General features: G+C 42.1%; 6 protein-coding genes across 17 annotated transcripts in view; 3 read left to right on the top strand and 3 right to left on the bottom strand.

Annotated features, from left to right (window-relative positions):
• HOOK3 (hook microtubule tethering protein 3) overlaps nucleotides 1–30,661 on the bottom strand; it is an 87,402-nt gene extending 56,741 nt beyond the window's left edge. For 5 of the 6 annotated variants that reach the window (XM_048291612.1, XM_048291613.1, XM_048291615.1 and 2 more), the window contains exons 1-3: nucleotides 30,538–30,660; nucleotides 16,392–16,477; nucleotides 6,195–6,267 (exon numbers count right to left, since the gene is read on the bottom strand). In XM_048291612.1, the coding sequence (XP_048147569.1) occupies nucleotides 6,195–6,267; nucleotides 16,392–16,477; nucleotides 30,538–30,594 (216 nt within the window). In that variant the 5' untranslated portion in view covers nucleotides 30,595–30,660. Of the gene's footprint in view, nucleotides 1–6,194; nucleotides 6,268–16,391; nucleotides 16,478–30,537 lie in introns of all 6 variants that reach the window. The other variant, XM_048291617.1, reaches the window with a different exon arrangement.
• Nucleotides 30,662–30,778: 117 nt separating this feature from the next.
• Nucleotides 30,779–55,647, top strand: RNF170 (ring finger protein 170). Of its 4 annotated transcripts, none has more exons than XM_048291620.1 (8): nucleotides 30,779–30,812; nucleotides 33,850–33,907; nucleotides 40,767–40,910; nucleotides 45,757–45,832; nucleotides 47,160–47,268; nucleotides 48,292–48,365; nucleotides 50,231–50,335; nucleotides 52,055–55,647. In XM_048291620.1, exons 3-8 carry the CDS (start codon nucleotides 40,774–40,776, stop codon nucleotides 52,322–52,324), a joined length of 771 nt encoding a protein of 256 aa, XP_048147577.1. In that variant the 5' UTR covers nucleotides 30,779–30,812; nucleotides 33,850–33,907; nucleotides 40,767–40,773; the 3' UTR covers nucleotides 52,325–55,647. The 4 variants fall into 4 exon arrangements, with proteins under 4 accessions (XP_048147577.1, XP_048147575.1, XP_048147576.1 ...); XM_048291618.1 differs by having other exon boundaries at nucleotides 47,157–47,268; XM_048291619.1 differs by lacking the exon at nucleotides 33,850–33,907 and having other exon boundaries at nucleotides 30,781–30,812; nucleotides 47,157–47,268.
• A 16,900-nt stretch (nucleotides 55,648–72,547) lies between these two features.
• LOC125320257 (transcription factor JunD-like) lies at nucleotides 72,548–85,689 on the bottom strand. Its single transcript, XM_048292394.1, has 2 exons — nucleotides 83,977–85,689; nucleotides 72,548–77,772 (listed from the first exon to the last, which is right to left on the bottom strand). The coding sequence occupies exon 1, from the start codon at nucleotides 85,687–85,689 to the stop codon at nucleotides 84,034–84,036; it is 1,656 nt and encodes a 551-aa protein (XP_048148351.1). The 3' UTR covers nucleotides 72,548–77,772; nucleotides 83,977–84,033.
• Nucleotides 85,690–88,631: 2,942 nt separating this feature from the next.
• Nucleotides 88,632–95,451, top strand: THAP1 (THAP domain containing 1). The gene is made up of 3 exons (XM_048292302.1): nucleotides 88,632–88,792; nucleotides 89,163–89,358; nucleotides 93,408–95,451. Exons 1-3 carry the CDS (start codon nucleotides 88,722–88,724, stop codon nucleotides 93,873–93,875), a joined length of 735 nt encoding a protein of 244 aa, XP_048148259.1. The 5' UTR covers nucleotides 88,632–88,721; the 3' UTR covers nucleotides 93,876–95,451.
• Nucleotides 95,452–110,498: 15,047 nt separating this feature from the next.
• CHRNB3 (cholinergic receptor nicotinic beta 3 subunit) lies at nucleotides 110,499–123,426 on the top strand. 4 transcript variants are annotated; one of them, XM_048292320.1, is made up of 7 exons: nucleotides 110,505–111,048; nucleotides 113,666–113,817; nucleotides 114,866–114,910; nucleotides 119,286–119,395; nucleotides 119,620–120,149; nucleotides 120,237–120,502; nucleotides 121,797–123,426. In XM_048292320.1, exons 1-7 carry the CDS (start codon nucleotides 111,006–111,008, stop codon nucleotides 121,929–121,931), a joined length of 1,281 nt encoding a protein of 426 aa, XP_048148277.1. In that variant the 5' UTR covers nucleotides 110,505–111,005; the 3' UTR covers nucleotides 121,932–123,426. The 4 variants fall into 4 exon arrangements, with proteins under 4 accessions (XP_048148279.1, XP_048148277.1, XP_048148276.1 ...); XM_048292322.1 differs by lacking the exon at nucleotides 121,797–123,426 and having other exon boundaries at nucleotides 110,499–111,048; nucleotides 120,284–120,431; XM_048292319.1 differs by having other exon boundaries at nucleotides 110,506–111,048; nucleotides 119,620–120,502.
• A 2,982-nt stretch (nucleotides 123,427–126,408) lies between these two features.
• Nucleotides 126,409–137,190, bottom strand: CHRNA6 (cholinergic receptor nicotinic alpha 6 subunit). The gene is made up of 6 exons (XM_048292752.1): nucleotides 136,833–137,190; nucleotides 134,354–134,493; nucleotides 133,152–133,196; nucleotides 131,995–132,104; nucleotides 130,870–131,854; nucleotides 126,409–127,893 (listed from the first exon to the last, which is right to left on the bottom strand). Exons 1-6 carry the CDS (start codon nucleotides 137,173–137,175, stop codon nucleotides 127,771–127,773), a joined length of 1,746 nt encoding a protein of 581 aa, XP_048148709.1. The 5' UTR covers nucleotides 137,176–137,190; the 3' UTR covers nucleotides 126,409–127,770.
• Nucleotides 137,191–142,889: the final 5,699 nt, after the last annotated feature.

Here is a 142,889-nt window from a genome sequence, read left to right as displayed (position 1 = left end):
AACTAACTATACCATCTTTGCATCTGGCACATAATCACAATTATGAGGTTAAAGCAGCTTCTTTATAGACTTCTTTTAAGACTAAGACCGACTTAAACTTAACAATGACCTTCAGTATTACTCAGATGGCTCTCAATTTTTTTTTTCTAACTACTTGCAGTGAATATACTTAGATGGTTTTATTGCACCTGGAAGAGAGGATCATCATAGGGAAACTACGAGTAACATTTTGTACTTTGAAATTCAATTGAGTAGTTCCAGTAACATTCATGAGGTCAAAGCATGAACAACAGCCCTAGAAAGTGTTAAAGACAACTAATTAGATCAGAATTCTAAGTCACAGCAGGTGATGGTTGTTCAGAATTACTTTTCACTTTCTTAAGCACATAGGGAAAACCTAACTGTGGTTAACAAAGACCATTCTATTATGTAATGGCAGAACACAACAGACAGAATTTCCAATATAGTCTATGACTATAAAGTACTAAATCATTGTTTGAATGTCAGCCCATGACTACATTGGATGCCTGTTTGCTTGCATCAGCAACCCTAGTTCTTCCTTTTCCATAGAAATATACACTCTACCCTCCCAACACCTTTTAACATCCATTCCCTGCAGCCATACTTCTGCTGGAAAAGACATGAAGCTTACTGGTAAAAAAAGCAACTATGCTTTATTCCACCTCAAAAATTTGTTGCAGTTCACAATAGATGGACCATTAAGTATTTCTAGACAAACATCTATCCATTTTCAATCTCTTTACGATCTGGCCTTTCTGTTTTACTTTCCCAATCTCATATTATGAATGACAGTATATCTGCTTTGAGCTAATGCATCCACATAGGCAACCTGAATATTCTCACTCCTTCTTTGAACACCTGAACTTCACTAATACCCACAGCAGAGTTGTGTGGGTGTTCTCTATGCTCAATTATCATTACCCCCTCAATTAACAGCCATCTTGGCTTAGTATAGCACTACATACTAAGCACACAGTGTTTAGAATGATACTGATGCTTATGACACAGCATTACCTTGATAACTGACTGGAATGAAAGCAGAGATGATGTGATCTGCCAACACCGTATGACTTAATGGTTGCTTAGTTTCTCTCCGGTTTTTTCTTTTATTCTCACTTGTCATATGAAAACTCTAATTAATTACAATTTACTTACTGTTTCCAACCTCAGGTTTGTAAGGGCAGTCTGTCTAGATTTCTCTCTTTACAAATATAGTTGTGCAACAAAGGGAAAGGCTGATGAAATGGACAATAGAAAATGCCCTTAAGCTTGTGATTGTTGATAAAAAGGGAGCATGGGTTATCTAACTTCTTGTTTTTTTCTCCAACATTAGGACAGTCAGTCCACAATTTTGCATTACACTTATATCACGTGTATGACTGAAACCTTTTTTGTGCTGAAGGCTCTGAATAAATTGGCTTTTCTTTTTGTATTTCAGATCTTGAATAACCTCTGGAAGTGTTGCTAGGGCACACTTTCAAGTGGTGTGTGAATTCTTAACCAATGGGCTTTGGATATCTCATTAAGGTACATTTTTACCCATTTGCAGTTAACAGGTGGGGTGAGGGGTGGGTGGCATGAGGCTGTGGGTGGGTGTGTGCATTGTTTGCATCACTCTCGCAGGCATTTGGTTTCTGATTTAAACTGCGTTTTGCAGGAGCGTGTCTCATCACTGATTATAGATGGAACCTAGAAAAAGACTAGGTTATCCCTCTTCAGACGGTCTTCTACGAAAAAAAAAAATCCCCAAAAGAATGTATACAGACACTTCCCTGAGTTAAATGACAAGGAAAGAAAAATTTAATGTAGCTCCGAAGACAGAGAGCATTCCCACATTCAACTTATACTGTTGACTTAGGAGTTAAGGTTATATCAAAAGAGAATTAAATATATAGTTGCTCATTAACTTTTTGACAGAAATGAATGTCAGCTTCCAATACACCTATAATCTCTGCTTCTCACTTGTAGAAGAAACATTCACATGACAGGTTTCCAGCCTTATCAGGTAAACACCTTCTAAAAGGCTGCTGGAAATGCTCCCTTCTCCTCCAAAAGAACCAGAAAAATAGAAATAGAAATAGAAATAGAAATATGATACTGTACACTGAAAACTAGCTCCCATTATTCCACCAGTCATGTCAGCTTGTACTGAAAAAGAATTCAGAGCTAATGTAACAGTACCACTGTAAGCAGTCAAAATTAATTCTCAGAAATCAGATTTTTTTACTTAGATTACAGCATTAATTGGTTATTCCATTTTGCCATACTGTACCAAACACACGGCATTCAAACTGTAGTAGGTGTCAAAAGTTTAGTGGTTCCTGTTATTCAGTAATGGAACTAACAGAGCCTGCTACTATAAACATCACTAAAATTGTACTTTAAATTGATACTGTAGTCTGAATGCCGAAACAAAAAGCTCAGAAGAAAAAGTCAGAAATCAAGCTGAACAATTAATTTCCTTCCTTTCCTAAGCTTCCCACACTGAATGGAAGGGGGTGGGGGCAAAAGGTGACAATTTTATGCCATCCCTCAGACAGCCAACAGTTTATTCTGTAACTGCCAAAACTGACAATGTATGTATCAAATCAGTAACTTTTTTCTTGATTAGGGAATTTCATTCTTGCAAAATTTTGGCAATCATATTATTTTCTAACCTGTTTTTCATTTTGAATAAAGGTATTATGTTCAAGATGTCATCTTCCTCAGCCATGAAATACTAGGTTGTACACAATTTGAAGTTGGACTATATAGAAGTATTCATTGTACACAAGGAAAGAGTTAATGTCTTTGCTTTTTCTTTTTTGTAAACCATCATAGAATTGCAGGTAAGGCAGCAGTGAAAAGTTTTTTTGTTGCCTAAGGGAAAACACAAACTACTGTATTCACTGATGTATGCTACGACCATGAAATTTTAACCCTGAAGAAATAACACTTCTCTACTAAACACAGTAGACAAAGATCTGTGACCAGGAATGCTTGCTGAATGGTTCCTACATTGCAAGTTCCCTTTTTCTCTCCCGTGCATTGCTCAATTTCTCAAGTCTGGCAACTTGCCCTGAAACCAAGACTGTAAAACATCCCTGTGATTTTTTTTAAATGGTACAGCAACAGCAAAAACATTGCAGTTACCAGAAAGCAAAATGCTAAAAAACCCCCCAAAAACCAAAACCCCAACCCCCCCCACAAACAAACAAAACCAAAAAAACAACCAAACCAAACAACCAAACAAAAACAAAACAAACAAAAAACACCAAACCAAAACAACCCCCACCCAAAACTAAACAAACAAACAAAAACCACCTCAGCCTTATGTTCTTGTTTTTCTCCATACAGGAAAACACACAATTTAAAATTAACTATCACATCACTTGTTACCTTTTCCCAGGTAAACAGTGACAGGACAAGAAGAAATGGCCTCAAGATGCGCCAGGTAAGTTTTAGATTAAATATTAGGTAAAAAATTTTCATGGAAAGCATTGGAGAGCATTTGAACAGACTGCCTAGCAAAACGGTAGAGACATCATCCCGGAAGTGTTCAAAAAAGTGCAGATATAGCACTTGGAGACATAATGGGTTGTGGTGAACACAGTGGTGGTGCTAGGTTGATGGCTAGACTTGATCTTAAAGGTCTTTCCCAACTTTAACAATTCTATGATTCTACAATTTTCTGAGTACTTCTATGAACAGTGGTTAGATGGGCTGTACAAGGCCTACACTAACCTCTACCAGCCCTCCTAAACACCATTTCACAAAGCAAAACTTCCAACACATTACATTTTAGATTGTTTTTATGTATTTCCCCTACTAGACTGGCTCCTTTACGTGGTTCAAGATACCAAGAGCTTGTACAAGTGGTGACTGTTATCCCAGATGGCATCAGAGGCAAAGAGCAACCATGTTTAGCAACAAGAAAATAATGCAGCTCATTATCACATTTGAGATAATCCAATTATCACTTCTCATGGCACTTCTCAAAGGATGATGGGAAAGCTGTATTCTAGAGTCATGCAAGTATGATGCCCACATCTTTAATCTACTAATGAATGTATTTCTAAAAGGAGGTTGTAGTCAGGTGAGGGTCAGTCTCTTCTCCCACTTAGCAAGGGACAGGACAAGAGGAAATGGCCTCAAGTTGCACATGGGGAAATTTAGATTGGTATTATGAAAAATTTCTTCACCACCAGGGCTGTCAAGCATTAGAACAGACTGCCCAGGGAAGCAATTGAGTTACTATCCCTGGAGGTGTTTAGAAGAGGTGTAGATGTGGAGCTTAGGGACATGGTTTAGTGTGGACTTGGTAGACTTAACTTGATCTTAAGTCTTTTCCAAGCTGAACAATTCCATGTATACAAATGCACAGACTGGAGTGTTCCTACAAGCCAGACTATAAATGAAGGACTGGCTGATAGACACTTGGAAAATTAGACTACTGATAATGTTTACTCACATATAAAGAACAGTTGGCAAAGTATAGGATTACTTTTCTGATTAAAAAACTTGAGTTCAAGTATCACAATTGTGGCTTTTAGTATTCTTCATGAAAAGGGACGTGGTCTATAAAAATGTATACAAAAAGCTGATTATACATATTTCTTAAACAGAACAAAAACAGTTTAGTTCTTGTTTACATGGATACATGAAAAAGGAGATGGAATGACATCAGCAATAAACTGAAATTTGACCTGATGCTTTTCCAACCTCAGTCACATAAGCAAGTTACTAGATTACTCAGCTTTTTTTTTTCACACCTACTAAGCTTTTACATCTGCCAAATTGGTGGGAGACATAAAAATAAAATATTTATTCCTCTAACTCCATATGACAGTTATAGAAGCTGCTGCTCCACTTTCAATCAGCTCAAATGCTATTATAACAAACAGTTCTCAATTTGTTATTCTCCACATTTAACAGCCAAGACTTCAATATTCCTTAGAAGAAAACCCAAAAAATATTTTAGAGAAAAGTAAGACCTTGTATCCAGCCGTTCACTTGTAATTCCATACAATTCTTTGAGAAGTTCATTTATATTAAGTGCTTTACACGCAGCAGAAGCCAAGAGAGTTCTAAAGCTTTCTTAGAGATCGTGTTTTTTATTCACCAGTCAGTCAATATATCCTCATCAATGTACCCTCACTTTGCCGGCAGCCCTAGTAGACAAAACACTCTAAAGCATTCCAGACTCCACACAGCTGGCCAGACAGCAGAATCCATGCTGATAGGTTTCCTGGCCAAGTCAAAACATAAACAGCAGCAGAGTACCCCATCTTTGTCTCAGGCAGCATTCTGCCTGTGTGTCCCTGCAATTCAAAGAGTGATGTAGACAAGCCAGTAAGTACTAGAGCATTTCACAGCTGTAGGCCTTCCCCAGATGCTCAGAATGGGCTTTGGTGGCTGGAAAAAAATGGTTTTACGGGAAACAAGAACTAACAGTAAAATCATAACTATTTTTTCCCCCGAATTAGTCAGGCTGAAAATGGAAATTAAGAAAAGCACATAGATCATTCTCTGAACAAATTAGTCAAAAACCACACTAGCATCTACATGTGAGACTGTGCTCTTCAGATTCTAAAGCAAGATGTTCCTCATTCATAGTTCTTGTAAATTCTATTTCCTTCAGGATTGCAGAGAAGTACTAGAATGCCAAGCAATACAAATTACCCAGCAAATAGACTGTGGTTAAAAACCATGCTGAGTAGAAACACAGAAAAAACACTACTTCCTCCCTTAAAACTCAGTAGTTCTGCAGAGCTGACAAAGTAAAAGGAAGCAACGCTTCGCCATTTTTCTTCAAAGATACTGCTTATTATGTTCTTATTTTTATGCAGCTACTTCTCAAAAAAGCTGCTTTTTTAAAAGCTGCTTTCACACTGTGCATTAAAAAAAAAAAATCTCATTCAACACTTGAAAAATGAGAGGTAATTGATGTATAACATTTACTTTAATATTTTCCTTTTAAGTCATTGAAACCTATTTACAAATTCAAAATGTCTTTGCTAAAACTGTGCAGGACAATACAACATAAAAACAAGTAAGTGTAATTTAAATGGTCTAAAATTCAAAATGCTGTCTATAAAGCAAGATCCTAATCCAAAAATGTGCGAATATTTAGACACAATATTGTATTAAGAACTGAAATACAGATTCACAGACAAGCAAAGTAAGTCAAATACCTTCAGCCTCCAATTATCTCCTACTTCTGTTTTGATTCTGTTCAGCCAATTTTCATCAAAGTAAGCTGGATCTCTGAAAGATAAAAAGTGTATTCATTAAAAACAGGTTACAGAAATTGTGAGTACACATTAGTCATTAAGCTCCTGTCTCAGGTTTGAGTTAATTTAAATGACTACCTCTTGTATCTGACACATTGCCTGAATATAGTAGTTCAGAATCCTGTCACTACTCACTTTTCTAAGATCTTGCACCCCATTGACAGCACAGCTTCATTGTGTGCCATGAGCAGCTTATGCTTTTGAGGAAGCTTTTTTGTATTTTGAATGCATTTTGCCAGTTCTCCCTCCATAAGTCCTATATCTTAATTTCTCTTCTGGTGCTGCAGCAATATTTAGTTGCATTTCTTAAAAGTGTTAAGAATTATTCCTTTTTCGCATATGATGGATCCCTACCATTGTACACTGCTTACAACTATACAACTTCTAAAATAAAAGCCCGAAACCAAACAATACATATGCTGTCTTGATACAGTGAGAATAGCTAAAGAGTATCACTGAAGTTTTTATGACTGAGAACACACTTCACTATTCCACATACCAAACACTATCAGTTTTTGCAAATCTCTTTTCATAGTAACCCTACACAAATCTTTTTGTGAACACCCTTCCTCAGAAGTTTTTCTGTCCCCTGCACTTTTGACAAGGCAATCAAGAAAAAGAACAGAGAACTCCTACTGCTTGCAGAGTATACTTCTATTTCTATGAACAACTTCTCCCTCTTCATTTTCCTCCAAGCATCTTCCACAAGCTGCTTCTTCAAGACACCTCCTGAGACTCTCCTGCTGCCAAGCTCAACTAAAAGGCTAACATTTTCTACTAAAAGGCTAACATTTTCTACTCTCAGTTCAGTCAAATTTTCCCTTTATCACACAGAATTTTGAAAATTATATAATCAGAACTAAGGAGGAGGAATGTACTACTTATAACTGGTTTTAAAGGAGTAGGCAAACATAAGGAAAGGCTCATATTTCATCTAACATATAAAGTTAATACAGTCATAGTGAAAAAAAAAACCAAACCTTTCTGTTGTTAGCAAAAGGCTCTTAAGAATCTGTGTTACTGTTTCAGGTGAAGTACACTATTTTCTGGACTTACACTGCTGTATTTGCCACTGATTACTATTACATTTTCTGCTGTACCCTCTACACAGAAGGGTTCTGGACTGAGCTCTTTTTTCAAGGGCAAGATGCTGTGAGATCTTTCAGCAAAACTTCAAGAAAACTCTGCATATGCCTGGAGATTTAAATAACATCCATATCATATATACTGCAAACCAGCAATTACATCAGTACTTTTATTAGAGCACAAACTTTGTAGCCACACTTTGCATCTGATGCACAGTACATGCTGTATTTCATCTTCCACAGTGTCCTCACAATGCATCAAGGTCTGCAAGCTGTACTACAACTACAATACACAGCAATGGAGGAAGATCACAAACAGCAACGTTTCTCTATTGACACACTTCCATTGCTATTTTTACACACTTTGTTACAGACTCTGGTGAAGATTACAGCATATTTCCTTTCCTTTGACATGGCATCTGCAAACATATCTGGAAGAACAGCTTTAATTACTAGTTAAGTTGATGACTCCAAATTACTTCCATTCATAAACAGTACAGTTCTAGCAGAGATGTCAGAATCTTAAATTATGAAACAGAAAAAGCAATGTCTTATCCAGAGTATCATCTGGTTTTGAAACATATACTTTCAAAGAGCTTTCAAATGTCCTCTCTGCCACAAGAAGACAAGTAAACCTAAGAACGACATTGATTCAAGTATACATAAGATCTCTGAGATATAAAGAAAGTTCCCATTCAGCTTTCACATGAAACAAATAGCTCTCCTTGCAAAAAGCCTTACTTAAAACGTCTTCGTTTGGCTAACTTCCACTCAATTACAACAAAATCATCTCGACAGTAATAAAAAGAATGACAGCTCAAATACCATTTCAGGTGTGGTGTTCAAAAAGCACCCTGGTGACTCTCAAGAGGGTCTTCCGGGAATTGCCAACACACAAGTAAGCTTGCTTAACAGACTCACAATTACAAAGGATTTATGCAGCTGAGAGAGAAAGTAGGTATGACCTGTGCTTCCCCATCAAAAAAACCCAATAGCACTTCCTTAGGGATTGTATCTTATAATTTTAAGGGTTGCACTTGGCCACGAACATTTTCAGCTGCTTCAAGACTGCAGTGCCATAATATACCAATCCTTGACATACCATTTTCAAGGTAAAGGTTCTAAGAAGCAACATGGTTAAGTATAAACAACATCCCACAAGCAAAATTATATTTGAACTGACTGGGTAGCTAATATTGCATATCCAGTTTTCAACAATAACAGCACCAATAAGTGCATCAGCTGAGGAACAGTAACAAGATTTCAGAGTTAGGTCCAACTCACTTCACTCTGGAAGCCTTAGTTTCAGCAGAAACTAAGCAGCTTTTCTCAGCTATTACTGTAATAAATGGTACCCATGGACCAGCAACTGTCTTTTACAGTCTTGATGGAAGTCACAGGCTACCTAAACCCTTATATACATGATCAGACATGCTTACGGAAGGTCCTGGAGAAATAAATCTAAACTCAAGGTGGTAGTCTTCTTCCATAGATCCCATTTGGTTTTTTATTTGTATGTATACAAAACTCATGGAAGCATCCAAGGGCCCAGCAGCTGATAAGCACCCCACTTGAAATCAATATTATGTAACAGTAGTCAAAATAGCACCAACAACTCTTTTTAGAGAACCTTCATGCAGGTTACACAATAATTAATAGCACACTGCAAAAACACTTTGCTGGGAATACAACAAGCAGATGAGCAACAGGTTGGGTATCAACACCAATCAAATCTAGAATGATCATCCTTTCCTTAACATAAATAACCTACCATTATAATGTTCTTTCTCTTCAAAAGTTTAATTAAAGTTCATTACTAATACCAACAGCAATGCTCTCTCTATATAACAAATTACTGGAAATAAAAAACTTTTCCACAAGAACTTCTAAACATACTTTTAAAAAGGGGCTACCAGACTGTGGGAACCCAGAGTGCAGAGAGTATTTCTCTGCCTGTTTTGAAGGGTTCTACCCCCCTGGACAACACTGGTTTTGACCTTCGTCCATGGAGAAAATTGCCTACCCTCTGGGAAGAATTAGAATCTACACTGGTGTGAACTAGGTGATAGAATACTATGTAAGATTGTCACAGGGTGAAAAATTTAGAGGTTTTGGGTTTATTAATATAGTAAGTAGATAAAAGCAAAAAACATCAAAATGGAGAATCCTTGTAGTTTCCAGGTTTCTTCCTCCTTCTTCACGTACTCCATTTTCTGCAGTATTGGTAGTATAGAATGATTGGTCACAAAATGCCGCAGTACAGGGTTACGCGGAAGGATAGTTCATTAGGCATTGGTAGAAAAGTAAAAATATTGTACGGTTTTAGTGGCCTTTAAAAAGCCTTGAGCTTTCCTGCATTTTGCCTTTTGTATTTTGCTCTGCTTCATGCTATGCTGTTGGCATGTGAATTACTGATAAGATATAATAAACAACCTGAAGACCAAGAAAATACAGAAGTCCCATTCGTCTCTGACTCCTTGCAAAGACTCTAAAAAGTCTCCCCCATCAGGGGAGACACAATTAAGATTCAGCCTGCGTCACCAGATGTTGGGTCATTCACAGCCCTTGCAGCAAACAAGTCTCCCAACGCTGTATTTTTGGGAACCAGGATTCAATCGAATTCAGAGTTCTTTAACTGCCTTAGGCTATTTCATTCAGAAGCAACAGCATTTTTCTTATAGTGTTTAAAAAAGCATCACCTAAGCAAATATGAAAATGTGTGTCTGAGAATAGAGCAGCTAAACTATCAGAAAATGGACTGGAGCATCATCATTACCATGACATGGCTTGTGCATGAACTAAGTATTCTGAATTCAGTAAGTTCCTGAGCCTAGATCCAAACTTACACAATCTCCAGCACTGGATAACTTTCAGGTTTAGAAAGGTATTTGTGTATCAGTTGATTGCTGCCTACTATCTGAGTAGTACTGCAGATAACTGGGACTGTTCTTCGGAGCACAAGATACTTATGCTTGTTGTTAATGTTCTATCACTTCATGTGATGTTTTCAGCAGTGCTCATTTATACCATCTCCATCTTATTTTGTATGCAAATTTTCCTTTATTTAAGCAATCATCTCTCCACATCACAGATGCCAAGAGACAGAAATACTCTTCTGAAGAAAATCAACCCACAGAGCATGTAGTATAACTCATGATTATTACTCATTTTAACAGTGGTACAGTAAGCTGCTTCAAGAAACGTGTTTACAAAAATTTCCCTCCCCCAGCGATATACAAAGGCATGGCTTTTGTGTTCTGCATGTGTCAAAACATACACAGCGTGTTGCAACGTATAATGTAACAAATGAATAATTCATTGAGAGGGGCACAATGCACAGATGACAAAAGAAAATACAGACCACTTCTTACACTTACCAAGGCCAGTATGACAGAGCAAGAAATAATCAAAACAAGAGGGACACCTGGTATTAAACAGTCTCCAGAGTGGGATGAAAGGCAAATTTTAAAACATAGTATAAAATGGGAAATCATGTTATTCTAGGGATATCAGTGGACAGTGAAAACATCAGTGCACAAGCTACAAAAAAAATAAAAGGATGTGATTCAGAAGCAAGCTATGGCACTTCTACCAGCAAAAGCTACACAATTTTAGGTAAACAGCCTACTCATAAACAATTTAAACATTTTCTTTTGCTTCCACTGTTTACTCCTGGAGTACAACATTCTTTAAAATAATCATCAACACTGATTGTGTACAGGCATTTTATCTTACTGTATTTCATATCAATCCTAGTCAGAGGGATCAATAACTATCACATCTGAATACAAACAAGGAATCTTACAAAATAACACACAAAAGATAAGCTCAAGCATAGGCTGAATTTCTTCCTGCAAGATAATACAGTTAGCACTAGAAAATTACATTCAGTGATACTTTAACCTGAATCTTGAAGACAAAGTTTTAATGCTATAAAGAAAGAAAACGTCCTTCACAAATTTATCAACATCTGCTTTTTAACAGCTGAAACTGTAAGCAAAACGTTCATGCTTGGTTACATAGAACACATTTCTGCTATTTGCTATCACATACTACATCAATAGTGAAAAGCTTCTGAAGGTGTCAATTTCCTCTGTAACCTTTTCTTCTGACAGCTTCTTCCAGCAGTTTTGTTAAAGAAAATTCTGCTAGGTTTGTTGTGATGTCTGGCACTTACCTACAAATGGGCTACTACCCTGAGTGCAAAAAATATTGAGGATGATGTACAAAAAATTAAGCAGCATAGAAGAAACTGTTAGCCCCTTCCACTTAGCACAAGGCATAGTTGTTTTTTATCAGCTGATGAGCAAGCAATGTTCTTCCTTTTCGGTTTCCTCTTTTCTTCCTTTTTCTGACAAAAACTCCTACAGTTCTGTTTTGTGCAAATTTTCTGTATGTCTAAAACGACTAATTCCCTGAACTAGGGATCTGTCAAAAATTGTTCCTTATCTTGATCTACTATCTCACATCCTCATAAGTACCAGTGGGCTTTTCCTATGAAGGTAGATACTTCCAAAAAAAAAAAAAAAAAAAAAAAAACAATTAGAAATAATAGAGTTCACTAGTAAACTTTTAAGCTTTTTGGAAGAAATGCTATCCTCACTCCCCTATGGAAATAGATCCAGATCACTGGATCACCCCAACAGCTTTAAATTTTCATCAATGCTCTTCTTCACTTGACTTCTTCGTTGACAATATTTTCTTCTTCCATAATGAATTCTTTTCCCTTTTTTTTTTTTTTTAATTCTCACTGGATATATTAATCTGCTCTTTCAGCTATTTTTTAAATATTATTTATTATAGTAAAATCCTGATGTACACAAAAATTGCATCATCAAAAGTTAGAGAATTCTCCCCTCCCTACCTTTACCTAATTAACCTCTCATTACTATTAGGCTCAAAAAATGCACACTTATGAAGAACCTTAAACAGGAGGCAGCTATACTGAAAAGCACCCAATTTTCAAGGAACACAAATTACAAAAATAGTAGTTTATCCTTCTCAGTGGAATAAGAGTAATGGCATTTAAGTTGTATCTGTAGCTAAAACAATAAATTTGTCCTTTGAAGACTAACTTTTTTGAGAGATTTTCACATCAAAGACACAACTATTCAAGTTTTCACTGCAAATTATATGTCTGCAGTGACCTGGTGCTTTCAGGCTTGTTCTTTGCTATTTAACTTCACTGCATGACTTTTCCAAATAACCTTAAGCATGCAGCTATCTTCCTGTTGTACAGTTCTACATCTGCAAAAATTGTCTTCTACACTTGCTTCATATTGTTGAACATGCCCTGACTCCCAGATAAGTATTCTTCCTGTTGTATCTGTTCAAAGGAGCAAAAGGAGGATTTCACTCCTAGTGTTGAAATTGGTTTCATTTTCAAGAAAGATTATTTAAAATGGCTTTGTCAACAGGCTCCTGATCAGTTTTCCAGTTAGCTATACAAATGCTGATCCCTGTGTTTGACCTATATTTCAATCTCATGTCCAGGGAAAGAAACAATGCTTGGCTATTCTACAATCCTTGGTTTCCGCTTCAAAAATCAATCAGACTAATCTTCTGTTACTCTTCTTATCTTGTACTACTTATCTTCTGTTTATTCTGTTTTATAAAGAAAAAACAAAAAAGAAGCAATAATATTTTCTCTCAAAATTGTTCATGTTATCATTCCTGTCATACAATCCAAGATCAGATTGCTCCTGCTCTTCAGAGTTTATCTAAACAGGAATGCAGTCAAGATTTAGCAATACTGTTGCTAAATTTCAGCATGAGAATATGTCTGTTCATTACATAAGTAGGCAAAATGTCAAATCTGAAGCACAACTACTGATGCCTTTTCCTGGTCTTAAAATCAAGACTCAAACACAGAAGGGAAAAAGGGATTTTACCTTGGTATTTATTTTAAGGATCTTTAGGTGCACTGAAAGTGCACATCCAGGTCAAATGCACCGCAGTGCACACCGCAATGCCCCCACCAAAAGATCAGGTATAACATTATAGGTCTTACTAGTTAGCATATCTATCAAAAATTCCCCAGTGAGAGGCTTGAATGAGCCCCCCTCCCCAAGGAACCTTCCCCATGATGGTTCTATCTCAGTTTACAGAATGTGTTCTGGAGAAGACCTTGAGGTCTGGGGCACACTGATCTGTAACTATGAAACTTCTAAAATGTTTAGTCTCCTAGCTGGATAAATAAGTCCAAGAATGTAGGCAAAAAGCACTAAGAATACAGAAGTTGTAAAAAGGTATAACAGGGGTATAAAAGAAAAGGCAAAAAATCATCACGGCATCACTACCATAAAGTAGGATAGTCAAATAATTTTGGAATGTTCACATTATTACATAGGGCATAAAGAAAGAATTTTAAATTGTTTAGTTGGTCTTCATATTTAGCTGGAAAAAACTGAAGAATTTCTGTTTCAGTGTCAGCATGGCAGTTGTTACAAAAATATTTTAAAATAATGCTACAGAAATGCAATATTTGTATTGTATATTTATTCTAAAAATATTAGTTCATCAACTTAAAACAGTATCTTAGAACCATGTGCTAAAAAGTCCTGCTTTATTTGACTACATTGAGATTTCCCTTTTCCCCTTTTTTATTCTTCCTGTGAACTGGCAGCCCCTTCTCGCTCTAGGAGGACAGCTCCTGCTCCTGAGAATCTGTAACTACAGAACAGACTCAGTGCCCTCAAGCAGTTACAGTCCTAGGAGCTCTGTCAAACAAATCATCTGTGTTCAGTAAACCTGAGCCATGCAGCAGCACAAGAGGGAAGTGCTAAGCACTAGCACAGGATGGAGGACCCTCATCTTCTGACTAACATCATCCAAGAAGGCCTGTTGCTTGCTCGGGGTTTGAATTCCTGGCATTGTTGAAAGACTGCTGAAGCTTGTCCAACCCTCACACTATTACTCCTCCTGCTCTTCCACCTGGGCACGAGTGGTACAGCTAGGGAAACCTGCAAAGTGCCGAGTGTGATTATGTGGCTTCGGAAGCTATGGTCAAGGCTCAAGTAGCGTTCTCCCCAGTTACATCAGTTAGTGAGGAGGAGGTTTGAGCAGCAGACAGATCCTGCAGGTCAACAACCAGCTGCAATCTAGTGTTGGCAACAAAGTTTTGGTTTCAATAGCCATTGAACCCTTCTGAGAATCAAGGACTGCTAGGAAGAGATGGGATCCACCAGACTGTGGTGGGCAGACACATCTTCACTAACGGGCTGGCCAAGGTGGTAAGAACAGTTTTATAAAAGTAACAACAGAAAAATGAACAGTAAGTGACAAAGCAGTGGACTCTGTTGAAAAACTAGGGGCGAGGAATGATGTGAACAAAAGATACCTCATAGTCAACAAAACAGGGCCAGGTGAAGTGGGATCACCCCAAGCATATGCACACAAATATAGAAAGGCCTAAAGAAGAACACTCTGGGGAAAGCTTCATTCTTGGGAATCAGAATGACTGGATGCATACACGGAGTGCTTGTGCACTAATGCATGCAGCATGGCAAACAAATAGGAAGAAGCAGAGCTCTGTATGTAGTTACGAAGTCACAGTCTCACTGGGATCATGAAGTTGTGGTAGGATGGCTCACATGCCAGGGCTGCTGCCATGAACATACACAGGCTCTTTAAGAAGAACAAGCTGAGAAGGCAGTCACAGGGAGACGCCCTTCCTGTGAGAGAGCAGTGGGAATGGATGAGCTCTGTCTTAGGATGGATATGAGCCAGCTGAGAGATTACTGGACAGGATGACTAAGCAGACTAACGTAAGTGACACTGTTACAGATTCCTGCTACAGACTGCCTGATCAGGATAGCATCTTCATAGAAGAACTGATCAAGCATGACGGAGGTAACTGGATAGCAAGGTGGCCTGAAAAATGGCTGAAATGCCAGGCTCAGAGGTTTCAGAAGCATGAAATCCAGCTTGAGGCCAGTCCACTAGCAGCATACCCAGTGGGTCAATACTATTAAATGTCTTTAATAGAGACCTAGATGACGGGACAGAGGGCAATTTTTCATATAATACAAAAATGGAAGGAGTGTTTGATACACCTGATAGTTGTCTTGACATTTAAGAGAAATTTGACAAGCTGGAAAAACACATTGAGAGGAACCTTACACATTTCAGAAAAGATAAGTGCAAACAAACCCTATTCACCAGTATATACTGGGGGCCAGCTGGTTGGAAAACAGCTTTTCAGACAAGAAACTAGGTAGAAACCAAGTGGAACGCACTCCAGCAAGGTGTCCTTGCAGCAAAGAAGGCCAAACACAACCTGGGCTGTGTTGGGAAGATCGTTGCCAGCAAGCCAAGGGAGGTACTGCTCAGATATGTTAAACCCGTATCTGAATTGCTGCATCCTGGACTCCCCAGTATGAGAGACACCTGGACATACATAGTAGTTCAGCAAAGGGCAATTAAGATGATTAACAGACTGCATTTTCTGTCAAATGAGATGAGACTGGATGAGTTGTGTTTGTTTAGCCTCAAGAAGAGAGGGCTCAGTAGGATCTTACCAATCCTGTGTATAAATAACCTAATGCTTCTTCTTTATACACTCACATAATCTCAGTGGTGTCTAGTGAACAGACAAGGGATAGCGGAAACAAATTGAAAAGTACTTCCAACTGCAAACAACTAAACTGACAGTTCCATTCAGTTTATCACAGAAGTTTCATTACATTAAACTAATTCTAACAACGATCAGGACCTTACCTTGCACTGATTTCAATTTTAAGTGGGAATCTGTAAGTTCAGTTTTAATTCAGCTTACTTTCCAGTAAGTTCACACCTGACTAAACTCTTCCCTAAAACAAAACTTTTTTTATTTAAGATAGTTATCTGTAAACAACAGAGAAAAAAATCATTAGTCATGTTCCAGTTTAAAGTACCATCTAAGCCACATCCTTACGGAATACCAACCAAGTTTGAACTAAAACACATGTAAATATCGACAAATGTACAGATAAAAATCCTCTGTATTTAATTCATTAAGTAAAGAATTACTTACATTTTTTGAAGGACCTGGGCCATCACAACCCCACTCGTTAAATCTTCCACAGTCTGGCATGGTGCCTCAACATTAAACGTTTGGATCTGTGGGAGAAAGGAAAAAGTTATCTTTTTTTCCTTCAATGTCAAGGAATTTTCAAAAGTTTGAAAAAAATGATACCAAATAGCAAACAGAATAAATGCCACACATTTAGTGTACATATTAGGTTTAAAAAGCTTTATATTTAATAGCCATCAAAGAAATTGTTTTCTCAATAAACTTTGCTACAAAAATCAGTATTAAATTCTCCAAAAGGCAAACTTTCCACTGCATTTTCTACTTACTGAAAGTGATCAGCGCATTAAACTACTTCCATATATTCATGTGCATATATTCAAGTACACTGTCTCAATCAACAAAAGTAAGAAACTCAGTTTTTAGAAGAAACACTGAACCCACAGAATGCTCATCAGCTCCCCACAATGAGAAGACAAAATGTAGATTGACTTATATATTCCAAACTTCATTATTCCCTGCTATCAGACGGAAGAGAAGAAGACGATGCTGTTAAACCATAATTGGTCTATGCACTACTAGCATTCTGAGCCTTTCAGTCTGCTGTATTAACACAGTGACAGGCACTACAGCCCACAGCAAAGCACTTTTCTTCCTTGCTCTCTTGGTGAGAAGAATCAGTCCACTTCAGGACAATCTTTTTAACTGGTCTAACTTATTTGATAATTTATTTTAAAGTAACATTATTTTTAAATGATGTGGATGATTTTGCAAAAGTAATTTTGATGGTATTATTTGGGGGATATCTGCCTAGTGTTCTCTGCTACTATCCTCCTCCTAGGGGAAGCCTGGGCTTATTTGTAGAAAGCACTACTCATATGCACAAGGGATAAGACAGTCTACAAGAGCACTTGCAGCTTCAGAGTACATAAATGTTAGATACATCAATCTTTTTTTTTCTGAACATAATGTACGACCATTCATGCTTTAGTGGCATCTGAAGGAGTAACAGTGATCAGTCATTTCCCAATAAATACCCTTTATATGTGTGTCTTAGAATAAAAGACAATTCATGTAACAGTGTGAAATTTTGAAGGTACTTCTCTGAGAAGACTCTCAAAAGGTCACGTGCACAACAACCAGATTCTTCTTACACTTTTGGAATAGGTATAAGCACTCTAGGTCATGGAAGGTACAATAGATCATGCAAGAACTCTAGCAGTGCCATTTAACATTAATTTGGAGTACAGGCACCTAGGTGAATTTTCCTTTTTTTTCCCTTTATTCTGGAGAAAAAAAAATAACACTCTATTAGGAAAAAAAAGCAATGATATCCATGAAGAGTCAAAAATTTAAGCTCTCAGAGCATGTTTCCTGATCAAGTTCAACTGTGACCAGTCAATCATGTCCATGTTCCAAAAGCACATGAATAAATTACTGAGTGGCATATAAAACAGACAGAAGTGACCTCTGCACTTCTGATTCAGACTTTCTTACAGCATGGTCTGAGCTACTTTAAAAAAAACCAAACCACAGCTGCTTCTCTAGAAAATCAAGAAGCCATCATAGATTGTCAGGACACTAGATGCAAATTGGAGTGGGTGGGTGAGGAAAAAAAACCCACACATGAAAACACAGCATAACAGGATATAACACTGATTTGCTATTTTGCCAGAAAATTGAATTTACCAGTAGTCTCTGAATTGTGGCAACACTGTTGAAGGAATACAGAGACAATTTTGAGTCCCCAGCTCAGCAACACATTAAACAAGAAATAATACTTTACAGCTAAAAAAAAAAGGGGCTGCAATGATACCATGGATGCTTATGCTTGAAGAAGTTCAAGATGCAAAAAAGAAAAAATTATCAAGCATAGAAAATGGAAACGTTTTTCTAATTTTGCATATTATACCTTTAACTAATGAAAATTGAAATCACTTTGCTGCACAATAGCCAAATCAAAAAATCACTTAAGAAGTACTGCTATTACGGTTTTGCAGAAATAGGCAGCGTTAAATGTTATTTTCAAATAAGCAACAGCAACATAATTAAGGTCTTCAGAGTTTTTTAGATTTATTTTGTAACTTGATATATGAAACACCTCCTTGACTAAATAAAAGCGTATGTAGATGATATCACTACACTGATGGTTAAAGAAAGATGACTAAGCCTATTTCCAAAACACAGAAAAACAAGATGCACATTCTCTGTTATTTTGTATATAATTTTATCATCATACTTCCCCAACACTTTACATAGAGAAAAAGGTCAAAAGTTTCACTAAGGTTCAGGTAACCTATTTCTTCCTCCCATAACCACACATGCAAGATTGCCATTGAGGAAAATAAATATTTTTCATAGTAAGCTGTCAAAGAACAGAAAGAAAGACTTAAATTAATGTGACTTTTATCTTCACTCATGTTTAAATTTTATAATAAATGTCTTTGCTTTTATATTTCAACTGTGTCAAATTTATGCTGCAAAACATTTATACAAATCTTAAAAAACAATGAAGTATATCCTTTTCATATGCTTCAGCAAGTATCCTTCAGAGATACAAAAGTAACAAATTTTCTTCAAAAAACCTTACATAAAACAGCTTTTCAAATTTGCATCAAAGTTAAACTCCTATACCATTCTCAGTTCTACAATATGCTAAACCCCTCTAGGAAAGCAGAGTTCATTTTCCAGAAGGGAAAAAATGGTAGCAATGTGGCAATGCATACACAGAGTCCGGCCATGGAGAAAAAGGAGCAAATTTAAATTTGTGCGTGTGTGTAGGCCTCTAAACAGCTATTCAGTAACAGCTGTTAAAACAGTGCTCTTCCTGTGCATTGTGATGTATCTCCTTCTGGAAGACTTCTCTCCCTTCCTGCAGGAACTGCTCCTCTGCTCCTCCTTCTTGAGTGTTTGCAATGCAGTCCTCATCTTCAGTTCCACAACACTGAAAATTAATTCCTGTTTGCTGATATGATTCTTGGGATTTTTTCCCCACTTCTTGAACCAGTGTATGGAGTCTGTGGGCACACATGAATCTCATGGATGCAACAAGGCCAAATGCTGCATCTGGGTTGGGGCAGCCCCCCAATCAACACAGTCTGGGGGATGAACAGATCGAGAGCAATCCTGCTGAGAAGGAATTGGGGGTGCTGGTGAGTGAGAGGCTGAAAATGAGTCAGAAACGTGCATGGCCAGCAGGTTAAGGGAGGCAATTTTCCCACTCTACTCCTCTCTCATGAGACCCCACCACTCTTATATGTCCAACTCTAGGGTCCTTAGTACAAGGAAGACATGGACCTGTTGGAGCAGGTTCTGAATAGGGCCACAAAAATGATGAGAGGACTTTCTTCCTATGAGGAAAGGCTGGGAGAGTTGGGGTTGTTCAGTCTGGACAAGAGAAGGCTTCAGGGATATGTCACTGTGGCCCTTCAGTAGTTAAAGGGAAGATGGGGACATACTTTTAAATAGGCCCTCTAGCAACCAGAAAAGCAGTAACAGTTTTAAACAGAAAGAGCATAGATTCAGACTAGATACAAGGAAGAATTATTCTAAGATGAGGGTGGTGAAACACTGGAACAGGTTGCCCAGAGAAGTGGTAGATGCCCCATCCCCAGTAAGGTTGGGTTAGACTCTGTGCAACCTGATCCAGTTGAACATGTCCCCACCCAAACCCAGGGGGCTGGACTACTTGACCTTTGAAGGTCCCTTACAACACAAACTATTCTATGATCCTATCACACAAGAGTCTGGGGAAAAGAAAGGGGTAAAGTAAAAAACCCCAGCCACTTGACTCAATCACTAGGTCTAGTAAGCCTTCATACCTTCCATCAACTATCATGTAATGAAAGAGAAGGGTGCTTTAATTTTACTAAATATTAATCCAGATCTCTGATCCACACGGACATGAACAGTAAATTTTTATACAAAGCTTAAAATAAAGATTAACAGGTGACAGTTACAACGTAAAGGAGGCTATCACTGGGGACTAAATAATTGCTTCAGGAAGACAAAACCTTAGAAAATTTACAGTTCCTCATTACATATATGGCTAGAGAGGATTTGTTAGCTACTAGAGATAGGATGCAAAAATGTTTTTCATGAAAAACACCTTTGATATGAAGGTAAGTGAACTGGACAAACACTCAGTTGTCAAAGACAGTAGGTAAAAACCAGGATGAAAATGTGATGGGGAACTCAGCATAACATGAAACTTGATGGGGAAAAAAAAAAGGAAAAAACAAACCAAAGCAAACCAATTCCGCCTCAAAGACAAAAAAAATTCTCAATGACCTTTCCCTTCACAACACTAAGGGATAATGAAAGACTTGCTCTTTGCTGAGTGATTATATACACAGCTTGGTTTTTATTACTGATACAGTTACGTAATAAACCCTTTAAGTATGGTTTTGCAATAATACCTCAAATCGTTGTTAGTGGTTCTTAGCAGATAAAACACTGTGTGACTGGTTACGTTAAGTATAAACACAACAAACAGTAACACCCAGTTATCAATTTATCTGAGCAAAGCACTCCCCAGTCACTGCTGGGGGATAAACTGGGCATCGGTCCACAGATTCTGACCAACCTGCTTGTTTCTGTTGGGTTTTGCCACTCTCTTTCCCTCTCCTTATCATTATAATTATTAGTACTGTTGTTATTAGCATATTTAGTGCTATATTATATTAATTATTAGTACTATTTTATATTGATGTTCTCTCTAGCCTATTATTACTATTATTGTTGCTATTTTGTTTCAATTATTAAATTTTTCTTATGTCAACCTGAAAGGTTTACCTTTTCTTTCCCATTCTTCTTCCCACTGGCAGGGGAATCAGCAGGGAATGAGCGAGCAGTTGTGTGATCCTTAATTCCCAGCAAGGGTTAAACCACGATATCACCACTTCAGAATTATTTATCCACTATTTTCCTATACTTTTGGAACTGACTATGCAAGCTTACAGCTAGCTGCCATGTAGAGCCTAGAACAATACCGTGCCACTACAGAAGAAATAAATCACATAGACAAGACACAGAGAAGTGGCTGTGAAAGGAAACAAGAAAGGAACCAGCCTCACTGGGTTGGATGCAAAGAGCACACTAGCAGAGAAGATTAAGGTGGGTTGGATACTTCTGTTCTTGCACATTAATCCTGTACTACCTACAAGTTATGCAAGAATCTCACTAAAATAACGTTTACTCAGCTTCAATGCCTGGAGGAAACCAGAATATAAATTCTTTTCACAATGGCAAGATAATTATGTGATACACACAGTTGTTCTTCCTCAGATGTAAAATTCTTGTATTGAGACAGATCTTTCAAATTAGAAGTGGATTCCCATCCTAAAAGCAGATCCTATGCTTTTGGATAACCTTAAGGTTTCTTCACCCATTTTTCTCCTCACAGTTGGTAGCACTGCTATCTTCTGCCTGCACAGTCATGGCACAAGCTGTTTTTTCATGCTTTCCAAGACAACAGCAGACTGCATGAAACCAACAATGGGGAAACAGATTCTCTAACAAGCAGCAGTTTTATTCCAAGATTTGAATTTGTGAATGTTTCCACTGATTTTTAGGTTGTCAGATTTTCATTACTAAAATATCAAAAGCTACTTTGCAATCCAGCTGTAATGCTAGGCACTCAATTAGCCCAACAATGAAATTACAAGGCTTTTATATTACTGGTCAGGGTGGGGATTCTTCTAGGGAAGGACCTGAATATGAATTTTTAATTAATTTCCCTCTCATTTTATGTATATTGTGTTTAACCCGAAATATCTGAACAAGTCAAAGCCAGGAAATAGCTCAATCAATATATTTTATTCAAAATGACACTTTTTCAAATATTAAATATTTCCTTCACAGAAACACAGCACAGAAATTAGAAGATACACCTTTGATGCCTTAGGTTTTAACCTTTATATTTTTAAAATTCTGTACTGCTCGGTGTGTGACTCTGAAGTTTCTTGTAGCCTGTTAACTTCTGCTCTCTCATGCTAGGTAGACATAACAAAGCCTCTCCGGCCCTGCTTTCCAAGGACACCAAGACTGTTCTAGGCCAAAAGTATAAACCAAAGAGCAGCTAAGGTGGGGGGGCAAGCTGAGGGGGAAACTGAAGCTTTAACTGGAGAATTAACCCTGCTGTGCAAATGAACCAAACCTATAAAAGAGTGAAGAACTCGTGACCTGGGGTCCATCTTGGGGTCCATTTTGGCAATAGCCTGTAACTGCTACCTTTGAAGGCCTTTCAAATAAATACCTATTTTATTCTTTCACTCCTGTCCAGTCTCTGTGTCTAGTAGGCCTCTTAAGGTATCACCTTAACTAAAGCTTTCTTACTCAAGGAGTTAAGAGATGAGAGAGCCATGACAGCATAACGCAGTTACTGCTGCACTGTCTTGGCATTGCCACTAAATTGCTGCTAACTGAAGTGTTCAAGTATGACAAATTATTAAGGATACAATGAACAGAGTCTCAAGTCTGAATGGTTTTTGGTTTAACCATTTCAGAAACATTAATGAGAAGACAAGCTAACCTACCAACTCCTGTGGTGAAAATGAATGTATTCCTGTTTTCAGCTGAAAGCCAGATGAGCCAACAGATGAAAAAGAACTCTAAACAGCATTTGCAATGAAGATAAAATGAAAATATAATACAAAATAGAAAGGCCTAAAACAACACCATAAACCAATGGCTCTTTCCAGTCAATGCTTTCTCTTCTCAAAATACAAGCTACTAAGAAAATGCAAAACTGCCAAACATTAAATCAGTGCACCCATGTTTATAGGATATGTACATTCACATTCCACCAAGCACCAATGAATTTTAGCAAGCTTCAAAAGTGCCTTTTAAGACAAGAAATATTTTCTCATGGCAAAAAAACCCCTAACCCAAAACACAAATGGTAGGATTTCCAGCAACCAGCAGCTTCCTCTGTTAATCGGAGTGCAAAAATTTCCATCTCTACTACTCAGAAGTGACAAAATAACACACTTACAACAATGTCATATTAAACACCGAAGTACGATATGTTCTACTTTCAGTACTCTGACTCACAGAAGCCTAGATGATAATTCAGCCCATAGAATTAGGACACATGAAGTTTCACCGAAGAAGGATAATGAAACTTTTCTGTAAAAAGAGGTGTTCAGTGAACAAAAGAATTAAATTCTTTTTATTCCGAATGAAGATGGCTAGGCTACTAGAAACCTGAACAACATCAGGCAAATGTGCCCAAATTGATCCATACTAAAATAAAGAACAGGCAGCAAGACCTAGCAACTATGTGAGGGCACAGGGCCAAGTAAAGTCAATTAACTTCTTGGCTAGTGGCTAGTCAGAGAAACTTCCCAAATTTATACTTATTTCTAATATTACTTAAACAACAAAACAAAAAAACCCAAATCAAACAAAAAGCAAACAGAACAAAAAATAAATAAAAACAAAACAAGAAGTGAAAAGAGATGACAGCTTTCCCCTTGCAAAATACAAAAGAAGAATAACAACTATTTAAAGCCTGTAACTCCAACCTTTGCTGCTATAATTCAGATGAGAAATATTGTCCCTATTGACAGGCGAAGGTAAGAGCTCTCTTCCCCAAAGGCACAGAAGATGAATCCAAGAACACTAAGTTCTACTGAAATATCATCTGCACACACTTTCTGATCAGTGTGGAAACACAGGCTTTCACAGAATCACATGAGTAAGAAAGATTTAGCAGTTAAAAGATAGGATTAAGAGAAAGCTGGCACTAAGTTTTCACCAGATTAAGAAATTTCAGACTTAACAGATTCTAGAACTGGTAACACAGATGTATAGCACACCACTAAAATTAGCATATCTTGCAGTTCAAGTCTTCTCCTTTTCCTTATTTATATTTCAACAGTTTCCTGAACTTCATGGAATTCTGTGCAGAACAAGATTTTTCAGAGGCTGACCAAATTCCATGGTTCCTTAATAAAAAGGCGGGAGCCACCATGTAACAGCATCTTTTGACACTGTCCATAAAATAAAATCATTAACCCTGCCAGAGTGATCAAGTCATGCTGTCCGGGTTTTTTTTTTTTCCTAGCCACAAAAGGGGCAGTACAGTTAATAAAACCAAACACACACACAAAAAACCACACAAAAAATAAAATAAGAAACAAACAAAAAAACCACAAACATAAATTCTGTCACAGTTAGTTACACACTTATTTCTACTTATTCCTACACTGAAGTGAAACTATGGATACCTTGCTGCCATGGCAAACAAGTTCACTCAAAGATTTATCTTACGTAATCCTGAAATGTAGAAAGGCTGTAACTCATTTAATAATTTGCAACACTGGAATGAATAAATTACAGAGGCTCATTTCCTCGATCTATTGTGCCCAAAATATAAATCATGTGGGGTAAAATAGGCATTTGTTGCTTAAGTATCCTAACTTAGCTACCGTGAGAGACTTAGCTTCAAATGGGAGCTCCACAGAGGACACAAAGCACTACACTTCCAGCATGACACACTTTTGCAAAGAAGCTTGCAGCTAAACGGCATGAAAGAGCTCTAGGAATCCCCAGGACTAAAGCACATTATCATCAGATTTACAATGCATCTTCTTGTGCAATACTTGCTCCACTACCTGCATCACTTCAAAGACATTTCCTGTATGCCCCCTTTGAAAAGCTCCCATCCCTTTGTGGCCCCAGCTAGTCCACTGAAACACAACTCTAGCTTTGTATTCATTCAGAAGCTTCTGCCTGCCACAGGCAGGAGCGGAGTGCTGGCTGGATTCTCCCGCCCTTAACCTTAGAGAGCTTTTCCCTTCACTGAAACCCTTCTCCTCCTTTTCATCCTCTTTGTTCTCCGCCCTGAATGAGCAGTACTAAGGAACTCACGGGAATGACTTAAGTCATGTATGGCAAAGGCAGGCAGAAAAACAATACAAGCATACTCTACAGGGCACGAAACCACCATCGGTAGTTAAGGGAAAGAGTTAATCCCCCTCCCTTCCCTGTGTGGCAGGACCTGCCAGGTTGTTGGCCACAAAAGCCACAAGGACACTACTACTCTCTTTCCCTCATGCATTCCTGCCTTAACCTTGTGCTAGTGTTGGTTGCCATGTGGCAAATAACCTTGCTGTTGTTTGCGGGTTTTTTTAATTAATTACTAGGACTTGCAAATTAAATTGATTAAACAACCCCAGACTTAGGCTCTGAAGTTGGGGGCACTTAACAAAACAAATTAGGCAACAACCTTTCTAAACGACCACACTAGAGTCAGCCAAGAAAGCAGAGAGCAGCAAGTGCAATTGTGTAGCAGGGGAAAGATAAGAGGGGCTCACCGCTCAACTTGAATGCCTGCAATTGCTCTACAAAAGTCAAACATATTGCACCAGAGATCTCTAATGGTCCAGGAAGAACAGAATGTTAGAATATTATCTTCAAGTTTACAAGCCCCAAAATGTCACAATTAAGGCGGACAATTGTGCAAAATTCAGTTTGATTTAATCTCTTTGAAACATCTGTATTTAAGTATTTCAGAGAAGATAGAAACAGTTTTCTCTCGACACCTCCCACTTTGAGATTAACAAGCTAACAGAAAAGTTGTTTCCTTTACACTCTCTAAGGTTCACAGTTCCTAGGAGCAAAGTCTGTTTCTTCTCCAAGCAACATCTTGCAACCCTTCACCAAAAAACATGAGGGGGCCGAATTGGGAGCTGAAATTGAGCACATACTAAATCATATCTGAATTTTTTTTTCAGAGAACTGCTATAAACACACACTGTATAGAACAGCTCTTCAGGAAGGAGAAAATAGAAAAAAAAACAGAATTTTGGACAAGGCCCCAGAGAATGAAAATCTAACAGTGTTAAAGTGTACGCATGATGAATAATGCCTGCACCTCCAAATTCTGCGTTCAGTTTTCCTTTCTCAGGTTGACTTAAAAGATGGCAGGGAACATATACAAACTGTACCCTATTACCTTTAATTATCGTACTCCTATGTTATCAGCCTTCTATAACTTGCTCTTCAATGTGATCTTGAAGAGAACTTCCTCTTTCTTCCTGACCTCTCAGCAACACGTTAAAAAAATCTCTATTACCTAATAATGGTGCTAGACACTCCAGCTCCTTCAAACATGGTGAATGTTACACTCAGAATATCACAGAAACACCTATCCCTTTAAAAGCTGGAGCAACAAATTCTGTACTTAGTGAGAGGTCATAAAATATAAGAAAAGGTTGCTCAGCCTACTGGTCTTTCACATTAGTTACAGGGGCTGTCATCTGCCAGGTTCCTCAAGCCACATTCCATGACTGCTGACAAGTTCAAGATTTTTGCCCTCTGAACAGCAACATATTGTATTCAAACAGAATAGTTGTCTTGATTCACTGTCGTCATCATCAACACAATCAACCACTCCTGAAACATGTTGCTTTTTTCAAGAGGTAAGACATGCTGATGCAATTATATTATCAGGAGAAAATGAAACTCTACAGCTTTATGGTCAGTGGCCAAGGATTGGAAGAAGATGCAATTTAAACAGGTATAGCAAGTTGCCTACAATCTTGGCAGCCACAAGAAACGAGAGGAGTACATAAAAACGCAAATGCACAAGCATCGAGAACAGCATAATCTGAAAAAAACATAACCGGACAGTACAGAAAAACAGCGTCCCCAATAAACTCCAGCAATTTCTCTTTGAAGAGTGCCTACCAAGCACTTGCAAGCAGCCTTCTTGAGGAATCAAAATCTGTTTCAGCAGTTGGTCACATGGTCTCTGTACTTCATACTACCACAGACAAATCCTTACTGTTGGGGATAGGCCACGACACAGAATACAGCAATGCACTGTACTGAGGAGATTTTTCAGCCAAAAAGGCAGAAATGTCAGAGGACTCACACCACATAAATGACCAAAGTGCTTGTGAAATAGAGAATACTGAAACAGGAGCCTTGCAGTGTTTAGAAAGTTCTCACTTATCACAAAAGTTTTAACAGAAACTTCGGCCTTGAGGGTTGGAAAAGAAGAAAAGCAGACAAGATGCAGCTTGGTGGAGGCAGCACATACTAAAAAAAGAGATATTTGTCATAATGAAAGAAAGTTCATGGCATGTCCACATCAACTTACTACTTACAACCACTTAGCAGCAACCTTTTTGAGGAATCCTCCTGTTTATATACCAATGCTAAGCAATCTTTTCAGTATCATACCTTAGTTCTGTGCTGAAAAAGAAAACTTGTCAGGTTACGTAGCAAAAGCCTATAGCCATCACAATGATTTCACACATATTAAAGTACAACTGGCACAGTTGACAGCGCTTCATGTTTTATGAAATGCCTCAGCTATGTACCTAAGTTGAGAGCACTCCTGACACCACACACACAAAAAACAACCCAAACTGAGCACCAAAAACCCATGTGTTCATATGTGAACCAGTCTTAACTTTTAAGCAAAAAAAGATGTTGTCAATCTCTTCTTAGATACACTGAAACAACTTTAGTATCATTGCAGGTATACCTCACAGACGTTTTTCTAAACTGCCTTGGCTGAAGCGCACCTTGGATAACAATTCCACAGTGCATAGGATAGTCTCAGAAGAGGTTTGTGGGAGATTTTTGGTAGAGCAATAATTCTACAATTACAGTAGGTTGCAAACAGTGCTGAAGTGCAATATCAATTTTGAGAAGCCTGTACTTGGTCTCCAGTCCTTCGTTTAGTTTTGCTCACGTTGCCACTACTGTGGCTGTCTCAAAGTAATATCATGGTCACCTGCTAAAGTGGTAGGAAGTCAAAGGTCACCCAGCTGTTTAAAATCCTGAACAAAAATTATTTAGGAACCCATTTAATGACACTGTCAGAGGGGTGAAAAATTAACAACAATTACACCCCAAGCTAAAGCCTAACAACAAAAATGGGTATTGGCAAAATATTAAAAAATAAATCAAAACATATTCAGACGTAAGCAGCTTGCCCCAGCTTAAACACAGCGGAACAGAAATCACAGGCATGCAAGGTAAAAAGCCTAAGCAATATTCTCCTTCATTAAAATCATGAGCTGGCAGAGGGAGGAGCACTTTCTTCTCACCCTATATACATCTGAGCAAACATTCAGTCTAGGCCGAACAGGTTCTCAGACTTGCAGAAACCCTTATCTATTCAAAACACAGACAAACCAGTTAAAGTACTTCTGTATGAATGTTAAGCAAGCAACCTGGGAGGTTAAACCTGTTCTACTGAGCAGCCAGCTTCTCTGGTATAATGGGAAATGACTGGTCTTCCCAGATGTGCATAAACAGTTATTAAGACAGCTCTACCCTCCTCTCTAAATGAACGGTTTCCCAAGAATCATTATGGGACTTGAGAGAAAGCCAAGAAAAAAAAAGCAACTTCTTTATAGACAGTAAGTTTCACTGAAGAACAAAAAACCTCATTGCCTCTTCTGCAAGTTTCATGTATCCTGGAATAAACTGAAGTCACCTTTCTTCTTTTTACTGAGTCTGTTTCAAAGCCACATTCACACATAAATGATGAAACTGTAAAAATAATCCATAACTTCATACGTTCATCTCAGAATCCAGCTGACCCATTTGAATGCTGTTTTAAGAGAATTTACTATTTCTGCTAACCAAAAAAGCTGCAGCTAGTCTCTTCCTTAGCTCAATGTTTGAGTGGGTGGAAAGGTGAGAAGTGCAAAGGGATCTGTGTGGACCATTACTACAGACAGGACCAGGCTCCACTGGATAGGTACAGCTTCAGGAGTGCAGATTATAAAGACTGAGCCTCTCACTCAGCTTTTCTTTGCGGGTATTAACACCCATCGACTTCCTCATATTGGGACTTTTCATTCCCCATACTTAAAGGAGAAAGCATGAAAAGCCAAAAGCAAGGCAAGTGGCCAACCATAACAAAGGTAGAAAAGTTGGCAGGAATGTGAAGGAAAGAGAAACTGGGTGACTTATTCCAGACTTACGCAAAGCATTTCCCCAAAAACATCTTTCCCAATATCGTTGCCTTCTACACTTTTAGGCCACTTGTTCACCTCTAACAATAAATTCATTTCCCTTGCTTATCCTTTTTGACTTTCACTGAGAAATCTAACCTGTTATTCCCCAGGAACTTACTCATCACCATCAGAGATTCAGTCAGCTTTGGCCTCTCATAGAAAAAATGTCTAAAAATTTCTGACTCTATTTAACAATCAGCTGTATTGCAGAGTTTCATATTCTAGGTATTTACTTGGCAATTTTGTGCATAGAGAGGGGAAAAACCCCAAACCAAAATCCAGTGGTTTGAAACAACTAGTCAATAACTCAGCTACTACAGAAACACAAGCTCCACGTCTGTGTTACAGTCATTGCTCAGACTACAGAGTAGTTGCAAACCCAAGTTTAACATCCACGACATTTTGGCTGCTCTTTGAGTGACAGCATAACCTAAAGACATTTTTGGAAGAAACTGCAAACATTAAAGTGGTATAAATCAATTGCTATTATAAGATCATAGAATGGTTTGGACCGGAAAAGAACCTTGAAGATCATCTGGTTCCAACCCCTCTGCCATGAGCAGGGACACCTTCAGCTAGACCAGGTTGCTCAGAGCCCCATCCAGCCAAGCCTTGAACACCCTAAGGGATAAAAATATCACCTCTTAGGTTGATACTGTAATATCCTCGACCTCATCGGTGAGTTCTGTCTCTCGAGACTCAAGCACTGCTTAGAAACAGACAAAAAACAAACAGGCGGAAATGCAAGTTTATGATCAAAAAGGCGGCCTTGCTTGGTCAGAGCAGCGGGCGGGGGCGAACAGCGGGGCACTGACAGACCGACGGCATAGCAGGACAAGGATCAGGGCCACGGCCTGCAGCTCGCCCGCCCAGCCCGGGCGTACCTGGGGGCGCTCCCGCGCCGGCCCCCCGGTCCTTTGTTCCCCTGCTGCAGGGGCAGCGTTGAGGCAGAGCACGGCCCTGCCCGGGCACCCCCGGAGCGCCAATATAAGACGTAAACAAGGCAGGGCCGGGCCGCTCGAGCTCCGCCGACCCCGACCCGGGCGCGGTGCGGGCCGCGGGGCCTCTATCACCGGAGAGGAGGCGCGGCGGGGCGGGAGGCGCCCAGCGCCGCGGCCCTGCGGTGCGGCACAGCTCGGTGCGGGCGGGCAGCGAGCACTCACCCAGGTGAGCAGGCTCTCGCCGAGCTCGGCGCGCTCCAGGCTCTCCACGTTGAACATGGCGGGGCTGCGGGGCCGCGGCCGGGTCGGTACCGCCGGTCCCGCCCCGCCCCGTCCCGGGCCGGGCGGTGGCGCCGACACGTCACCGCGCCCTGGCGGAGTCCGGCCGCGCGCGCCTGCGCTCGGCGGCCTCGGGGCGGGGCGGGGGACGCGGCGCGACCCGGCGCCGTCGGGGGGACGGGGCGGGGCCGCGGGGCCGGCGGCGAGCGGCGGGTCAGGTACCGCGGGGGGACGGGCGGGGCCGGACCGGACTGGGCTGTCCGCCCCTCACAGCCAGCCGGGGGGGCTGGGGAGGGCGAGGGAGACGCGAAGCCCTCCGTCGCAGGCCCGCCGAGGCACCTCGTACGTCGCCGGGCCCCCGAGGGATGCGGGGAGGAGGGTCTGCCAGCCCTTCCCCCGGCTCTGTGTGTGTGTGTGTGTCTCGGCGCGGAGGAGCTGGTTGGGAGAGTGTCCAGCAGGGCTGGGATCGTGGGTTTGTGAAGATGGTGCACCACAGGCGTTATCAATGTTGGCGTGTAGTGTGGCTTGGTTTCTGGATGGAGTGGCCCCTACAAGGTTTCTTCTCTTTTTGTAGCAGAAAAAGACGTTTTACCCACAGACGTTTTCCTGTTAGTGAAAGGAGCAGCCCTTACAAAGCTCTCCTCCTTTTGGAGCAGGAAATGACCCTGCACCTACAGACGTTTGACAGTTTCAGTATCTAGTGTGGCTTGGCTTGTGTACTGAGCAGCCCTGACGACGTTTTTCTCTGTTTTGGGAGAAGACAACGACGTTAACTTCTTTTCAACAAAGCTCTGCTGTCGTAAATTTAATGAACAGGCAACCTACCAGTATCTGAAGGGGGTCTGCAGGGAAGCCAGACAGAGACTCTTCGTTAGGAACTGTAGTGACAAGGAGTAATGGGTTCAAACTTAAAGAAGGGCAATTTAGGCTAGATAGCAGGAAGGAATTTTTTGCTGTCAAGTTGGAACAAGTTGTCCAAGAAGTTGTGAATGCCCCAACCCTGGCACTATTTTAAACCATTTTGGATAAGCCTTTGATGCCTTTTCCTGGTCTTAAAATCACGACTCAAACACTGTTAGAAGGGAAAAAGGGATTTTACCTTGGTATTTATTTTAAGGATCTTTAGGTGCACACCTCCAGGTCGAATGCACCGCAATGCACACCACAATGCCCCCACCAAAAGATCAGGTATAACATTATAGGTCTTACTAGTTAGCATATCTATCAAAAATTCCCCAGTGAGAGGCTTGAATGAGCCCCCCTCCCCAAGGAACCTTCCCCATGATGGTTCTATCTCAGTTTACAGAATGTGTTCTGGAGAAGACCTTGAGGTCTGGGGCACACTGATCTGTAACTATGAAACTTCTAAAATGTTTAGCCTCCTAGCTGAACAAACAAGTCTAAAAATGTAGGCAAAAAGCACTAAGAATACAGAAGTTGTAAAAAGGTATAACAGGGGTATAAAAGAAAAGGCAAAAAATCATCATGGCATCACCTTGAGCAACCTGGTCTAGTGAGAGGTGTCCCTGTCCGTGGCATGGGGATATTGGGACTGGATGATCTTTAAGGTCCTTCCCAATCTCTCAATATTCTATGATTCTATAAGTTACTTGCTTAGCACTAGCTACAAGTGGTAGCTAGGAAGAAGGGTGATTAGACATTGGAATGGGCTGCCCAGGGAGTTGGTGGAATCACGGTCCCAAGGGGCATTTAAGAAAAGATTGGACATGAAACTTGGTGTCATGGTGTGGTTGACTAGGTGGTGTTCAGTCTTAGATTGGTCTTTTGATGATCTCAGTGGTCTTTTCCAGCCTAATTGGTTCTGTGTGATTCTTCAGGTGATTCAATTAATTTTTAATCTCAAAGACAAGGAGTCTGTCTGTGGCCAGAGTGCTCCCACATCCTTACTGTGCCCCAGCCAGAGGAACTCTCCATCATGCTGCAAATGGGTCACCTGAGGAGTTTGAGTAACTCTTTCTCAGTAGTGTGTTGGATTTTGGCCTATTTGAAGTTTGCAATGAGAGTGTGTGGCACCATGATAAGTTCTGCAGTTCCCTGTCAGTTAACAATGGGTCTGACATGTAATAACATGGAGCAGCGGGCACAGGGTAACAGTGGAGGGTTGAATAAACAGGAAGGGTCGCAGATGCAGAAACTGTCACTTTTTCCCCATTTTCTCAGAGTTCTTCCATTTAATAAATGAGTAGCATGGACAAAATCTGAGTGCTCCCTTTATGTCAGCGTCTTTTGAATTAAAGAGTATTGTAGAAGCTATGAAAATTTTCAAGTTTTCCCAGGAAAGTACTTTCACGCTGATCTCTTTGTATAACCTGCTGTATAAGTTATAAATCAAATCTGTCTTCATTTAAAGGTAATTTTCAGTTTGAGAATGAGTTTGAAATCATAGGAAACTGCACAACTACCAACTTTCCATTCCAAGTTTTAAAGTGTGCTTTAAGCATTATGCTTGGTACTTTTGACAAACAATGCTTTCACAGGTATATTGCATTGTTTAAGGTTTTCTGCCATATCTTCCTCTGTGTCTCATTTCCCACTCTGCTTTGCTTGTTGCCACGAGGTGTAGCTTGTATTTTGTTGACTCAAACACAGTAATGTTTTTTTTACCTTGCTATCTATTTTAGATACGAGGTTGTATATGGAAGTAGTGCTTTCTACAATAAGGAATTCTTGGGCACTTTTCCTAAAAGTGATCTGAAGCCTCTTCATGCTTAGCCGAAGTATTACCATATTCTAGTAAACATTATTATAATGAAGTGACAATATTTCTTTTTCTTCCTGTCTGACCAGGAATGTCAGGTATCCAAGCTGAAGGCATTGCCCAGCTCTTCCTCATGCTCCTATCTGCATGTGAATTCAGTTCCACCCTCTAGTTTGTTTAGAACTCTATACCTTTCAGTTTGTTTTAGCCTTATGAAGTGATGGAAGACTTTGTTGGGAATTGTTTTACACAGGTCATACATCACCCAGCCAGATATTCAGAAGAGTAATGCTAAACAGGCCATTGAATTTGTCATTTTGCTTCAAGCCATCTGCACGGTTTCGGGCTCAGGAGAAAAATTAGTGGAGACATTTTGTTTTCCCAGTAGAATGGTATATTAATCTTGGATTATTTTTCCTCACAGTCTTGCATTTGGAGCTTGCATCTGCATTACTTTTAACTTGCAAAACATCATTGCATCAGCAAAAGTACAATATCTACTTTCCTTTTTCTTCTTTTTTTTTTTTTCTCCTTAGGGAAAAATGTGTCTCAGAGACTGCTGACCTCAGACCTTGCAGAAACCTGCTTTATCAGGCAAGTGCCTCAGTTGGTCTGTTCATAAGGTATACTCAACAAAGTCATTATTTGCCTACTGAAATTGCCCTCTTCTCTCTTTTGGCAAGACTCTTCAGCCTTTTCCATTCTCTTTTGCAAAGAGCACACATACACTCGAATGTAGTCAGCACAGTCCTGAAAGCAAAGGTGATTCATGGTGAGCATATAACTGAATATTATACAGCTGAGTTTGGCTGTATTTCTTGTACCAGCTGAACTGATTTGTAAACGCAAAGTTGATGCAAGCTCATAGTAATGATGCATTAACAGACTGCATGAAATTCTAGTAGGATAATCCCAGTCAGTTTTAACAACGTTCTCACAGAATATGTCTTACCAATTTATATGTTGCTATATTAGATTTTTTTTTTTTTTAGTTTCCATTAGTAAATGTGCCCTCGGGATTTTCTCCTACTAATTTTTAAAATATAGGGAGATACTTAGTACTAGAGATTGTTGTGTGTTGCTTTATTCAAGTAAGACTATGCTCACAAAAATGACAAGCTAATAAATCCTGTTTCCTCAGAAACAATTTTTCTAAGTACACCATCAATCATTTCCATTATTTCTCTTTTATAATGTTGTATTTGCCTACACCACTTTTTTAAAGTCCAGTTTCAGTACACTAAGGAGCCTGGATAAAATGTATTACCTCAGGATTTAGCTGATTTAGGATTTAGGCTAGTAAACTTATAGAGTATTCAACACTTTCACTGTTCATCATGTGTAGTTCATGCCTGCTGTTGTTAACTGTTTCTGAATGCAGTCTGGGCATATCTTTGAACTCTTAAAGAAAGAGAGCATAAATAACCGTAGGATCCAATTTGCTGAGTTAAATCCATTCACAAAGTCCCATTGTCAACCATGGAGAGGGGCCATGACCTGCTACTACCCTGAAGCAGGAAGTAATTAGATAACTTCTGACAAGGCAGGTCTCAATTTTTGCCCTACATATATGAATTTGTCTTTATTTTGGGAATTTTCGCCTGTTTTTCTCTTAAATGAAATATGCTAAATTTATGCCCTCAATATTTCAATATGAGCTAATATATGTTTAGGAGCTGGATTACAGAATAAATATACTCTGTTTTAGTATGTTTAAATTCCTGAAAGTTGGTTTATGTTATCTAAAGCAGGCCAATCTTATTAGAAACTTTTTAATACAAATGAAGCCAATTTTTCTTGTTTGTTTCTCTTACCATGGAAGAAAATTTTAAGGAGTTAAAGCCTTTTTGTCTTTAAGAAAGTGAGACCTGTGGTATTTGACTATTTGGAGATGAATTAGCTTATCCAGCTTTTTTAAAGAGCAGGGGTAATGCTTTTGCTAATAAAAGGCAACTGGCAAAAGGAGTTACACGTTCTGGCTTGCACACTGGCCCACCATCACTATCTTAACTTTATAATTTTTTTCAAGAGATGTTGGTGGCTGCCAGTACTGCATCAAGAGGAAAACACTCAAAATGAAACTGAAATAAATGAAAACCCAAAACTCCATTTTTCTCATCCTGTTCACTCCCAGCCCATCCCATAAAGGACACATTGTTATCCAAATTATCTTTCAGATGTTAAGCAAATTTGTACCACATTCACAGAGTCAATACCTTAAGGTTAATAACTTGTATCTCACAGCAGTATTGCTTGTGTGTTACCTCCTTGTTTACTTCTCAGACATCAAGAGAGCCTCTTACTACTTTTTCACTATGCTTGTACATTCCTTTGGTACTGGGTCCTAAAAATATCTGTGGTTTTGAGAGTATGTTATCATATGGTACTTCCCTGATAAACTCAGAAAAGTTCAAATACTTCAGAAAACTTTGGAGAAAATTCTGACTTTGGATAGCTGACAGCTGTTTAACATATCGTGGTAAAGACTGGATTGTTTTTAGTGTCTTTATGAGTCATGGCATAGGGTATTGTTGTAGCTGTGCTTTATGTCTAACGTTGAAAGTCTTAATAATACTTTTCAGATCTGAAAAATTAAGAAATAGTACATCCACACTACTGTATGTCTTCATTCTCTCACATTTCAATGTGATCCGTATGAATTTCCAAGAATAAAAGTCGTGGTACTTCCAGTATTGCTCATTATAGGTCTCCTTTTTTTTGCTTAAATCTGCATACATTGTTCATACAAATTTCCACAGAGGGAAAAATGTAACTTTTAAAGGTCTGTATTTATTTGAAATGTAAAAACAATTAGTGTTGCTTTCTGTCAGTGATCACTCTGAGAAAAACTGATAATAAACAATGTAATTTTCTGTTCAGATGGTTAATCGCTGACAGATTTACCAATAAAACGGTATTATTTTACTGACAGTAGATTGCATTCCTTCCTATTGCCAAACCTTTTGTGGACCATTTAGTCTGAGGTTGTTTACACTCTCTAGCTATCAAGAATCCTCGTGGAGATAAACCTGATCCTAGTCTACTGGGATGCAATGTCAAGCTGTAACTTAGCTAGCCCAAATGGAATGGAGGAGTAACTCCTTGTCTTTTTCCTCTTTCTGTATTGTTTTACTTGAAGCAAGTGCCAGTAGTCTGAACATGAGATGAAATAAAACTGGAATTTAAGATTTGGGCTTTGTTGTTGTTGTTTTTAATGTAGGAAAAAGGCCCAGCATTTTTGTCAGTTTTTTAGACTTCGCAATTGATATTTTTAACATTCTGAAGTTAATTGTATAAATTCCAGTTTTGATGTGAGTATTGTTAGATGTGGCTTGGTTTTCATCCCCTCATTGGAACACAGGGTGGAGTTATGCTTGCATTTAAGAAAGCTATCCTTGTGAAATGGCTAAAAAAAGTCTTAAGTATAACCAGAAATAATTTATCAGAATTTAATCTATTTTCAATTACTGCCTTTTTTTCCCGAAGTAGTTTTATACATTTGGTACTTTTCTAAGAGCTAGTGTAGACAGGAATTAATTTCTTGTATTAAAAAATAGAAACAGAGCAATAAAAAATTCAAACCTTCTTTGCAATTTTAAAATGAAACAAAGTAACATAAATCTACAGAAAAGAAAGAAAAACTTTAAAATAATTTAATGTCTGAAAATCCTGTGGTGTAGAACCCAGATCTGAAAATGATTATATGAGGAAAAGGTTGATGAAATACTGTCATTTATTTTTTTGTAATCAGACAAATGTAATGGATCAATGGATGGAATTTAGTATGAACCACACTAACTTGCTCTTGAATTGCATCAAATTATTTACAGTGACTATTTTAGGAGTGATTAGATATATGTGATAAAATCTGGTTCTGGAAGTCTTCTCTGACACACACTTGGCCTTTATCAAGGCTGGTTGTCTCTGAAGACTGTGTCTTCATTACATTATTTAAGAGCTAAATCTCCTATAGCTTGCTTCTTAGTCGTACCAACTGAAAGAGCAACACTTGCTAAACACATGCACTGTGAGGTGAGATCTCTTAGAAGCTATTTTAGTACTGTTATCTAGCCTATCATACATTCAAACCACTGCAGACAACTCCTTGGCTGTTACGGTTGCACTTGAAGAAATATGAACTGCAAGCTTCCAGTTCTAGGTATTTTGTTTGAAAACATTCAAGACAGCCTTGAAATCAGAAAATAATTCCTTCATCCTTCAGTCAGACATTTTTTCTATTAATGTATTTTAGCTTTTTCCTTGTAGACACTGCTTTTTTTAACATGCTATCATGATAGATAAGAGGGGGAGGAGGAGGAGATTGTTACTGTCTCTACTGAGGCTTGAATTCAGAGAAAGTATGTATTGCTTCTTTTGAAGTGATACCCTTCTGTTTTGTAGTACCTAGTCTACACAAGTCTTGTCAGCTCTCCTGTGCAATGATCTTATTCAGAAAAAGTGCTGGAAGTAATGAGAAAAATGTACACAGCACTTGCTGGCAGTCCAGAAGCAGCGAGTAAATTAAAGTATGAACAACACGAGCATTAAGCATGGATAGTTTGTCTTGTCTAGAATTCAGCAATAGCAGCAGCTGGGAGTGAGACCGAGGCAGAGATTCCACTCCTCCGCTATATAATCTTTGCAGTATTGATACGTAAGTGAAAACAAGGTGTTTCTGGGTATTTTATGCAGAGAGAAAGACTGTGCAACAATTTCTCTTGGGTACTATGCTTGTGTCAAAAAGGTTCTTGGGAAAGTCATATATGTTCCAAAATGAAGGGCTGAAGTAGATACCAGTAACTGGCATTAGGTGCAAGGAGGAAGAGAGGTGAGGATCTGTGTATTTAGTTTTCATGTTTTGATGCTAACTTTGGCACCTTAGTTTGGTATTTCAGGAAAAGTGGGTGAGCAGAAATGAAGGCAAGTAATGAATGCAGTAAGTGCTATTAATGGTAGGCAGATAAGAATTTAGAGTGTTGTTGCAAGGAACATACAGAGAGGGAAGAGTTGGGGTGGATGTCTTGAAAGCTGTTCAGGGGAACTGATTTAAATTGCTCTGATATTGGTAATTCATGTGTTGTTTTCAAAGTGCATCAAGCAAGCAGTGACAGAGGAAGTTCAAATGTTAGTGTAAGAAACACTTGCATTCCAAAGGTACAGTTAAATCATCTGTATGCCTCTGGCACAATAGGTATTTCTAAAAAAAAAAGCCAACAAGCCAAAACCCTGTGTAATACTTAATGGGATGTAGTTGTTATTGGCATTTTGGTATATTCTAACAGAGCTGATGTGGAACAATGGAGGAATTATCACATACCAGTTCCCTGGCATTTACTTCTGGTTTTGTTCTGAGTGGTCAACCCAGAAAAAACTGTGGGACAGAGTAAAAATTAGTGGACTGATACTTAAGGAGGAAAAACTTAGGAATTGAAGACACCAGCATGCACAGTTGTGGAAAGTGGCTGTCTTAGAATGATGCAGTGAAAGAAAGGGAAGCTTCTTCAGGACTGGATATGCAAAGAAATAAAGTATACACGCAGGTAATGTTGAGCTAGGGAGGCATCACAGCACACCTACCAGTCCAGAGCCTCAGCACCAGGGAACTGCTGCTCAGAAAAATTCCACATGTTAACCTCATGGCTTTAACTGTAGGAATGTAATTGTGTAACTAGCTACGAAGAGAAATGCTGTAACTCCTTGTGTAGGCCCATGTTCTTATGTAACACCTTTCCACAAAGACCTGGTCTTTTGTTCATTAGTGTATATGAAACGTGTGTAAGCATTGACCTACTTTAAACATGCCTGTTTATGAGTCACTGGTATTCCACCTTTGAAAGAAGCTTTCCAAATACTATGACATAGTTGCTTGTTGAAAGCTGTAATTAGCCAAAAATTGGCTATAGTTACAGAAATAATAGTCTCAGTTCAGATTGGCACACTTAGGATAACTTAGTTTGTTGTTTCACTTCATATATGCTTCACTATTCCATTTTGGTTTTCACAGTGAAAGCCCAAAAATATTACAAGAATTAATGAAGTCTCCCCTTGTTCTCCATGAGTTTGCTCTGCTCTCATGGTACTTAATTATACCACTTACACTTTTTAACAATACTCTTAGAATGTATCAGGTCCTCTTGTGTTGCTGCTACAGAAGGCAGCTCCCACAAATGTAAGGAAGCTTGAAAAAAAGCTCCACTGCTTATACTAGAAAAAATCTGGAGGGTGAGAGTAGCTCTCTTAGGGAAAAGATGACGCTTTCTTACTAGCAATAGACTGACATGCTGAGATCTTGCCAGGGTAGTCATTGCAGGTATCCACTAAAATCCTGATGATTTGTACTCCATTTCAGTTTTGCAATTAATTCAGGGCCAGAGGGTGTTTGGTGATGTTTGCTAGACAGCGAGGTTTAAATTAAAAATGACACATGAGCTGTGAAGTGTAGAGAAACACTGATGAAACTTGCAAGCTGGACTAGGAAACAGAGAAAATGATACCAGTCCTACCTGCCTTCAGAAACCAATACTGGGATTTTATGTCAGCATCATACGAGAAATACTTCAATTGTATATAGACACAGCTTCAGTGTGACTTTCCATGTCATTTGACAGAGTTAGCTTCGCCCTTCTGATTTCGTAATATTCACAGCCATAGTTCATTTCACTTCCTGATTGCAACAGGAATGATTCAGCAGTGTGTTGGAAACTGTTTTATTTTGCATGTCTCCAACTATAGGTTAGTGCTGTAGGTTAATAAATGTTAGCCTTAGTCATTCTGGTGGCTAAAAATATGAAACAAATATTAAACAAGTGAGTCTACCTAAAGAAGCCTGATAATACTGTTTTTCTTTTAAGTTTTTCCCATGTTTCCAGCTAAAGGTTGGTAATGCACAGAAAACACAAATGAAGTTTAAAATGCACTGGGTGATTCCTGTGTATCCAAATGAGCATTTAACACTAAAACCAAAATGTCCTTGTTTCTTTATTCACATAAGTGGTGAAAGTTAAGTTTCTGTGTTGGCTTAGCCTGGCAGGAATAACGTGGTGTGTAACAGCTAAAATTCTTGGTAATGCAGAGTCATTAAAATTTTTTTCCGTGAACACTCCTTAGAATATGGCCAGTTCAGTAATGACCTATTCCTATGCAATTTATCTTATAAAGATTTCCAGATAAACTGACTAATTTTTTTTTTTTAATCCATAAATCATAACACAGTTATTTTATATTTGTTTACTGCTGCACAAGACCTCTACAGCAAGCTCAGTGTTTGGTAAAAATGGATACATTGCTTCTTTTTATACCACTTTTTTCCCCCAACAATGACTGTTCTGTTGCTTCAGGAATTTGTTGTATGTATGAATAGATGAGTACACATATTGTTTGTAACTATGTTTAAAATGTCTGTGCACATATGTTTTAATATATGTATATGTATATATTTCTTTTTATATTTTAGAGCTGTGATGGCCAGTCACCAAGCAGAAGTTCAGAGTTTGAAGCTAGATAATGATTCAGTTATAGAAGGAGTAAGTGACCAGGTACTGGTGGCAGTTGTGCTCAGTTTCACTTTCATTGCTGCTCTGGTATATACGCTTTTAAGGTGAGAACGTGTTGACAGGAATTAGTCAACATACCTGCATTTATAAAAATCGTAACTTTCTTGACAATTTTTTGCATTGGTAGATAAAAACTGTGATTTTGTGGCAGGAAGGAAGTGACTGTTAGATTGCTTACTATGTTTAACTAATTGTTTGGCACAGCTAGAATCAAAAGTGGAGTTTAATTCTTCCTTATCTTCAGATAATTAAGCTGAATAGGGTTCATCATTCCTGAAAATGGTTAAATTCACAGTCTGTATGGCTGCTGTGTCACATTTGGTTAAAAAGTACAGATTTGTCAACAACTCCAAAATTAAAATTGGAAATATTCCTCCAATGTATGTCCTAGCTGCAGTCTCTTTCCAGCAAAAAAACCAAACCAAAACAAAAAAACCCCAACTAACCAAAAAAATCCCCAAATCCAAATAAGTTGACTGTTTTGTTTTTTTTTAATTAGTATGCTGTAAAACAATGGACTTCAATATTCATTCCATACAGGAAAATGTTACGTTCAGAATTCATGATCAAGTCATCAGAGCTTATTTTCATTTCAGAGTTTTTCTTTGCATCCTAACAAATATCTTAGCCTGTGGGTTTTGGGAAAATGAGTCTGAGCTTCAGATTGGGTCCTTTTATTTTATTTTATGGATGTCCGTAAACATCTGAACACAGAACAGTTGTCAAAACCAAGAGAACTCAATTTTAGTGACACATTGGCATCATGGAACTTACTGAAGAGTATATGTCCACATGAGTATACTGCTGGGGTAGAGTTACTTGAGAGCAAGCTACAAAATAAACTACAGGTAGAAAAACTTGGTTGGACTGCAAGGTGGTGCTGCTGTTCAGGACCAGGAGATCACAAAGGAATCTTAAGAAGTGCATTCACTTCACCTTACCTTTTTTTTCCTGAAGCGGTTTCAGTTACTCAGATTGCTTTAAGAATGCCTCTTTTTCATCTGCTCTGTTATGATTTCTCTACCCCTTATATTGACATTTTTGGCAGTTGCGATTTGAATTTTAACTGTTTCGTTTGAAAGTCAACATTTTATTTTTGAGCTTTAGAAAGGCAAGTAAGAAATATTAAAAAAAAAAAAGTAAGTGGAACAAAGGTCAGCAGTTGGCAAGAGTAGCAGGAGTTCAGTCAGAATTAAGTTCAGGAAGATGATGCATCAATTATGAAGAGTTTCTTAGGGAGGAAGATAAGGCTAGTTATTGACTTCCTCCGCAGTGTAATGAGGTAGGTAAAAAGTTTGACTGTGAATCCTGTTACATACCTTGATGGTTTATTTTCTGGAAGGGCAAACAAACTGAAAACACAAAGCTTCCAGGCTTTGGAGGACTGCATTGTATGATTCATGGCCAGTGACAGGACTCGAGGAAACACGTGAAGCTGAGTCAGAGGAGATTTAGGTTAGATATCAGAAAAAAGTTCTTCACCCAGAAGGTGGCTGAGCATTGGAACAGGCTCCCAAGGGAAGTGGTCACAGCAGTGGCCTGACAGGGCTGGAGATGTGTTTTGGCGGTACTCTCAGGCACATGTGTCTTGAGGGCCAGGAGTTGAACATAATGATCCTGATGGGACCCTTCCAACTCAGCATATTTTATGACTGTGATTCTATGACTGACGACTGAAAGTCTTAACAGTATCCTCTTAGCTCCCTGCTCTGCCTTCTGGTACTTTTTTGAATTGTCTGTATTCAGCAGCACTCTTCATCTACCTCCTTTGTATTGTTGCTATCAAAATCTGCTCAGTATGCTAGAAAATCTGTACAGTACAAAAATTATTGTACTTTAAATTTATTTAGCACTGAGGGAGAAAAAGAGTGTTTTCTTTTTCTTCTCTGGTTACCTTAGACAGCACAGTGATCTTTGTGTTCCTTATACGGTGTTCATTTTCTTTGCCTTTCGTGCTTCCGTATCAACAGAACAGGAATACCTAAGTTGGGTAGGAACAGGTCATGGGTAAGTATACAGGAAAGAAAGCTTACAGTAATGAATAGTTGCAGGAACTGAATAAAAAGGGCAACTAGGAGCAAGGAGTATGTGTTGCAGTAGATTTTAGGGGGCAGAAGCAGAATATGGAGAGAACTGTTAAGGGATATGGTTGTTGTACTTGTTTTCAGTTGAAAGAACTCAATGAAGTATCACATTAGGGCTTCATTCATGCTTCTGGTGGAAAAAACTTATGAGCCATAATTAACATATGTAACAAGTTGCAGATGTGTAGTTCAGGCACTGTATGATACTTTTGTAAAGCTTGTATGCTTTTGAGTTATAAATTTTGATACAATGAAACCACATTTTTTCCATGATCTTTTAAACCGGTGAGGTTGTCATATTACAAATGAGGTTGTGAAAATTCAGTGTATTCAGCAAATTAAAGGAAGCCTGACCCTTTAATTTCCTACAAGGGATTCCTCATTTGTCCTAGATGACTTATCTGTTCCTTGTTTATGGATCTACAGGTTTAGATCTTTTAAATCCCATTTTTCTATCCATCATATGGTTTGATTATAAGATCAAGTCAGTATTTTCAGCAGAAGTGAGATCTTACTCCTTGGAAGTTAACAGTGTCCATCACTGCACAGTCATGCACCAGTCCCCTTAAGTACTCTCCCTCTCTTTCCATGTCTGAGACTGCGCACTGTAAGAGTAGGCAGCCTTCCTCCTTCCAATAATAATAGTTTGGTGGGGCCCTCTGTGGTACATAATAGAATCTTTCCACATCATGGGACCTTTTTCCTCAAGTTTTGGCATGCTAACAGTCAGAAATGGGGCAATAAAAAGCCTTTGCATCTAACTTTATTTCTTTCTGGCTTGTGTTTGATAATGCCTTTAATTACATGGCACCATGCTGATTTTTATTTATTTCATTTTCCTTTTCATACTAATTGCATGACAGATGTTATGAATTTGATATGTCTTGAGCTCTGCCTGTCCCTTCCTGAACATTGCATGGTTTTCTGCTACCTCACCATCTTATGCATAAGTGACAGTACATGCTGTACCTCTACAGCTCTACAAATGCCCTCGTGATTTCAGCATAGTACACGATACCAGGGTAAGGTTCATATAAATGAACACTTTCAGTAGCAAATTTGCAATTAGTTGTTTATGGAGAAATCAGAATAAACTGTCTTAAAATTCGCACCTTCCGTTTGTGTGTGAATCAAATTGAATTTCAATATATATCAAACATTCTGGCAAAATGAAGTTGTGAACTATGTTCATTTTGTAGGTTCTAAACAGAAAAATACTTTTATACATATAACATTTATGACAGACAACATCCACAAAATCTGACTCATGGAGACCAAGGGTGCGTAAGAAGGGTTTTAATATAGCCTTCCCATCATATAACTTTCATATGTCACCCACATTAGTGTTAAATAGATTTGGTTTTTACAGACAGCCATGTAAATATTAGCATGAAAACTATGGCACTTGTCTGTTTCTCTCTGAAGAAAGAATGAAGCAGACAAAACGTTAAACATAGAAGTAATGCAATATTATGATTGCCCACATTAAATGAAGGAAAATATTGCAGAAGCTCCTAGAGCCATTGAGGAAATTATATGATATAACTGCAACCAGGAAATGTCCTAGAAGTTCAGCCAGTCCTGACAGAGGATCAGCTTGCCTCAATATCCCTGGAAGCATTGCAACCTGTTTTTTGATTTAACTTTTAGTTCAGGATGGATGAAAATAACCTGAGTTAATCTTGGCTGATTTTGTACACTATGCAGTTAGAAATGTGTTTCCACAAGCCTTAGATAACTGTGGGAAATAATTGCTCATATTTATAGAATGGTAGCCTTATTCTGTCCCCTTTTCACTCCATGAAGAGTCTTCTGTATGAACTGACATTTCTTCGGTCTTTCTCTAATGTTTAAAAAACGTGGGCAGTAGTTCTTATTATCTTCTGAACTTCCTCCAACTTCTTTATGTTTCTATGCATTTAGCCCAAAATGGAGAACAGAATCCAGCTGAGACCTCAAGAGTCCAGAGCAGAATGTATCATCATTGAAATCCATATGAATAAATAAAGCATAAAAATTCACATTTTTTAATAGGCTGTTGACTTGTATTTATCATAACTCAACACCTCTGATTGTTGTCAGCACATTTTTAATTTAAATTCTGTCCCATTGTGCTTTAGAACTTCAAATTTCTAATACATCCATCCTTCTTTCTTCAGTGTGTCCCTTCCCAATGATTCTTCTTGGTGTATCTAACCTGTAGTTTGCTTGCCTGTAGAATCTTTCTTTTTTTAAAAAAGAGTGATTTTAAAAGAGTGGTTTCTTTTTATATCCAGTCTGCTGATAGTTACATAAATTCAATACTCTAAATGTAAGTTTGTCTACCCTTTCTTATGCAAATGTCATGTAGCAGATAAAATTGAAGTAATTAGGGGGTTTCAACTCTATGACTTAAGCAGTGAGTGAAAAACTAGTACTTTATGGGTAGACCAACAAATAAGAAACTAGCAGTGGAGACAAAAATGAAAACTATTTCTGCAATAAAAAAGCTTTCAAGCAACTTCATTTTTTGTAGGTTCATGGCTTAATTTTTTCTCAGATTAAAATCTAGTTTTAACATGGTTTAATGATTGGTTATGGAGTCTCTGAAAAATCTTGCTGCTGTACAGCTTTAAGTGCCCAGAGTAACTTTAGGATCCCAAATAAATTCCTGTTTCCTTAAAAATTTGTGTACTTCCTTTAAAATCCTTTATAGCAGGAAAGAACGTTTTTTTGCCCTTTGTTCAATTTTCATATTTGTTTCAGTGAGTTATTTTTCAGTGTTGGATCACAGGGGTTTTTTTATTGCTTGTATTTCCTTTCACAGAAATGAACATCAGAACATACATCCAGAAAATCAAGAGCTAGTGCGAGCTCTTCGTCAGCAGCTTCAGACTGATCAGGTGCTGTGCTAAGTGTTGGCATTATTCAGCTCTGTGATGTGGGGTACTGTAGCGTGCAGAACTCTGAGGTTCTGGAAGAAGCTGATCTTGATAGTTGTGGCAGCTTACTTACTGTACAGAGGCATCCTTGAAATTCATCAAATAATGAGATAATGTAGCTTTTTTTCAATGGATGCAATAAGTAATTAAAACTAAATATTTGGCTGGTTCTTTTTTCAAAGATCTTTTTGCCACAAGGTGGAGTATGTTAGATTATGCTGCGTGCTTCCTGTAATGTTCCTGGGAACTTAATGGTAAAGGAAAGGAAATCTGGAGTACAGTTTGCTGAGACAGGACAGTGGTTAGATGTTTAGATTGATAAACAGCATGTAACAGAACAATGGCACAGCAACAAGAGCCAGGCAACAGAGTGAGAGAGGAACTTTTTAGCAAAGCCTTTAGTCACAGGACAGGGAGCAGTGGTTCTAAACTGAAAGAAGCTAGGTTGAGATGGGACGTAAGGAAGAAATTCTTTACTGTGAGGGTGGTGAGGCACTGGAACAGGCTGCCCAGAGAATTTATGGATGCTCCATCCCTGGAAATGTTCAAGGCAGGGTTGGATGGGGCTCTGAGCAGCCTGGTCTAGTGGAAGGTGTCCCTACCTATGGCAGGACAGTTGGAACCTAGTGATCTTTAAAGGCCCTTCAAGCTCAGATTATTCAGTGATTCTACGTCTGCATCCGGTTTGGACAGGTAGAGTCTAGGCCATACTTTTGGAGAATATTGAGAACAGTCTTTCATCATGCTAATTCTTGAAATAATGACAGTGCATATTTATGTGGAAGACAAATACGGCAAAATGGGGAGAAAAACTGTTTCACGACAATGACATACACAAGCTGATATCTGTGTTTGGGCTTGGAAACACTAAATGCTGCAGCTGGTAAGCAATGCAGTTCAGTTACCTGGCTCTGGACAGAACTACTCGGGATAATGAAGTAACAATATAGATCCGAGTTTGTTATTCATGCTCCAGCATGTCTAACCTGGCTCAATGTGAAGGACCAAGGAGGTTCTTTCTTTGTGGTCTTTAACTGGTTTGAAGCACACACTTATTTAACAGATGAAGGGAAAATAACGGTCTTGTCACAAAAACTCACTTGTTGAATCAATGCATTTAAGTATGTTTGATTTTTGCATTTAAATATATTTCTCATTTCACATAGTTCTTTATTTGACAGTTTGACTTATAGTAAATGACTTCCATTTTATTATTATTTTTTAGAACTCAGTAGACTTACATAGAATAGTATCTCTAACACTTTACATTTTCCTGTTGTTCCAGCAGGATGCTTCTGCTGGTGATAGGCATCGCTTCTATACAGATATGTCCTGTCCAGTGTGTTTGCAACAGGCTACATTTCCTATAGAAACAAACTGTGGACATCTCTTCTGTGGTAAGCAAGCAAAGCTCCTAGGTGCAAAGATAAAATTAGTACAGAAATACAAACTTTTGGCGCTGGTACAGGCATCCTAATTCAAAGCTTTGTTTGCTTTTAACTGTTTATCTTTTTGTCTGCATAAGAAATATTTTTTTATAAATAGTTGAGAAACTACATTTATGAATAAACAGTCACTTTAAGATTGTGCTGCACTGTTTTCTATGCCATAAGGAATGAAACTGGTTAATTTTAAAATGTCAAAGAGTACAATTTGTTTCCAGTTTGGTAAAAAACTGAAGAGTTTGAGAAACATTTGGAAATGTACCATTTAAAAAACCTGTTTTAGAAAGAATAAAATAATCTTTATCTCATAAAATATTTTTTTCTTGGAAGTCCTGCAGAATTATGAGTAAGTTCAGAGTTGATTAAAGTGTTTGGTTTGGGTTTTCTTTGAGGCCATGTTTATATATAGACCCCCTAGGTAGCATTTTGCTTCCTCTCCTTCAAGTTCCCAGTAGGATTCTTTCACTGCATTCATCTAGTTTTATGAAGTATGTCGTGCATACCATGCCTCCTTGTTTAAGTGAAAAAACAAGGAAGTTTGGAAAACAGATAAAGTACTCACATTTTTATATTTGTCTTCATCTGTTGAAACACTGATGATAAAGCCAAGTTTTTAGGATAAATTTTACATCTCTTGACATTTTTGTGGCTTCTAAATTTTAAACTGATAAAAATCTTAGTTATTTGCTTCTTCACTTAAGGAGTAAAAATTTGTGGTGTTTTCAGGAAATAATGCCTTAAAATTCCTGATCAGTTGAAGCTATTCCAGATTTTTCTCATTAATAGCATTGAATTTGAACATGTTAGTTCTTGGTATCTTCAGTGAATGCTTATACAAAATTACATCGGAAAATGTGGATTTAACCTAACTGTGTATATGCACTTTCTGTTGTTTCCCTTGGTGTGCAACATATTACTTCAGGCAATGTGTTTTTCACCTCAGGAGTTTAAATGAGTGTCACTTATCTTCACCAGGTTCCTGCATTATTGCCTACTGGAGATACGGCTCATGGCTGGGTGCCATCCGCTGTCCAATCTGCAGACAGACGGTAATATTTTAAGTCATCATGGGCCTGTCAGTTTGGTTGTCTACGATAGCCTGCCACAAGGCACTTACATGTGAGCTGCAACAGTGAGGCTGGCACATAAAGAAGTCTGAGAAACTGAAAGAATGTAGAGGGATATGTGAGACAGGAATGGTGGGCATTCAGGTTTTCCAAACGTTTTGCTTTGACAAATGGCTCAAAAAACTCAGATTGTTCCTGCAACTCAAACATAAGTGAACTGCACTAATAACTCAGCTCTTTTTCTGTGAGGAATATATGAAAACAGAAAATTGTGAGATTTTAACTATGATCCTTTCATGCTTTCTGTTCAAGATGCTATTTAACTTCTTTTACCAGAACTTGCATCTGAAAGGCTTGGCTGTTGTTGTAGACTGCCAGTAGCAGCACAGGTTCCTGAGAAATACCCTGTCCCTTCCTTCTCTCCCTACCAAAACACCTATCCATGTCAATTTCTTATTTTGGCCCTATTTTTAACTTGTATGTATTATTAATTTCATCTTTGTAGAGCAAGCATTAGCTTACTTCCTACGCAACTTACTTATATTGTCAGTTTGAAATAATGTTCCTGCAACTCATTAAGGCTTAGGATCTCTGAGTTTGATAGTGTATGTTTTAACAAAAGTACATCTTTATTTTAACAGTGGACAAACTACAGAGCTATTAACTTCTGATGAATTATGTAACTCATGCTTTTGCCCCTCCATTATATCCTGCTTTGATTGTGTGTATCAGCAGGACAAATGACTGTAAGAACACAGTTGAAGGAAAGAAAAATAGGTATGACTGAAGAATTACTAGGTTTAGAGTGTAGCCAGTGAGGAAAAAGACACAAATAATAAAGGTGAGGAAAGCGGAAAAGGGGAAAATAAGTGATTTTTTTTGGTGTCATTTCTTACATATATATTCATTTACCTTCCTCTGAGTAACAGATATATTGGGTGGTACTGCTTGCATGGTTATATATTCATTCTCACCCTGGTTTATAAGTGGGGAAGAGAAATATGTATACATGAGGAACATGAGTCATACAGGAGGTTTGTGGCAGTACCAGGAGTTGAATGTACATTTGCTCATGCTCTCATTTCTAAACGTGACTGCCACACAGATTTATATTCAGTTGCCAGGTATAGAGGAAGCTTTTGAAGACTGTAATAATTACAAGGGCTATGTCTTCCCTGTTTCCTATGTTAGTCTGCATTTTATATCTGCGCATTGCTTCCAAATAGAAGTCTCAAGTTTTCAGCAACTCCTATGCAGAAAGATAACATGCATAAAGTCATATTCACGTACATCTTATTTCTCTATGTTTGCATGCAAGTTAACCCAAGAACAGAGCAGAATAATCTGTGCTTGCAAAAGAGCTGAAGGTTAATATCTTTTTCTGTTAATTCATCCTGGTGTGAAGATCCATATGCAAAACTATGAATTTTGCTGCATGTTTGTTGTCATGCAAGGCAATTCTAAAGATAGAAGAAGAAAGGCCTCATTGATTGCTTCATTTGATTTTCAATTTAGGAAACAAAATTAGATGAATTTGGTAAATTAACTTTGTTCTCCAAATCATCTGTCCCACTTATGAAACATAAAGCATTTAGGTGTTTAGAAAAAAACATATAATCTTCTCTTAAAAGGAAGGTTCTTGTGTGCTTTTTTTAACAATCTCCTTAATATTCTGTGAAGAGCTGTAAGCAATTAATTAGTTAAAACTTAATAGCAGTATCCATGCTAGTAATTTTCATTTATTCTCTTATTAACTATTCAAGTAAACCAAAGGTTTTTCTATGTAGTTAACTGAAGATGAGTGTTTTACAGTTGCACATGTAACATAATCTCCCTGCTGTGCCTAGGTAACACTGTTCTTACCACTCTTTGGTGAAGATCAGCAGGGTGCAACCCAAGTGTTTCAAGATGTTAATGATTACAATCGAAGATTCTCAGGACAGCCCAGATCTGTAAGTTTTGGATAAATTTGGGTGGAAGTCAGTGATGTCAGGAGAGTTTGAGTGCAATTTTTTTGTGATTTTTTTTTCCCCCCTTCTTTTTTTTTCCTTTCCCTGGGATATGGGTTTTCTCTTCCTGATGCTTAGGGCCTAGGCAACTTTTTCTTTAGGAAATTCATGTTTATATGGTTAGGTCAAACCCTCAAAATTATTATTTTGTCATTTATGAGAATATATGAAAACTTGAGTTTTTGTTGTGAGTGAGAATCTAGTAAGTCTTGAGTTTTCTGTTCATGTGTTAGGTTGGTTTTTAGATATGAGTCATTATTTTGAAAGGATCAATAATTAGTCAGTAAAAATACTTAATGAAATACATGACCGGCAAGGAAGAATATTCACTTCATTGATCTCTTCACCCTGATTAGAAGAATCTGAATCTGAATCTGTGCCTTTCCTCTCAGACAGCTATATGCTGTCTTGATTTTTCAATTTTCCTCCTCTTTTATATTACAGTCTTTATTCTCTGAGTAAAGAAAACCAGATTTTTTTTCTGTAAATAGATAAATGGGGTGGTCAAAGTTCTACAAATGTTAGAAAGACAGCCTTGTCAGCACATCTCCTGTGTGCATGTCCTGTTTCGCAAGGTGAAATGCACACACACACATACTTAGTAACCTCCCTCTTTGTCTTCATTTGTTATGGGATTTGGATATAGCAAGAAGACATTAGCAAGAAAAATGAACAGTATAAAGAAACAGAAGAGGGAGGGATGTTTTTCTAAACCACAAAATGTGTGGGTTTTGTCCAGAAGAGATTGAAAGTACCTTTCAGGCTCCATCAGACTTCTCTGTGAGCTGTGTCTAGTCCCCAGTAACCTGCCTGGGGGGTGCCAGAAATCTGGAGGTCATGCCAGAAATCTGCACTGAAGCCCTAATTGGACTAGATAAATTGTCTTTGATTTATACACAGTGTTACCACATCGAAAAATTCTTTCTCAACACTTTTTCAGCTATGGTAATAACTCATTTTAATGGAGTTTAATGGCTTTATGTATAAACTGTGTACCGTAGAAGGGAACCAGAATAAAAAAGTTTTAAAGTTCACCCCTCCCTACTTGTCACAACAAAAAACTGAATATTTTCTATTGAACAGTCTCTTACTAAGCTGACAGAATCATAGCAAAATGGAAAGGAGCCAGAAATTGATTCATTTAAAGGTTCTTTAGTTTACTTTGAAGCTTCATCCATCCTTTGGAAACTTGTGTGAATCACTGGTTATACACCAGGAGAGGGGGTACTGTGTTTCTGAAAAACTGTAACCTATTCTGCTTTACCTATACCAAAGTTTGTTCTTGCAATCCTTGTTTGTCTTCCATTCTGATCAATATTTCACTCCAATTAACCTGTTTGCTGTTTCTCACTTTCCCAGTCATTTGTTTTCTTCTATTAGTAATTTCTTTTCCTTCATAATAGTTGCCAATATATGTTCTAGTGATGTATAGTAAGTGTATGCTTTTCATTATAGATTAACAGTTTGACTGTTTCTTGAAAACATATATAGTCTAAATCTGACTTTCTACCCAGTAAAACTAAACTCATTAACTCTTCCTGGATTTTGTTTTAATTCCTATAACCTGACAGGTTCTAAGATGTAATGTGGTTGTAGAAACTTCAGTTGAGCATGGATGAGTTGCTGAAGCAAAATACTAACTTTTGGGTTCTTTCTTTATAGATTATGGAAAGAATTATGGATCTTCCCACTTTATTGCGGCATGCTTTCAGGGAGATGTTTTCTGTAGGGGGCCTCTTCTGGATGTTTCGCATCAGAATATTCCTGTGCTTGATTGGAGCCTTGCTGTACCTAGCTTCACCTCTGGATTTTCTTCCTGAAGCTCTCTTTGGAATTCTGGGATTCTTGGATGATTTCTTTGTCATTTTTCTTCTGCTGATATATATCTCTATCATGTACAGAGAAGTGGTAACACAGCGTCTAAATAGATGAAACGGACAAAAGTGACCTAAAAGCAGAGTCAGTTGTGGAATGTTTTGAAAAGAAAACTATAACGTGAGTATGATATAGCAAGGTGCCTGTGTATGATTTCAGTAGTAACAATTTCTTAGCTGGTTATGTTATACAAACATAAAGGGTTAGTATGTGGTGATGCTTAACTGGAGTCTTTAATTTGTGCATTACCTATGCTTCATAAGGATGTTAGTTTTATAATGTTGTAATAAACCACCTTCATCTACTTCCACCTGATGAACAACTGTGTGTAATGAAAGCAGGAAACACTTTTTTTGGTGTGTTGTGCTTTGTGAAAAAGGATTTCTAGCAAATGACTTCAAACAATAAGCTGGTTTGCATAATCTAGGTGTGTAAGAAAATTCAGAAGTTCTTCACAGTACAGTTATCATGGCTAAATTGTTTGATGTCTTCCTGTTGTGGGCTAGAGTTTTTTGGAATAAAAGTAGCTTTGTTTGTCTCTGTGGAAGAAGAAACCCAAGGAACCGCATTACAATTATCACCCTGCTGTTTGCTGTTGTCCACATGCTTCAGAAAAATAAGGATAATACCTTGGTATTGCTTGAACTCCACTATGTACAGTTGCATGCAATTTGTACCATTTTACTTTTATATTTGGGAATATACACACAGTATCTGATCTACATTGAGAAACCAGTATTATGCATGTCACGCTCATTAGTGCTCTATTTTTTTAAGTGAGAGCATGGTTTTTCTCTTCAGACTTTTTTATTTGGTAAGTATGTATCTTGGAAGCGGAGGTTTTGTGCTACTTTGGGTCAATGCAATATGTCTGAAATGCAAGTTTGCATTTCTGTAGATGCATTAAAACATTTGGTCCATTGGAAAGGACACTCAAATTCCAAATAGTGGTTGAAATAAAGAAGTCGGAGCTGGATGTTTACACTACATGTACATGTACTTGTATGTGTACAGTGTAGATGTCTACCCAAATGTACATTCTGCAACACATGTGTACTAAACAACATAGATATTGGGGTGATTTTCAGCTGGAGTTTTCTTGGTTGGTTGGTTGGTTGATTTGGATGTGGATAGAAGAGGTTTTGAATTACCTTGAAAAATAGTCTGTGATAAGGGACCACAAAAAGATCTTGAAAATGTTCTCAAAAATTCCTGGGTATCCTTAAAGCTGATTTTTTTTTTCATGTTGAATTTGAACATAGGCTGTCATAGCTATACAAGTGGAAAATACTTTCATTTTGAGCAATGATTGCCACTAGAAAGGTCCAGGATATGACAGATCATTGTATTTTTTAGCTGCAGGAATGACAATTGCAATTTAGCTTCCTGAGTACTTGAAAGACAGTGAATTAATAGGTGATTCTTTGTGTGTTTACATATATGGGATGAGACTTACAATGAAAGGGACCTTTTCACCACTTCTGTGTTTTCCCTGTGCAGGTGTCTTTCCACAGCTTCTAGCACTTAGGCCTGTGCAGGAAGATGTTAGAGCTGAAACCTCAGGTGTCAGTCATTGAGGATGCAGATTGTCTTTCAGTGTCAGTGCTCTAAATGACATTCATTTAAAACTAAATTCACTGATTCTTCATTTGAAAATTTAGTTTTGAAAATCCAAGGACATTTTACAAATGAACTGGAAAGCTAAACTTTTCTTTGTTGCTGTTTGTTAGAGATAGGCAGGAAGAGAAAAGGGAAGTGAAGCAAGGGTTGGAGAAAGAGAGCTAGAGAGAAGATGACATTTTTGGAAGTAAATGATAACTAACTTCTCTTGAGCATCTTGGTTGAGCTTTTCTCATTGTGTTAGCATTGCTAATGTATGGTGGCTACCTCAGTTAAAACTCTTTAAGGTATTATTGAGTAAGGGTGAGATATTCATAAGCTATTAGGTGCATTTACAAATCAAGATATTAGTTTAGGATGTTACGTAAGACAGGATTTCGCAGTTTGCTGTAAGTATAGTTTTTGATTTTGGGGGTTTTTTTCCCAAGAAATCTAGCTGAAAACAAACCTCAAAAATTCTTTTTTGACTGAGTAAATTTAACAGCCCCTTTTCTCCTGGAGTTTAAGTTGTAGCTCTGCTTAGAGAAGAGTGTGAACTGCTATTGTAGAGTAATTGGCATCTGTTCATGGAATTTGTTGATATAGTACCTCATCCATACTTTTATCCAATGATTATAATTTTCCCATGACTCTATAAATCCGGTGTGGATATAGATGCACATGAAGCTGCTTACTGATTGGTTTTCTTTAAATTTCCCAATTCCATGTGCTACTGTGAAGTTCTGGAAATACCCATCCCATCTAAAGAGATCCTGTGTATCTGAAATCATACACAAACCACATCTGAAAGATTATATGAAGTTTCCCCGTGTTCTTTTTCTTCAGTACATTTCTGGTAGCCAGAAGGGTTTCGCTCAGAGGCTTCTGCTTACTTTTGAGTATTGAGTAACATTGTAATTTTAAATTCAACACATTAAATGCTTGACAGAATTAGGACTGTTCTTTTCACCGATACGCGTGCTTGCTTGTGGATGTTTTTTTTGGTCCTGCAAGCCAATGATAAACAGTATTATGATTTGTTCAGGCCTTTTTGTGTAATGTGAAGATGCATCTGTCCTGCAACATCTGGCCGCTGCTCCTTTACACAAATCTGAAATAGCTATAAGTGAGCTATCTTGGGTACTTAGCTTGAGCTTAACCTAAGGTCTAGCGCTCCCAAGAAGCTGCAGATTAAAATATGAGCATGTAGTATTCCTGAACTGTGTGCTGCCAAGTCGTTCTGGCAGCAATGTGAAAGGTAAGGGTTAGGGCTGAGCACTGGCTTCAGAATGTAAAGGAAATACATGATGCTGTGTGCAGAGTGACTGCAAACATCACTGTGGTTTTGTCTCCTGAGGTGGGTCAGGTGTGTCACTAAGGGGGGAAAGTTAAAAAAGGAAAACTATAGCAGGAAGATATATGGGGATAAAATACAGTTCTTAAAAGATCACAGGGTCGCCAAAAGCTATGTGAAATATTTGATTGTTCTAGCAATATTAACAAAGAGGAAAATAAAAATTACACTTAATAGCTCTTAAAAAATAACTTGTAGCATCTTGAGGCCTAATGATCATCGCTGTATAGAGCGATCCATTTCTGTGCTGTTCGTGTGCCACACCATTGATGTCTGTGAGGATCAGGCAGAACGGTGTGGTTTGGGGATACAATTTTGCCGTAAGTTTAATAGAACTGTAGCAGTGTGTTATACTAGATTTTTAAGACACAAGAATTTAAAACTACTTGTTGTTACTTTTAATGATAATAAATTGCTGTTAAAGAGATTCTCTTGAATTATTTTATTTTATTCCCTATCTGGATGCAATATTATTTCCCCTTTTTCCACTTCCACAGGTTCAAGATTTAAGTGTGGTGTCCCACCCTTAATGGGAAGGGAGTACTCAAGATTTGTAGATGCTCATGGTCAAAAGGAATGACAAAAGTCAGAGGGTCCACAAAAACTCACAAAGTTCTATTAGTAAATTACATACTTGACATGAAATTGGTTTAAGTTAGTCCCTGATCTCCTCTATGAACACATGGCACTGGCTTTTGAACAGAGGGTCAGGGTGAAAGGGGAGAGAGAAATATAGAAATGAATTAAGGAGGGGGAGGGAGAAAGAAAGGGAGAGGGAAAGAGAGATCACCGGTCTTACCTCCAGCATTGATCCAGCTGGGGTGTCCTGTGGGTACCCACACACATGGGCTTAGTTGGGGTGCCTTTTATAGATAAATCTCCCCATCTTGGAGATCAGTTTCTCACTTTCTATGCACATCAGGAATCCTGTGCAGTCCATTCCTCTAGACCTTTCTGGAAATGGGTCAGAAGGCTTTGGGGATCTTTGGTGGTCTCCATCCCCTCTTACAGTCCATGACCCCTTCTCAGCCTCATCCCTGCACTTGTGCTGTGCTGTGTTGTGCTCATCTCCAGGAGCCAGAATAAGGATGTTTGGCCCAGAAATGTGCTGCCCTACCTCCTTATGGCCTCTTCTCCAGCCACATCCTGCTCTTTCTCAGTGTGTTATCACCAACAATTCTTGGCTGTTATCACCAACAATTCTTGGCTGTTATCACCAACAATCCATGGCTGGCTCCACAGCTACCTGGCTGTCGGTGTTTGACACATACACATTAGCCCCCTTGTCTTCTAGGATTCTGTTACTTTCCTGCAGTTGTGATCGATTTTTGTCTTGGTGTCTGTGCTCAGGATGTTTAGAGATAACTCATTGTTTTTCATCTTTATGATTGCCATAATAAAGATTACAAAATTTCTAAGATCTTAGTCCCAAAAGTGTGTTGTACATCAGACATCTTTCCCTAAGCAGTCCAACCAGTTCCATCAGATCCATGGGCACTAAGCTTTCAGGCTGATAAACCAGTACAGATGATGAGTTAGCACCTTCACGTAACAATCCTCTAGCAAACAAAAGCATAAAGCCACGTGTATGAGAATGTATGCAAACAACAAATAGTCTCTGTAGATTTACAGGAAGGATGAAAACTGGGCTCGGAAGAACTGGGTGTGACTCGTCTGTGCTGCAGTCTTGGGCTTTTCTTGATTCATGTCATGAAAGGGCCCTGGGCATCAGGAAGACACGATCCATTTTTCTAAGCAGTGTCTAACAAATCATAGCTGGGAAGTCCACTGCCAGGTTGGGTCAAGTCTTTTGTTAACTTTGTAGCCTGCTTTGGTACACAGTTTCAGTGTTTATGGAAAAACATGTAATTGTGTATTTGGTAAGATGCTATTAAATCAGGTTGGAAGTTTGATGGGTATACACTACACTTGTTCTTATACCTGCTGCCCCTGTGCTTGCCATGGAAACCAAAGCTAAACACTTGAAAGTTCCTCAGCCAAGGCTGACAAAGGACATGGATTTTTAGGCGGTCTGTTGTACAGTTGCAGTTTTGGGTAGATTTTCTGCTTCCAGCTGTCAGCCGAACAGAAAACTGCCTGTTCGTCACCCATACTGAAAGCTACATGGGATTTGCTCCATGGAGACAGAGCAGTGAGTCTTACTATGCCTGTTTCTTTGAGATGGTGCATCCTAGTAGGTTGCCTTCTTCCCTGTTGTGTGTACTGTGTTTTTAAACTGGGGAAGAAGCTGCTGAATTTCATTCAGTCTATGATTCACTCAACTTAGGGACCTGTAGATATTTAGAACAGAGATAGATCTGGAGGTCCTGCTTCTCATGTGGACAGCACATCATTAGATGCTGTGGTAAGTAGAGGTGCTTTCTGTAAGGGATTTTTTTCATCAGGGCGTGAGAAGCCTATCCAAATAATAAATAATGCAGCAAAATCAGGAAAAAAGAGCAGGAGTTTGGAGTTGAATTTCCTATTCTACAACTTGGATTCAGCCTCTTGGTATGCCCCTGTTCTGTACCGTGCTGCCTTATGTAAGATGTTTGTCGCGTCAGCATCCACATAAAAGTCTATCATAGATACATTTTGTTCTTGCCCGAGTAATCTCAGATCTTGCCATGGAGATTTCTATTGCAACCTTCATGTCAAATGTTAGGGCTGCTGTATTGAACAGGTGAAATCAAAAGGTGTGGAAGAGTGGGGGGTGATAAAAAGGGTCCTCTTAAAGTAAATTTCTATGTAATATACTCTCATTGGGACTGTATGGCCCTGTATGAGGATATCCAAATATCTTGTCTTTGTTTATGCTAATGCTAGATAGAAGGCACAAGAATTATGGCAAGACTAGAAAATAAATCCAGAAATAAAGAAGAAACTTGAGATTTTGACTACAGGATAGACTGAGGAAGACTCGAGTCTCTAAATATGTTAAAACAGGATGCTATTTCCTGTATTAGGTGTGACTGGAGAAACGCATATGGCTGGAGCTTGAGTGACAGCAAATGAGACTTAAACTAGAGCAAATTTGCCAAAGTGAATGGGGAGGGGATTTTGTCTTGTGGAACCTCTCCTGAGAGGCCTCTTAAGGCAGGCTAATGCCTGTGGGGACTGTCTTTTGCACAGCTAGTCCTGTGGGGGAAAGGGCAGGACGACGAAAAGGTGGCTGCTTTCAAGGCAGCTGGTCTGGGCCTTAATAGATGTGAGACCAAAGAAGCCTGATCTGACCAAATCTTTATTGTTGATGGTGTTTCTGACACACATTACCTGTATGCATCAGCTGGCAGACCTGACCAGCTTACCTTTTCCCAGGGATTTTGCTAAATAGCAGTGCTTAAAATCCATGGCATAACAATATGGCTACACCTTATTTCAGGACTTCTTAATGATTATTTACTGTAATATTCCATTTTATTGGCAAAACTCCTTGTTTGTCCAGTATTTTCTAAGTAGAGGACTGTTTATCATGATTAACAGATGATTAATTGGTGGGAGAGAGAGAAGGATAGGGGAAAGGAACATAATTGATAATATTGAGTTCATTGCTCATTGCTGGCAGGTAACTATGGAGAACCATGGGTGTATCAGGTGATAGTAATAGCTTGGCTAGAATATGTTTCATGGAAAGCTGTTCAGCTTCACGCTAGCATATGCTGTGCTTCACAGTGAAGAATTGTTTTCTACCCCTTCCTCCTTTTGCCTTCATTCTGGAAACTCGTTTCTTTTTTTACCAAGATGGGGGATGCAGCAAAACCTGAAAATAATCCACACTTTATACAGGGCAGTCAAGTACTCCTGAGTAAAACTCCTTTTTCAGGGATAGGCTTCCTATCATTCCATGGGACGTGTTCTTACTCTCCAGAGCAGAAGGTCACATTTTTGTCCTTCCTGCCTTCTTCACCATCTAGTTGCCAGGGGCTGGTGCTGTCTGATGTCGTTGCTATTATGTGTGGGCTCTAAGGAGGGTCATGGTAATCAGTTTAATCCAGGTTGACCCAAAATATGCCTCATCAGTTTGCTGGTTTATGACAGTTTATGTTTTCATCCCATCTAGGGCCTTCAACATCCAACCAACCTGACCTGAAGCTGCTCTAGTTTCATTTCTCTTTTCCTTGCAGGATTTGGCTGTTTTGTGCATTCCCCTCCTACTTTCTTCCTGTTCTCTGTAAGGACCAGAATGAAGATGACAGAACAAATTTTGATGAATCACTTGCTTATATACCACAACACTTTGCACCTTACCTCTGAATATCCCTTCCAGCCAGCCACTTAGTGCTCTTGCATCTCACAGGCCATGCATCAGGAAGGAAGGTAGACATGTCTGTGGTTAAAGGGCCAAATTCCTCATGTAGCAACATGAAGAAGACAGTTCAGTACAGCTCTGTGGTTCTGCCTCCTGTTCATACAAGGAGCTAGGCATCCTGGCTCTGCTGCCTTTTCCCAAGAAGGATGCAGGACCTGAAGTCCATCAGACTTTTCCCTTACACCTTTAACTTCCCTTAGTATTGCTTCCTGGTTTGGTAGCTGCAAGTGGAGAGAGAAGCACCAGACGGTGCAAGGCATCATACGGACCTCCTAGTTAGGCAGGCTGTGTTTGCGCCTGGGAAGAGCCCGTGTACTAAGGAGATGTTGCATTCAGTTTCAGTCACATCTGGAGAGACTGGTTTTCTCTGTCACTGAGGTTGTCAGGTACAAGTCTTTTCTTGACGAAAAACAAAGCATTGCTTTGAAAATAATCTCTGTGGTGCTAACCTTTATTTACCTACAGGTATTTTGAGCCCCTGGGATTCTTGTTCTCATGATTTCTTTCACAGCTCCCACAAGCAAAGGTTGCCTCAATACGAAAAGAAGAAGAGAAAACCCAGTAATCATATTGCAACTTCAAGAACCCTAGGAAAGAAACCAACCATGTAAGACACTTGATTAAAACCACAAGGACTGGCAACGTGGTGCCGACAAAGCCGCTTCTCTGGAAACCCCGTGAATTTCCCGCTCTGAGCTGCTGGGCAAACCCTTCCCTGGATTCAGATTTTCACTTTTGATTCACCTTGCTTGGAAGAAACAGGTTACTGATAATAATTTTAGATGTTAGATCAGCAGCAGAATTAGCCACTCTGCCCCAGCCCCAGCAGAACTTCTCCTGTCCTACCTCCTGTTCTACTGTGGGCTGCCTCAGTGACTCACAGGGGCACTGTAGATGCTGTGGTAAATCTGGGGCAAAGGGGTGTAGGGGCTAACTGAAACTTCTCATAATCCACACGATTGCTGACGTCTCATTGCCAGGAATGGAAGAAGGAAGTAGGGTGGTCAGGGGACCACCAGCTGACCGGGGTATCCCTTAGCAACAACCCCGAGTAAGGTATGAGGGTTAGTGAGACCAGATCCTAACAGAGGTCCATAGTGGCACCATGAGGGGTATGAGGCAGACAAAAAGCAAGGCCAGGATGCAGCTGCAGCCTGGGCATTGGCCCTCAGCATCAGTGAACCAATGGAGGGGAGCTGCAGCAAGGCAAGGTGTCCCCCACTGTTCCCTCAGGACTGCAGAGCAGCTTCACTGTGTGCTGGAGAGAAAAGCCAATCCCTGGGGCCAGGGCTGAGCTAGAGGTGGCAGCTAGCCCTGCACCCCTGTGAGTTGGTGGGACTGTCCCCACATTGTGCTCCTTGATGTGTCTGCAGGGCTCTCCAACTTTTTGAGGACCACCTGGCTTCTCAGGGTGTCTGTTGCTTCTTTGAGCTGCTGCAGACAGGGTGACTGGAGCCCAGCAGGAATGAATTGGTTGTACAACCTTTTTCAGAGAAGTTTAACGTGAGCTTGCTTCTGTTCTTCTGTTCTGCTTGCTTCAGCCAGTCACTATCCAGTGATTCCTGGGTAGTGTTGATCTTGATAAAGACAATGGCAGGTAACAAAAGACTGCATTGCCCAAGCTGTCCCTGATATTATAGGAAGATTCAGGAATAGACACAGGACAGGTGGGCTCCTCTGGACAGTACACCTGTAAACAGATGTCTCACCTGACTGCTTGTAGGTATCTGCCATAGTTTCTTTTTTAATCTGCTCTTTCTGTGCATTTTCCTTAAGTACTTATGCTTGCTTGGAAGGCATGTGTTCTTTAATCTCCTTTGGGGCACTGCCTTAGAGTGAGACACTTCTCTATATAACATGTGAAAAATCACAATAGGAAGACCCTAAAGGGTTAAACTTTATCAAGTACCAAAATTCAGCAAAAATAAAATAATCCGAATGTGAAAGGGGAATCAACTTGGGGATTAGTCATTACTGAGTAGGATTTACAGAGGAGTAAAAGTAGCGTAAAAATGTAAACTAGCTTTGCATCCACCCACCATACCATGTTTGCTTGCTGAGAAACACCAAGCAAGAATCAGTAGGCACATCATCTGATATCTGCAGCAAAGGTCCATGGGTCGAAATAATCTAGCAAAAGAACGACATCTCAGACAGCAGGTGTACATGCCTGAGCTGGAAAAGACCTACTTATAAACACAGAGCCCACTGGTCACTGGCCACCAAGGGGTACCACAGCCTTTGCCCAGGCCTCTGTTTGCAGATCTTGGTATTGCCCATGGGCCGTTTCGCAAGAGATGTTTCACAGGGACAGTTGCAATCAAAACTATTTTCCACCCAAAGCTGTACTCTAATTCCTCCTGTTGGCACCAGAAAGATCATGTACTTACCTATGGACACTTCTACAGCAATAATGAGGTTGTGGACAGATGTGCTCCCCCGTGGATGACTCCTTTCCCTCTGATACGGCCCTTTGCAGTAAGGAATGCAGATTAAACCCCCTGTGTCCCAGTTGCATTTTCCTGCCCTTTTCCGACAGCCCTCTCCCACCAAGCCCAGCCATTTCCCAACAAAAGGCAGCAGCTTTGCACATTGCGAGTTCACAAGGTTTGACACTGTGCACAAGGATGATGATTCATTTGGCAATTCTGAGGATGTATTTCATCCCTCATGGTTCAAAGACATTTTACTTTCCAGGCAAATGTAGTCTGATAAAGAGGTTTCAGTATCTTGGCTGTTCTTGGTCTACCCTGTATCTCTTCTCATAGCCTTAGTAAGTGCCTCTTCTTTTCTTCTGACAGCATCAGCACTGCTAAATCAAGCCAACCTGGCATCCTGCTTACAGCCCCAGCTTTGGGAGTCACATGAACATGAAAAAGTCCTTGTTTACATTAATCCTTCTTCACAAGTCTCATATTTCCTGAGAAAAATTCAGTATGAGAGACCCCATGCTTACAGCCTTATATGCCAAAAAAGGGGACATGAAGAAACCAGCTGCTGAATTCATCTTTTGCTAGGTTTTATATTTCTGAAGCAAGGTTATGCTTTTGTAGGACTTGAGCTCAATTAGCTTTTGAAGCTATGGTTTGTCTGCACTACTGCTTCTCTTCTTCTCCTTCCCTCCTGCTACTGCCCATAAGTCTGTTTCTTCTCCGTTTTGTCTTGCTTCCTTCCAAGCTGCCTTTTCCTCTCCTCTTTTCATGACTGGGGGCGTTTCTGCTTGCTTACTGCTACTGTATCTACCTGCATGTTTAGTGTGACAACTCTTCAGGGAAGGCGTTGGAAGGGTAAGGGAGGTCCTTCCACTTAAAGACCTCGTCATTGGTGCTGCAAAAGTAAAAACCATAGTCTCTAGTAAATGTGTGAAGTTTTAGATACTTATTCCCTCTAATTTAAAAAATATAATTATGCCAAGCCATCTGTTGCTAATGTAAAAAAAGATGTAAATAGATGATACATAGTGTACGGAGTGTCACATGAGTGCTCCATCTGCTGTGGGGAAAGTCACCGCTCCCCAGCAACAACACTGGGTGCTGAAGTGCAATCCAGCATTTGGAGCAGACTTAAGCTTTCCAAAGGCATAACCAGATCTGAAGGCTGACCCAAAAGAAAAGCAACTCAAACAAGTGTGATTGGTAGATCTCTGAATATCAGTCTTTCATCTCTGTTTTTCTGACAAGTAGCCGTAGTGGCTTAATTGAGGACATCATAAGTTATATCTATGCTCTTGTTCTAGACTCTTGGCAAGCCCAGGGATCCTGCTCTCCTTACTCATATTTCCAAGGTTTACCTGGCAGACAGGAACCTAACAAGCTGTGTCTCTCTACCTAACAACATCAGAATGTACCCACAATGTCAGAGCAATTGGGCAATGAACTAGCAGATTAAATGCAGCTCTGAGGAACATGAAGTAGTGGGCATGAGGCAACAGAAATCCTTTCCATGGATGCTGACTGATAGGCTCCTTGTCAGCTGTTGCCACTCAGGAGGAGACCCAGGAACTGCTGTGAATTATTTGGTGTGCTCAGCAGTGGCTAGAAAAAGAAATAAAAGGTTGAGAATCATGAGAGAGGTAATAAAGGTAATTTAATCCTCTTGGGCATGTGACTGGAGAATTCTCACTCTTCTTCACTGTGAGCCCTCCACCTAGTTCTGGTCTCCCCATCTCAGGATGGGTGCAGTGACAGGATAGGGCAGACTCTTGGAAGCTGGAAGTACAGCATAGTTCTCTGCAAAGGTACTAGGATCCTCAACCTGCAAAACAGAGAAGGTATGGTAGAGATCTTAAAAAAACAGGACTCTGATGGGAGATGTGACAGGAAAACCACTATTCACCTCTTCAGATGCCACCAGGTGTGGGTGACACCACCGGGAGTTAGCAGAGAACAGTTTCTAAACTCAGCAAAAGGATAAGCTGCTTCACAAGATGCACAGTTACCCTCTGCTGACAGAACTGGCGATGTTAAGAGTTTGTACAGTTCCCAAAAGCTTCTAAACAGATCTGTAGTACCAATTCCATGAGAACTGATAAACATGGAAGCCCCAGAATGACCCTTCTTTCCAAAAGCTCTCAAATGCCTGTCAGCAGTAGGTGGAGGCAGATCTTTTATCATGCCATACTCTTTTCTGAGGTGTCTGCTGCCATCAGCCCGGGAGCTGTGTCAAATGGCTCCACAGTCTCACCAACCTTGAACAAGCAGTTTCACAGAACCTGGTATCACATTTCCAGCTTGCAACGAATTTGGGACAAAAAGGGAGTGCAAAACAACCCTATAGGAAGCACTTTCTGTTGAGAAAACAGTCTCCATTTCTGCAGTACTTCCTTCCCAGGTTTCTCTTGGATGGGCTCAGCAGTGGCTGATGGTAGATGCCTTTGAAGAGCAGGCTTTTCCCCTGAGGGCACAGCCCCTACGTGAAGCCCAGAGATGGGGAGAAAGGCAACAACACAGAGAGCAGGGCAGGTCATGGTGGCTGGCCCTTACACTGAGGCTACCTACCCTGTGGTCTCCCGCTGCCCACAACAGTTACTGAAGGGAAGAAACATTATCCAGGGATGGAGGGTGAGCCATTCCTCAGGGACATAAATGAGCACTCCTCTTTCTTTTCGTCTGTTGGAGTGTATCATCCAGCACCTCTTAATTTCCAAAGAGGCCAGGAGGGTTCCCTTGAGGGACACAGCAGTACATGAGCAGTTTTTCACCTCTGAACATGAAGGTGATGTCTCAACATGGATTTTCACAGCAAAAAGATGAGTGGAAGAAAACTGAAGAGAAACCATCCAAAGTCTTCTGGGAGAGGGACAGTGGGGTGAAAGGGGATGCCCTTTTGATATCTTTGTCAGGAGCCAGGGCTTCTTGCTCCAGTAATGCTGGGGAAGACACAGTTACATCAAAACACCCACTTCTAGGGCCAAGGCAGCTGTTACCACCAGGATGAAGCCTTCCCTGTGCTACAAAATCTGTCTGAGAAAGCAGGATACATGTGGGTTTTGTAAACAGCAAAATGAGGTACAAAAAAAATAAGAATGTCACCTTCTTAGCACCAACCCAAACATCTGTCTGGTCCAGACAGAGCCTGAGTTTTGCTATTGCTCATAATAAAGCATCACAAAACATATTTTCTGCCTTTTAAAATCTGATTCCTTGAACATAGGGGGCTCTAATTCTGCCTTTGGTAGGAAGGTCATGATCTGCTCTTGCATCTTAATCTTTCATCCCTACCAGGTAACAAAGGTTCTCAGTTGAGTGGATCATGAAAAATCTAATGCCACAGATCCAGCAGGAGGTAAATGCAGTTTGACCATGCAAACTGTAAGGTTTGGAAGTTCAAGATGGGATCAGGAGCTAGTGCCAGTTGTGTTCGCCCCCCACCCCAACCTCCCCAGCCAAAGCTCAGATGAGCAGGTCCTTCTGCAGATGTGGAGCAAGAAAGACAGCACAGGAAAGTCTTTAATCTCCCTGTCTCTGCCTGGAAAGCTGCTTTTCAGAGGTACAAGCCAGCAAAAGGACAAGCCAGCAGAAGGACAAGCCAACAGAGGAGAGGCAGGTGAGCCACCAGTGATCAGAGAGCATTTAGGCACATGCAGGACTGGCTGTAACAGGCCCCCTCTTGTTTTTCACCTTTTATAGCTTCTTGAGAGGCCTGAATGGCCCTGACTTTGCATTTATGTCCTTTGCACTGCTGAGCAAACAAGCAGGGCCTTGTCTCCACCAGACTCCTCCACCCTTTGTTGGCTGCCTTTCAGTTTTCTGCCTTAGTGCATTGCAGGCAAATATTTGCACTGTGGTCTCAGACACTACCTCACTCCTGTTTGCCCAGGTTCTCACTTCAGTGCCTTGAACATTGTGCTTACTCCACCCACACCCTGGGGTGACCTGGTCACAAGGACACAGGCTTTGTGTGCACTGCTGTCCTTTGTGTCCTCCTTCCCTGGTACTGGCAAACCTGAAGGTCAGAGATGTCCAGGTTGCCAAACCCACCTGTAGACTTTACAAGTGTGTCCTTGCTGGGGAGTGTAGCAGCCATGCCCAGCCCACCAGTAAGCACCAGGAGGTGAAGAGAGGGGGCAGATACCAGGCCTGGTTTTCGTGAACCTCTGTGTAAATGCTAAGCCCCTGTGTCTAAGTTTGCAGTGACTACAGTCTGCTGCATGCCCAGATGCATGGAGGCTTGGAAGTTCACTTTTTCACCCACCTTCAGGTGCCTTGCAAGCAGAGCAGTCACTTGGGAGGGCTACATTTAATTATGTGTGTAGTCTTTTTCCATTGGGCTGTGTTCCCAAAAGGACATGCAAGCCGCATAAAATTATTGGTTGTGACCATGGGGAGTGGTGTGCATGAAACAGCCTAGGTCTCCTTGCTAGGCAAAATTGTCCAGTTAAGGCAGCTGCGGGTTCATCCTTGCGGTGATTCTCTCAGTGGTGTGCCTAGTTTGGCTGGGTATCACATACTTCCTCTGGGAGACCCCTGACTTAGACCTCAAGGAGCAAGAGTAAAATAAAGTTCCCTAGTCTGTTCTGTTCTCTTTACTTTTTTTTTCACCTCTCCTAAGCTCACAGCCTGAAAAGCTCAAAAGTGCTGCCAGACTGTTTGTGTTACACTGCAACGAGGCAGTGCTCTTTATGTGTCCTGGGGGCAAAGATGGCCTGTTATACATCCGGAGAGGTTTAGGCAGGACTAACACCAGTGCTCACATAGATCATGAGGATGGTTAGAGTGAAGCAGCACCTTTGCAGAAGGCCCACATGGTTTTAATTTGGGAGGTACCAGGGAAGAGCCACACACCGAAGGTGAGGCTCCAGCTGTTGTACCAGTCCCAAGCCAGATGGACATGTTCTGCTGCAGGGTGCCTGCTCCGGGGAGGCGGTGCTGCTGCTGCAGTGCCGTGGAGCAGTCAGAAACAGCACAAGGAGTAAATATGACACACTAGCCCTGCTGCTAGCATCACTGTGACCAGCTCCAACAGCAGTGGATCTATCCAAGAAGGAGGGATTTGCCTTCCTGGAGCTTCTTTTAAGCCTGGTGTACGCAAAGAGGAATCAAAGTATGTGGTTTTAATAAAGCAACACCAGCATAAAATTTGACAAGTTCCTCTGTTCAAGCAATTTGTCCTTTCTAGCCAGAACATTCACTTCACACAAAGTCAATGAAGGAAAATAGAAAGTCTCTCCTGGTTTTGGCTGTCAAAACTCAAGCAGCATTGCTAATTTTGAAAGTAGAAGGGAAAGGCAGTGAGGTCAGGACGCAGTTGCCCATTGATCCCAGCTGCATGGCACAAGGCAGACACTCCCCTGGGCCTCACTTTGCAAGTCTGTCATTTCCAGAAACGACAATGAGTCACATTTGCCCCATGTGTCATTTAAAGAAATTGAAAGAATTAACTGGTAAGGCACTGGGAAAAGCCTGGTGTGAGTCATGCTTTCAAAGCCATAGCTGCACAGGAACAGGAAAGCCCACATGGCTGTTCCCAAACTGCAGCCCATGGGCAAATATGCCCCTTAAAATCTCCAGAACCTGCAGTCAGTGAGACTCTAGCACCTTCAGAAGGGCAAGAGGTGATCCAAGGGGTATATTGAGGGTTCAAGGTGTTCAGTGGCATAATGAGATGTCCAGTCATTTGCACAGCTGGTTTTGGCTTGAGTTTGTCTTTACCCACAGTGTGTGCTCTCAGGTGGCCTGGAAACAGGCTTCAGAATAGTCAGTAAGAGAGTATTTTGTCCAACACCCACTATAAAGAGATGCACTGAAACAGAGACATTATAGGTGAGAAGGGAGAGCTGTTAATTTCCTGAGATCAACCAAGCTGGCCAGCACCTGGAGTTAAATCTCCATCACTCCTCAAAAGGCTACAGTGATGAGAGAAAGATAGTGGAATACATTCCTTTCCAGTCAACTCTTACTTAATCTGCAAATGCTGGAGAGCCTTGGCCTGTGGCAAAACAGAAGAGGTAATCTGGCACCTCTGTTGGGCTTTCTAAATTACCTTCGAGTTGTGGATTTTCTAAAGCGTGTTTTGGAGAACAGCAACAAGTCTCCCCATGCTGGTGTTTTGCCCCAAAGTATTTACATTAGTGTCAATTTCATGTAATTTTCTGTCTGGTATTTTCCTTCATTTTCTCCCCTATTTAAGCCTGTTAAATACAGAACCCAGAAAGAAGGGAGATTCAAGATCTCCTTAAAACTAAGGGGCAAATCCACAAAGCCCACACAGTTTTTAAGGCCACATTCTTGCTGTGGCTTTACCCTAGCCCTGCCCAGCACAGGGAAGCAAGGCTGTGCTGAGCCTGCAGGCTCACGACACTCACCGTAGGCAGAGGCTCCCTCTCTTCTACAGCTGCATTTGTCAGTCAGTTTATTGATTCACTGACCTTAGATTTTCTGCTTTTGTACATTAGCAGGTGAAACTGTGGAGGATAACATGGTATGCTCTCTCTCTGTCCTTCTACTTCCAGGAGGCAGTATTCAGTTTGCTGCACAGCAAAGTGCCTACACACACACCTGGGCAGGGAAGGCAAAGAGAGAGGGAGGGGAGCTGGGAAGGCTGCCAGCTGCAGCCTGAGGGAGCAGATGGAGATGCAGTGTTAGGGTTAGAGAAATGCAGTGAGTGGGAGGCACCAAAGGAGAGCTCAGGAATAGAGAAAGGATGGAAACAGGGTGGAAAGGAAGAAAAAGTTCTCTTTGCAACTGTCTATAAGCACCAGGAATTCCAGAGCATCAGGAGGTTTTATTTGGTTTACACGCAAGGTTCTGGTAACGGGGCACTACAGAGATGGGTTCTGTGAGAAGCTACCAGAAACCTCTCCCACATCTGACAGAGCCAATGCCAGATGGTCCCAGGATGGACCCACTGCTTCCCAAGGCCAAGCTACTCAGAGTTGATAGTAATAACTCTGTGATAACATCTTTAAACAGGAAAAAAAGTTATTGTGAGGCATTAATTGTGGCCAGAGAAGAGAGGAGTGAGAATATGTGAGAGAAACAGCTATGCAGACACCGAGGTCAGTGGAGAAGGAGAGGGAGGAGGTGCTCCAGGTGCCAGGACTGAGATTCCCTACGTTGGAACTGGTGGGTGCCTGAGAGGAGGCTGTGACCCCATGGGAGGCCTGTGCTGGAGCAGGGTCCTGGCAGGGCCCTGCAGACCCATGGAGAGAAGAGCCCACACTGGAGCAGGTTTCTAGTAGAACTTGTGACCCTGTGGAGGACCCACAGTGGAGCAGGGGAAGGACTCCTTTCCCTAACAAGAAAGCAGCAGGAGCAAAAAAACATATCAGGAACTCACCATAACCCCATTTCTCATCTCCCTGCACCACCTGTGGGAGGAGGGAGAGAATTGGGAACAAAGTTTGGCCTGGGAAGGAAGGAGGGGTAGGGAGAAGGTGTTTTTAGGATTTGTTTTACATATTATCCTGCTCTGATTTTGACTGGTCATAAATTCAACCCAAGTAAAGTCTGTTTTGCCCATGATGGTAAGCAGTGAGTGACCTCTCCCTGTCGCTACCTGAGCTCCTGAGCCTTTCGTTTTATTTTCTCTCCCCTGTCCAACTGTGGGGGGAAGTTATAGAGCAATTTTGGTGGGCACCTGGCATCCAGTCAGGGCCAACCCACCACAGAGGCCCAGCTGTTCGATGCGGAATAGAGTAATGCAGGGGCATGGATATTCCACCATAGAGCACAGGCCATGGGTAGCTGGAAACCTCCTTCAGGAGTAACATCTGCTTAAGGCCTCTCAAGCAGATGTAATAGTTGCAGCCAAAAACCCATTTCATGTTCCTTTCAGGTGGGCCCTATTGCTCAGGGCCATGGATGATTGAGCTGTTTGATGTCCTGCTCCCTATGAAAACTGGACCTGTTCTACCAGGTCCAAAGGAAAAAACTTGTTTGATTAAAGGAAACAAACACACAAAAAATGACCAAGAAAATAAGCAAAGGATGAACATTCAACCCCAGACATAGCTACCTCAGGTAATGTGTTCAGAGCTGCTGCTGTGTTGTAGGTTATGTGATGCTGGGGCTACAGGTGCACAGGAACTGCCAGGTCAGAGCAGAGCAGTAGCCCTTTCAGCTCATACGTATGGCTCAGAGAATGACTCCACAGGTTACTAAAAGCTACAAGGTGATGGTTAGGAATTATGTGCTCTGGCTGCCCTATTTGTCTTCTCCTGCATCTCCTGGTCTGGGTTGCTGGATAGCTGAAGAATGAGCTTTGAGACACCCTCCAGAATCCAACCATTACGATGCATCACACACAGTAGTCATATCATGGGACATGACAGGTATCCAGGGATCTGTGACTGGCCTTTGCAACTTGGAATCTCAGGAATCAGGCCTCCAGCCCTGCCCTACTCACCGACCATGGGCTGACATCCATCCAACCACCTCCCTGAATTTATGAATCCATCAGTTACAGTCATTAACTCTCCACCTGCCTTGCAGCTGGGTCTTTCTGGGACTGACATTTGGGAGTTGTAGCAAGAATGATGAAGACATGAATTTCAGATTTGGCAGAATGGCTCAGATGATGAAACATCTGCCCAAATCTTGTAATTTACACTTCCTGACCTAATTTACAGTTGGTGGGGGGAAACCCAATGCAACTTGCATGTCATATCTTCCACATTGCTATGTCACACCAGAGAAAAGGAAAACTTAGAAATTACTTTAGTGCAGCCAGCTACAGATGAAACAGAAAGTAACCCGCTCACATCAGGACAAGTGAGAGAAGTTCACAGCTATTTTGTGTCACCTACTATTTGACTTCTGGCAACTGATGCAACTGCCAGATCTACCTGAATGGCCTGTGCCAGAACCTCAGTCACCCAGGCTGAAGGAACAGAAATAATAGGCTGCAAGAGAACCAATGGGCCTTTCCCTCCCTTAGTCTGGAAGATGTGCAGGGATGAGGAATAAATTATGAGTTGCCGTTCTATGTGGTTTTGGAAGTTGTGCAAGGGCCATGCCTGTTTCCCTCTTGCAAGGAACCCCGAGAGAGAGGCAGAAGAAAGGGAAATTCTCGGAAGAAAAAAAAAAAAAACCGAACACAATCCTGCAGGTTATTCAACCAATGGGAAGCACCCACTTTCATTCCACACCCTCTGGATAATAAAGCACAATCAGTCTCAACTATCTTCTTCCTGAGCACTTCTGAAGGCACCATTCTGAGGCACTCAAAGTCAGAGAAACTCAAACCTTAAAGAGAACAAGCAGACTTGGTTCTTATATCACATATGCTAAACACTTTTCCATAGAACCATGCTCTGAAGTTCCAATTGACATAGAAAATTAACAATACGCTCAAACATCTATCAAACCATTAAAAGCACAAACCATTTTGTTGTTCTACTTCCCCTCTGCAATTAATTTGGAAAGCATGAAGATTATTGCAACAGTGCTTCAGACTCCCCCATGAAGAAATCTGTCTTGAGTGAAAACCTGTAAGGAATGGTCTGACTAGCATGTGTGAAACACAGCCTGAAGCCATGCACGACATGGAGATTAAAAAGCATTAAACAACTCCCAGAGCACTGAGGGAGGCACAGTTCACGTTTAGAAGTCACAGTAGTCCCACACCAAACCAATAATGCGGTCATAAACCTAAGCGCCACCATACAACAGCATGAACAACAGTGTGATTACAGCTTCCTTCCCCTCCCCCAGCTTTGTCATGCCCCAAAAATCCTAGCATTCGTATCTTAAACCAGAAAACATTCCCTCTGCTGTTTCTTCAGTGCCAGACCTGGAATCCACGCGCTCTAGAGAAAAGCCAGGGTCCAGCTGTGTGCCGGCGTGTAAGCTGGCACAGCCAGCGCCACCGGCACTGCCCTGCTTCCCAGCTCTCACTTCAGCCGGGCATCCTCGCAGCGCTCCTGCTGGGCCTTGGCACTCACTCCGCCCAGCGTCGCTAGTTTGAAAGGATGTATCCGGAAGGCAGGGCTGCCTTCCCAGAGCACGGGAGCTTTCAGCTGGGACTTCAGAAGTGTTGTCAGCACGTGGGGATGTTTACCGAGTAGCTCTCCTGTAGGAGTATGTCAAGATGTATCAATGTCCATAAGAACGATCATGGGAAAGAAAACGAAATCCCTTATTTCAACAGCTTTACTCCAGATCTGGTTCAGAACAATTCAATTTGCAAAAAAGGTTTTACTGTCACTCGTTCTGTTGAACCAGAAAAGTCAAGACACGGCTAACAGGAGACCCATCCCACAGGGCTGATGACTCCAGTCAGCTTTTCTTAGCAAGGGCCTGAAATCTGATATCATCAGAGCTGGACTGTCTCTTCTCTTTTGCTCTTTATAAAAGTTTACTTTCTGAGTTGCAACTGCACTAGCATATACGGAAGTTACCACAAAGAGCAACATTTTTACAAGAAGAAATTTGTCCCTCCTTGCATTTTCGTAAGTTCACACAATCAAAGGAAGCAGTGTTATCAAGCATGGTTTAAAAATACTTCTTAAAAAGCCCAAATCACTATGCCTTAAGCCTTTTAAATTTCTTGATGAAATGATAAAAAACACAGCCAAAAATATGAATATAAAGCAGTTTTAATTTTCCTCTAGATATTTATATCAAAGAAATAATACTCATGTCCAAGTACTGTACATACAATATCTTCCTTATAAACTCTGTAGTTTAAAACACATGTACAAAATTGCACATTGCAGTTTGCAAAAAATCATAAATACCTTTTTGCATGTAAACAATTCCAGCACAAGGATCAATGTTATACATTCCAAAATGTCTAAGTGTCTGTTCACAAACAAAAACAAACAAAAACCCCACTGTGATTTCCATAAAGGTCCTAATGTTACAAATCAATCATTAACAGATTTCTAACTGATGTACTACACACAGGGATACATAAATGAGCACAAGGCAAGTCGCCTTTTAGTCATAAGTACTTAAGACAGAGGCTTGGAATACAATCCTGCTGCCATTTAAACCCACGGTATCCATCCCACAGAATTTAGTGGTAGCAGCATTGAGTTAATTTTTCCAAGATTGCCAATTGCAGTATGCCTTATTTCCAATTCTCAAACAAGTTGGCTACCACTGAACAGTAGGAATTTGAAAATTATTGTAAACACAGTTATCACTGTTGTATATTCAGTAAGTTACAGTATTTTCCTAAACACATCACTAAATTAAGAAAATGTTTTACATTTAATCAAGTGCAAGATGCCCACTAGTATTGTCCACTTTGTCTCAGAAATAAGTATTTTGAATATAATACTACACAGTTAGTAAAAGTAATGTAAAAAAAATTACAATGGACATAATCCTCAGTTGTGTATTATTAAGCCCTGTAGCTTGTTTACAGAAAAAAAATCACCACATCAGAAAAAAGGTCTCAGAAGTGCCCTTTAAAATCTCTCCTGACCAAATCCAGCAAATGAGTAGCTACTGAATTTTGTTTCACTACTATCTCCATCTGTGTGCAATGTCCTTGCCAGCACACCTGTTGAAGACTTCCCAAAATTAATCAAGTTTTTAAAGGTCCATGATATCCATACAAAATTACTTGTTTTGTTGTCTGTTTTGGGTTACTTTTGTGGGGTTTTTTTTGTTGTTTCGTTGGGGATTTTTCAACCTGTTCACATGCCGTAATTTCATAAAATTCTACCAAAAGCAGAGATTTTTAAAGGGTTTCTCAGAGGCTTCCCCTGTGCCAGCTAATTTAGTAAGGCAGAATAAGAAGGTACACATAAAGCCAACTTACAAAAACCCAAGAAAGGATGTTTGGGAAAAACACCCACCCACCAACTAGTTGCACATAAGCTGCTGGAAGAGCAAAGTCCAATTTGAACTGCTCTGCTTCCACCTTTTGTTTTGAAGAGCTACCCTGAAGGAAAAGGTTTCAGTGCCATGCTTGAAGGCCTGTGAAGAACCAGCTTGAAGAATTGTAGGAAGTGGCAGTTTGCTCACACTTCTTTTGGACAAAAAGAGAGCTTGGAGATGCTGGTGGTGACAGAGCAGGGAGGGGATTCTTGCCCTTTACAGGAAATTCCTTATTCTGTTAATCAGCATGTGGCATGAATCCCAGTAAGGACCACAGAACTTGCATGATACTACCAGCAGACCCAGCCCATGACATTGCAAGGTACTGTGATTATAGTAATGCAGATCATTAAGTGTTTTCTGCATCATGGAAGCTTAGCAAGAATCAGAAGCCACCAAGGGTTTTCAAAGCTGGGTCCTATTGCCCAAGAGCTCTCCTTTATCTTACGGGAGTTAGTTCCTCTGTTGAACTGATAGAAAGACATACTGCACAAAGAATGATAGATTTCATCTTTCCTAGTCTGCACCTAACTGGAGCTACTCCTTTCTAAGGGGATCTCCTTTGAGTCATACAGGATTAGCCACCACAAAAAACACGCAGTGAGGGCACATACGTGGTCCCCTGAACCTCAGAAAGATTTTTCAGTGTAGGCAGAAATTGCACTTACAACAAGCCAGCTTTAGATGAGCCACTACAGGAAAGAGAAACTGCTCTGGAAGAATGTCCTACAACTCCACAGATGGAAAAACACAGAAAGCCAAAGAGCTACTTCATCAAAAGTCTTATTCAGCAATACAGACCCAGCCACCTCTCCTGGTAAGATGCTCCATAGGGAGTCTAAGAATTACCTTCAGATATCATAAACTAGAGGTAACCTAACAGATTGAGTTTTAAGACCCAGGAGGCTCAAGGCCCTTCACAGCAGAATATCCCTGGTACTGCCACCTCTGAATCTCTCTACTCCTCTCCCCTTCTCTCCTTTTCACCTTAAGAAGCCAGTAGACCCGTTCCTGATTAAGAAGAGTGGGAGTGGCAAAAATCAGTGGCTAAATTTTGGTGTGCGAGAGGCCTATGCAGACTTGCCTATCATTTTCTATTTAAAAGACAGGAATTGCACAATACTATATTGCAACACTTTCTCCCTTCCCTTTGTCCCGTACAAAGTAGCAAAGCGCAACCAAAGCAAAATCACTGTTGGGAGTGTTTAGATTGATGGCTCACATGTCAGAACAGCGCTAAGCGTCTCTGTAATTAACAGCACTTTGCAACAAAGTAAAACAATTCTCCAAGATATACTTGTGTTGGGCCTTTTATTTCGGGTTTGGGTTTCTTTCTGTGGGTCTTGGTTTGGTTTTGGGGCTTGTTTTTTTTTGGGGGGGGGCGGGGGGGGACGGGAGAATTAAGGAAGCCTGAATATTTAATTTGTTACACACGGAGGAATGCTCAAGGGGCTCGCAAGAACTTGTTTTGCTGCACGTTGAGCAACACCACATGGCAAAGCCTTGAAATTAGAGCAAATGCTTGAAGACAGGGCGTAGCTGTCTTTTGGAGCTCGTCCTTGAAGGGCTGCATTTTATTAGAGAGCAGAGCTTTGCATCACCAGTCAGCACGCAGACCTGGGCTTTACTTGACGACATTTCAGTATGGTGGTTGCCATGGCTTTAAATAAATAAGGGTAAGTGTGAAATCAACAGTCATCAGGCCAAACAGGGAGGGGCACAGTTTCTAAAGAAGAGACATTTAGAAGACACTTAAGCAGTAATAACAAAACAAAGTAAGTTAAAAAGCATTCTGAAGAGTAGTCTTAATTATCTGCCACTTAAACATGCAACAAATATTACCATTAAATACTGTTTTAGAGATAAATATTATTTTTTCCTTGGATTCCTTTTTTTTCTCCTTCCTGGTGCTGAAAAATTCAACTATCATCTCTCATATTCCCAGTGGGGAAAGGAATAAAGACATAAACTTTATTAGACACTACTGGCCTGCTGGGAAAGTGGTATCATACCACGTAGACATACCAGCTTGTGCGGTGATTTCACTTACAGGGTGCACACAAAGACTGTCAAAAATCACAAGGATTTACAATACGATTTTACTAACTGGCCCAAAATGCTTTGGACAGATAACAACACTTTGGCAGCATTTTTGGAATCCCTATTCTGAAGGTGTCATCTTGCAGACTATAAATAGGTGTCCTAGCTACTTATGGCCATAACTTATGTGACATTAGACATAACAAGAACATTTAACTCCCTAACAGTATTTCCTCAATACTTCTGTCACCCTCCCATGAAGGATGTTAAAAGACAGAATGGTAAAAGTTGGAAAAATCCAAGAATTCAAACTCTGGCTCTACTCGTGAAGAACAGCAAGTTTTAAATCAGTATCTTCTACTGCTCTCTTTCCATAGCAGTTACTACGGAAAAAGAAGGAGACTATCCTAAATACACTCTCTGGAACATCACACTAACTTTACTTGACACTACTCCATTGCTTCCGCTCTGCATTACAAGAAAATCTGGAGATTTATGAAACAGAGGTGTGGGAAAGATTGTCAAGTTCAGTATGTTATCTTTCAAATTACTCAGCATGTACCAGAAGACTATCTTTAGTTAGTTAGTTAGCTAGTTAGTTAGTTAAAAACTGTTAATCCTTAAAGGTCAATTTTCCATATGAGGCAGGAGGGACACATCCCTTGGGGCAGTGGGAAGCTCTCTGAAGAGGACAAGAAAATGGTATCAAACAGCTTCTCAGAGTTCAAGCTACTGGCCATGATTTTTCACATGTTCAGTCCATTGTTTAAGAACAGGGATGCAGTGAGAAGCCTGACTCTTAGTAGCTTCAGCTTTCTCCATCTATGACAGAAGTAATACCACAGTTGTACAACCACTGATTGTAAATGAACAGTTGCAAGACATGCTTTAAGGTACCTATTAGAAAGGTTTTCAAATTTATTCAAATAAATTTTGAGGTAAGAGTAAAACAGGACTCAACCTAAAAAAGTAACTGGACTTGCAAAATCAAAACAGAGACTATGACCAAAGATGTTTTCTTTCCTCCCCCTTGTATGGGATGGGAGTCTGTTACTGACCTCCAGCAAGACAGCTATCCAGACCCTATTTAGCTGACTTACAATTCCACCCACACTTAGTTCTTAACCAATAAGTAACAGCAGTAGTAAATCTTATCAGCAGTGTGCTAAAAATCAGAATCATTGTATTAGTGCACAGTGAACTGGTCATATCTATTATCTCCATGTTAGCAAGGCTTCAAACCTGACCATCACTTCAAAGCATTCCTACAGAAATGGTCATTCTTTAGCCAGAACATTTACTCCTTAAACTATTGCAGACCCTGTTTGTTACTAGTACTAGAAATTCAGAGCAAAGCTCAATTTACAGCTAGCTATGCTATGGATAGAGACTTTTTGACAGCAGACAAAAAAGCAAACATCACGTAGGTAATTAATTAGGGTGACTCCTTCAAAACATTATTTATGATAATCATCATTTCACCTTACAGTAAACTACTACATATGAACTGCAGCACTTCAGATAACATTAAGGCTAAATGTGACTTTAAAATAAGTTCTCTTTTTGTGTTAATTTAGCATTGCAAGATCTGACAGTTCTCCAATTTGAATGGAAATCTAAAAAATCACCTTGTGACCACACACAGAAATGAAGGTTAGTCTTCTTCTGGAAGAATTTGACCACAACAAAAGAATATGAAAAATCCCATTGTGTACTGTTGCAGCTAAGAAAATCACAGTTCCTTCCTTTTGGCCATCCCCTTCTCTATGCATGCTGGTGTCTATGCACAGCACCTCCACATGCATTTGCAGGTATCTGTGTGCTTCAGAAGAATTAGTTCATAAAGGCTGGATTTGCTGTTTCTTCAGTTAGTCCTCACTGACTTGAGAGGATACCGCCCAAAGCAGGACTCCAGCACAAGAACTCATGTCCCCTGCAGACACAAGATCAAGACTCAGTGTTTTTACATAAGTAACACACTTTTGTCAAGACTACTCAACTGAAAGTTGCATTTCAATACACAGCACTGGTGTGAAGATACAGATCCTAGACAGGTTTCCTTCCTCCCCACCACTGTTTCCCCCGTGGGACCCTGCAAAGGCAAATCAAGCAAGGCATTCTAATTGACCCGTATGAAGCCAACTGTTTCAACACTCAAGCAGAGATCCGGTTTGTGACTACATTGATGCAGAAAGTAAGCCTTCAGATATGCAATAGCTTAGGAAAAAGTGCTCCCAGACTAAAGCAAGCAGCAAGGATCAATGCCCATAGCAAGGCAACAGGATGGTGCCTTGGAAACCGCTCATTATGATTTATGTGTATACATTTCTAGATTCTTTTAGCGACACACATACAACAGCAGGTTCTCCACTGTGCCCTCACTGTTGCAGTGCTTCTCAGAAACCTACATTTAGCTTGTCACACATGACCAATTCATGGAGAAGTTGCTTCTGTCCCGTCTCCAAGTTACTGAGTTGTTATGAAGAGAGAAGTTTCACAGCACAAACAGCTGCAAGACACTTCATAGGCTAAAAAGAGACAGATCTCTGAATCACTGGAGAGTAATTATGAATTACTAAAACCTCTTGTCTCCCATAATGTGCCATAATGGCCTAAGTCTCCATATATTCAGATTTAATTCAACACCTTCATAGCAAAGTTGCACAGTGTGCAACATGATTAACGAGTTTTTGATAAACTTTAGATTCTGCACTTGTCACAGGAGCATTTATCATTCTTCATCAGATACACTAAACCCAGATGCAACCCCACAACAAGTGACTGCGGTGTGAGAAGGATGAGTTAACATTTGCAGGATTATTATGCACTGTGAAAGCTTTCTGTCCAAGACTTTTTCTGCTGATACAAGTCTTGCCAAATACTGAAAGAGGTGAATCCCTGACAGACTTTACTGTCCACCTCTGCTGGAAGATGAGCAGTCGCTACAAAGAGTACTGATCAAAAGAAGTGACCAACGAGAAACAAAACAGGCTAAGAATTCTTCAACACTCATTCTTAAGTAAAACTTCAAACAAAATACTGGAAAAATGGAAGTGGTTTTGTACAAATCAAAGATGTACGCAGATATGTCATACTCCAATTTGTCTACTTGCTAAACATAGAAACTTGGAGAATCAAGTCAGGAAAGAGCAAAATTATCCAGCAGCAGTCACAGCTGCACATATAAATAAACGAAAATGTAACTCATTGCTTTTCCTTTTTTAACTTGCACTCGAGAAGCAGGACACATAAAATGCATCAAAGAATGACTTATGTTACAAGTAGATGGGTTTTTTTCTCTTGCATAAATATCTCAGATATAGACAGCAGCTCTAAGAAGCTGCTGGATTCAAATAGTTAAGACTCCAGTTATGGCAGCCAAGATACTATTTTCAGCACAACTAGTAATTCAGACCAGGCACGCACCTGTACTTCAGACACTATCAAACAATACTCTTCGGTACTTTGGGAAGCATCAGTGACTTATATAACTGTTTAAAAATTACTTGCCTAACAAATTTCAACTTTAACAGCTGCAAAATGCAGAATGCATCTGGGCTTAACCTGGGGAGATCACTCCTTTGTCAAAGGTGAGACAGAGAGTCAACCAGGTATTTAAATGAATAAAGGATGCCTCATGACTCTTTCTTCTGTAAAGACATAAACACAAAGACAACAAGGAACTGTCTAGGGCCACTCTTATCTTGAACAGTGCATGAGAGTCAGTAGTGACTACTGACATGCAGTGGAGAGTCCAGATCTGTTGAGATATTTACCTTTTGGAAGACCATCAAAGGGTCATAACCATCAACACCAGAATCACTCCTCACCATGATCAGAACTTACCATGTCCAAATACCTACGCTTCTCAAAGTACATGAAGTACTTGTGTTTTTGGAAAGGTGCTCTAAGCATACTAAATGGGCTTGACCTGGAATCACAGTGAAAGTTTTAAAAACAACTCACCAGCTACCTGGAACTGTCTGGAGACCTTGTGATTCCGACAGACTTCACTACACTGGAGACGAAACCAATCAACTTTCTAGCAATGGCATCATTTGAATCAGTGTTATCAGAGTAGCTTCCTTGCACTCACAGCAAGCAGGGGCAGATCTGAAGGGGGCTCCACCCTCTGCCCAAGGAAGGAGTGAACAAGACTTCCCTTTACTTCCCTCTCCTACTTCCCAAGACAGAAAAGATCTGATAACAATTCAAATAAATCAAAGTCATATATGAATCAAACTGTTGTGCCGTAGCACCTAAATGAGAAGGCACTTCACATCTAAACCAAGACACCAGTTCAAGCACATTCAAAAACTGCTGAACAGCAAATGAGATGTGCACAGGAGCAAGCACTCAGCAACCAACACAGACAAAGGAGGAGACTGTAGTCTCCAGAGCAGATTACAGGTAGGGCAAAGAAACAAAGATGGACAAATGTTTATTTGTAATGGGTTTGCATCTGGAATGAAAACCAGATTAGAAGGACATGAGGGTAGCCTGCAAATCAAGTCACTCAAAAAGAGTCTTTGCAAGGACTAGCAAATAGTGTGCAAACCTGTAACAAAGCATGATAGTTTTGAAGAATGAAGAAAAATGCTAAAAAGAACTGAGCTAACAGTGAACATAAACTCTTTTATTTTGCGGTTTTAATCTTTTTGTTTGTTTTTTTTTGAGTTTTGTTTTTGAGGGGTTTTGTGTGGGTTTTTTTTCTTTCTTGCAGTAACACACAGCCAACTTGCTTGGTGTTACTGAGAAGGAGCTACATGGATGCAAATCATACAAACAGTCTGGAAAATTTTTACTCAGTATCTATCTTTTAGCATCTCACAGTGACCAAAGTTTTTGGCAGAAAATCAAAACCTAAAAGACACATACGTTTAGCAACAAACTGAAGCAAAAAGGCATACAAAATAGAGAAGCCATATTTAAAGATTTAGGAACACAGCAGGGCTAAAAGTCAGAGTATTGATACATTTTAGAAGACAGGAACATTCAAGTCTGACAGCTGCAGCAGGTAAGTACTCCTGAGTCTTTTTATATTAGTTTAAAGTGTTAGGTGCTTAGGCTTTCCACTCAAATACCTGCAAAAAATGCAGCAACCTCTAGCAGAACCAACCCAAGCAGGAAAAAAACCCCAACCACCCCAACATTATTCTCAAATTTTGTCAGTGTTAGATCCTATTTTTTAGCCTAAATGCCACCTAAAAACAAGGCATTTATAAAGGTAACCTGCCACTCTACAGAAGACACTTTCTTTTGGACGACTCTACTACCAGAACAGTAGCCTCTGGCAGAGAGCTGGAGCTGCCAGCCTCACTAGTAATCTCTCATCAGTCATCAGGGTAAGAGAGCTGGCCTGTCACCACTTCTACCACTGAACAGATGTCAGCTAGAACAGAAAGCAGGCTATCAAAAAGTTACCACATGAGGTCTTTGAGATGCTGGGTGCAAGACTCCTCTTGCAGAAAAGTTCAAACTCAAGTGAGGTAATGTGGGGTGGTTTTCAGCTTTAACATTACCATGCCGAAAGGGGGCAGCTCATTATAACCCTGCTAGACTATAGACCACCAGAGCCTTGCCCGTGTCTGGGAAGGGGAACTGCAGTGATTTCCCATGCCTTATGGATCCCCCATGTCTCTCGGATATTGCTAATTTACTATGACCAGAAATTATGACATAAGTAAAGACCAAGTATTGCACAGTTTCGTTCATCATTGTCCTGTGTTCTACCACAAGATCTTTACCTAGCCGTACACTCATTTGCAAAGACAAGGACCAAAGTAATAGTGTTTACCCATGTAATTTTTTATGATTTTTTCCAGGATTCCTTAAAAAAACCCCACCTCACTACATATGCAGTAAAGTATCTCACATCTACCAGGCAGCATTACCTCTCTCACTAGGGAAAAGTGTTAAGTGTGGGGAGAAAGAAGTTTTTTATTGGTTTCTCCAGACTTGCAGCAACTTTGCGGATGGGTGATGACTACCAAAGTAAAAACCACATTTTTCACCCAGTTATTATTTAACAGGCAGTGCTACAGATTGTATGCTGTATGGTTCAGAATGCCCTTAAGAAATCTTTAAACCTGTGCTAAGATCAAAATATTTTTTTATCTGCTCATTGGTATTTCTAACAGCAGAAAGTAATGTTACAGGCAATCATGTTCAACGACCAAAAAAGGCTCTGGTGACATGATTAAACAGTTATACAACGATTAATATGGCTTCTACCTAATTTGCATATGCATTACGAAAAGAAATATCCTCAGAGCATCTCAGCTACAGTAACAGTGTAACTATGCATTTTCACATAATTTCATACATGTGCCAGGAACAACTATGCACTAAAAGGAAAAGCTCATACACTTGACTGCTGCAGCTCAACTTTCTGAACAGATAGCGCTCACATATCCCCAATAAAAGCATGAAAAACTGTGAGTCTATCTCATTCTTATTGTATTTCAAATCATCAGCTGTAGCCTTCAGAAGAAGTAAGAGATGTTTACCAGCTCCTGAGTGGCTTTAACGGATCTGAGCAATTGCAGTACACCTAGAGATGTCTATGCTCTCTTGGCTCCTCATATGATTCCCCCTTTTCACCAGCTGGCACAGACACATATCCCCATGAAAGATTTGCCTCTGAGTTCAAGCAGAGTTTTTAGCACAGTTTCAACGAGGGGAGAGGGCCCCACACAGCAGCTGGATCGGCTCAGGAGAAGCCCTGCCTTCCCTCAGCAGCAGGGCCGGCCCGCGGCCTCCGCACGGAGGGCCTTCTGGTGAGGTGACCATCACACTCCGACAGACCCTTCCCACTGCACCATTGCCACAGGGCTCGGCAGCGCAGCGCTAACGGCTATACTCAAAATACACAGGTGCAGCAGAAGCATGGAATGCAGTGGCACCGAGCAAGGGACCTAAAGCTTTCAAAAACTTATTGAGGATTATGTCTAATCAGAAGAAATAGTTCCTTTGCTATACTCTTCTACTAGTAAATTCTCGACAAAGAAATAAATCACACCAATTCTTCCCAACCAGAAAAACATTTCACATTCTAGCATCAACTCTTTCTGTCTCTAGAGTATTGCAGAAAGTTTCTTTAGAACGATGTAGACCAAGAAGCAAGATACACAGATTTCTACTGAAAAATAAATCTAGTTCTCCATAATATTTCTGTGATTTATTCAAACAGAATACAATGGAATTATCACCTTTACAGCTAACCCACCCCAAACCTGAGCCCTTTTCTGTATAGCACTGAATTGTTACTATACTATGGAAAGAGCACACACTACTGGAATGTACACAGTGAAGGAAAAAAAGAGAAAAAAAAGTAAAGCTCTTTTTGCCAAAGTAACCATTTTCTCTACTAACATGTTATCTAGAAAAATAAGGTCTAGGCAACGTCCAAAAAGTGTTCAAGTTTCAATAAATAACTATCAATGCCCCAAGTTTGCACTGGCACAAGAAATATGGAGCATACAGGTTTAGAAAACTATTTTCTTATGACTGAGTCAGCAATGCATTTCAATCTGTTTAAGATTTACAACAAAAATCATTTCCCTCCAAGGTTCAACTTGCAAATCAAAGCCATGTAAGTGCAAGAGCACCCACACAGCTGTCTTAACTCTCAATGGCAAATTAAAGCTCTAGAGAAAGACAGTATTTTTAAAAAAGTTCTTTATCAATACCAAGAAAATATACATAGCCATATTATGTTTTAAATATATATATACACGCACATCTTTTCAAAAGGTACGATTCTGGCTGTTTTTTTTTTTAAGTTTGAAAAGCTTATCCATTGCTATACAGTTCAGTAAGGTGTATTAGGAAACACACGTTTTATATCCCCCATGAAAATAAAGTTGAATCTTTCTGTAAACAGTAATTTTCTTATTTTCGGAAATCTCTACAGACCTCAAGTACTTCACTGAAAAACTAACAACCACCTGCCCCAGAACCACCCACGGAAACCCTCTCTGCTGAATGCGACATCGACAGAACTCGGGAAACGCTTAGCAACACCCGGCTCTCGCAAAAAAACGCCTTCTCCGGGCGCAAATAAATAATAATAATAATTAATAATAATAATAAAAATAATAATAATCATAGCAGAAGGGCGGCGGCGGGCGCGCACCTTGGCCCCGCGGTGCCCCCGGGCGGGATGGGGCCGGGGCCGGCGGGGTGTCCCTCCTCAGCAGGCGCTGGTCTCCGGCGCGGCGGCGGCCGCCTCGGGGGCAGTCTCCCGCGGCTGGGCGGCGGCGTGAGGAGGAGGAGGATGCCCGGCGGCGTTGATGTGGCAGCCGGAGGAGAGGTGGCTGCGGACGCGACCCTGCAGCTGGGTGACCTGGGCGCGGAGGAGGTTGGCGGTGGCGGCCAGCTCGGCGTTCTGCCCCTTGAGCGCCTTCACCTTCTCCTCCAGCCGGGCGATGCGCTCCAGCTTCCGCCGGCGGCACTTGGAGGCGGCGATGCGGTTTCGCAGCCGCTTGCGCTCTGCCTTCAGACGCTCCTGGCTCTCCGCGTCCAGCGGCGACAGCGACGGCGGCGTGGGCGCGCTGCTGCCGCCCTCCCCGCCCGCCGACGGCGGCACCTCGGGCACGGTCTGCGGTTCCTCCAGGGACCGCGCCGGCGGCAGCCGGCCGCTCCCCAGACCCGCCGCCCCGAAGGCCAGGCCCGGCGGCGGCGGCGGGGCGGAGGCGGAGGGGTAGGCGCTGCCCGAGGGGCTCAGCGGCCCCGCGGGGTTGAAGCCGCTCAAGTTGGTGTAGACGGCCGGAGGGTCGGCGGCGGCAGTGGCGGGGGCTCCCGGCGGCCCCGGGCGGGCGGTGCAGCAGGGTCCCGGCGCGGAGAGCGGCGGCGGGGCCGCCAGGAGCTGGTTCTGCTTGTGCAGGTCGGCCAGGGCCTTGACGAAGCCGTCGGCGAAACCCTCCTGCTCCTGCGTCACCGGCTGCCGGTAGAGGAACGGCCCCGCCGCCCCGCCGCTCCCTGCCCCAGGTGCCGTCGGCCCCGGGCTGCCCGCGCCCAGCCCCGCGCCCCCCTGGATCAGCAGCTGCTCCAGGTCTGCGGCCGGTGGCAGCTTCAGCAGCGGCAGCTCTGCAGCCGACCCCAGCGCGGCCTCCGGGCCGCCGCGGGCCGCCGCCGCTCCGCCGCCGCTCCCCGTCTCCGCGGAGCCCGCGGTGGGCGGCGGGGCGGCGGCGGCGGCGGCGGGCGGCGGTAACAAGCGCAGAGCTGCCGCGCTGCCGCGGGCGCCGGCAGGCGGACGAAGGGCGAAGGGCCCCGGGAGCGGCGCGGGGGCGGCAGCCGGCAGGTCCCGCTTCTTCCCGGCGCCCAGCAGCAGCTTCTGCCCCGCCGCCGCATCGGCTCCAGGTCCGCCAGCGGTACCGAAACCCGGCAGCGGTACGAAGTCGGGCAGCAGCTCCAGTCCTTCCTCGGGATAAAACGGTGCCTCCATCTTCACGGCGGATCGCCCGCTACGCCCGCCGCTCATGCTGCCGCCCTCGCCGGCCGGCGGCGGCTCCGGCGCGGGGCGGGCCGGGCTGGGCGGCTGCTCCGCGGGGCCGGCCGCCCTCGGCTGGCAGCGGGGACTGAGCCGCCTCCCGGCGCCGCCGGACCCGCGCCACGCCCCGGGCCCGCTGCCCGCCCCGCCGTCGCCGCCTCCCTGCTGCCGCCGCCGGTCCCCCCCCGCCTGCTCCTTCCCCCGCCCGCCGGGCTTGCGCGGAACGGCTTCCCGGTGGGGTGTCCGTGGGGAACACGCGCTGCTCCTCCCCCTCGGAAACTCGCCCCGTGGCTGCGGTGTGGGAAAGAAGGCAGTGCCGGGGCCTTCGTCCGGGAATGAGGGGTTTCTCGGGGCCATCAGTCCGGCCAGGGGACGAGTCCTGCAGGAGGAAAAAGATCAATGGCCACGCGTGGCGGCTCCTTGGGGCAAGTGCTTGTGCCTTCGGTCTGTGATGGATGGGCACAGGATAGTGCAGGTGTCCGACTAATGATTCCCGACAACGCGGTGCTGGAAAGTCTGACGGGGAAATGGCTCGGCCATCAGGAAACATGCCAACTAGTCAAACTAAAAGTCCGTCAGAAGATGGACATGGATTTGATTAAGCCTTTTTTTCGTGGAAAAAAAAAGTTAAGAGAAAATATTTGAAACGGCCTAGATGTATTTTCAATATTTTCAAAATTACTGAAATGTGAATAGCATTTTCCAGTTTGGGGGTTGTATTTATTTGTTATCTTTACTCAAGACAATTGCCTCTGCCCCTCTCCAAGTTTCAGAAATTCCTATGGGATGAGGAAATTTAGTTCCACCCAGTCTTTTATCAATCCCTTTTGCTTCAGGATCCAATGTGATCCTGACAGAGCTGCTGAAAGCTCTCATTTAAGTCTTTAAAATCAGCTTGCTGACTGAGGGTCTCAATGGCTCATCTACACATTCACTAGATCTCCTCATCTCTGGTGGAACCCCTCAGTTACCTCAGTCACCTTCTGCAACCTACTTATGCTTTCATGCTCTCTCCCCAGGCATTTCCTCCCTACATATCAAGACCATGTGCCACTTCTCACAGTGTCTAGTGAAGCTGCTGAGCTCTGCTCTTAGTCCCACAATCTGTGTGGCCATACTGTGCCTCCCTTCTGCCTAGGTTCATTCCAAAACCAGGAATGGAGAATGAGATGGACACTAGTGTCAAGTCCAGAAGGACTTCAACTCAGGATCCCTCTTCAGGTCCATAGGAGAGCTGGAGTCCAGGTGCATGGACTAAGGCCTTGATGACCTTGACTCAAGTACTTTGGGGCCCCCAACTCTTGCTCATGGGGCAAGAGCTCCTTTTCAACACAGCCTGGTACCTTCAGTCCCTGCCCGGCTATGTCACAGCTGTTGCTCTCTTCAGCTCCATCTCCTGGGTGAACTTTAGACCTGTGTTTCCAGTTCTGCTCCTGGCACAATCTCCTGCTGCTCCTGCCTGAATTACCTGGGTGGACCTTGTACTTGGTTCATCACCTCACCTTGTGTGGGTGTGTCAGTGGGTCCAACCATTAACGTCTGCTCTGCTCTTGTGCTGCAGGACTCTGGCTAGGCTGGTGAGCCTGGGCTTTGGCTCTGGCCACTCCCAGCTCATATTGCTGTAAGACGGCCCAGCTCTTCTGGTCCCTGAGGCTGTGGCAGAACTGCTGCCCAGAAAACTGGCAGCAGCAGGACTCGAGGGAGAGGAAAGCCATCAGGCAAAGGCCAGGGACAGAGGCGTTCACATGGATGGGGGAGGAGTAACCATATTTTTCTTGGTGAGGAAGGTAGTGTTAGAAAGAGCTTATTTTGGTTTCCTTGTCTCTTGGCTGACCTAGCAGGAGAGGGGGCAGAGTTAGCAGTGCTCAGCCAACACTGAGTACTGAAAACAACTCATGCGAGTGGTTTTGTGGAAGTACTGCTGAAGCTGCTATACAGGCTCTTCTGTCATATTCCTGGGCAAGCAAATGGTAGTGACTGGTACGTTCCATCAGCTGGGCAAAGAGGGCTGCCTAGGCAGAGAAGCCACAGACTCCAAGCTAAAGCCAATACACCTTTTCTTTCCCTCACAAAGCAAGTGTAGACTGAGGAGAAAATAATGGTCTGTGTGGGGTCAGAGAAAAAGCTGCAGAGGTTCACTTCTGTCCGGGGACATGGTCAGGGAATCTCTAGATATAATGTTACACTTGCTGACCATGTCCCCGGACCCAAGTGAACCTCCGCAGCTTTTTCTCATCACTCACCTAAAGGTAGGTTCCTTCGTCATTCCTATACAAAAACTGTCACTCCTGTAGGATGGTTTTACTTGCTGATCTAATGCAGAGTTCAAAAGTGAGCCTACAAGAATGGTAATATGTTGAAACTGCTCAAAATAAACTTATTTGTACAACAGATAGATTTATTGAGAGATCTATTTACTGTTTGCTGATGCACCTGCAACCTACATTTAGGCGAGTGACACAGAGTTGTTTTACACATCCTGCATTCACCTGTGTGTTACGGCAATGTGATCTTTGCGTTGTTTTCTTTTGCCTTTCCCCCGCCCCCTTTTTTTTTTTCCTTTTTCTTTCTTCCCGAAGAGAGCCAGAACCTCCCGCCGGGCTCACAGAACCAACTTCTTCCTGTCCCTGTGACAGCCGCGTTGTGCACACCCGCCCGACCGCAGCCCTGCCTGCCAGATGGGGCGATCATCCCTAGCCAGGACTTCGGGCATGGCGCGGCCGGAGTAGTCCCTGAAGGGTCCCTCTCCTTGCAGGAACGACCGTAGCACAGCCCTCGGTCCCGGGATTGTGCCCAGCGGGGCGGGAGGCGCTGCCCAGCTGTGGATGCGGGGCGGGAGGCGCTGCCCAGCTGTGGATACGGGGGTGAGAGGCACTGCCCTGTTGTGGATGCGGGAGGGGGTGGACAGCGCTGCCCAGCTGCGCATGATGGGGGGTGTGGGCGGCGCTGCCCGGCTGTGGGCGCAGGGGGTGTGGGGGTCACTGCCCGGCTGTGGGCGCGGGGGGGTGTGGGCGGTGCGGCCCGGCTGTGGGTGCGGGGGTGCGGGCGGAGCAGGGCCCCGAGAAGGGGGCGGAGCGAGGGAAAGGAGGCGGCTGGATTGGAGGGCCCGCCAAACAAAGCTCCGCCTCCACCCCGCGCGCCGACGCGCCCAGTGGGCGGAGCGCGGTGCGCGCCACTACCGCGAGAGTTTCCGTTGAAGCTGGCGCCGCCATCTTGGAGTTGGGAGAGGCCGCGCGTCCCGTTCCCGTCCCTCTCCGGAGGGTCACGGGCGTGCGGGGGGGCCGCGGGAGGCGGGGGAAGCATGGGTGCCCGGCGGTGAGTTCGCGGCGCCCCGCCGGCTCGCCCGTCCCCACGGAGGCCGCGCCGCGGCGGCCGCGGGGCTGGGCGGGATGGTGCAGTCCTGTTCCGCCTACCGCTGCCGGAACCGATACGACAAAGAGAAGCCCATCTCCTTCCACAAGTGAGCGCGCGCGGGCGCCGGGGCGGGGTCGCGCCCGGGGGCGGGGCCAGCGCGGGGCCGCGCGCGCGAGGTTCGCGGGGAGCCGAGGGGTAGTGCGCGCGGGCGGGCGGGCGAGTGTCGACGGATGGACGGACGGACGGATGGATGGATGGATGGATGGATGGATGGATGTGTCTGTTCGTGGCCTCGCCCGCCCCTCTCGGCGGCTTCCTGGGGAAAGCCAGGGGACGGGATCCTCTGAGCTGCCTGTTTCAGAGCGAGAGCGGGCTGAGACCACCCCCTGCTGGGGGGCAGGAGGGGTTTGCCTCTGGCCATGAGCCCCCGGGTTATAACGCTTTCCAGAAAAGCTGAAAGTACCTCTTACTTGCAGGTTTCCTCTTACAAGACCCGATCTTTGCAAGAAGTGGGAAGCTGCTGTTAAGAGGAAAAACTTCAAGCCGACCAAGTACAGCAGCATTTGCTCAGAACACTTTACCCCCGATTGCTTTAAGAGGGAGTGCAATAACAAGCTCCTAAAAGAGAATGCTGTGCCCACAATATTTTGTTACACTGAACCCGGTGAAAAGGTAAACCGAAAGCACCCATGGCTGCAGGTGCCGCAACGCGTTGTGCGTGTCACTGGTTGCAGCGTGGCAGGGCAGCGAGCAGGGAGAGGGTGCAGTCTGGGACGGATACAGTCTGGGAAGGATGAAGGCTGGCAGGGTGCTGAGGGTGTGTACGTGGGGTCACTAGGAAGGCTGTGGTGACTGAAACAGCTCTAACAGCTTTTCTTGTTTTCTGTGAGGCTGTCTGAGACTTTGGACAGTGTTGTACAGGCAGACTCTGGCTCTGACCTGCTCATGTGTCCCTTTAATTCAGCATCTATGTGCTGAATTAAATGGAATGGCAGCAAAGTAAGAAGATACTGCCCTGTAGTTGAGCTGTTCTACAGCATTTCCTGCATATTTGGAGTCTGAGAGAGCCTTCATTAATGCTTGCAAATGGCATTATTCTCTTCCCATGGCTGATGGCTACTGCTAGCCTTGAAGAGATGGTGGATGTTAACTGAAACTTCACTGTCCTCTTAAGAGGAGGCCCTCTGGCTTTGCAAAGTTACAAGTGAGCGGCAGAACCTTACCTGCACCTGCTGTCTGTCTGTCCTGAGACCACCTCTGTCTTGCCTTGACCTTGTGTTCAAAAGCCAGACTGGTCCCTGACTTCTGATGGTAGAGTTTTCTGTGTGAGGTATTCTTTCCTTCGCTGTGCCACTAGAGCAATTTACTGTGAGATGCAACTCACTTGCAAGTTCTTCCTCCTTGATGTAATAACTTCAAGACAAGAATGGAAAAGGTTGATTTTTAACTCCTTTAAAGGATATAAAATACCTGCTCTCTCATCGCTGTCTCATAGAGAAAGTGGTAAAGGAGACAGTGATAGATACAATAGGTCTAGGGAGCAAAAGATTGAAATGGGATGAAGTTCACAGAGGAAAATTCAGATTTTTCTTGTTCAATTTTTCTATTTATATACAATATTGGATTGCTGCAGAAATAAAAAGGCAATGCATTTGAAAAATGAAAAGTGGCTAGTAACAGATAAGAGAATATAAACAATGTAAAAATAAGGAGATGGACAATTTACAGGGAAATATGGCTGTGTTTTTTGTTTGATTACACTTCCTTGCTTATCTGTCTAATACACATTTTCTTCATTGTGTGTAAAATACTTGCAAATTTTTTTACAGTCTGAAGGCTGAATGGGTGTATAGGGTAGTCTGCAAAAGTACTGTTGGTGCAGCAGGATTAGTAGTGAGCCACGTTCCCAATTTCACTGTCATACCTGGATCTACAAAAACACAGAAGAGTGAGTGCCTTTTAATTCTGAAGGATTTAGTTCTATTCTTCTTTGTCTCGTGGCACTTTTGAATAAGCTGCCACATATCTTCAGGTAACAATGTAATAACAAAGAATAGTAGTGGTTGTTTTGAAGTTGAATCCACACTGATTTTGAAATACAGTGAATTTTGTATTTTGAAAAATTTTGAAAATTATTTTTTTCTTTTGCACAATGTAATTTGGTATATTTTTCTTTACTTATGTGTTAGGAGAAGTATTTATTGCCTGGAAGAAGTAATTAGAAGTCACTGGTGATGTCACAGTGATACCAAAGATCTGTTCTCTGTGATACGTTGTGACAATAGTAATTTGTATATAGAGGTAGCGTATGCTCTGTAGCTTCAAATAGTCTCTGTGTATTCAGCAGTCCAGCAGTGATCTGATTTTTGCTTTTGTTTCCAGCAAGAATGAGTTTCTTTTTGCTGGCTTTATCTTTGCCTTGTAGGGTTTATTTTTTTGTAGAAAAATTTGATAGTGACAGCTGAAAGGGTCAAGTTCTTTAGGATATTCATATGTGAATAGGCTAACAGCAGCAGTTTTTTATAACTGAGAAATAAGACTGATAGTTGGCTGGTTTTGTATTTTCATGTGATCAGTTACTTTTGAGTGCATATTAAATTTCCCTTTAATGCCAATCACCATTTGCCTTCAATACTAATCACTAAACTGCCTTTTCAGTTATTGTCTGCCAAGTTGTAGTTTGTATGAGGGACAGTTAGACACCCAAACATCTAATACTATCTTGTTTGCATGTTAAGCCAAGGAACTTAATGATATGACCTTCAGATCTGATGAGCTTGATGTTCTGATGGTGAGGACTGTTGGCTGTTCTTCAAATCAACATTTTCCCAGTCCTTATGCTTTTCTTCATACTAATAGTGTTGGCAACTGGTGGGTAGGTAGAAAATTGTTTCAGTGCCTCTTTTACTGAGAATGTTTTAAGCTTTCCTTTTAACAGGCAATTTGCAAGCTCTTTTTTTCAACAGTGCTTTTTCAATCAACGTGTGCACAGAAGCATTTCTGAATTATACTGGATTCCTTTGGCGAAGAAAGAATCTGATTCTATGCTCTGGCCTATACTCAAGTGGTTTGCGATCTGTGTTGTCCTGAACTGTACAAGTGGACCTATTAAGAGCAATGTGATAAAACATGCAGTTTTATCTGCAAAAGAAACCCTGCAGTGGAGTTGAGCCAACTGATATTTTGCTGCTGCCAAAAGGCAGAACTGTGCTTCTCCCCTGTCCATTCCATCTGCCAGCTATGCAGTCCTGTTTCTTAACATAACCTGGCAGTGTGAGCTCACAGCCCACAAGGCCAGTCCTGGGCCGCATCCAAAGCAGCGTGGGCAGCAGGGGAGGGAGGGGATTCTGCCCCTCTGCTCTGCTCTGGTGAGACCCCACCTGGAACACTGCATCCAGCTCTGGGGTCCCAGCACAGGAAGGACAGGGACCTGTTGGAGTGAGTCCAGAGAAGGCCAGGAAGATGATCAGAGGATGGAGCACCCCTCTTAGAGACACAGGCTGAAAAAATTGGAGATGTTCAGCCTGGGGAAGAGAAGGTGTGGAAACCTCATAACAAATTTCCAGTACCTAAAAAGGGCCTACAAGAAGGCTGGAAAGGGACTTTTTTACAAGGGCAGATAGTGACAGGCCAAGGGAGAATGGCCTTAAACTGCAAGAGGGCAGGTTCAAATCAGATATTAGGTAAAAATTCTCTACTGTGAGGGTGGTGAGGCACTGGAACAGGTTGCCCAGAGAAACTGTGAATGCTCCATCCCCAGAAGTGTTCAAGGTCAGGTTGGATGGGGCTCTGAGCATCCTGGTCTAGTGAAAGGTGTCCCTGCCCATGACAGAGGGGTGTTGACATGGGATGATCTTTAGGGTCCGTTCCAACCCAAACCATTCTATGAATCCATGATTCTCACTTCTTCCACATATCAGGGCAGGTGTAGGTCATACTTTGTGTTGCATTGCTTTGACATTTAGTAATGGACAGAAAATATATGCAGTGATAGTGGGAGATTGAATAGCTTTCCGTCATTTTAGCAACTATGTTTGAGCAAAGAGTAAATACCAAAGATGAGAGGGCAGCTTTGCTGTTGAAGAGCTGTTTATTTTGGTTCGTGATGTCTCTTGCAACCAAGCCCTTATGCTGCAGCCCAGAGCCAGTGACAGAGTCCCTTCCAGTTATTGAGAAGACTGGTGTTGCTGTGTCTATCTCTCCGCGCTGCCAGCCTGTCAGCCTGCTCAGTAGTTGACCCTTATTCTACCTCAGCAGAAGATTGTCTGCTTCTGATGTGTTTTTGATTAAGTTAGCTGATAGGCTCAATTACATAGTGATGTGACACAGCAGAAAGAAGGAGGGCCAAAGGGGAATGGGGATGGCAGTGATGAGTTACTAGGTCATCTGAACTCTGTTTTATGGAATTGCAGCCTGTGTTCTTGCTTCTTAGGTAATTGTGGATATAGATTTCAAAAATCTGCTCATCAAAAGAAGTGTTTAGACATTAAGGGCTTGAGTTTCAAAGAGACCTTAAAATGAAGCTGCTTTAAAATATGTCCAGTTGAGAAGCCAGACAAAGCAGGCCCGGAAATGTTTGCCAGTTTTTGAAATCTTGGCTTTGAAATTTATTTTATTAATTTAAAACCTGGTTATTCAGTTTGTTCTGGGGTTATTATACGGGAGTTGAGTTGTAAACAATGTTAAGCATTAAATGTACATTTTTGTCTTGTTCTTTCTAGTCTGAGGAATTTGCAGAGCAGCCAGAAGATCCACTGCCACCTCCTCCACTGCCACTGCCACCACCGCCTCCGCCACCACCACCACCAGCAGCAGTTCCAGTACTGGCACCATCTCCATCAACTCCTTCTTTTCACTTGTCTCAAATAGATGCCAGATTTGTAGATCCAAGTATTGGATTATTGATGCCCCCTCTCCAGACCCCCAGCAATCTTGCTGTTTTTTGTGATCATAACTATACCGTAGAGGATACAGTTCATCAGCGAAAAAGAATTCAACAGCTGGAGGAACAAGTTGAAAAACTGCGGAAGAAGCTCAAGACAGCGCAACAGCGATGCCGGCGTCAGGAAAGACAGATTGAAAAACTGAGAGAAATTGTTCAGTTTCAGAAAGAAAAAGACATATTGGCAGGAAAAGGCTATGTGATTCTGCCTAATGACTATTTTGAAATCGTAGAAGTACCTGCCTAGAAGTCAAGAACATCTGTTTTCACTTTGGTAGGCCAAGAAATTTAGTTTAAAAACTAAATTCTTTCTAATTCTGTATGTAAGACTCTCTAGAATTCTATAACAGTAATTAAGCAGTCATACAAATAAGATATTTTTTCTTCATTGTCATTTCAGTTTGATACACTTTTAATATATTGAAGATGCAAGCATCTCAGAATTAGAATATGCAATTAATTTACAAAATCTGAATTGCTTCCAGAAGGAAAAGATGCAAGATTGAAGACACAAAGAAATTTACTTTTTTTTTAATGATGTCTGTCTTATACTTACAGGGGATGGGAACTGAATCTGGCTGAGAGTGAAATTTGGGTGGTTGTACACCTAGTGCTTTGTCAAGACTTCTAATGTTGACTTTGGTAATCCCCAGTAAGTAGTTTTCACTGATTTTAGAAAGAACAGAATTAGGTCAGCTAACATCTGCAAGTGCTGCAGAAAGATAGATAAGATGCACATTTCAGTCTGGGAAAACTTCCAACTTCAGTTTGCTATGCATTTGAAGCACTGCAAAAAGTCTAATTCCTGGATCCCTTTGGGTGAGGTATGTAAATGAACCTCTTCTTTTGGAGTAACTGTTTGCCACATGTGTGTTTTGAGGGTGATGAGAAGAATTCATTAGCATAGCTAACGAGAGCCGTAGAAGCGTCTTTTGTTTTGAGGGCACTTAAAAATAGTCCTGAAGTGCAGGGCTGAACTGAACGCGTATGTTACTGCACTGTTGGCAGGGTCAATAAGACAATGTACTGTTTACAGTGACTGCTTGCAAAAGTATACTGGTAATACACAGTTCAGTGTGTTGTAGGGTCATCTACTCATAAACACTGTAACTGGTCAAGTGTCGTCCTTGGTTTTGAAATTATTTTGCATAATTTCATGTGTCAATAACACATGTCGACCATGTGTAGCTTCAGGAAATGAAGTAAGTTTTTTCTTTATCCAGGGAATCAGATGTTTATGGCTTTGCAGTATGCAGTGGTTTTATTTCTTTCCTTTTTTCACTCCCCAAAGGGCATCCACCAAAGGGCAAATAGGGAACTAGACTTTGGAGTTGCTTGGTGCTAGACTGGTTTATAATATCTCAAATGCTGCTGCCTCTTACTCAGCCTTATTAAGACTCTTTCTAGTAATAGATTAAGCATGACAAAGCAGTGCAGCAGTTTGCACTTACCGTCTAATAATTTATTTCGTCAATGAACTCATTCAAAATGAGAGAAAATGGCTAACCCTAATTTAGGCTTCACAGCTGAAATTCCTGGGTATACAAGACATGAAGAAAATTGAAGTCTGTGTCAAACTTTTATGCAATGTGGGTTCTAGCTCTGATGTTAAACAAGCCTTGTTCATGATGGCTTTAAAAGCTTCCCTTAATATCCCGTTAGCATGACATTTTGAAATGTTTCAAACCAGTCTTGATACTTCTGACCTCACTCATGCCATGTGTCTATTTTCCCTACCGTATCATACACTTAAAATGAACAAAAATGCTGATGCTTCCTTTTGTGTACATTTATTATACCTAATTAAAAATTTGAAAAGCAAATGGTGTGTTAGATTTTTAATTGCCCTCTCTTCTCTTTTCCCAGGATTTTGCCAAAATTGTCTTGACATTCTGCATTTTTATTTTCTACTAGTTTCCTTGTTTAGATGTTGGGTTCCCAAGTCTTGTTGCTGTTACACTTTGTGTTTAAAATTGGTAAAATTCAAAAGTGACAAGGAAAAGACGTTTAAAAAACTGTTGCTATGCTGTTGGCATGTGTGACCAGATAGCAGATTGTGTCTGTTTTCTCTGCAGAATACCCTCTCTTACTCTTCAGGAATTTCAAGTGTGACTTCCTGAGGCACAGTGGATTGCTGCAGTACCACACCCCTTGCCACCTGCGTCTGCCGCCCCCACTTGGTTGTGTACTCGTACTCCTGCTGCCACCCTTCTTATGTCCTCCAGTTCTGGTGCTGGTTGCACCCTTCTGTGGGGCACTTCAGCTCACTAAAGCAGCAGGTTTGGCTCATAGTGGAGAGGCAGTGGAGGCCAATAGTACCGCGCCTGATACAAGTTAAAGACACGGCCAAAAGCAGGGCATGAGGAGAAGTAAATCCTTTCCTCTGGGTGCAATGAGCGTTATGTCAGCTGCTTCTGAATCCTACTCTTGATGTTCAGCACCGTTTCCTTCCACCTTGGCCAAGGTTCCCTGTTTCCCCCCACCTTATGCTTTGGCTGCTGTGCTTGTTGGGCCTTTCCTTTGGGTGTTTTAGCTTCATAACCCTTCAGGAAGGCGGCCCAACAAAACTAAGTCTGCAAGGTAGATTTAAGGTACACTGATAGACAGCTGGTGCGTGGAGTTCTTTTTTCTTTAAGCTATTTGCGTTGGTGAAGTTGATTTAACAGCTGACTCAAATAAATGTTTCTTCTGTTGAGGGGGTTGATTATTCCTTGTCTGGACTGTTTTGGAAGTAACATGCTGAGGAGGGGACTGCTGCCCAATGGTCATGCTTTCTTCTTACCAGAGGATTTTTCTAAGAAGAGGTGCAGCCTATTCTGACAACAGGCTTGAATTTCTTCTTCAGCAGCTATTTTTTTTTCCTTTAAAAAAAAGTCGTGTTAACTCCTGATGTAGTCATGTCAGGGCTAGGTGTGGAATTTATTAGACCCATGAGGGTGCTCGGTACTACAGAGCTCTGAAGTGGGGAAAAAAGACTGGCACAGAAACAACTGATTTTCTTTTAGCAATTGACTTTTCTGCACTGCACCCTACCCACTCTTTCACAATCTCTCTTGTTTGGTAGCAGTATAGAAAGAGAAGATGAAGGCTCTCTGCTACTGGCAAGGCTAGGAAAAGAATTCTAGCTAATAAGCACAATATGTTCCCCAAGCATGTGTTAAAATTTCCTCTTATGGGATTTGTTACATCCACGCAATCATCTGTTAAAGAGGTCTGCAACAATTACTGTTTGCATTGGCCACAAATGGTACCTGCACTAGCACCAATTTCATAAATGTCTCTGAAAAGATGTGATTGGGAATTAAAAAGCAGAGGTTGGAATTGTAGAATGGCATGTGGTTGTTCAAGTGTGTGTGCAGTAGCTGGCATTTGTTTAAATACGTTTCACTGAAGCCTGTTTTATAAACTGAGTAATTCAAGCAAGTTAGAAAATAGCAAAATTGGCAAAAAATGTCCCATCCTTGAATTATAGACAGACTTATTTTGAAATGGGCAGATGCTTCAACAGATAGGAATTGGAGCCACTTCTAAAAAGTTTTGCTTACTTCTCCCTGTTTCCCCAATTCTCCTTTTGCTGCAGCAGGGTATCTGAATTATGTGTAGTGTTTGCTTTTTTTCTTCTTACACCTCGGCAAAGTATTAGATTTCCCTGTCTAACTGGGACTTTTCAAACTCAGAAGTATGTTTTATGGGAAAAAAATTGAATAGCTAAATACTTGAATTACTTCTTGTCATACTGAGGGAGTTCTTTGTCACTGCTCTGTTTACTCCTGCATTTCCAGTTACCACCTTGTCTACATTGTCACTGGCATGGTATTAAAAACTGTGGCAGCAAATTAAGGAAATCAAAATGTCCAAGAAATCTTCTGTCTTGCTGACATTCTATTTTCCTTCAGCTGTCTTAGGAATTAGGGCTTTGGTGTCCTGTGTGACTCATGAAGAAGTTCTCTTGCAGCTGAAGAAAGTGCAAAGCAAGTCCCACTCTGAATGAAGGAAACAGGGGAGGAAAAGAGTTACTTGGGTAAAACTAAAACCTCAACAGTTCCTGACTACATTCCTAAGGACTTCTCCTGCTACTTGCTTTTCTGGACCCAGGCAGTTATTCCTAGTTGCCCTTTTCCTTTCTTTATTTCCTGAGATCTGTTTTAGGTTTTAGTCCATAGGTTTATTTGTTTCCTGACAGCTTACACCTTCATCAGGTGGCTTTGGCAGGGTGGAAGGGGGTGAGCTATAGTCTAATTTTAACAACCAAAACACAATCTGCTGAGGCATGTTGATGACTGCAAGTTCAGGTATGTAACTCCTGCTGTTTTAAGCACAGCAGTTTATTTACCATACTCTGCCATGATAATGATTTGTTTATAAATGAGAAACAGAAAAACAGGATACCTGACTCAAAAATATGACAGTAATTGCTCTTAGAGATTTCCCTTTGCACTTGTTCAATGCTTTCAATGGAAATTATATCTTTACATAGAGATCTTTGATAGAACTGCAGCATTTTATTGCACAAAATTAGGCAGGCCTTACAGTGTCATATAGGCTGAAAGAGTTTAAAAATGGGCAAACAAATGTGTTGCGAAGTTGCTGTTTAATCTGCTATGACTAACTCGAAACAAGTCGTCTTAAATATTCCTAAGTTAAAGAAAACATTTAAATCAGTTATTGAGAAGGAAAGGTTCAAGTACCTCTCTTGAGAATAGTTACATTACATTGTCATAACTAAATTATTAATTAAGTCTGTCCACAGTCGTGCCAGTGTGAGTTCATTTTGCATTGAGCGTCAGGCTTTTCGTTGTGCAAAATGAGCCATTGATCCTCCTGTAGGTGCCTCCTCCTATCGTACAGGGCAAATAGATTGTAGGGCCTGGGCTCACACGTTCTAGGAACTTCTGAAAAGTGATTGTCCTCTGTCTCTTAATTGGTTCCAGTGGTCTTTTAGTTAGGGATGAGTATGGAAAACACTATCAGACCAGTCAGTAGAGTGTTTGTTTGGTTTGACTGTTTTTTTGAAGTTCATGGAGGTCTTGAGCAAATCAGGCAGGCTTTTCATTTCCTTTCAGGTTTCATTGGATGTGACCATTAAATATGGAGAGTCTGAGGCTGTACCAGCCATCTGTAGAAGAACCAATGCTTCAGTATTTGAGGCTATGAAAGATGTGTGACTTTCTACTGAGAGCTCTTCAATTCAATGACCTGGAACAGGTAATCCAGAAAAAGGAAGAGGTCTTGCTTCCAGTAATGGTGTCGTCTTTTGTGTTGGGCTTATTTAGTAGCCTGCATCCATAGTCCAGTACTCTCTAACCAAGTTCTCACAGATGTATCCAGGACTTCGATTCAGCAGAATGTTACAGCAATATACTGGAATTGCAGCACAATCACAATATAGCAGCTGCAATATGCAGTGGAATCACAATTCAGATACACTGTGCAAATTCCTATTACTGGTCTCTAAATGCTTGCTGTCATGACACTGTGTCCTCACAGTTACTGGGAAGAAATATGCATGTTACACCAGCTCAAGCCAGTTACTGCCTTCTAAGCTGATTTTTTGAGTTGTGTAGTTTCTATACTTTATATTGGGCTCAGTCACATACAGACTACCCTCCCACGCTGGCCTGGTTAGCTTAGGAAAACATTACTCTTGACTAATTGTTTCAGGGAAGGCTGTTTATTTGATCTTAGGACTGCATGATGCAGCTGTATTCCTAAAGCAAAGTTTTCTATCCAGCCCCTCTTGCGCTGAGATAATTTCATCTTTATGACAATTCGTTGTTTTTCCTTACATTCTTCCTTCAGCATATCATTCTTGCCCATCTCCTCTGGGCCTTCCTCCATTGCAGGGGTCAGTCACCCATTCTCATACTTTTCAGGAATCTCACAAGTCTTTTGCAGAAAAAGTGAACTTTTTTGTCTTCAGGTGCTTTACAGCTTGTACCTGTGGCTCAAGAAGGAAGGGATGATATTTTTTTTTATATTAACAGGAAGGGATTTTTTCTCAGTTTAAGAAATCCCAAGACTTCCACCTGTACTTAAAGGTTTGTGATAATAACCACAGGTGCTTGGTCTGAGAGAAGGAAGCTTTGGATGTCTACTTTTACAGCTCAGTCCAAATTTCTTGCCCTTTTTGTGTGTTTTCTTTTTTCTTCTTCTTCTTTATTTTGTATTGACAGGATCAGACTCTTCATTAATCACTTCACTGATGCTGATGTTGTCAGGTCCAGCAGAATAGCGTCCTCATGTAAAGAAAATCTAAAGGGAGAGTTATTCCCAAGCTTGTTGTGAGCCACCAAGGTGGAGTCTTACAGCTCCCACAGGAAGTCATGTGAATTCAGGCCGTAGATGATGGCCTTACTGATAAATGTTTCAATTTCTAATTATTTTAAGCTTTATCATGCAGGTTTGTCCCATAGGTGTCCTGAGCTGATACAGTGTTATATTGAATGATTTTGTGGTGGTGGTTTTAATCTGAGGAATTCTAGGAGTTGCTGTCAGAAGAATATTTGTGGTGTTATGTTGAGGGACTGAAAAAGAATTTGTATAACAATGGCCTCAAATTCTGTTGTATGTATATACTTTCAGTTATTATCTTAATTTCTTTCTTTCTGAGTTCAGACAGGAAAATATTTTTACTAGTGTTCTTTTTTCTTTTTGCATGACAAGGGACTGCAATTGCTCAGAGTTTATTTATGTGTTCAGCATGGTGAGGAACTGGGCAGGTTCTCTAGTACAGATACTACAGCATGGAAATCTCTTGGTTGTGTATAATAGGAAACATCTATTCCCCCAAGTGAATGTGCATGTAGCTGTTTCAGCTTAAAGAACTCTGCTTGTTTGGAAATCATCTGTTTAAAATATAGACACCCACAAACCACAATTATAGCATCAGTGGAATTGCCTTTCTTTGATACTGTCATCAGCTGACAAACTCAAGATATCCTCATGGCAAATTTTCATATAACTGGAAAAAAATCGAAATACGTATGTAATAAATCTTAAATGAACAAGCAATCTTATAATAACATTACTTAACCTAATAGTATCACTATGGTGATCACCATCCTTCCATCAATACTGATGTTTACCTCTTGGTCTGTCTGCTAAGGTTGCTAGAACTTAGATTTTTTGCTTCAAATAATAGCCACCAGGTAATTGACATGTATATGACTTCAGTGATAAGATGTAATTAAATTAAATAAATATCTGCAAATGGTGCTTTCTTGTGTTGTTCCCAATGCTGCCTGGATTCCTACACTAAATAAACGCCCAGCCTGCTTCAACACCTTTTACTCCAGTCACAGAAGAAATCAGAAGTTTACACATACAGGAGATGACATTGTCCTTGCTTGTTTTTCACAGGAGGATCACCACAAAGTCTTGCTGCCTAGTAAATCCATCATCTCTGTGATGAGATATGAGTATAGAAGTAAGACTTTTCTCCCTGCTAGAAATCTTTTATAATACTGAATAGCATATAATTTTCTCTGGTTCTTGTGTGCCTTGCCTTGCTCCTCTACAGCATCACTCTTCTCTCTTAACAAAGATCCATCTGGGTTTTTTTCTACTAATACTCTCAGAATTTAAACATCTGTGTTTTTAAATACATTTTTTTATGTTTTGTACATGATAATGAGACACTGACCTATTCAGTTACAGAGCTTGTCAGCAATTGAACAGGGAATTGAATTTGGAAGGTGGGGCAGTAACCTTTTATTATGGATGGGTAAATTTTGCTGTTTCATACTATAAAATGTGCCACAGAGATGAAAATGCAAAATGCGGTTGGAAACAGCATTGGAATGAAAAGCCTGTCTCTGAAGACTGTTTCGGGTTAATGGATGAGTTTGGCCTGAGGAAAGAGGAGCTTGCTTAATATTTCAATGGATTTCACTCTGTGCTTTCAAGCTGAGTTTTGCTTTTATTCTGCTTGCCTCTTGATTCCTATACATAAGAGATATAAAAGTGAGCTTAGCAATTCCCAGGGGACAGGAGAGTTTTCTGAGCAATGTCCTCACCACTGATGTAGCTTCCCTCCTCCCCCACCACCAAAAAAAAAAAATCAACTGTAAAAGACCTGCTAGTGCTGAAATGTTAAAAGCCTAACTCTGAACATTTTGGGTAAAGCTTTGCTGAGTCCCAAGGAGCTAGAATTTCTTCTTTGAATTTCTGAAAATGTTATTGTATCATTGGGAAGTCCACCATGGATTTTCTCATCAGCTTTGTGCAGAAGAGAGTTACTGTGGCAGCCTCATTGTCTCAGACAAGACTAAGCAGCATTGTTCTTTTGGAACAAAGTCATGAAGTCATGTATAGCTTCAGCAGCTAAGTGCTTGCTCATGATGTCACAACAAGACATCATGTGTGTGCAGTGTGGCACAAACAACAGTCCACAACAGGACTGCAGTGTGGCAGTCTGCTGTGCTGCTGTCAGATCATGGTAAGGTAAAATCCAGCTGCAATGGTAAGTGGTTATTTACCTGACTGAGTAAGGTGCCTGGTAGCAGTCCTATGCAAATAGTCATCCCCATTACCCATAGAGGAATTAAACTGTGAATTAAACTCTGCAGTTCTTTTATTGCTCCTTTTGATTTAGCTGATTATCATGTTGTTTGCATCTGGTATTAATGCATCAAGCTCTCTGGGCTTGCTGACAGCCTGTCATAGGTTAGCAAGCATAGTCCCGGAAGGGACGTCCTTGCTAAGGGGTGCTTACAGTTTCCTCTGGGAATTGATAGAACCTAGCAGCTGGCCAGTTTGAATATGGACAATTCTCTAAGCCACTTAAAGTTGTGATCACCTCTGTGATCCACATTTAAGAATAGACAAACTCCCCCTCCAAGCTCTCTCTCGTTTCCGGCGCTGGGACAGGTGGCTGCGGGCCCCGTGTGGGGGCCAGCGGGCCCGGCCAGGCCCTGCTTGGGCCAGGCCGGGCCGGGCCACGGCCATCCTGAAGCCATGGACCTGTTCCAGCCATGGAACCCCCCCCACTGCCTTGCCGTGGGCAGCCGGAGCGGCTCGGCTCTCCCCCCTCTCCACTGCGATAAGAAAAATTCAACATTCCAGCTGCAAAGCTGCAAGGCCAAGGTGAAATTAACCCTTTTTATTGCTGTGAAGAGCTGAAAACCTGAGGGAAGAGAGAGAGGAGATGCTTAAAGCTGAAATTCTGTTGTGAAGCTATGATATATCAGAGTATCCCGTTGTAATTTCATGAAGATATGGGGGGTGGAGTGTTCAACTCGTGAGCAAAAGCACCTGCGCTGAGATAGGCAGATGCTGACGCAGCTGTAATTTCATGAGAAGTTTGGACAGGGAGAGATGGAAGCGATGAGGACTTTTGCTCCAAATGGGAGAGGAGAAAACCTCAGTCCCTAGAGATGAACCGGATGAGGACTTTTGCTCCAAATGGGAAAGGAGAAAACCTCAGTTCCTAGAGATGCTCCCAGAGATAGTCCTAACGATGAAGATGAGGAAGACCCTTTGCTCCCAGGGAAGGAGAAGGGCCTCTGTTTTTGTTTCTGAACGGCTCAACCTTAAAATTGTACCCCAAAAAACTTCAAGAGTGGACCCTCGAAAGCAGTTGTGGGAAAAGCGCGCAAGTTGGGGGAAAGGACTCACATGCAGGCAGAGAGACTCCTCTTCCTAAATGGACTGAACAATATTTGGAAGTGGGCGGCTGTCTCGTTGTGATAATGTTTTCATAGCATGAGCAAGAAGAGACTTCTCTTTCTAAATGGACTGAACAAGGTTATTATGGAAGTGGTAAACAGACTGAACATCTTAAGGGTTGTCTTTTCACATTGTCAGTGGGAGAAGGGAGGAAGGTGGGGGGAGGAGGAGAGTTCTGAAGGTGGTATAATTTTTTTTCCTTCTTTTAGGTCTGTTAATAAACTTCTTTATATTCTTTCAAGTTTGGTGCCTGCTTTGCATTTCTCCTAATTCTTATCTCACAGCAGATAAACAGTAATGAGTATTTTGGACCAAACCACTACACAGCCTTAAAACATTACAAACCATATGAAATCAGGTCTGTTGGCTGATTTGCATTGAAAGTGAAGGCGAAGAGCTGCCCCAGTGAAGAGATACAAGGATGATAATGTGGAGAAGGATGACAGCAGCCCAGTTTGGCCTGAGGCAGTTAAAAGGTGTTTTTGGGCCTTTGTGAAGTTTAGTGGAGGTGGTATTCATTCTGTAAGCTCTATCAGGTCCATGGCAAGCTGTCTCCTGGCACACTGCCCCATCATCCGTTGACTTGCCAGGGACTGGCCCTACACTTATCAGCCTTCTTTTGGAGAACTGGACCTCTTCCCAGCCCATTATTCCTGCACCATAGGAGTAGTCTGCAGAGCATTTTGGCTGTTATGCCATATGTTCCTCCTCCTACTAATATACACAAACTGTCGGACTCTGCTCCCAGTTCAGGGAGTTACTCCAACCCAGCATTGGTTTACTAATAGGCCAAGTTACCTAAATACCTTCAGCTGAATTCTTCTGACTAGGCACAGACAGGCCATTAAAACAGTTACAGGAAATAGGACATTCTGACATGGTATAAAGGGCAAAACTAGTTTTTGCTTATTTCCTAAGTAATATCAATTATGCTTTCCAGTGAGGTGAAGATGTAAACATTTGGTTTTGTATTCAGCTTTTCTGGCTTGTAAGAAGAAAGACAAATGACAAATATCAAAGGTGTCATCCAGTAGAGACAGCTGTTTAGGTCTCAAAACCTTCCAGTTTGCTGTTTCATAACTTTAAATATTTGATGAACTTACACAGTTTTAAGATATATCCATGGGTTATACCAAATAATTACAAAATTATATCAAGTTATTACAAAATAATTATTACCAAATAATTACAGGGCATTCTACTACCTAACATTACTTTCACATCACTTGTGTTATGATTACATGTTGCCCAAAGGTTAATTTTTGCAAATTATATGAAAAGCATACTGTGAGTTAATTCAGAAACTGTGAAAGTATCTAAACTATCTAAACTAGGCTATGTTTACACTCATCTTGATATTAGTTGATATTACTCAGAACTGTTCTATTATGGATATAGGCTATGACGCATGCATGTCACATGACTTTATTTCTTCTACACTCAGTACTCTTAGGCATGAAGTCTGACTGGGTTTTGTTTGCACATAATCATGAGCACAGCTTTGTAAACTTTAACATAACGAGCAAATACCTGGAGGTAGACAACATGGCATTTTAAGCATATAGGTAGACATTCAAGAGGACTATAATGCTTCATATAATAAGTCATTATGGATAGAAGATTCTGGAAGTTATGTGAAAGCTGGTTTCTAGGTCTACATTTAAGTGTACTATCTCTGTTTATGAATCAGTAAAAAAAGAAGCCCAAAATGTCACTGATGTTCAAAATGATGGTCCAGCATATACTGTCTTTGGTTCCTACCTGTAAACATTTTCATCTAATCTTAAGAAACCTCTAGAAGGAATAAATATTATTCTTTATAAAGTATTTGGCAATAACCCTAACGATATAAGACTCAGCGTGGCAAGCAGGCATCTCTGGATAAAAGGCTCACATCCCAGTAGAAGCCCTCAGGAAATAGTCTTCAGAACAGCAGAGGGCTGACTTGAGCCCTGCTGTGACGCCCTCGAGAAGGACGGATAGGAGTTAGCAGGTGGTATTACATGAATAACCTCTCGCAAACTCTCCCACCGCTGATTTCCCATGGAGAAGGTGGCTTTATGATACTTTGACAGAGGTGAGGTCTGGTCTGTTGACTGGTCTGCTGCCAGAGCAGTTTCTGCTTGTTAGCCAGGGATGGTCTGAAGTTAAATGCATGCACTTCATAGGACCCTGAGTTTTGTGAGGCAGAATGTGGTTGAGACAATTAGTGCTGTTACATTTTCTATAAAAATAGTAGCTTCCAACCGCACCACAACAGCATACAGTAAAATAATGAAGAAAGACATAGAAGAGTATTGGCTTCCAAACATTTCTAGTAGTTTTGATTGTTTTCATCTTTGGGACAGTACAGAATTATGATCTCTGTCAAGATGCATTTCTAAAGCTAAAAAAACCCCCTTCTTTTGAATTGTATGGACTGTGTGGACCCACAGGACAACCATCTCTGTTGACTCAGGAAAAGGGCATAAAGAGCAAATGCCCTCAAATGCAGGAACAGCATTTGTAGAACTCATTCAATTTCTGACAAAGCATCTGATTTTGCTATGATATCCTCAAGGGAGTCCCCCATCCTCCCACGTCAGATAGAGCAGCTCCAAAAAGAAAGTTTATCAGCTACCACCTTTCTGGCTGTGTGCTGGAGCTCCAAAGAGAAGTGGATGAAATGAACAAAGCTGCGTGAGGAGTCATGCAGCTTATCAAGGCCATAGGACATGGCAGGAATTGCCCTTTGAGTTTTATGATTGCCTTGGAGACAAAAAGCCTGTTATTAGATCAGAATGAGAAAGCAGAACCTCTTGTCATAGAGCACTGCGTGTGTTGGGATAAAGGCTTTCAGACAGCAGGTGTAACCATTGAAAATGAGAGGCTGATCCAGTTAGGCATGAACCAAGTTCCTCTGTCATTCCTGAAGCAGCTGTCTTTAAAACAGATTTTGCTTTCACATCTTGCAAAGTCTTGATCCTTGCTAGTTGTTTGCTTACCCCTGATATCTTCCAAGCACTGACATCTGAACAGCAAGTCCATGATGCTGCAGATAAAATTTGATCTGTGAGGGGCATTTATGAAAGCAGAGATGAGGTTGATGAAATGGAAAGAAAAGCTGAGAAAATGGCTGAGCTGAGCCGGACCTTTTTTACTATTATTAATTCAGAACAAATGGGTTTGAAAACTGTCATATGCTAAGCTAGATATTGTCACCAAAACTCAGAAAGTGATCACAGCGCCTCAAGACACTCCTAAATGAGACCTCACTGTAAAGTCAGAACTGAAACAGGAAAACGAAGATTCTAATGCAGAAGGCAATGCACCACCTATGAGAAATATTAATGCACATGCAGTGGTGAAGAGCCTCTGCCCCTCCCAAAGACCTGCGTCCCTACATGTCTGCACTACCCGTGAAGCACTGGGAGGTTTTTACAGAGCAGTGTGAAGCAGGCAGTTATGTGGACTCCGCACTGTCAGATGGCACAAGGACTCAGCTCTGTCTCAAGTTTGCATTCACATGCATGTGGTAGAAATGGAAAGGAGGGTAGGGAGAGTTCCTCACGGTAGGAAGGCGTCAGGAAACGAAGCACTGAAACGACTCTTGTTCTGCAAAACCTTGTCCCTGTACTCGCAGAGCCTGACCACTGGTGAAACCACTGCCTGGGTGAACTTGAAAGTGTTCAGTTCAGGCAGCCTGCTCAAGGGTGCCCATCAGCCCATTCTGAGCCTGCTGTGCTGAGTGGCTGCGTGTTCCTTGGCGGGCACAAACACAAATGCGTGAATTTTCATCCATGAGTTTTTAGACGTTACGCTGCTCTCCCAAAGAGAGCTCACAAAGCGTGTGATAGACATCGTAGCCCAGACAGCAGCCGTATCCATTCTCTCCGGAGGGCTGGGAGTCCTCCAGCCGGCAGGGCCCTGCCTGCGCTGCCCGCGTCCTGCCACGGCGGGGAGCTGGGACAGCGGCCACGGCAGAGCGAAAGGGCACGGACCCGGGGAAAGCACCTCCCCTCAGAGTGAGAGAAGGGGGGAAAGGAGGAGGAGAAGGGGGAGGAGGAAAGTGACGACTGTGAGATGAGGGCGGTGGGATGTGGTGCAGCTCCCGTCGGAAAAGGGTGTGTGGAGGAGAAGGCCATCCCTTATGGCCTAATCCTATGGATTAGAGGGGAAAACGGCACTCAGGGAGAGACCGAATGGGGTTTGCTTGGTGGGGCCTGTAAACAAACCAAGAGGGAGAAGGAGTGTGTTTGGGGGGACAGGAAGCTGGAGGAGAGCAGACAGGGTATATGGACAGGTGGGTGGTTGGCTCCAAACTGTTCCCTCTGGCATATGGAAATGCTGGTGCTGCAAAAGTTGCTGGTGAGCTGGTTAAAAACAACTCTGGTCTTGCCCCATGAAGATGCATGTTTTGAGAAGCTGCTAGTGAAGAGAGGTGTCTGCTGCTGGCCAGAACTGAGATCAGGAAGGACCTGAGAAGTGTCAGGGCAAAGACGAGATTCCAGGAGTTCTGCTCTTTCCCACCCCATTTTTTGCTCCAGAAAATCTCCCTCACCCCTAAGGGCAGGTTTTCATCTGCTGGCTTCCTTTGTCATGCCAAATGGTACAAGATTACTTCAGTCCTCCCTGAGGATCTCTGGGGAGCCTGGCTCTATCACAAGTCCTGGTGCTCCAGGTGGGCCTTCCTTGGTTTCTGTCCTATCACCTTCAGGGACCAGGGAAGCTGAGATGGGTTTGGGAGGGAGAAGGCACATCCACCTGAAAAGTGTCTCTTGTTCCATAGTGCTGCCTCACCTCTCTTTTCTCCTTCCTGCAGCTGACAAACGTAGAGGTGCAGCAAACTCTACTTTGGCGCTTGGTTTTGGAAACAAAGCCTCACAGTTCTGGTTGAGTATCTCCCATCTATGTCCTTCCTCTTCACCATCCTTCTCACTTTAGTCCAGGTTTCCCACCCTCTGATTGCCAGCCAGCACCATCACCTTTCCCTGGAGCCTGTGTTTTCCATGCTCGATAGCATGATGCCTTTAAGTAACATGGCTTAGGACAGTCTGTCACAACCTCGAGTTTTCAGTTGCTGCTAATATTAACCGTGTGGGCTCGAACTGATGGATTTGTGCCTCTAGGTGGATTTCTCTTTTCCTTTTCTTGGCAGTTTTGCTGCCTAGAGGGTCAGGGTCAGCTCCAGTGTTGCTTGTGCCCAGACAGTACTTGGCTCTTCGCAGCCTGGAATTGCAGCCTCATATTAGTTATAAATCCCATGAACCTGTGGAAAAGCAAAGATGTTTTCTCAACAGAGAACAGCCACTCAAGTATTGCCACAAGCAGACTTCTGCTCAAGAATTAATTTGCTATCTCAGGGTGGATGCTCCTCATGCTTCATGGCCCGTCTGACAAAACGGAGTATTCATGCATACCTTCCTTTCCAAAATGTTGGAGTGCATGCTGAATAAAGACTTGTGAACAGAAAACAACAGGCAAACAGAATTTCTTTCTCCAGTACCCTCCTTTGGTTGTCTGGTAACTGTGGAAGCCAGTGACCAGGCAAACCTGGTCCTTACCTCTTGTCACAGTCTAGGCAGTGGGTGGGGGCAATGGTAATGCAACCATACTTCATATTTCCCTCCAAGCAACTATCATGTAGTAGCAAAAAGCCTACTCCTATAGACAGATAATAAAGTAACTCAATTACCATAAGGCAGCACATTAAAGCCCCGTGAAAAACAAGTGTCTCTCATATCGTCTAACAGAGCAATGGTTGAATGCAATCTCAGGTGGTAACTACAATCAGAGGTGTCAATGGGCAAAGGCTGGGGCTTGCAGTCTTGAAGCAAAATAATGGATGACATCTGAGGGTGCTGAGTCCTGTACAGGACCACAAACATGATGGAAAGCATGGGCTAGTCTGCAGAGAACATTTTAAAGGGGTAACCTTGTTGCAGAAAAATTGCATCAGGCAGAATAATTGTGTTTAGTCCCCACTCCACTTCGGGGCAGACTGTGGTGTTGTCTCTCTGCACCACTACAGCCAAATGACTGCTGTTCTCTTGATGTCAGCATAAAAAAAGGAGTTTTCCTGTGTACTGCAAGAAGTTGTGTGCTTTTGCCTGGGATCGACCTAATAGGGAAAGTGAGAAGTGACAGCAGCTGGTGTTGCCAGTACACTTCATTGAAGATGGTCTTTTGGTAGCACTGTTGGTTTTGTATGGCTTTCTGCATCTGAGATGAGGAGGGGTGCAGAGGAAGCCAGCTGCTCCTCTAGCCCTGCTGGGTGACCACTGGTAGAAATGAGGAACTATCAAGGGCCATTGCACATTTCTTGTGTGCGGTACAGTAGTGGAAAAAGCAAACTCACTGAGTTGCTGCCAGCAGCCTGCCTGAGAGCTATGGATGAGGTGGCCTGCAAGCCCACAGAACCATGAATAAATTGATAGGACACTACAAGAATGTTACTTGCACCAACAATGTGACTTTGAACCACGCGTAAATGGCAACTTTTCATTACAGGAAGCTGAATAATCTGATAAGATTATAGCTGCCAGTTATCAGTCCTCTGTGAGGACAGGAATTTAGATAAAGCAAATCTGAATCACAAAACTTGTGACTGTACCAAAATCTGTGCCACTGCAAGAAGTGGACCCAGTGTTTCTGAAAAAGATCCAGGCTTCCCATATAGGAGTCAGCAAGCAATTAAATAGCCAGCAAGAAATAATCAAAGCAGGAAGAGTTTTGGGTCTGGGGACAAGCTAAAAGAATTTTGCATGCCTCTTCCTTGAACTTGAGGAAAACCTCCTCTTTGGAGAGGTACAGCAAAGTGACTCTCATTTGAGAAGAAAACAGAGAAGATCCTGATATCGCTTGGCAGAGGAGTGGCAGGGGGATGGGAAAAGAGGAACCTGCATCTCTTTTGATCATCAGCAATTTCGGGTGGTTTCTGAAAGGAGCCTTGTCTGAGGCATCACTGGGAGGACTGACAGAGGTCTGACTGCAGAGGAACTGGCTAAATAATCCTCACTTGCTACACACAAGACCCCGGGGCAACATTCTCTGTTAAGCTTTGCCAGTGGATAGTACTGTGTAAGCACTTCTGTGCTGCTGTCTGTGATATTTTGTGTACGTGTGATGAGATACAAATTTAGAAATCAGCGTTGTTTTCCCACCTACATCTTACTGGGGTTTTTTGCCTCCCAAATCCATTTTATGGCTCTTAAACAGCAAGTGTAGCAGAAGTGAATAAGCTGAGTTAGGGCTGTAGGGAGTCTGCCTCTATTATTAGACCAACTGATACAGCTGGAGCAAACAAATAATCTTTAAGGCATCTGATTTATCTTTGGATCTGAACTGCAGCCTGTTTTTAGTTTTTTCCAACTGAAATTAGGAGTATAATAAAAGATATTTCTCCTCCTTAAAAGACTTCCCTCCTTTATACTCCTAGACCGCAGTGGTTATAGCCACCCAAATACTGCCACGAAGAGATCAGTCAGAGTTTAGGACCCAGAGCCCTCTTTAAGGCTTATGGGATGTGACAGCTGACTGAAAATCAATGAAGTGTGATTTACCAAGCATCATAATGAGGGCAAAATAAGGCTAGAAAGGTGCTGCCTTGCCTTGCAGACTCAATTGTCTGCCTTGATTTTTCACTAGATTGTTTTAGCCCCCTACAAAGATGAGACCGATTTGCTTATGAAAACAGAAGATCAGATTTAAAGGAAAAGCCACGGTGGTGCCCATGCTTTGCCTAGTGCTCTTTGCTTTGTGTCTGAGCCACTCAGGTAGGTGTGATTTCTTCTTCTTCTTCCAAGCTGAGCTGCAGGTGTTCAAGATTTTTCTGCTGGCTGGTTAGCTGCCGCTTTCTGGGATACGGTGAATGCTGGCTTCCCTTGGTCCTCCTCTAAACACTGTGTGAGTAGCAGAAGAGGGTTATATCAGTTGCTGCCTTTGTATTGCAACCACGGTTTAATAACTGATGTTGGGGTGGTTGCTGGCTAGAAATTAACAAAAAATCCTAAGCTCAACTTTTCACTGCTAAAGGGAATTAAGGGAGAATTTCCATCGCCAAGAGGAAAACTGAAATGGTTCAGGTGAACTGATGAAGGGCTTAGTGTCTTGTCTGTACTTCTTGGGGTGCTTTGCATGTTTGTTTAGCAGACTTTCTGCCTCAGAAGTCCTGTTCTGCACCCATGGGGAGCTGCTACTTGCACGGATCACAGAGAGAAGCAAGAAACCTGGGGGAGAGGGGAGATGGCAGACTGTGCTTGGGTAATTGAACGTTTGTAAACGTGCCAGGGAGCTCCCCAGTTTTTGCCTCTCAGTGCACCCTATGGTAAATTCAGGGATGTATCTGTCCTGTGGTTGCTTCTCTGTTTTTTTCAAAGGCAGTGCCACTTTGTTCAATGTTTTCTCCATGGATTTATCTAGTTTAATCATAAGATGAGGCTTGGTCAAAGGAACTGTTAGGCTATTTTCTCACATGATATTTCTTATTTCTCATTAATAGCTTCTGCTTTTAAAATGTCTTTGTGCAAGTACTGAGGCTTATAAAGGCAGCAATCTTCTTCCTTCTGACTTTCTTCTTTGTGAGACTCCTCAAGTCTTTTTCTCTCTTTTGTGTGGCTTCCTCAGCAGTTGAGATTCAACATATCCAGCCCCACACCCAGCTTTACCACCTGTCTTCTATACCCACTTGGATCATTAGGGACCTGAACTTTACGTGAGATGCGGGCTGTGAAGTGGCACCATTTTCTTTTGCGAGGGATTGTGCACACCCACAGACACAGAGTGTGTGAGGCTGCATATATGTGTGTAGGATTTCAAACTAAAACAAAAACAGAGCAAGGTATTCTGGCATTAAGATAGGGCTGGTTTTGGTCCCGCATGTTTTGAGGTTACGGATTTTTCTATTCAATGGGTTTTCTGTTAAATCTGTTTTTTACAACCATGCACCCCTGTGAATCTCCTAAAGGGAAAGCAAAATGTCTAGGAGATGGAGTCTCTGCAAAGGCTCTTATATGTCAGGGGGTTGGACCTCTGAGGTTGTGGGCAGTGAGGGGGGAGAAATGTGTTCTTTCTCTTTCTTTGGTTGCAGATGCAATACCTGTTTCAGAGTTTATAGCTCCTCAAAGAGGAACAGTATCTTGCTGTGGCTGAAAGTGGGAAATTACAGTGTTGCTGGGACCTTGTGCTGTCCTGAGAGGATCCAGACAGCATTAAAAAATGATTTTGTCCCATGAAAATCTCTGAGAGCAGGTTTTTGCTTTGGGCAGTCCTTCAGCTGTGTTGCTTGTTGTCAGGTCTAGCCCTGCCCACAGCCTCAGACACACCCTGACAAAGTGCGCAGCCTGTTGTGCCCAGGAGATGGGCAGCAGCTGCTGGGGAAGAGGACATGGGCAGAGACAGGGGTCTGTGGTCACATCCTTTCCTCCGTGTAGGGGCAGAGCACTACCCTCTGCTTCCAGTTTTCTCTCCGGAGGAGCTGCTGGGCTTGAATGCCCTTTCTCCCCATGTGGAACTCTCCGTGTGCTGGGGGCTGCCTTAGCTCTGTTCGTTGATGCACCGGGTATGTGAGCACATTGACTGTGCCCTCCAGGGCTCTCCCACCATCAGGTCCTGGCACCATCCCTGGGCCATGACCCTCTGCCTGCAGACTCCTCTTGCATCTAATGCTTGGCAGTCCAGGCGCAGGTGTTCTGCTCACCCTGGGGCTGGCAGAGCACAAGCTGGGCCCTGGACAGTGTCCTGTGAGGTCCCCTTTGACTGCTGACACTGCTATGTGGCTGTGATCCTTACTGTATGGAGTCAATTCTTTTTCCTCCTTGGTGGCTTTGAAGAGAGGTAAAATCCTTCTCACCCTTGGGTGCTGTGTGTGTGCACAAGGGAAGACATGGAGGTTGTATCAGAACCTCAACATCACACGGAGTGGGGCCAAAGTTTGCAAAAGGGTGGAGGGTCTGAACTGCCCTTCCCCCTTCATGGTAGCAAGGGGAAGGAGGAGCATTGTGTCAGCGACTGTGGGAGTCACAAGTCTTGCAGGTACAGACCATGATGGCTCTGTGCTTGCCTGGCAGATCTAGCCCTGACTGCATCATCCAGCTCCTGCTGCTGCCAGGTGGGCTCTTTTTGCTTTGGCAAAAGGCCGTAGAAAACATGAACCTAGTACAAAGTCGTCACTGCTCTGACTTGATGATTTTTTTTTGTATGTGAGTTGGGCTTGGGCTATCTTGCCTTTCCTTTCCCTTGCCCTGGTTCTGCTGAGAGTCTGTGCATCTGAATTCCTGCAGACCTGGCCAGAGGTGAGTTTTCCTCACATCATTGCTCTGCCTCACTTCAGGTCATGGCATTTTCCATGTATGCTTTATGGCAATATCTCCACTCTGTGTTGCTCTCTTCCAGATGTGAATGCCTTCAGTTCAGTTGCTGAAAATGAGGATGCACTCCTCAAGCACTTATTTGAAGGCTATCAGAAATGGGTCCGCCCTGTGGAAAACTCCAATGACACCATCAAAGTCCTTTTTGGGTTAAAGATATCACAGCTTGTGGATGTGGTAAGTGTTGTGTTAGGCTCAGTAAAACACCCCTTCTTTTATAGACAGTTGTGCCTACACCTGGGAGGGCTGGTAATGTAATCAGCTTTTGCTTCCTGCCACAAGAAATGCACGGTGATGGTTGGGCAACAGAACACTGAGTGTGAAATGGTGCTGGTGATATGACCTTCTGCCTCCCTCCACCCTCAGCAAGGACTCTCGGACTCATTTATTTTGAAGGAAACCAGAAGGCTCTTTTTTCCCTGATGTTCTCAGGGAATGAGACCTCATTTCCACAAGGTTTTAATCAAACAACCCGTGCCAGACAGTCCTTGACATCTATGTTGCAGTTTAATGACAAGACAGCTACAGGAGAGGACTGAGGAAGGGTAAGAGCTGGTCGGACATTATTCCCTCTAAGCAAGCTTGTATTGAGGCCAAAGGTAGTTAAAGTTTTAAGCCAGCTCAGATAAAACTCTAGAGGCAAAATAGATAATCCTGTGTTTCTGCCCATGTGGAAATTTTTCCTTCCCTTTCCACTGCAATGCACAGTGGAATTTGCACAATGCCCAGAGGTACCCACGCAACAGTGTGCTCCTTACATCCCCCAGCCTCTGGTAATGTCTCCTTGTGCTGTGGAAGGCACACTCTAATTGTATGCTTTATTTACATATTTAGGACAGTGTTTCAGCTTGTGTCTTCCCAAACTCACTCCAGGTGGAGCAGTGCAGGGAGATGAGCCATCCTCTGAGCCCATAGCCTTGTGTGACCTGAGACCACTTGCTGGCTGAGCCCTGCTGCATCCTGGCTCTTTCGCATATGATTCCTTTGATCTCCTGTGAAATGCCAGACCTCAGTTTTCCAGCCTCAGGGACTCCCAGTGATAGCAGGGACAGCATGTAGAAAGTCAGTCCTTTTCCCTCAATGGTGACTGAAGAGCCCAAGCCCATGGGGAAGCAGGACCATAGGAATCTCCTCATATTGGCACAGGGTGGGACTCAGCAGGCATAGGCTCTGTTTCTAATGGCTGCTTTGGTATTGCAATCCTCTCTACCTTGTGTCACCCTAGGATGAGAAGAATCAGCTGATGACAACCAACGTGTGGCTGAAACAGGTAAATTAGACCACATCTGACCTCACTTTTCCCCATGTGGAGCTTCTGAGCTGAGTAGCCATCCCAGTCTGCTGTCCACTGTGCCATCCATCCCATTTTGTGATGCTGAGTGGCCAGCACCAAGATACCTAACCTGAAGTCTTTACTTCACTCTTCTCATTTCATTAAATGTATAAAGAGACAGAAAGGCAGGCAGGTAGGCCTTTAGGACACAGGGCACCCTCTTCTCCTGACCTTCACCCCAGCTGTATTTCAGGGAAGCGACACACCTGGTACTGCGCTTGGCTATCTCTGGGATGTTGTATGTGCCCTGAGGGACTATCCTGTCTCAGAGGTCACACAAGTACTGTCTTCCTTGCCTGAGCTAAGAGTGGTGCCTCAGATAGATTTCTTCATTCCTCAGCATATGTAAAGAGAAAAAAAAGGCCACACCACAGACCTTTTCCCATTAAAAGCTGTAGCAAATGAATCAGATCTCTCTATCATAATTGCTTCTGGAACTGATGGTGATTTATACAAATGCGGGAAAGGTGCAAGTTGAACTGTTAGGTCTCCTTTCTTCTTCTTCACTCCTGAAGAATACTGTTTTTGGTTTAGGTTACATTGCACCAGTTTATTGACCTTGTGACAATTATTTTAAGTCTCTCAGCCTTGTGAGTATCTGTAAAGATGTCAGCTAATCCCAGGCAGAGGACATAAAAAACAAACCGTACTTGAAATCATGCCAGGGAGAAAGGTTCCTGGGGACCACTGGGCTGGTGGACAAGAAATGTGAGCCAATTTTTGTCTCAGTCTGGGTCCTGTAGTGCTCCAGTGGGAGATTCTGGCTGGAGCAAGACCCCTAAAACCCATATGGATATTGTGTGTAAAGATGGTCTCTCCCTTGAAGAGGGAAAAGCTCAGACTTCCCCTCACTGTGGGGAAGACAGGAATTTCCCCTTCTGCTGGAGAAATTTCTCTCTGATCCAAATACAGCTGCTGGGAGCCTGCCCTGAAATATCTGCAGTATTACATTTTCCCCATCTTCAGCTGCAATTGTAGAGCCCCTTTTGTGCACAAGGCCACATCTTGGCTTCCTTACTTCAAGTATCCACTTGGGCAGACAGCAGAGCCCTTCTGTAAAGGTCACCTCTCTGCCCTCATCTGTCCTCTCCCATTCCCACCCACTCTCCTTGCAGGCTATAGCACCCAGCTTCACCTGCAGGTCCAAGCCCTGTGCACTGTAGACAGACTGATTTCTCTGGAAGCCTTGGTAATCCTCAGATTTTAGCCACGGCAGCTCCTCAGGGAAACTCAGGACTGTGATTACCCAGAGCTGGGCTCCCAGGTGTTGTGACCATTTCTAATACTGCTTCTCCATCTGATGGGCTGAGAACATTAAGGCCCGAGGTAATGCAAAGGGAGCAGAAAATGAGGCACAGGCTCTGATTTTCACACATATAAGTGCTCTCAGGAGCTCAGGCTGAGCACTGAATACCTGTGGCCTGACCCAGGTGTCCTGCTGTGGGAGCTGTGCATTCATGTAGGCCCAGCTCCCTCAGCTTTTCCTTGTAAGAGATGCTCCAGTCCCCTCATCATCTTTGCTACCCTCTGCTGGACCTGCTCCAGGAACTCTGTGGCTCCTTTGTACTGAGGAGCCCAGACCTGGACACAGCACTCCAGATGTGCCTCACCAGGGCTGAGTAGAGGGTCAGGATCACCTCCCTCAGCCTCCTGGCAATGCTCTTCCTATTGCACCCCAGGATCCCATTGGCCTTCTTGGCCCCCAGGACACTGCTGGCTCACGGACAGCATGTTGTCCACCAGGACCCCCAGGTCCTTCTCCCCAGAGCTGCTTTCCAGCAGGTTACCCCCAGCCTGTGCTGGTGCCTGGGATTGTTCCTCCCCAGGTTCAGGACCCTGCACTTGCCTTTGTTGAATTTCAGAAGTTTCTTCTCTTCCCATTCCTCCAGCCTGTCCAGTCCTTCTGAAGGGCTGCCCAGCCCTCTGGGATATTGGCCACTCCTCTGAAGTTTGTGTCATCAGTAAACTTGGTGAGAAGGCATCTGCCCTTCATCCATGTCACTGATAAATAAGTTAAACTACACTGGGCCCAGTATGGAACCTTGTGAGACACCACCAGTGACGGGCCTCCAAGCAGACTCTGTCCACTGATTACAACTCTCTGGGATCTGCCATTCCGCCAGTTCTCAGTCCACCTCACTGTCCACTCGTCCAGTCCAAATGTCCTGAATTTGCCTATGAGGACCTTGTGAGAGAGACGGTGTCGAAAGCCTTGCTGTAGGCAAGGTAGACAATACCCACTGCTCTCCCCTCGTCCATCCAGGGAGTTGTTTCATCATGGAAGGCAATCAGGTTGGTCAAGCATGATTTACTTTTAGTGAATCCATGCTGATTGCTCCTGATGACTTTCATAATTTCTCTGCAAGAGTCTTACTTTTCTTGGATAAGCAAAGCTTAAACACAAGCATTTTCTTTTTTTTTTTTTCAAACATTCTGATGCCCACGATGGTGGTCCCTGATAAACAAGCAGGCTGACACACAAGGTTCAGAGGAGCCTTTAGTGGTTGCTGAGAAAGTGTCTGGATTCAGGCAAGCTACGGGGTCTACCAGCACCGGTCGAGAATCTGGGTCCAGATTTTTCTTCCACTAGTGGTGGGTTAAACTCTTCAATGACAGCACAGAAATGGGAATTTGGCACAACTGGACATAGCAATTGCAACATCAGGAGCAGCTTGGAAAAAAGGGAGAAGAGAGGAAAGAGCCTTATGCATCTGCTGCTACAGTGTGTGTCGGCATAGCCCACAGGGAGATTCCTGTTTTAAACTGCTCATCTTCAAAATCTGCACACAACCTATATTCTGCTCTAGTAGGAAGGCATAACCATTTGCCTTGCAGACACAAAAGAGCACTTTAGCTGGGAGAGAAATCAATGCAGGGCAGGGGGAAAGTGAGGAATACTGCAGATGGAACAAATAACCCAGGCCAAGGGGCTGCTCCAATTCAACTCCAGAGGGATGATTCTATTCCAGGTGGCTCACAGGGTATTTGCTGCTCTTGTGTTAGTGGCAGCTACAAGCTGACTGTGTTGGTTGCTGCTCAGCCCTGCCTATTCCCTTACATGATGTGTGTTTCCAGCCCCGTTGTACCTATTGCAGGAAGTGTCCAGGACATATGTGAGACTGTGACCACTTCGCCTAGGCTGCTGGAGACAAGTTAGATACAGAGAAATGCTAACACTAAAAGTGGTGTTCTCTGTCCCTGATGCTGAGGTTATGAGCAGCAATGGCCCCTCTTCTCTTTCCACACATGAACAATAACAAATGTCTGTAGGTATAGCTGTGAAAAGCATGTGGAATCAAAGAAATAAGAGGGGAACAACATGGAGAATTAATAGAGAACATTGCTTTTTTGGTTCATCCTTAAGTCATGGAGGAAATTGCCCAGTGAAGGCTGAGACTTCCACATCCCTGGAGATCTCTTAGTGCTGCAGCTTAATGGAAACTGGTTCATCTTCCACTTCTTGGTATTGACCACAGCCTACAGCTCTTGTATCATGTTGCTGCTATTTCTGTGGACAAACGAAAATCCTCATCAATAATGAACAAGGATCAGAGAGCTGGTTTTCCGTTGCTTTTCTGTGGAAATCTCCAGGTTGCTGGAGCCACTTTGTTATGATCTCCCTATCTGGAAAACCAAAAAAGGAGACAAAAGTTATTCTAGACTTCAGCATGATGAAAATGGACAGGACTCTCCCTGCTTTTCTAACAAAATGCTTTACAATAGCATCATATTATTTTTCCTGAAATAGTCTGCAGGTCTTTCTGATGAAAGAGCAATTTATTTTTTGCAAGGACAGTGTGCAGGTATGAGGTGTTATATTCCATCCACTGAAAAAAGCCAGGTCTCTACTGAAAAGTGAATTAAGGCCACCTCTCCTCATTTGAGTACTAGTACCCACACCACCTGGCTCTTCCATGGGGTTGGTGCCAGCCAAAACCAGGTTGGGCTGGTTCTCAGAGGGAAGGAAAGCTGCTGCACTAAAGGGAAGTGGCTCCTTCCTTCTAGCCTACTCTCAGGTGGGCTGTGCAGGGTGGTGAGTGAAGTGAGAGTCAAGTGCTCTCCAGGAGTGCTGGCCTTGAGGTTGCCAGCCTAGGGATGGGTTCTTGGGTCTCACCTGTATCTGGAGGAGCAGTGCTTGTGGGGATTAACATCTCCCAGGCCGTGCCTGTCTGGCATCCTCTCTACGGCTGAACAGCCTCACACCAGGCTCTACCCACTGCGCTGTGCATGCAGTTTTTCTGAGGCACAGGCAGGGGTGAGGAAAGAGGCTGCTGCATATGAGTGGGCAGAGGACTCTGCTGTTTCGTTGTAGGAATGGATCGACCACAAGCTCTCCTGGAATCCAGATGAATATGGTGGGATCACTGCTATCCGGGTCCCCTCTGAGTCTCTGTGGCTTCCCGACATTGTTTTGTTTGAAAAGTGAGTAGTGTGGCTCCTTGCTCTGGGCTTAGGCCAGAGCTTGGGCAAGGCATGTCAGCTACCATGAGGCTTGTGTGTGCTGTCAGAGGGCTGCTTCTTTAGGCAGTGTGAATGTTGTGCACTGTGTGCTCCAGGTGAGGGACAGAAAGCAGAGCTGAGAGGGGGTAGGACTGGGGCAAACATAGTCCTGAACTCGGTACTGTTTCTTCCTGTCCAACTCCCAGTGCTGACGGACGTTTTGAGGGATCCCTGATGACCAAAGCCATAGTGAAGTACAATGGAGTGGTGACCTGGACACCACCGGCCAGTTATAAGAGCTCCTGCACAATGGATGTGACCTTCTTCCCCTTCGACAGGCAGAACTGCTCCATGAAGTTTGGGTCATGGACATATGATGGCAATATGGTGGACTTGATTTTAGTGGATGAAAATGTAGACAGAAAAGACTTCTTTGATAATGGGGAGTGGGAGATCTTAAACGCCAAAGGTATGAAAGGCAACAGGAAAGATGGGCTGTACTCTTACCCATTTGTCACTTACTCCTTTGTGTTGAGACGCCTTCCATTGTTTTACACTCTTTTCTTAATAATCCCTTGCCTGGGATTGTCTTTTCTAACTGTCCTGGTGTTTTACCTGCCTTCAGATGAAGGAGAAAAGCTTTCACTGTCAACATCAGTTCTAGTGTCCCTCACTGTTTTCCTTTTAGTGATTGAGGAAATAATCCCTTCTTCTTCCAAAGTCATCCCTCTGATTGGTGAGTATCTGCTCTTCATCATGATTTTTGTGACCCTCTCTATCATCGTGACTGTGTTTGTTATCAATGTCCACCACCGATCCTCAGCAACTTACCACCCCATGGCTCCTTGGGTTAAAAGGCTCTTTCTCCAGAAGTTGCCTCGTCTGCTCTGCATGAAGGGCCATGTAGATCGCTACTCGTTCTCAGAGACTGAAGAAAAGGAAACCACCTCGAAATCAAAGTTTCTGGGGAAGCAGAAATACAAGCAAGCAAAAGATGGAGAAAAAGTTGTTATTGCCTTTCTGGAAAAGGCAGCTGACTCCATTCGGTACATTTCCAGGCACGTTAAAAAGGAGCATTTCATCAGACAGGTAGGTGGAAGGAGGGCAAGGAGGGAATCACACTTTCCTTGACAGCGATGGCCTAAGCTCTTTTCTTTTCTGCATGCTTTCCTCTTTGCCTCATCTTCCTGCTCTCCTCTGAGACATATTCTTCCTCAGATCTTGATAAATAATATGTTTCCTGAGACAACACATAGCTTTAAGGAGAAGTGTATTGTGCTGTGGGAGTCCCTGCTCTTCACAGAGGCAAGAGACTCCAGCAGCCTCTCCTGGAGGAATCCCTGGTTTGGGATTATTTTAATAACCTTGTTGTGTAAATTTGGGGTACACTTGAATGTGGAAGCCTCTAAACTCTCATATGCTCTGAAAATGTAACTTTCACACTTACAGGCAGGCTCTATGACATTTGCCAGGTGTCAGTCCTGGCCTCCCAGCACATACTCTGCACTGTGTAGCTGCTCTGTTTTGAGTGGAGGTCTTCTAGAATTTCACTAACACCAGTTCAGATTAGCTCCCAACTGCTATCCTTCACCTCTTAGTGATCCTCCTGGCTTTTAAAATGGCAAATTACTGTGTGCAAACAACGCATCTCATGCAAGGGTAGGCAGCAGAGCAATGCATCTGGCAGCATTTGGAAAGAGAAAAACTTCTGTTAGCACCCTCCTAGCAAGAGCTAGGGCTTTGTTCAAACTGTGCTGAGAGGACTATAGCACAAAGAAGAGCAGTAAATCAAACATGTAGTATGTGTATACTGTCCATGACTGAAACCTGTTTGAAGCTGAAATAACTGTAATAAAAAGGTCCCTTGAATCGCCTTAATAAACACACTTTTGTGTGTAGTTGTAGTAGTTGTGCTAATACTCAAAATTCAAAATTCCCCTCCTGAGTGTACCCAGTCTGAGTCAACAAGTCACTTAAGCAAACACGAGTAAATCGAAGCCCTTGTACTGTGTCCAAGTGCTGTGCCAGAGCCTCATCCTGGCACTTGGAGGGAAACGCAGGTCTGTAAAAAGAAATCCAGTTCACTATAAAGCCACCTTCAAAGCTAAGTCTGTAAACTTTCCTATATGCACTTAACTAAAAGCTTTTGCACAGGCTGAAGGAGTTGTATCACCATGTGCATAGAACTATGGAACTGTTTTGGAGCCTTGAGCAATTTGCAGCTATGAGTGCTGAAAAGGTGATCCCTGTTAGTTTTAGGCTACCGCATACTACAGACTTCTAATTTTAAAACCAGATTTGGGGGGCTGAAATATATGTAGCAGTATCAACAAAGTACCAGGCTTGTTACTGTTTATGTTTATCCTCCCTCTTTCCTTTCCAGGTTGTACAAGACTGGAAATTTGTAGCTCAAGTCCTGGATCGGATCTTCTTGTGGTTATTTCTGGTGGTGTCAGTGACGGGTTCAGTTCTCATCTTTACCCCTGCATTACGGATGTGGTTGAATAACACTCTGTAGAAAATGCTCCTACAGTAACATAAAACAAGCACAGTACCAAGGGATGGTGGTGCCTTCGAGCTTGGTGTCTGCTGTGCAAGAGGGGAAGCAGCAGCAAGAAAGAAGGAAGGTGATGGTAACAGTGGGCATTGATTAGTGCTTTCAATCTTCATATAACTCTACCAGTAACAGATTCTGCTGAAATCAGAGAAGAGCTTGGTGTACAGCCAAGTCCTAAAGTAAACTGGAGCTGTGCAATGGGGTTATAATTATTTTCTTGTTAGCTTGGTTGTATTACTATAAAAGTCAAGATTATTAGTTAAAATTGGAAATAGAGGCTCTTGCACAATGATTATACTTAGAAGGCAGATCTGCCAGTTAAAATGCTACATTATAAAAAAAGTTACAGCAGGAACACAAATCTCTACTCAGTTTATCTGTGTTTCCAAGTGAAAACCACTAAGTCTCTGCAGGTTGCTTTATGCATGTGTCAGAACTGGCAATTGCATGGCATATGCATCAGAAAAAGTATAAATTCTTCTTGGATGGGATGCTCAAAACCTTGACTCTCTAGCCTAACCTTGCTGCAGGATGAGCTCGACAGCGGCAGAACTTAACACTGCCCACCTGCTACCAGCCTTTATGGCATGCACACTTGATCTCTCACCTCAGCCATCAGGAAATTACGAGGTATTGCCCACCTTTCAGTATTATTTGTAATTTTGCTTGCTGCTCTGTAATGTACCAGAAGGCTGACGAAGTGAGGATTTTTCCCCTTGCTCCACATTTAGAAACTATTATTCCTTCACCTGCTTGCTCACAAGTGGAAGATCACTTAAGCATACTGCACAGAGGAAGGTGGCTACGCTACTCCATAAGGCAACAGTGATATTCCTGAAGTGTTCAGCTGGAGGGAAGCTGCAAACATAGCTTTTGGCAGATGAAACTTGTGGTTGCTGCAGGAGTGGGGTTTTTCTTGAGAGCTATGGGGTGGGCTGGTCACCAGGAAGATATATTTTTGGATGTTGGCTTGTCCATATTACCCAGGCAATTCAGAATTTCATTCCTTTGATTCCTTTACTTTGGGATCTTTTTGCATGATTAGAAACAGCTCTTAAAAGTGTTAAGTAAGTGAGATGTGACTGAAAACATCCAGGTGAAACTCCTGAACACAGGAATGAAGCTCTCACCACTTTTGCTGGAACAGTGTTTTCCAACATTGTGTGTTTTAGAAAATCCCATTCAGAACTTGCAAATGTTTTCAAGGTTAAGTAGGAGTTTGGAGATCCAATTTTTGACAATCTAAATATGTGTTAAAGTTTTAGCTAGCCTTGAAACTGTCTCCCTAGGGATGGAGGTTAGAAAGTGTTAAAAATACATAGAGGTGTTCTTGTGCTTGGATTATGCATGCACACCAGACCTCCATGACTTAATGCAATCCCATCTTGTTGTGTCAATGCAGAAACTTCTGTTCACTTGTGCAATTATTATTAATAAAGATGTATTTAGTAAATGATTCCTGAGGTGTCCATACACTGGGCTATGTTGTTGATTTGTTGCCAACAAAGCTAGATTGTAGCTCATTTTAAAAGTTTTGCCTCTGTTTGAATAGATTATATTCAAACAGAGGGATTGGCAGTCCTCATTACTTTTTAGCTCTGTATGTGAGTTTGAGCAAGCATTCAGATCTGGTTATTATATTGTAGGAGTGTCAGAGACTGAAATATTATATTTTATGACTTAAGCATTTTCTTAAAGGACTTTTAAAACTGTATTACAAAAGCTGAAGAGAAGACTCCCACACCCTGAATGGGGTGCTGAGGCCTGACACTGCTCGATGATGAAGATAAGATAAAGTAACAACTCAGGGCTGGGGACATTCACTGAGCATGGGCTTAACACCTCCAAGATGAGGACCACAGCCCCAGGGCTATCAGCTGCCAGGCTCGAACAGACCCTCACACCAAGGGGTGGAGGGAGGAGAGGCTTTGGGTATCTTGGAAAAGCCTCTGGTCAGAGGTGCAGTGACTGCCCGTCCTCCACTGTGCAGAGGAGCCCAGCCGAGGGCTCCTCACCAGGGTGGGAAGCTTATCCACAGCAGGAGGGGGTGACATGGCCCATCACAGGGGCCCCCCCCAAGGGGTCCCCAGACCCTGCACCAGAGCACCAGAGATGATGCAACAGACTCTCAGTGTTGCAAGGGACAGTGTCAAGCTGGCCCCTGCAAGAGAGGCACACCTGGCCCAAAGCGTGTATTAATCCACGGGATTCTGTACTCTCTGGGCGTGTGGCAGCGTGTGGCGGCCTGGTACAGTGTGTGGTGGTGTGGCCACGGCGGCGACAGGGGACCCTCACCACCAGCAGACCAGATGGAGGGGAGCAACGAGACATCGTTGGGACCCTTGGAGGGGTAATCTGCTTCCACCTAACCCCTGTCACCTCTCCCTGTTCCCCCACCCCCCATGCACACTTCTTTCTTTCTTTCTTTCTTTTCTCTTCGCTTCTCTTTGCCTCTTTTACTATTAAATAAAATACATCAATTTTTTGGCAACAACATCTAACCTTGTTTGGTTTTAATCTCATTTCTGGGAAAATTTTGAACCTTCTAAGTTCTTTTTGGTTTATGCACAGAGACTTAGCTTGCTTTGCTTTTCTGGGTCTAAACCAGATCGTAACAAGGGGCAAATCCATTTAGCTTAGCACATACAGAGAGATGTCTTTGCATATGATACTGGCATAAAACTCATTCACATTGACCATTCTATCAGTTGCTCTTCTCTTCTCGCATAAAGTGCATTTGTTCCACTAGACAGTACTGTGAAATACTCGTAGGAAAAGAACCAGGAAGCTCTTATTTCCAGTCTTTCCAGACTCTTGGGCTGCAGTAGTGATAGGTATTCCCTGTGAGCTCTGCTGCCAGGAGGCTGCCTGTTAGCTGTGACAGATGACAACCTCCTCTCCTGGGCAAGTGCCTCAGGTGTTCATCTGACAGATGGTCCTGTCCCCGCCATGCAACAATTTTGTTGCCCACCTGCAGGCAACACATTGCTCTGTCTCACACGTCTGTGTCTGATGCCAAGATGCTTTTTCTGGCTTATGCTGGTGAAGATCAGCAGGGCTCATGTGTGGGAGATGTATGAACATTGCATAGGTATGGCTTCTGGCCTCCAGTCTTCCTAGCATTGCATCTGGAACTGCTACATCTGTAGCCTCACTTCTCATTCCCTTGTGCTGCCTGTTCCTGAGCTTCTCTAAATCTGGCCCACAAAAGCATTCAACATGTTCCCCACAACGGCCTGCCACTAAAAACACAAGTAAGGAGGATATTTGGGCAGAACTCCTCCAGTGGGGCCCCTCCTGCTGCTCCACCTGCTCTGTCTGTGGATGACAGCACTGCAAATCCCAAATCTTAAAAAAACCCAGTAACCCTCTGCCTTACTACTATCTCAACACATGCTGCCTTGGTTTCTGGGCACTGGTTTGCTGGGACCGTGGCCTTGCTTGGCAAGTCCACATATATCACCCACTCACCAAAAGATAAATATGACAAACACTTCTGGGCCTTTTAGTGGAGGCAAACTGGAAAAATGGTCTCCCTTGGGAAGAGAATGTAAAGAGGTGCTGAGATGCTGAATTGCTGGTGTGCTCTTAAAATTAATTCATAGATGCCATCACTCCCAAGGAAAGGAGAATTCTTGCTGCCAGTGGTACAGCCATCACTGAGATATAATAAGGGGTATTGCTGCTGTGGCTTTGGAGCTGATGGGGTGAGAATAGACCTTTCCTGTGGCTGGGCACAATGTGTGACCCAACTGCATCTGGCATGGCACCACCTCTAGTTGTAGCTTTTCTTGTTATTTCAGTTAGAAGGTCCCCCAAACTTCAGCAAGAGTTGGGGCAAGCAAAAATGTCATTTTTGTGTGGGTTCTTCCGTGTCTGCTTACAGGGGCAGCCCCACTGCAGCTTTCTTCAAGGTGACGTGCTGACATGCTTACTGTATCCCCCATCCCCACTCTCGATAATCAGTCAACTACCTTCACAAAGCTGGCAGCAGTACATTAGGCTCCAGTACTGAATGTGCCAAACACAGCTGAGAATGGCAAAAAGATGGCTGCAAAAGTTACTGAGTCGAGGGAAGGAAGGGGCAATAGTACACTAGAAAGAGACAGAAGACGACTTTGTAAATCAGGGATTTTGCTGAAGTCAGACTGTGGGGTTGTAGCTGTCATGCTTAAGACACCACTGCAGTGCACCTTGAGCCACAATATTTTCATGGTTTGGATGGACATAGAATGCAACAGTGAATGTTGGCACTCAGATGTCTTTTCTGTAGAAACGAAGTTTTTGGCGTCAGAATTCAGCTTTCCTCTTCGAATTTCCTTTCTTTTCCCTCACCTTCTTTCTGATTAAAGAGCCAGCATAGTCAATGTCATTTAGTAGCATCTATAAACACATTTCACAACAGGAAATATTAAAAAAAAAAACAACAAACCACAAATTCTTCAAGAAGGTTTATCTCAGGAGTGATATTTAATTGACAGGCTGACAAAATAAACCATGCTTTTTCATAAATCTGTCTGTCTGTCACTATATAATCAAACAACATTCAGGGGGATTACAGAAAATAATAGTTTTCTTCTACTTTTTCTTCTACAGTCATGACTGGGTGGATTAAGACAGTTATATTCTTGTCATTCCACCTTTGTCTCTAATATATACAGTAATTCATTCCTATTCTCTTTATTATGAAACGTCAAAAAAGAGTAAAAGGCCAGTCAGTGACTTCAGAAACAGGGAGTCATACATTCCAAGGATTGGTGATGTTCAGAGCCAAGACTGATACATGTCAGACACTGAAAACACTGCATTGACATTGCACAGTTAAATTTAGAGGCTCTTATAAGAGAGAAGGGATTTGTATTCTTGAAGTCATTGGGTTTAATTGTAGTGGTGCCTTTTAAAGAAGAATCTTTTAGCACAGAACTAACAGGAATACAAACAAACAAGGGATTTAAGGGTAAACCATCCACATTTTATAGAAACCACATCAGGAACACATCTGCAAAGTGTTTCAGGATGAAGCACACTAGGATTGGGACCTGATTACATAGCAGTGACATCAGCCCCAAAGGACATGTCCCTACAGTTACAGGCTTGCACACACAGCACAGACCCACGAGGAGCCAGCAAACAGAACATTGTTGCACAGCTGTTTGAAACAAGGTGCTCAGCTTTGCACAGGATTCACGGTATCCTGCCTTTTTCTACAGGGATGTGTGTAATCCAGGTTGGTCTTGGGTTTTAAAAATGGGAAAATTCAGATCAATCCAATGCTGTCAAACCAATTCTGTCTGTGACAAGTAGCTGCTCAGGGACAGACCCTTCTCTGTTTGGTTTATGTCTGAGCCTGAGCAAGCAAGAGTTTTCAGAGCAGAACCTGTGGGCTAGGACCACTGTAACTGACAAGAGCTGTGGCTTGGAAGTCCTGCTGAAGCTCATCAAGGTCTTGGTACACACCATCAGGAAGTAAAGGGGACTTCAGTCACATGCAAAGCTAAGTGGCAGATCAAATTAGTTTGGAAAGATTTTAGAAGTATGTAGTTTTCAAATGTATATGTCTCACATGGTAACCACATTCAAATGTTAAGTCCGTTTGTTTTCAAATGTGATTTAACTGTTTAAGACTTGTCTGATTTCAAACATAAATGTCAACACATACTTTATTGTTCTGGGACCCTCTGTGGCTGGGTGCTGAGGAGGTGGTGAGCAGAAGGGTTATGTTAGAGGAGAGAAATAAAAGGTAAATTTCTGAACCAAAAATGAAAGAAGAACAAAAGTGGATAAAAAGCAGTGGATCAAGTTATGTCTCTGCTATTAGTGGCTGGATAAAGAGCCCTACAGTCCCAAACACACAAAGAATTATAAATACCCAGAGAAATACTCTGTCTATCACCATAGCTATGTATTTCCAATCATCTTCCACCTGCAAGAGAATAAAAAAAGAAAAGGATAAACGACAGCAAATGTTACATGCAATTGTGAGTTGACATTATGCAATAGAAATGCCTCTTGTGCTTTTGAATGTGAGGAAGAACACACATGCAAGTCTGGAATGTTGCTTGCTGTGCTTATAGTTGCTGCAGTTTTCAAGTCTCTTCAGAGAGGGCTGATTTTCTAATGGTATTTTGCCACTTTTGGCTGCTAACATACAACACTGTCCTAGTCTGCTGAATTTTTCTAAATATTCAAGTCTGAGGGCAGCCCATCCATGGTTGTGATGCTGACATTAACAAATAGGACCTGATCATGCAGATCAGTGGTGCAGAGTGGGGTGGGGTGGTTTAACAGCAGGCACAGCCACCATAGCTGCACATCACTAAACCCTGCCAAAGGATTTATCCTGACAGCCCACGCAAGACACAGTTTGCTATTATACTGGTCTGACCTGAAACATGGTCTCTCCAATCAAGCCCAACTGATTTCAGAAAACTGGACACATGGACACATGGACTATAGCAAAACAAGGGCTCTGACTGAGCACAATGCAGCATCTTGTGCTAAGCAGGACAGAGTGGATTTTGTATGTCTGAGAGACAGACCTTAGAACCACATTCAATGAAGTTGCTGTCCTTCAAACCGTAGCTTTAAACTTGCACTGCACAAGAAACACTGCTGCAGAAGAACATTCACTCATATAAACTAGTGACTGTTCAAGAGCTCTCTGCTGAGGGATCTTCCATGTGTTTTCCCAATTTCATTATATTTTCCTCCCAGAAAATACTGGGTTTAGGATTTTTATTGTGGTGAGGGTGAGGAATACAGTGGCAGTTATTGGGGAGCATAAGTAAAAGTCAAGTAGGGTAAGTTCAAAGTTGTAAACTATGATAAAGGCAATTCAGCCCAGGTGAGAAAGATAAATAAGGTAAGACTTTTCAGGATTGTAGTTGGTTTAATCCTATCCAGCCTCCCAAGGCTGCTGAGACGATAGCTGTAAAATCAGTAGTGTTGGGTTGAGTGATGGGGATGTTATGAAAAGAGGGTGGTTGAAGAAAACTTCATGACCATGGATAGTAACATGCTGGAAGTCAGGGAAGAACTTGGAGGACTTCTGAAAATCAGAAATGGAAGCTGTATTTTGCATGAAAAAACATGCAGGAAGAACTCCCACAGCTGTAAGTGTTGCTACAATTTTTAAAGGGTTTTTATTTATACAGGACTAGTACATAGTATCACCCATGTTGCTTTGTATATCTGGCTGAAGCAGAAGCAGCCTTCAGAATCACTTTTGTCTGTCCTTGCCTGAGAAAAAATCCCATTTTTTCCCTGAAAAAGGGATTTTTGTAAATGAAAAATCATGCTTCCCATCCCTAATATGTTTTGAAAGGTAAGGTACAAAGCTGCTGATGAACACACTGGACTAAGAATACAATTTCATGTGTCAGGAGAGATTTGCAAAATGCAAATCAGCAAAACTAGCAAAGGAGGACTTCTCCTGAGCTGCATAATCAAGACAGCAAGTTATTTGGATGACTGCATGCAAAACTTCTTCTTTTTGGGAGAGCATCAGAGAAAGCAGCTGAATCAGTACATGTATATGTTTTATGCAGCTGGTGTGATAATGAAAGCCAGGCTGAGATGTTTGGGTTAAGGAAAGCACTAAGGGCATAGGTACTGAGCAAGGGTCAGCTCAAACCCCATACTCCTCTATGGCAATAAATTCCTGTCTTTTGCTTCGGGCTGGCACGTACTACATGCTCATTCTATGAATTCAGTCACCAGCTTAACTCTAGTCCTTTATTCAGAAATTAATGGATTTTGTTTTCAGATGAAATTTCTTCTGCAGGGAATAGAGAAAACGTAATCTTTAGGTTTTAGGGGAAAAAAGGTAATCTTTATGTTTCACAGAAGTTGCATGAATTCCAACACAATATTCTGATAGAAAGTATGCATATCAACACTTCACTTATAAAGCTTTTGTGAATTTCGATACAAATAGAGCAGTATTTAGTTTTGAAATGGATTTTACCATCATAGAGCATCTAAAAAACTTCAAAAGCAAAAATTCCATGACAGATCAAAGATATATGTTTCATTAGGTTCTAAACACTTTAAAAATATCTTGAAGTGTCAGAGAATTCCTGCTCCTTGTGAGGTCTCAGTGTCAGCACATCTTTCTGCAGTTTCTTTTAGTTGCTTGTGTTTACACATGAGGATGTGGCCCCAGAATTCTTTAAATTCCAATGTGCATCATTTTCTATGACAGTAATCCCAAATAGGATAAAAAATTTATAACCTCACACAAGCAAATTCATTAGATGGTCTTCTTCCCCAGCAACTTGTCTTACTGCTCCTGTACCTTTAGGATTTCCTTCTTAGACCATGCCCAGTCTTCCTGGACTCCTTGGACCTTCAGGACTGACTTTAAAGTGTCTCTGACAACCAACCTCCTAAACAGGCCAAAATCTAGCTTCTGAAGGTCCAGTTCTGCTAGCACCCCTCTTAACTTTACCCCAAATTGAAAACTATCATTCCATGGTCGCTGTGCCCATGGCCTCCAACCATCACATCTCCCAGTAGTCCTTCTCTGTTCACAAACAGTGAGCCCAGTGGGACACTTTCCCTGGTTGGCTTGCTTCCTGTGCCAGGAAATTATCTCCCACACACTCCAGGAACCTACTAGACTGATTCTTCTCTGCTGTGTTATACTTCAAGCAGCCACCTGGCAAGTTGAAGTCCCTCATGAAAACAAGGGCTGGTGATCATGATACTTCTTCCAGCCTCCTGCAGAATTCATTGTCTGCCTGTTCATCCTGCCTAGGTGGTCTGTAACAGACTCCTACCAGGACATGTGCCCTGCTGACCTCGCCCCTGATCTTTACCCACAGGCACTCCACCTTGTCATCACCACTGATTTCAATACAATCAAAACAAGCCCTAATGGGATGGTTACCTCCCTTACCTCTTTGGTTTCATTTTGAGACCTCATGTTCTCTGCGATGAACTGGACATTGCTAATGACATCCTTCACCTCTGGGGAGTACTCCATGTGCTCTGCCATCCATTTCAGGGACTGATGGCTCAGCCGTCTTTTGGTCCTTGGGAGTTCAGCTGCCTTATCACAGTGGCTGCAGCGCTGCTCCGTGTGCAATTTGGTGTCTTTGTGTTTGCTGCGCTTTGACTTGCCCAACTTACTTTCTGAAGCTCTCTCATTTTTTCTGGAGGCGTTTTTTTTCTGCTGTTCTAGTGGCCTCTGCATCAACAGGACTTTGGGGAGCAGGCTAAGGAAAATGGTTTTTACCCATTTGGGCATTGTGTGTGTGGTTGGAGTCCTGTAATGTATATTGAGGACAAACACTGTGATGACAATTGACAGAGTCACAAATATCATTGTGAAGAGTAAATATTCACCTACTAGGGGAATTACTAAAGAAGTGGATGGGATTGTTTCTGTGATCACCAGTAAAAATACAGTCAAAGAAAGAAGCACAGAGATACAAAGAGTAACTTTCTCACCACAGTCAGATGGCAGGTAAAAAACTAACACAGTCAAGAATGAGATGAAAAGACAGGGAATGATCAGATTTATGGTGTAGAACATTGGCAACCTTCGAATATAAAAGGAATATGTTATGTCTGTGTAGATCTCCTCACAGCAGTTATATTTGATATCATGTTTGTAGCCAGAAGCATCAACTATTTCCCATTCACTATTTTCCCTAAAGTCATTCATATCTACTTTGGATCCAATGATCAGAAGATCAATTTTGGCTTTGTCATAGGTCCATGAGCCAAATTTGAGTGAACAGTTCTGATGATCAAATGGGAAAAAGGTAATATCCATAGGACAGGAGCTTTTAAAAATAGCTGGTGGGGTCCAGGTGATCATTCCATCATAGCGAAGGAGGGCTTTGGTCTTGCCTTCAACTTGAAAATCTCCCACAGCACTGGAAAGACAAATGAGGCAAAGAAAAAAAATTACCATGGAAATAAAAAGTAATGGGTGCTTTCATAGGTGCTGCAAGGGGATATTTTTGAGAGAAAGAGTCAAATGAATCAATAAAATGGGTAAAATGAATCATCATACTTATTATACAAGACAATATCTGGTTTCCAAATTTTATCTGCTGGTACCCGAACAAATTCAATGCCATCATATTGTCTGGGATCCCACCGTAGTTTGTAGTCATTCCAAATCTGGAAGAAGAATGGACAAGGATTTTAAAACCTTAAATTACCAACAAATATCTGTTTCTCAGATCTTCCTGTAAAACAAGAAACTATGATAAAAGTGTAGCACACAGAGAAGGGAACAATGGTCCAAAAGACAGCAAGGCCATGACCTGGAGAAACACTGGATGTGTGAATACTGCTCCCCTTGATTGCTACTCTGTTCTCTGTGACACCATGGGGTGACAATTGTTATGAGCTGCTGGCATGCTGGGATCTCTCCTCTGTCTTGCAACATCAGTAAAGAGCCCTGTCTGTGAAAGATAACTTCCCCACTGCCAGAGGAAATAGGGGCCTTGCTGCAGCACCCCATTGGTTAGGGGAGAACAGCACCAGAGGAGAGCAGTACCCTCATGAGCTAGGCAGCACACAAGCACACGAACAGGCAGCTGCTGCCAGAAGACAGTATTGCTTCCACAGGAGTAGGAACCAGGTCAGGGCAGCAAGGGATGCACAGCAGCTCTCTTGCATTGCTGGCTATTGCCCTATCATGGGGCCATGCTCCATGGTCTCTCTCCTATCATAAGTACAGTATCATTTACAGAAAACTTTGCGTGGACCACAATCAGTGCCTGAAAATAATGATGCAAGTTAGCTATATTTTTGCAGCAGTTTAGGTCCTCTAAGTATCTTTATCTATGTAAAAGCACTAAAACTATCAGGAAAAATGGAGGTATGTTCCTTTTTCTAATAAATGTTTTGGTGGAGATGACCTAGGACTGCAGAGCTGCATATTTAATCACTCTAAGGAGTACATCCAGCTAGATTTTCCAGAAGAAAACCTATCATCATGAAGTTGGAGAAGAAAAATATATCCCACAGGAAAGAAGGAAGATGTAACTTCTTGGTAAAAAGAATGGAGAAATTACTTTTTCAACTGTGGAGCTTCTCCTTATTAGTTTTTTAAATCCTTGTTACAAAACAAGAACTTGTTCGATAGATGTAACTTATAAGGTAACACACATTTGATCATTTCGATGCAGAATGCATGAGAAATGCAACACAGTCACTTACGTGTCTTAGCCACAAATTTGTTTCCATAATCTGATTGACTTCATCCTATAAAAAACACAGGCAAGAACCAGTTATAATGTCCTGAGATGACCAAAAACTTAGCCCATAAAACCAGAAAATAGAATTTCACATTAACTAATGCCAGATTCTTTTCTAGCATCTTTCAAGAGGTTTACACATTGTACACAGTTGTGTGCAGCCCTACTGAAAAATTAATAAAGCTTTACTGAAAAATCATGCTCCATAAATATCAGACATACAGAAAGCTGCACTGTTTTGCCAGGAGTTTGAATATCTGGAGAGCACACAACCTAGAATTGCTCTGATCTGTACCAGAGGAATAAGGTTCTTCTTGTGGCTGTGTATTTTGTCGGATTCAGTGTTTAAAAAGCTCTGATTACACAGTACAGAATTGGTCAAGATCCAAGGAAAATGCCATCTGAACACATATCACAATGTTCTTGAATTTCTATGCAGACCTCTAGAGCAGATGTACTTGACCAGCACTAAATTAGGTAACTGTTATACAGAGACCTTCTTTTTGCAGTCACTTAATGCAATTGCCAATCAGTCATGAATCAGAAAGGTGATGTTTTGCTTCTTCCAGATTGCCTCTCTCCTGCTCATCGTGTTTGCCCCACACCCATTTGCATTCCAAAACATGCAACATTCATCCCCACCTCCATGCTTTAAAACACCACTCTTCCAGTTGCCACACCATTTTTTCCTTATGTCATTTTGAAACAAATAGACTGAAAAAAAACCATGTAAAAAAGGAGAAGATTTTTCCCCTCAGGACCACTGGGAAATGACAGTAGCCCCACAGGAGAACTGGTCGTATGCTACACACAACATGGACACACCAGATGTCTCTGGAGTGGGCTAGCCCTGTGAAGAGTGGGCTTGAACATTCAGTACTTCTGCCCTGGGCTCTGGAGGCTGCTACCTGAAGCAGAGGGGTTTGATGCTACAGAGTAAGCAAACGAATCCGTGTCATTCAAACCGCCTGTTCAAGCAACTGGAATGACCTGTCTGACTGAAAGAACAGCAAAGGCCTCAGTATGTGCACTTAGACACATATGAAATACCAGCTAGGATAGTGTGGGTGCGTACAGCCATCACATTTCCATCTCCCGCTTCAGCGATTTGCGTGTGTTTACAACCATCCCCAAAGCTCAGCAGTATTCTGTAGTGAGTCTTACCACATTTGTAAGCTGGGTAATGGCCAGTTCAAAATACACTGTGACAGGATCAGACACATTTTCCACCGGTCTAATGAACTGGTTGTACTGGGAGAAGAGTTTGTGAAATAACCGTTCCTCTGACTTGCAGGCTGTGGTATCTGTGTTAGTAAAGACAAAGAACAGCTAAGCCAGACGTAAGAAAAAGGGGAAGAAGGTACTGGATAACATACTAGTCTGTGCTATATTTATGGATCTCATGCTTTTGACCATCTTTAAAGCCATCAGAGCACAGAGAGGAGAGGGTTACTAGTATGCTGTCAGCTGAAAGCATCCTCCTGCAGAATGCTGGCTACTCCTTGTTTCCTCAAAGAGTAAGGTAATGGCTTCAATCTTCATGTCCCCTAAACTGGATTTAGCCTATGGGCTCCATTTGGCCCACCCTGGTATCACACCTGGTATCAAAGTAGAAGAAGGTGGTGTGAAATAGAAGAAGTAGAAATGTGACAGATGTAATCTTTGTGAATCTTCCTGGTAAAAGAGGGTGTTTATGAGAAGCATAGCTACTTAGAAATTAAAAGCTTGAGTCTGCAACTACTGTATCAAAATCTCTATCAGGTGACTACAATGATGCCTCCTCATCTTGAACACTATGACTGCATTTGATCCTCATGTTTGATATTTCCAATCTCCAGATAGCACAGTTTTTCTTTGAAGAAAGTTTATTTATTAATGAACTTTGTGAACAAGAAAAAAGTGGAAACATTAACATTTCTTATAGAATAGCATGCATCTGTGTAGTATCTATATCATGTATCTGTGTTCTCTGGGAAGAAGCAGATCATAGCTGTAACCCTCATTAAAGAAGAACAGACCAGGTGGCTTAGAAGAAACAAGGTATGTGACAGGCACTGAGCTGACTCAGGGTTAAGAAAAATGCTCCTAACCTGCTACACATAGTCCAAACCTGAAACAGTTATTTTCACAATGTTAAAGGTTATACATTTTGATTTCAAAAGGAAAATATTAAATAATAATGGCTCTGGCAACATCAGCTCAGAAGAACAATTTTCTGGAATAACTCTGCTATTACAATGCATTACTGTAATTCAGCACCTAAAATAAAAATACTTTATAAGGTCAAGATTTAGAATTTCCTTCTCATGTTGCACACAGTTGTGTTATCAAAGCTATACGATGATCCCAAAGATATTACTGATACAACTGAAGAAAAATTTGTTTTCAGACTCATTGTCATAAGTTTTTTGCATTAGTCCCAGACTGCACTAGCACACATTAGACAAGCGACCATGATAAGCCTTTATGATTGCAAATATTAAACACAGAAGGGGTTTGTGTCAGGCAGCATGGTCTCTGGCACAGCATAGAACACAAATTTGCAGTTTACATATCCCTCAGTGAATACAAGGGCCTGTGGATGCACAGATGTCCTGCAGGGAGACGCTTGGTCTCAGTATGCTGCACTTCCATGCTTAGACTGCCCTTTCCCTGTTCTTGAAAAAGAGATTTTGCGTCTAAGGTGATACAAAGCATCCTGAAATTGCAGGGGATTATCATAACTGCAAGCTGAAATGTTGGCTACTGGTTACTTAAATGTATGGAAAGAAAAGTTTAGTAAAAATTTTAAAACTTGATGTTTCATTTCATCCTTTCACCATCATTCAGAGAAGACACATGAATGTCTATAAAGTTTGGATGCTTTTAGATCGTGCATTGTTCAATTCAAAAAACAACCAAAATTTTTCTTTTCAGATTTCATCATCACCGCCCATAGCACTGTGACTAGAAGTACACTGCTGTGGGAACATAAAGCCTCGTGACTAAAGTCAATGAGTCTAAAATCATGTTTCATTTGAAATTTTCCCACTGGCTTCTTAATAGACACATGCTTTAAAATAAAGTGACAGAACCAGACAAGTATTTAGGTCTAATCTCATGGTGCTGTTTTAAGACAATATCTTATGCCTTGCTAACACAAGCACTATATTTAATGCACATTTGGTCATCTGCAGAAGCGAGACTTTCAAAACAGATGTGTGTCCTAAAAGAAAAATCCTGCTAAACTGGGTGAGTGTTGTGCGCAGAAATGACTGCAGCATATTTAAACACAGATCAAAACCAATTGTGAACAACAATAGATTAAGTTCTCACTTTTGAAAGTGTGAGTACTGACCATGCACATCCATAGCCTGCATTATTTAAGCACTTGCAAATTCAAGCACCAAATGAAATTACTAGGACTCCTCTTCCATTTTTATTGTTTTCTAGAAACAGTTCTTCAATTAGTTATCAAACAAAAATGAAGAGTTTTATGTCAGAAAACCAATATTGCTTTAGCTCTTTTTAAATACTGTTGAAATGTTACAGTTTTCAGGTTAGAAATAGCTGGTAGAAGCTTTACGTTGAACTCATTCAAGAAAACAGAAGCAGAGACAGTGACTAGAAAATATTCTAGAAACTGGTATCAAAGAGAGCCTACCTTTAATCAAGGATGTGAACATGAATGCCCACACACAGAAAGCAGGGCAACACCAACATAGCCACCTCTCAGGATGCATTGCTAGCAGCAGAATAGAGCTTCCTTTTGATAACACAGGTTTGGGGAAAGAAACAAGAGGCAAGAAGACATATAACCCTCCTGATGGTAAGTAGGCGGTGGAAGGATGGATTTCGGTTTTGCATCTGCAGCAAACGGCAGCCTGCTGAGCTGAGCAAAGGCTTGCCGAGTTGCTTTCACTAGCACTAGGCAAGGAGAGCTTAAGCCGTGCAGAGCGAAGGGAGTCTGGCAGCATCCTATCAGCTGACTTCACATTTCCAGTCATCCGCACCCCTGCCTCGGGGAATGTATAAGAGTGCAGGAGAGGGAAGGAAGGCAAGACACAGGACAGCCATCATGGAGCAGGGGGAACATTCCCTCAACCCTTTACCCAAGGGTTAAGAACTCTCATCCTGCTAAAGCAGCTGCTTTAGCTATTGCCTGGTGGTCACCTCAGTGAGTCTGTCAGAATACGCAGAGGTGAAACAGCTTCAGTTTCTTGGCTGAGGACTGATTCTTTAGGTGATGGAAATGGATGCTATAGGGTTTTAACACCTCTACGAGAATCCATATGAACCTTGAAATAAGCACAGCATCAAGTGATAGAATTGCTTGACAGTATTCTGAGTGAATAAATCTAAGGCAAGTAGACTTATTATTACCATCTGACAGGAGCAACTAAGCATGCTAAGTTCTTTCCTGGCAGTCAAGTCAGCTTACAACATCAATTCTTCTAACTTTTTTTTCCTTATGTGCGCAGTCTCCTGTGCCAGTATGCTAATATGAAAATGGGAGAGCCGAATAAAGAAAAAAACCACCAGGTGCTGTTACACGCAAAGTTCTCTGAAACAGAGTGTTACTCTTAATCACAGAAGTTAAAAAAACGTGATCTCATGATCCCCTAGAGGTTAATGCATGTTCCCTCCTCAGGTGTTCAGTACACATGTCCTTGTAACAGGAATGCCTGAAAAGAATCCATAGGAAAAGGATCTGAGAAACTAAGGGTCCTGTTTAGCTGCAGCGGGGTGGAAGGCACCACAGGTTATTTGGTGCCATCCAGCCTCCCAGAAAGCAGCTCAGCCAGGGAATCTCCTTTATGTGTGCTCAATCCAGCATGAACAAGTCTGAGTGATTGGATGAATAATTTCATCAAAACAGAAATGCTGCTGATTTTCAGGCACTTACATTGTTGTGTAAGTATAGAGAGAAGAAAAAAAAAAAGCCAGAATATGAAAAAAGGATGCCCTTCATACTGCAAAATACAGAGGCGAAGCTGCAGCTCAGAATAAGAAAGTAATTCGTCACTTATACAAATTGTTAAAGTATGGATAGGAAGGAAGAGGGCTGTCTGGAAGAAAGAGACTTAGGAATGAGCTGACTGCATAAAGAAGAAACCTGAAGAGGACCAAGTTGCCTATGGTAAGTTTTGAGGGATGTGACAAGTTTTGAGGAATGAAAAATAAATCTTGAAGGATTACTAGAAGAAGCCTCATTCCAGAGCTCACTGGAGACAAGGGAGCCTTCAGCAGAGAGATGAGGAAGCAAAAGAAACAAACCACATGTGTTTTTGGAAGTCTGGGAGTCATTTTGCCCTCTCAAAAGCAGCAGTGTAAGTGCAGACCACAAGGCATGGCTATGAGGCATCTCTAAACAGAAATTAGATATAAAGTCTCCTTGCAAATAATTTTAAGACGAAAATGTGGGTTTCAGCATGGTGATTTATCTTTTAAATTTCCATTTTGCCAACATTTTCCAAGGAAAAAAGTAAAAACCACAAAAAAATTCTGCTTTGTGCCCAATTTTCCCAATTTGCAATGTTTATTAGATTGGTGTTAACAGACCAGGTCCATAAACTCTCAGTTTCCTCACCTTAATGAATGGAGTTCATACTTTCTTCCTGAATTTATGTGCCTGTAGTGCATTGTGGCTAACAGAATTACGCAGCCATGCAGCATCACAGGATGCCTGTGGCTGGCTGCAGTCAGGGCATATGCACTCCTGTTAAAGTCTAGTGCTTCTAGATGATGACATATGGTGAGATAGTCAGATACAATTTGAAAACAAATTCACCCCAACTTTAAATGTTTTGACATTTTCAAACTTTTTGTTCTTCCAAAAAATGTACCAGGCCAGGGAATCAGGTGGGAGAAATTAAAGACCTGCACATGCATGTCTGCAGACTGAAAGGTCTTCAGAGGTGAGGGTAATGAGTGTGCTTCCCCTCCAGAGAGAAGGAGCGCTGTGCAAGGCCAGCTGGCAAAGATGATCCTTCCTGCCACATTTGAGGGAAAGAACTGCTTGGTTATGAGGAGAAAGGGACTGAGGAAGCAGGCTGAATTTGGAGGCAATACCAGTCATTCAGTGAGCTGATGGCAGGAGGGGCTGTGCTGCTAAGACCCTGCTGGAGCGGGTGCTGCCTTTGGGAAAGGCTGAAGAGGAAGGCAAAGTTCAAAATGACCCATGACAAGCTGCTGCTGAGGCACCCAGATGGAGAATGCAGAGAGACCAGCTGAGGTACTGCCTCGGCACAAGGATGCCAGCTGGAAGCAGTGCAAAAAGTTGTGAATCATTCATTGCTGCTTCGGAAGGTACCTAATTTAATCTAATATGAGCTGGCCAAAAAAGCCATCAAAATGCCAGGCCCAAACAGAAAGTACATATTGACAGGCTTTCATTTTTCTTTTGTCCTCTTAAGTGTGAAAGAAGAGGCTGATTTAGTCCTTTCACATGTATTTTTACCCTCCAAGAATATATTCACTCAGAAAAAAATCTCTGATTTCTTTTCTTCAGGTAAGGTAGGTGGCTCAGGAAAAAGAGGGCAAGCAACCTGCAGGGATGCACAAAATCTGCCCACCAAAAATTTTTCTAGCACATGGATGCACTGCACCACTGGAGCTTGATGTTGTAACAGGTGCGTGGTATTGACAGTGAAAAAAAACAACACCAAGAGGACCCCTTTGGAGGGTTGCCTGTGCACCCAGGAACTGAAGGTACTAACCCTGGTGCTATTTGCAATCCTAATAACAGATCCATCTGGAGTCCAGCTTAGGTTTGAATGGCTGATTTCCTCCTCTAGAGCCAAGTAGTCCTTTGTTGAAGAGCTGTATCTGAGTTGTTTGTAGGCTTTGACAATGCAATGGGTTAACCTGCAGTGCGACAGGTACAAACACCTCTGTGACAAACACCTTTTCTATCATGAGACACTCATGTCCTGATCATCTGCTGAGAAGCCCCTGCATCCAGTGGAGAAGTTCACAGTCTGTCAACTCTTTGCTAACTACCACTAGGCAAGTGAGTTTGCACTAGGGGCACCTGTTACCTTTTGCTGGTCTGGAAGCACTGGGGATCTGAGCCACTCCTCACTGGTTTCTTGCTCAGGGATACCCGTACATTTGCTTGTAGTGCCTTCCCTGAAACAGCTGAGTGGGACCTCAGCAGCATTAAATTTTATGTCTACTCTGCTGCTTACTGCTTTTACAAGCAGACAGCAATTAGGGAATCAACCAACTCATTAGAGCTTGCTCCTCTCTGCATATTCACACACAGTGCTTCCTTGGGCATGGGACACCTACTGCTAGTAAAAAGGGATGCCAGTGGAAGGAAACCGTAATGCAATAGGGAAAGAATCAGTCAAATCCTCCCATCTTACTGACAGTTCTGTAGTCAGCCTTGGATATCTCATGCATTAGCTAAATTAAGGTAAACAGGAAACTCGCTAAAACTCACAGAGATGAGATTTCTGAGAATGGGAGATGCTTAAATTGAGCAGGCAATTGAAGGACAAGCTCTAAAGGCTGGAACATGAAGTTCCTTAGAAGCTTCTGAGTGATGAAGGAATAGTTTAGCTTGCAAAGCTTATTTGGACTAGTGCTTTTTCCATGTCTGTGCTTCATGGGCAACTCATCAGCATTTTTACCTTAAAACGCTCTGTTCTGATTCATGGCATTTGGATACCGTCACCTTCCACATCTTTCAAGACAGTTGCCTGTAGAAATAAAGCAGACTTTTCAACCATTCAAGGCTTTGCAGACATTAGGCAGGGAGGCAGAGGCCGCCTGTAACAACCCTCTGAGGGAAGCATTTGATCTCAGCAAGCACTGGGCTCAAAGTAGGACTCCCCAGGAGACATTTTTCACACAAGTAGTTGGGTAAAAGGGTCACAAATATTTATACCTTCTGAAGGCAAAAGCAGAATTCTATTCTTTTGTGTTGTCAGAGTTATCCTTCACTGACAAGTGTGCCTCTGTTACGAAGGCAGAGCAAATCATTGCTCTCTATGTTCTCCTATCTGACATCATCTAGATGCTTTCTCAGCTGTTTTTCTTGGTTACTCCTGCCCTGTTTCTGAACTGTATTCCCCCAGCCCTATCTCTTCTCCCCGCTTCAATAGGTAAATGATTGTCTGATGGGCTCTTTGTCTGTGTTCCACCTCTCACCTCCCCAACACAGTATAATTTCCTACGGCTTCATAGAACCAATACTGACAGCAGCTGTACCTGCCTTTATGTGACAACTGCAGTCTCATATACATAAAATATTGCTATTAATCTGTGTTAGCCATGAGTGCTGTTGGGATCCACTGTTTTGTTTCAGCTTCTGACATCACTACAATAAATCAGGCTAATAAAGAATTTATCAGAAGAATATTAGGAATCCAGCTTTCACTGCCTTGTTGGAAGTCATTTGACTGCCACAGAAGCCCTTCTGGGACACTACCCTTTGCTAAAGTGTTAGTACAGTCCAGCTTGCCAAGTGCCACACCCTGAGAAGTGCATTCACACTCTCTGCAGCAAAACCTGGATCTCACCCATGTGTTAAGTCCTGGCCTTTGGCCTCTTTCATGCTCTGGGACCTCATGTGCCAACAATGTTTGCTCTCTGATCCACCAGACACTGACCAGTGGCTTCCAGTGTGCAGGAGATGTGAAGTATGAGTGAAGATGGAACTTCAATGGCTACTTATGCAGAATAATGTGCTCATGGTTCAGGATCTTTTTTATTAAAGCTTTTTGTTGTTGTTGTTGTTAGTCAGATTTTAAATGATGTGTGGGAAGAGGCCTTGAAGCTTGCGTTGATTAGGGCATTTCCACAAACTGAGCTCAGGATTTCTTCCCTTCAGTAGCTTGCTTTGTAATAAAGTCCTTTCTTAGCTTTTCTTTTGTATTAAAGAGATTGAACCACAGCACCTCTATGAGTCTGCCCCTGCTGGCCAGCTGTGAAGTGGGTAAGTAAGTCAGGCAGTCAATATACACCAAATAGCCAAGCACATTAATGGGGATGTCTATTCCCATGATCCTGTCTGCTAAGCAGAGGCAGTAACCAGAGTACAACACAGAGATCCATTTTTTAAAAGCTAAAGCATCACTGATGGCAACATCCCCAAAGCACCTTCCATTGTAAAAACAGCATCACTTATTTTAACCTTCACTGACCTCCAGCTTGGACCAACTCTTCTTGTAACTTGATGGAGACTATATAGGCTGATAAAACCTGATCCATTTCAAGAAACGAAACTTCAAACCAATCACCTCCGTTCAGCTTTCTTAGAATTCTAAAAAAGCAACAGTTCACGGGAGTAGGTTTTCAACATGTAAAATATATGTTTCCACACTTTCCAAATGTAAATACCTTTCTTTGCTGCAAGCATACTTTGACACTATAGGGAGGGTGCACTGGATATTTCTGTACCCTCCTTGCCATAGATGCCATTTCTCCTTAATCCCAAAATGGAAATCACAAAATATTTTGAAGCAACTCTAAAGAGCTATAACAGAGAGAGATCAGCAGAAATCTCTAGCTTTATGCACATAGTTGTGATAGCAGAAGTAACATAAAGACCACACAAGCTTGAATATGATCTTGTGGAAGCCACCAAATTCTATACTGACATCTGCAGTGCCTCCAGGGATGCTAGTATAGCCAACATTTTATTTCTAAGAAATTTAGCATTTCTTAAGTAGGGAAAAAACCAAATCAAGCAGAAGTGTAAACGGAAGTGCTC

This window comes from Corvus hawaiiensis, chromosome Z (genome assembly GCF_020740725.1).
Source record: "Corvus hawaiiensis isolate bCorHaw1 chromosome Z, bCorHaw1.pri.cur, whole genome shotgun sequence".
Classification (NCBI taxonomy): domain Eukaryota; kingdom Metazoa; phylum Chordata; class Aves; order Passeriformes; family Corvidae; genus Corvus; species Corvus hawaiiensis.
The sequence above is the reverse complement of the archived record's forward strand: the minus strand, read 5'-3'. Positions and strand labels throughout refer to the sequence as shown.

Bases quoted from the DNA above. Each gene is read 5' to 3' on its own strand.
- RNF170 (XM_048291618.1), top strand. From the start codon at position 40,774: ATGGCCAGTCACCAAGCAGAAGTTCAGAGTTTGAAGCTAGATAATGAT. The intron at 40,911-45,756 runs GTGAGAACGTGT...TTCCTTTCACAG, and splicing joins CTGGTATATACGCTTTTAAG to AAATGAACATCAGAACATAC. The intron at 48,366-50,230 runs GTAATATTTTAA...TGCTGTGCCTAG, and splicing joins GTCCAATCTGCAGACAGACG to GTAACACTGTTCTTACCACT.
- LOC125320257 (XM_048292394.1), bottom strand. From the start codon at position 85,689: ATGGCCCCGAGAAACCCCTCATTCCCGGACGAAGGCCCCGGCACTGCC.
- THAP1 (XM_048292302.1), top strand. From the start codon at position 88,722: ATGGTGCAGTCCTGTTCCGCCTACCGCTGCCGGAACCGATACGACAAA. The intron at 88,793-89,162 runs GTGAGCGCGCGC...TCTTACTTGCAG, and splicing joins AAGCCCATCTCCTTCCACAA to GTTTCCTCTTACAAGACCCG. The intron at 89,359-93,407 runs GTAAACCGAAAG...TGTTCTTTCTAG, and splicing joins ACACTGAACCCGGTGAAAAG to TCTGAGGAATTTGCAGAGCA.
- CHRNB3 (XM_048292319.1), top strand. From the start codon at position 111,006: ATGCTTTGCCTAGTGCTCTTTGCTTTGTGTCTGAGCCACTCAG. The intron at 114,911-119,285 runs GTAAATTAGACC...GTTTCGTTGTAG, and splicing joins CCAACGTGTGGCTGAAACAG to GAATGGATCGACCACAAGCT. The intron at 120,503-121,796 runs GTAGGTGGAAGG...TTTCCTTTCCAG, and splicing joins AGGAGCATTTCATCAGACAG to GTTGTACAAGACTGGAAATT.
- CHRNA6 (XM_048292752.1), bottom strand. From the start codon at position 137,175: ATGACTGGAAATGTGAAGTCAGCTGATAGGATGCTGCCAGACTCCCTT. The intron at 133,197-134,353 runs GTAAGACTCACT...TGTTTTTTATAG, and splicing joins TTACCCAGCTTACAAATGTG to GATGAAGTCAATCAGATTAT. The intron at 132,105-133,151 runs GTAAGTGACTGT...TTCTTCTTCCAG, and splicing joins CAAATTTGTGGCTAAGACAC to ATTTGGAATGACTACAAACT.